Source organism: Xenopus laevis, chromosome 4S (assembly GCF_017654675.1).
Source record: "Xenopus laevis strain J_2021 chromosome 4S, Xenopus_laevis_v10.1, whole genome shotgun sequence".
Classification (NCBI taxonomy): Eukaryota; Metazoa; Chordata; class Amphibia; order Anura; family Pipidae; genus Xenopus; species Xenopus laevis.
Genome location: NC_054378.1, coordinates 1,440,422 through 1,584,600, shown reverse-complemented (window position 1 = coordinate 1,584,600; position 144,179 = coordinate 1,440,422). Strand labels below are relative to the sequence as shown.

The window sequence follows — 144,179 nt, the reverse complement described above, 5'->3', positions numbered from 1 at the left end:
GCCCCTAAGTGAGCGACTGCTGCAGTGAAATGATACTAAATAGCAAATGGAGGAGGTTGGGTAGAACAAGGCACTCGACCTCCTGGGGAGCAAGTCGGAGATTTGTTACTTTTTTATAGGTATAGGATCCGTAACCCAATATTTAGAAAGCTCCAAATTACGGAAAAAGCCGTCTCCCATAGACTCAATTTTATCGAAATAATCCATATTTCTTAAAGTCATTTCCTTTTTCTGTGTAATAATAAAACAGTCGCTTGTATTTGATCCCAACTAAGATATAATGAATCCTTATTGGAGGCAAAACCAGCCTATTGGCTTTATTTCATGTTTATGTGATTTTCTAGTAGACTTAAGGTATGAAGATCCACATTACAGAAAGATCCGTTATCCAGAAAAAACCCCAGGTCTCAACATTCTGGATAACAGGTCCCATACCTGTAACTGCCTAGATATTGGTTCCATTGTCCTCAGTGGAGCAAGCAGTGTATATACCTGTGAGGGACAGACGAGAAGATTCGGGGAGATAAGTCACCCGGCGACAAATCGGCTCTTCTTGGGGCGACTAATCTCCCCGAACTGCCTCCCACTGGCTACAATCTAAATCGCCGGCGGGATGGCACTTGGAGCGCTTTGTTTTCCAAAGTCACCCGAAGTTTCCTCGTGAGGCGACTTCGGAAAACGAAGTGCTCCAAGTGCCATCCCGCCGGCGATTTCGATTCATGGTGATTAGTCGTTGGAGGAAGGAAAAGCACAAATTTAGTAGCAGTCGTTGATGGGATTTTTTGAGTTTCCGTCTGGATTTGATGCAAACTCAGTTCTGCACTGGATCTAATTAATTGTAATGAACAGTTTGCTCTTCCCAGGCTCCATCTGCAAATAAAATGAGGTCTCCCTTCCTAATGAGTCTTCGATCTCTTCCATTTATCATCGTTTATTTGTTTAGTATCTATCATCCAGATACACCGCGTTTTCCATTCACTTTTGTGTTAACTGTCAGTTTGATGTAGCGACGGAGATTCTGAGACAATTTGCAATTGGTTTTCATTTTTTATTATTTTTCAGTTTTATTCAGCAGTTCTCCAGTTTGCTGATTTAGCCATGTGGCTTCTCCTATGATTAAGTGTTGGTAACATGAAACGCGTAAGGCTGTGGACACAATAAACTATTTTTTCACTTGGTGGAAGTTTGCCTTTATTAAGTGAAAGAATTTTCGTTTTGTCCGCTCCCCGTTGCTGAGGGCTCAGGGCCTCTTCCTTTATGTGGTGAGTAATCACTGAGGGTAGGACTACATGGATGTTTGCGGCGTGATCCGACGCATTGCGAAAAAAATAAGGTAAGTGAATGCATTGTCACATAGGGGCAAATTCACTAAGCGCCGAACGCTAGCGTTACTTCGCTAGCGTTTGGCATTTTCGTTACTGCGCAAAATCACTAACGCGCGTGTACTGAACGCTACCTTTTACACTAGACTTCCTTCGCCACCTCAGACCAGGCGAAGCGCAATAGAGTAGAGAGGGATTGCTTCACAAAAAGTCAAAATTTTTTCTAAGTCCCAAAAAACGCTGGTGTGTTTTCTATATTATGGGTGATAGGCTCAAAAAGATGGAAATTTTTTTTGGGGCTCCCCTCCTTCCCCCCTACATTTCCTGACTCATGGCAACTTACCTATACAGTGGGCACATGTGTAGGGCAAAATAACATTTTTATTTGATGTTTTGAAGGTTTCCCAGGCATTTGTAGTGATTGTACATATTCCTCCATTGAAATTTGAATTTGGCGCCGTATGCAAATTAACCATCGCTATCGTAACTTCGCTTCGCTTAGCGAATCAACGCTAGCGCAACTTCGCAACCTTACGCTACCCCTGAGTGCAACTTCGGATTTTAGTGAATTTGTGAAGCGCTGGCGAAAATACGCCTGGCGAAGTGTGGCGAAGTGCGACGAAGTTACGCCTGGCGCAACTACCAATCTTAGTGAATTTGCCCCATAGTGTCGCAGTGTTGATCCGACATGACACGACTGTTTGATAAAGACGCTGCACGCCGTTAGATCAACGCTGAAACTTCATCCGACATTTCTTACCTTTTTACTGTTGCATGGGACTTGCCGCAGGCGTTTTGTCACAGCGAGTCGGATCGCGCTGAAAACGTCCATGTAGTCCTACTCTTACTATTTGGAGACCCTATCCTTTGATTTATTATAATCTGGCTGCTACGGTGTAATTTACCCTAGCAACCATGGATTGTTTTCCCTCTTTCTTTACCATAGGAGACAGTGAGAGCCCGTGCCCAGTCTGCACAAAGACAAACAAGGGAATATTATCATAAACACAAAAAAACTCAAGAAAATAACTATTCTCATTTAAATTACAGGGCAACAATCTCATCAACCGACGCCTGTGAATAACAGAGAGACATCGTTTGATCTATTTTGCAAACTTTTTCCATTGAGATGTACAGTCTCCCCATATGAACAGTCACTTGCCTAACATGTATATAAATAAATGATGATGATGATGGAATACTGTTTCCAAAATGCAAAAAAGGACAATAATAAACTAAATAAGCCTTATTTATAGGCACTTATATTATGGGTATATGCTTTTCATTCTAGTGTGGGCCAAATATGTAATATCCCGTTTATAACCTGTGTTATAATAAAGATTGTGGTGCCTCAGGCTGGAGACCATAAGAATCTGTTGGATGAGCAGAACCAGCCTGTGGGGATTCAGTTGACCTGCCCTGGGTGCAATTACTTGATTTATGGTCTCCAGGCCGTATAGTGTTACCAGTTATATATATATATATAATATAGTGCATATAGTGCTCTGTTCTACTCTGGCATCCCTACAATGTGCTTAGGCTCTGTCTGAAGTTACTAAAAATGGTTGTATTGTGTTACTAGTGTGTGGCAGGGTGTAGTGCAATTTTTCTAGCATTTAATGCTGTCGTTTTAGTGATGTGTATAGTACATGTAGTATATTTCATTGGTATATCTATAGGTTTCATCCCTAGGCTTAAAGGATAAATAAACCTTTAAAATAAGTGAATGTAAAATTAATGAGAGTGCTATTCTAAGCACATTTGCTATGTACTTTCATTATTTATTTACTTTTAATTCCAAGATATTAAGGGATACATGTGCTGTTAATATGAATGAATTTTGTTACAACAGCGCCACCTGCTGGTCAGTTTCCCACCAGTCTGACCAGCAAGTAGTCAAGGAAGTTGTCAGGAGAAAGAAAGAGGCTGATGTTCTTCTGCTTAGGAAAGATGTGAGAAAGGTTTCTAATTTTATTCCTAAGCAGAAGAACATCAGCCTCTTTCTTTCTCCTGACAACTTCCTTGACTACTTGCTGGTCAGACTGGTGGGAAAATGACCAGCAGGTGGCGCTGTTGGAACAAAATTTATTTATATTAACAGCACGTGTATCCCTTAATATCTTGGAATTAAAAGTAAATAAATAATGAAAGTACATAGCAAATGTGCTTAGAATAGCACTCTCATTAATTTTACATTCACTTATTTTAAAGGTTTACTTATCCTTTAATATGGAATCATATTGCAGTCGGGCGAGATCTGCATAGGGATTTGGCTATTTTTTTGGAGTTTTAACAGGTAAAGGTTTGTGGGGGAGAATCAGAGAACAAATATGACTGCAGCAAAGCAAAGACACAAGACATTTTTCTAGGTTTAATTGCCTTACGTAAGATTGGCTAGTGGCTACACATTAATCCTGTAGTTATCAGACCTGTTTCACTTGAAGCTCCCCTTAGATGTCCAACGTTTGACCAAAGGCCCTGTAAAAGAACGAGTTCATAGTTAAGGTGGTCACACACTATAAGATCCGTTTATTTGGTGCGGTCGCCCAATGAGTAGATGTTTATCCCACCAAAGGCAGGACCCTAGGGCCAAACAATTGGATTACAATGATGGTTATGGGCACAACAGGACAAGCACCACATCAACCAGCCGATGCACTCTATCATCATGGGGAAAATCAAACCCCCCAATTGATATCTGGATTTTTGGCCAGATATTGGTCGGGGGGGGCGTAAAGGCCCCATATATGGGCAGATAAGCTGCTGAACTGCTCTAAAGGACCCAAACCGGCAGCTTAATGCCTGTGTATGTCCATCTTTACAGTCCGGGAAAAAAATGGATGGTCTGCTGAACCAGACCCACTCCCCACCTTAGACCATGAACACTGCTCATTGACCTCCCCACTCGCCCCGATTGCAGGAGCAAGAAGAAAAAACAAGGTACAAGGGGGGGACACTCTGAATGTGGGGACTGCAGCTGGCGTGGGAGGCTGATGGAAGGGTGTGTGGGCCCCTGAGCAACTGGTGGGCTCCGTACCCCCAGTCCGACTCTGGTTACACATATTGGATAAAGAGAGAGCTCATAGTACAAGTTGATACATTAGATAGGTATAAGAAGGGGTTGGATGGTGTTTAGCAAGTGAGGGAATACAGGGATATGGGAGAGAGCTCATAGTACAAGTTGATCCAGGGACTGGTCCCAATGCCATTTTGGAGTCAGGAAGGAATCTCTGAGGCAAATTGGAGAGACTTCAGATGGGGGTTATTGTTTTCCTTCCTCTGGATCAACTGGCAGGCAGGTTATATATATATATTTAGAGAGAGATAAAAGGTTGAACTTGATGGACATGTGTCTTTTTTCTACCTCACTTACTATGTTACTTACGCTGTTAACACTGGTTTATCTATGGTCATATTTCCAAGAACATAAAGAACTCCGAATCTCACCCTTACTGACCTTCAATATGGACTTTCCATTAGGGATGCACCGAATCCAGGATTCGGTTCGGCCAGGATTCGGCCTTTTTCAGCAGGATTCGGATTCGGCCGAATCCTTCTGCCCGGCTGAACCAAATCCGAATCCTAATTTGCATATGCAAATTAGGGGCGGGGAGGGAAATCTCGTGACTTTTTGTCACAAAACACGGAAGTAAAAAAAAATTTCCTTTCCAACCCTTAATTTGCATATGCAAATTAGGGTTCGGATTCGGTATTCGGACGAATCTTTAGTGAAGGATTCGGGGGTTCAGCCGAATCCAAAATAGTGGATTCGGTGCATCCCTACTTTCCATTGTACTTAGAAGAGCAAAGAGACGATGATTCCTACCCAGTTCTACACCAAATACAATTCTCTGCACCATTGGCTGGAACTTTTAGCTAAATCTCATATCAGAAATGTAGTCAGTTTGCCAACAGTAATGTCTGAACACGGCACAGGGATACACAGAACGGCCAGTACCAGCACATAAGCAACATTATGTAAACTTCAGCAACAGGGATGTTAGGGGACAAGGACCAGCTGACTCAGCCGACATTGGAACCAGTTGTCCGGTTGGTGGGTTTCCAGCCAAATTGGGCTACTGATTTAAAGCCCAGGAGGTTTTTCAAAATACAAACTAGTCAAGGTACAGATTTGGGCTACGTTTTGGGCCTTTGGCTGGTTTGTACTTTGGAAACCAGCCAACGTTTCTTGCCCTAATGTGCCTGTGTGTCCCAATGCATGTTGGGTAATTTGAAAAAATGTTTTCAAAATGAATCAGTTAATAGTGCTGCTCCAGCAGAATTCTGCACTGAAATCCATTTCTCAAAAGAGCAAACTGATTTTTTCATATTCAATTTTGAAATCTGACATGGAGCTAGACATATTATCAGTTTCCCAGCTGCCCCCAGTCATGTGACTTGTGCTCTGATAAACTTCAGTCACTCTTTACTGCTGTACTGCAAGTTGGACTGATATCACCCCCCCCCCCCAGCAGCCTAACAACAGAACAATGGGAAGGTAACCAGATAGCAGCTCCCTAACACAAGATAACAGCTGCCTGGTAGATCTAAGAACAACACTCAATAGTAAAATCCAGGTCCCACTGAGACACATTCAGTTACATTGAGAAGGAAAAACAGCAGCCTGCCAGAAAGCATTTCTCTCCTAAAGTGCAGGCACAAGTCACATGACATGGGGACAGCTGGGAAATTGACAAAATGTCTAGCCCCATGTCAGATTTCAAAACTGAATATAAAAAAAAATATTTCAGTGCAGAATTCAGCTGGAGTAGCACTATTAACTAATGTGTTTTGAAAAAAACATGTTTTCCCATGACAGGATCCCTTTAAGTATTCTCACATTTTCCACTCACTTTCCTCCATTTCAGACAATTTTGGGGCAAAAACCACCAAAATGTCTAGAGGTTGAGCTGTTTTACCAATATTTAATGAAATTGTATTTGTATTAGGGACCCCTATACCTCCTGGGCCCCCTCTCTACTTACCCCCCTGGTGACGGGTCAATCTGCCCCATTTTGTTTCATGTAAAATATTTTTACATTTATTCATTTATATTAGACTTTTTTCACTGCTCATATTGTGCTATTTTTGGGCTACTTGAAGTGCCTCTTGGCTAGTTTTGGGCTGATTTTGTGGCGACTTTGGCTGATTTTGAAAATGAGTCCTGGCAAACCTGATTGTAACCATTTTTTTGTACAATAAAGAGTATTAACATGTTCCAGTGCCCAGAGCATGCCGTGTACTTGCAATTAGTGCCCATAATTCTAATCATGACCGTGGATGAGTCACTCAGCTTCGCGTGCGTCTGGTTTGGCATCAAACGTTTCCCGTGACTGGGGCGACTCATACTGACAATATCCAACGTGTACATTATGGGCTTTTATAAGAGCAGCTCTCAAGTACAACTCACTTTCCCATTCCCACTTTGCTCTAATGCTGTATGAATGGAGAGGGAAAGCTGAGCAGCACCGGTTCATTCTACATGACTTTTTATTTCGTTTTCTCTTGAACACACTGTTCTGTATGCGCTTCTTTCTGATTAGAGATATAACAGTATACACACAGGTGGGCAGCTGGCAGTTTTGTACAATACAGCTGGCAGTTTTGCACAACAGCAGGACACACCCTGATGCTTCAGCTGTACTGAACATATATTACTGCCCCCTTGTGGGCATTTCATTGGCTCAAACACAAAACCAAACTGACGGCTGACCCCCCTTTTCCCCAATCTGCACGTGTGTTAGACGCTTATTACATAGTGATCTGATAAGTCAACTGCTCGTATTATTTCATCATCCATGAATATTTCTAAATGCTGCATAAATGAGCCTGTGTGAGACCTCCCCCTCCTTAGGAAAGATGTGAGAAAGGTTTCTAATTTTATTCCTAAGCAGAAGAACATCAGCCTCTTTCTTTCTCCTGACAACTTCCTTGACTACTTGCTGGTCAGACTGGTGGGAAACTGACCAGCAGGTGGCGCTGTTGTAACAAAATTCATTCATATTAACAGTTCATGTATCCCTTAATATCTTGGAATCAAAACAAAATAAATAATAAATGTAAATGACAAAAGTGCTTAGAATAGTCCCCTCATCAATTTTACATTCACTTATTTTAAAGGTTTACGTATCCTTTAAGTAACTGACAGCAATCATGGTGGGTTTAGAGAGGCATTGGCATTTTTTCCCCACTAGTGAAGATGCACAGTGTGACTTTAACCATAAGCCATTGTACTTCACAATAAGTAATGACAGAATTCGACTAAAAGTAAAAAGTTCAACCATCCCAATTTGATTTATTATTCCTTTTTACATGAGCAAGATTATATATATATATATATATATATATATATATATATATATATATATATATATATATATATATATATATATATATATATATATATATATATATATATATATATATATATATATATACACACACACACACACTGTGTATCACAAGCCATAATGACTAATCTCTGTGCTGTTCCCTTTTTCTATAGTAGCGGCGCATACATTTTGGAGCAGATCCACATTATTAATCAGTGACTTTCCACTGGAGCTTTTGTTGGACTACTACTTCTGTCTTTCCCGATCAGCCACAAAACTTTAGGGTTAAAGTTCCAAATCAACAGATTCTGAAAAACCATGGAATTATTTGTGCCTGCTGCAGGGAGGACTGAGTATGTGACTGCAGAGCAACCCACTGGCAGCTCCTACTCTGAATAATTCCTATTTAGGCTGTAGCTGCTGCTTCACTGGAAAAAACCCACCCTTATTACACTCTGCCAAAAGGTTATGCCAAAATGATCCAGCAATAAGGGAAAGGGCCAGCAAGTTATGCAAAACTTTTTTTAAAAAAAACTCAAACGTTATTGGCATGATAACATCGCCACTTAATGGCGGCAGTTCATACTGCAGTCTCAGAGCTAAAAAAATGGCTTCAGCAACTGTGTATTATTCTACATGAATTTATATCTGGGGGTCTCGTTCTCAAGATGCTTCTGTAGGAATAATTGACTGTACAATATAAAATGTCATTCCTGAAGCAGCAAGTGTATTTAGTTGTAATATTGGTGTGTAGGTGCATCTCAGCTCATTTTGCCTGGTCATGTGCTTTCAGAAAGAGCCAGCACTTTAGGATGGAACTGCTTTCTGGCAGCCTGTTGTTTCTCCTACTCAATGTAACTGAATGTGTCTCAGTGGGACCTGGATTTTACTATTGAGTGTTGTTCTTAGATCTACCAGGCAGCTGTTCTCTTGTGTTAGGGAACTGCTATCTGGTTACCTTCCCATTGCTCTTTTGTTAGGCTGCTGGGGGTGATATCACTCCAACTTGCAGTACAGCAGTAAAGAGTGACTGAAGTTTATTAGAGCACAAGTCACATGACTTGGGGCAGCTGGGAAATTGACAAAATGTCTAGCCCTATGTCAGATTTCAAAATTAAATATAAAAAAATCAGTTTGCTCTTTGGAGAAATGGATTTCAGTGCAGAATTCTGCTGGAGCAGCACTATTAACTGATGTGTTTTGGGAAAACCCAAATGCTGCTCAGGGCAAAACAGCAGGAGGGTTTAATCTTATATTTTATATATTAGTGGTGTAAGAACATAAATAAAGAAATTAAAATAATGTAAAATTGATCAAGCACTGACGAGAGCACTCTGAGCAGTTTTACATTCATTTATATTCAGGATGCACCGAATCCACCATTTCGGATTCGACCGAACCCTTCGCCTGAATACTGAACCAAATTTGCATATGCAAATTAGGGGTGGGGGAAAAAAATAGTGTGATAAAGTCACACGATTTCCCTCCCCGTCCATAATTTGCATATGCAAGTTAGGATTTGGTTTGGCCGAATCCAGCTGAAAAAGGCCGAATCCCGAACCGAATGCAGGATTCAGTGCATCCCTAATTTCTATATAAATTAGGCCCCTTATTCAAACCTGAACCCACCTGTTGCGTTGTTTCTATACGCGATTGTGTACGTTCTAATATTAGCGTTGGAAAATAAAAATGAATCTTTCAAGCACACGGCGGATGCATTTAGCTTTATAAATCACTTACACACATTTGTGTGTATAAATCGTAAGCACCAAATACATAACGACGCGTCATTTAGAAAACCTTGATGCCGACACAATGTTTTTCATTTCAGTTTTTTTTATTTTCCGTTTGCAGTCTTGTTAAATTAAAAGGCTCTGGATGTTGGAACAGATGTGAAAACCAGACTCGCGTATCTTACGGGGACCACGAGATCGTCTCTCCTCATTTGAAGATCTTGCCCTGGTTAAAGGCCTTGCCCACGTGCTTGAATTCTCCCTCCCAGGCAAAGTATTCCTTGACCATCGTTCTGCACTCCTCACCGTCACTCTCCAGCTTTCTCCAGGTGTACGACTCGTAGTCAATCTGCCAGTCTTCAGAGAGCTGCGATGGAAGCAAGAAGTAGTGACATATAAGTGACAAGATTTACTAAGAAGTACACTGGAGTTTAAAGCCTCAGCAGACACGTCAAATAAGTCACAGCATGTTTTTGCTCATTCTCTGGCCTTGTCACTCTCCCTCCACCCCCCGTACACCAGCTCCCACAGTATCTTTATTTAGGCCTAATTTGTCCTTCTATCATCGTTTATGTTGGAGTGTCCCACCCCACGACGGATCCCACACGCAGCTCGTTATACAAGAACTACTCACTGTAAATGCAAGGTCATGGCCCCGGAACACCCACACGCCAGAGATTGTGCTGTTATTGTTGGTCCCGAACAAGATGACACTGGCGAAGGCAGTTTTACGCAGTTTATCTAAACGCTGGAACATACCTACAAGGAAAAGAAGAGAAGCTTGAGCTGAGTGACAATACATGTGAAGTACTACAGATTCGTAGACTTTCCTATTATACCCCTCTCTCTCCCCCCCATTATACCTTCCCCCCCCAATACCACTCTCCCCCCCCTTATACCGCTCTCCCCCCCCCCTTATACCTCTCTCTCCCCCCCCTTATACTTCTCTCTCCCCCCCTTATACTTCTCTCTCCCCCCCCTTATACTTCTCTCTCTCCCCCCCCTTATACTTCTCTCTCTCCCCCCCTTATACTTCTCTCTCTCCCCCCCCTTATACTTCTCTCTCTCCCCCCCCTTATACTTCTCTCTCCCCCCCTTATACTTCTCTCTCCCCCCCCTTATACTTCTCTCTCCCCCCCCCTATACCTCTCTCCCCCATTATACGTCATGCCTCGAATATGCCGCACGCTCAGATCTAATTAATGTAGAAAAATCGGTGGTGGAATTAGTAGCATTCCAAATGTAAAGTAAACAGTCTTTTTATTCACAAAAGGAAACATTTCAGATTTTATTGAACCGTTTATTAATCCTAATAACCAATCCTAAGGAACCATGTGACACTTGGCATAATCAAATTGCAGTTCATAACACCACTAACACTTAGTCGATTTTTGCTTACAAACATTTTACAGGAGCCCTTGTAAAACTTTCACTAATGTTATTCGACACATCACGGTGTAATGGAATGAGATAGAGAAACGAAGTTACACAACGCTGTACAGCAGTTTTTTAAAGGCAAAGCTGTGGCTCCACAGCAACCGTAGTCTGCAAATGGTGGGGCTCATTTACAGACACTGGGTAAATTAAAACCCATGAAGTAACAAAGCAATGATCATGTCCGACAGACCACAGGTAAATGCCGATTGGTTGCTATGGGTGTCTAACCAGATACGAGAGTTAGGGAGTTTGGGAAACGAGTCTTTTGTCAGTGACAGTCTGACTGCCATCATTTCTCTCCAATTAATGTCAGAGAACCTTTAGTCCATGATTAATTGGCCTTCAGTCTGTCCTGAGGCAAAGCCCACGTCTGTACAGATAAGGTTCATGTAACATTTGTGGGGACTAACTGGTGACAATGTTCCTTTGAACATGACAGAGCCGGCAATTTACTTACATGAAGGCACCGAATGATTTTAGTTGGGCAACACACAATGAAACGTTCAAGACAAGCAATAAAGCAGCTGCCACATGTCCACAATACTAGAAATATTTATAACCAATGTTCTATTTATACTACAGGTATAGGATCCTTTATCCGGAAACCTGATATCCAGAAAACTCCGAATTACAGAATGGCCGTCTCCCATAGACTCCATTTTATCCAAATAATCCAAATTTTTAAAAATGATTTCCTTTTTCTGTGTAATAAAACAGTCGCTTGTACTTGATCCCAACTATGATATAATTAATCCTTATTGGAAGCAAAACCAGCCTATTGGCTTTATTTCATGTTTAAATGAATTTCTAGTAGACTTAAGGCATGAAGACCCAAACTACAGAAAGATCCGTTATCTGGAAAACCCCAGGTCCCGAGCATTCTGGATAACAGGTCCCATACCTGTACTAGCAAGTCATTTGATAACAGAATGTACTTTTTATTCCAGGAGCACCAGTTTCTTTTTAACTAGGTTTTTATATCTCCAGCAATTTGTTAAATCCCTCTGGAACCAACAGCCTTTGCCTCTCTGCTGCATTCGAGCGATTAACGGTAGTTGTACAGTGTTTATATACAACTCCTCTTACCTGTAATTAAGTTGCAGCTCATAAAGGTTTGTGTCAGCTCCTCGGGAAATTTATATTCTGCGTACCAGATGGACCAGCCTTCCTTTTCAAAGTGCTCCCAGAAATAAGGCAGAGCTACAGTCAGGGTGTCTTCATTGGAATATTTCCTCTTAAACTCATCCATTATAAAGGAACTGCGGGGAAATTAAAGACTTGTAAGAGAAGAGGATACAGGTCTACAGGATTCAGTGAGCGGTTGTAGAGAAAAAGTCCAATGACAATGAAGAGACCTTTTAGGTAAATGTGCATACGGGTCCTTTGATTTAGGCTCTGCGGCTAAAGCTTTCTCAGATTCATCCAGTTCATCCTCGGGGGCCGGGGCAGGAGCGGGTGTTGCCTTCTTCTTTTCCTCCTTTTCTTTTTTTGGCTCCTTTGCTGGTTTCTCTTTCTTGGGAGTCTCTTTTTTGGGCTGCACCTCGGCAAACTTCTTGGCTATAGGATAAATAAAAAATATAAACTTGGCAGAAACACCTGCATTCCCGGTCATAAATGGTTTCCACCGGGAAAATTCAGACTGGCATACCCCAACCGACGCTACCTTAGCCCGCATCCGACTTCGAGGTTGCTTTTATAGACGCTGCCGAAGACGTCACAAAAGGGGCGGGGCGAGCAAGCCAACCATATATAAAAGACAAACCCGGAAGTCGGCAGGCGGGCAGAGCAGGAGAAAAGCTCAACCCGTACCTGTGAAGAAGAGTGCGAGGTCGGCCCAAACCCGACTGAACCACGGGTATCGGGCTGGCCTGCACATCACTACTCCCCCGTGTTATTATTGAGTGATTAAAATTGTTCACATTCAGAACAAAGATAAAGATTATGTAAAGATGTAGTTCTGAGTTTTAACACAGTGGTATTCATCCCATGCCTGGCCTTCTTTCTCCATCTTTACGCCCCTATCTCACTATATTTGGTCAATTGTTTGGTTGCTCCTGAGGTTGATAATGTTGAGATAAATGTCCTTCATTGTGCTTCTATGAACTATAAAGAAGTGACTATTCTGAGCATAGAGAAGTTAATCTGGCCCTGAGGATTACCATCAAACTGTGCCATCTTGTCACAAAGCTTCACTTCTCCCAACACAGCACGGAACTCTGGCTGATTCACACAGGTCACAAACCACCTCGTGACATTACCATAAGGCTGGCGGAAAGATGGTTCCAGGACCTGTGGATTAATGAAAATCAATATGTCTCCTACAGCGTCTGACAAAGAAAGAGTGAAGTATGGTGTGGGGGAGGTGTGGATACATGAAACCGGATAAATGACACTGGCTATTAGGGCAGAGACAAACGTGAAGATTCAGTTGAGAGAGATTTAGTCGCCCGGTGACAAATCTCCTCTTCTTTGGGCAATGAATCTATCCGGACTGCCTTCCCACCGGCTAGAATCTAATTCACTGGCGCGATGGTTCGTTTTCCAAAGTCGCCCGAAGTTTCCTCGGGAGGCTTTTTCGGAAAACGAAGCGCTCAGAGTGCCATCCCGCCGGCGATTTACATTCTAGCTGATGGGAAGGCAGTTCGGGGAGATAAGTCGCCTAGAAGAAGAGTCGATTTGTCACTGGGCGACTAATCTCCAAGTGTCTCTGCCCTTCTATCAGGATCTAGTTAATCTTTAGTATCCCATGTACTTCATCTTCGCATGGTTTATAATAAAGGAGGCTACAAAGTCAATAGGAATACAGTTAGAAATGGATAAACAGTAATGAGCCGTGTGTCAGACCTGCTTATAGAGCCACAGGAGAGAACATGTAAGAGTTATATCAGCCAGTGTGATCCTCTCGCCCACTAGGAACGTCCTTGTCTGCAGATGACAATCTAAAACACCCAGCACAGTCTTTATCTCTTCCTTGGCTTGTTCTGTGGCCTAGAAATACATCAATAGATCCGTAAGCCCAAATAAAAATAAATTAAAAAAAAACAAAAAACAAAGCACTGGAATTTGAGCAAAAACGTTTATATAAATTTCCCCTTGGCCCAATATAATTAGTATACAACCCAATGTTCTGCCTCTAGATTGATGAACAGATTACCATGGAAGCCAATGTATTTGTTTTCATCAATCAACATTCATAAACCATCTTAGTTTCACAGGTTTGCTTTTGTGCCATGTTGAGAAGCCCATCTATGCCCACATCTATGCCCACATCTATGCCCACAGCTACAGAGAAAACCAACTAAAAAAAAAGAAATAAGATTGCCAAGGGACAATCTATTGTAACCTCTACAGCAAAACAGTGACCAGTAAATGCTAATAACCTATTATTACTAATTATCAGCCAAGAACAGAATTAGCCATTAGGCCCACCAGTGGGATTCTGTTACACATGACTGTATAGATCACTCCACAACACTCAATAAAAACATACATAGAACCATAGCATTCATTAAATAAGGGGTGGGAGAGACACAAAGCAATGTGGGCCACCTGCACAATAACAGCAGCTCAGAGAAATTAAAGACGCGGGGAAAGAAATTAAAAAAAAGAGAGTAGGGTCCCAATTCCCCTAGCAACCATGCACTGATTTGAATAAGGGACTGATATATGAATAGGAGAGGTCTGAATAGAAAGATGGAGTAATCATACATGTGTAGCCTTACAGAGAGTTTATTTTTTGGATGGGAGCAATGACCCCCCATTTGAAAGCTGGAAAGAGTCAAAAGGCGGCAAATAATTAAACTATAAAAAAAGATAAAACTGAACTGAAAAGTTGCTTAGAATTGGCCATTCTATACTATACTACAAGGTGAACCAACCCTTGAATTTGAGGCCAGCGTCAGAGGAAAGAATCATTTAACAGATAAGTGCAGCAAACAAATGGAACGCACAGAATATATACATGCAGAATCCACACACGCGTGCAGAATACACACACGCGTGCAGAATACACACCTGCTTATTAAACTGCATGATCCCCAGAGTGGGAAAAACCCATGCGCTGGCCGGAGGGACGACGTGACTGTCTGAGAAGCCGACCCACTGAATGACCTGAGCTTGGTGTAAACGATTATTGCTTCCTCGGAGCTCATCATTAGCCACTGCCCATGAAACAAGCAAGAGACCAGGATTAGGTTTCCAATCAACAAGTCAGTGAAACACAACATCGGTTTAACAGTGAACTGCGGAATAAGTTCTATTATACCCCGTCTGCAATAATCTAAGCCTCTCACTGCAAGAGTTGTACCTAAAATTGGTGATACAGAATCTGGGAGTTCAAACGCTTTCTAAGTGCAATGTAAGGTAGTGTTTGTCTTGTAGTAGACATTCTGCAATGCCTTTAATATATAGAGATAAGGGTATAATTTGCTATAGTTCCTACTTTCTGTTTTCAGCCACTGTCTCAATGACTCTTATAGCCTTTTAGTTGGCTTGTAAACTTAACTATACGAGAGCCTCACTCATTCGTTTGGGTCAAACACACAAAGGTATCAGGGAGACGATGCAGCAGATCCTGCGACTGTTTGTGTCCCTGCGACTGTTTGTGTCCCTGCGACTGTTTGTGCCCCTGCGACTGTTTGTGCCCCTGCATGGCTGTGAGATCTACGGTGTATTAGTTATGCCACTGCCTCCAAATCAGAGAAAGTGATAGGTCGGACTCCATAAAGGCAAAGCTGCTTTTTAGAAGCGAAACAGGAACAACAAGCGATAATGTGATTTCTCTCACCATAATGAGCAATGGCGCTGCTCTCAAAAAGGCAAAAACCGTCGTTGCCCTCAAATGCCGGTACCTGAAAGGCAAAACAAATTTTGATTAGAAACCATAATAACAAACTTTACCTCAAATTTTAATAATTCCCAGGGCTACAGAAATCCCCAGGAACATATAAACACATATTGACAATCATTTTGGGGGAGTTAAACTTAAAAGACCAGTATCTAAAAAAATTATAAAACTTTAAAATCACAAAGTTCTTATTAAGAAATAACTTACCGAAACTTTGCTTCCGCTCCTCTTCAGAAAAATCAACAATCCATTGTGCGGCACTTGATTTCTCCTCCCTGGCTATCTCCTATAAGGAAGGCAGGGAGGAGAAATCGAGCACCGCACGATGGATCGCGATCGCCTTTTCTGAAGAGGAATTTCGTTAAGTTATTTCTAAATAAAGGCTGTGCGATTTTAGTTTAATTTGTCTTTTTTTTAATATATACTAACATTTTTTTTTTTAATGTCACTGGTCCTTTAAAGGGGTCATTCACCTTTAAATAAAATGTTAGTATGATGTAGAGAGGGATATTCTGAGACAAATTCCAATTGGTTTTCCTTTGTATTTGTGGTTTTTGACTTTTTATTCAGCAGCTCTCCAGTTTGTAATTTCAGCCGTCTGGTTGCTAGGGTCCAAATTCCCCTAGCAACCATGCACTGATTTGAATAAGAGACTGGAATATGAATAGGAGAGGTCTGAATAGAAAGATGAGGAATAAAAAGTAGAAATAACAATGAGTGTGTAGCCTTACAGAACCTTGTTTTTAGATGGGGTCAGTGACCCCCATTTAAAAGCTTGAAAAAGGCAGAAGAAAAAAGCAAATTCGGAATTTATAAAATATAAATAATGAAGACCAATTGAAAAGTTGCTCCCTCTTAAACATACTTAAATGTGAAACACCCCTTTGATGAAATATTGTTGTTTCCACCCAAAAGAACAATACAAGCCAATCGATTACCTTGCCCAAGGGGAATTTCTTTAGGAACTCCGGTGTCTTATTTGTTAGTCCAAACTGGAATTCGGGAGGAGAGGAGGCGACCTTGATGGGGAAGCGGGAATACTGAGCAGCAATGAGGGGCTTGTATGCCCTCCAGTTATCGGGGTACGTGTACAGAGTCTGCAGAGAGAAGAGAGGTCGGGAGATGATGATGAGGATCATGATGTAGAAGTAACAGCGCAGTTACACATTGAAGGCAAGCGAATGTATATAATGATCATCCTCACGTTGTGTGTTTAAAAACGTACAGCCGAGCGTAAATACGCACAAAATTAAGCCCTATTGAAAATAACGGAATACGCACTATAGTAAATCCCGCAGGCGCTTGAGAGAAAACATCCGCCAGTATTTGCGTCTTTAGCAGAAAACGCCATATAATTGAACTCTATGGAATCTGCAGGTTTGGGAAATAAGACTTTGCTGAAATACGCTGCGTATTGTGGGCCAAACTCTTACGAGATGGATTTCGCATTTACGTATTTATGGCGTTGTGTGCTGGAGACGTAATTTCCTCTCATATTGACAACCAAAACGGCACATTCTACATGTAAATTGTTTTCACTTGGCTTTTTTTCCCCCCAAGCAAAAATTTACTAAAACTGTGGGGAATGAGAAAAAAACAAAATGCATGTTGGGAAAAGAAAAGTACAGGCTGAAAAACGCATATGATCGTACAGGTGTGACTTCATTGGCGTAATTACGTGCGAATTTGCCCTGAAACACTTATTTAGAGAAGCCTCCCCTCACTCTACCAAATATAACACTATATGTTACATCTCTCACCTGCTCAATTCGGCCTACTCCCTCACACTTTAGATTGTCAGCTCTTTTACACAGGTCCTGAATCACGAACCAAATATTGGATTCAGTGCATCCCAAGTATAAGCACATTCATTATTATAGCGCTGCGCAATATAATTAACTCTCTGAAAAAACATGTTAAAAATAATAATCCAAATGCACGGGCAGCTCAAAAACTTGTAGGTGTGTAGGAGCGGCTATGTAGTCTAAGGGTATATACACTTACTTCTCACTCACAACTAAGATATATATAGTTAAAGGGATATGGTCATGGGAAAACATGTTTTTTTTTCAAAATGAATCAGTTAATAGTGCTGCTCCAGCAGAATTCTGCACTGAAATCCATTTCTCAAAAGAGCAAACAGATTTTTTTATATTTAATTTTGAAATCTGACATGGGGCTAGACATATTGTCAGTTTCCCAGCTGCCCCCAGTCATGTGACTTGTGCTCTGATAAACTTCAGTCACTCTTTACTGCTGTACTGCAAGTTGGACTGATATCACCCCCCAGCAGCCTAAAGCTGGCCATAGACACACAGATCCTATAGTACGAATCAAGGATTCATACGATTTTCGGATCGTGTGTGGTGTGTGCCGACATATTTCGTCCGGCAGGGATTGGAGGTTTGGTCGATCGGTCAGGTTTGATTTTGACCCAACCGATCCTGCCGGAACCCAGGGCACATCGTAATCTGATCATTCGGCAATACGGCCGAACAATCAGATTACACCCGATATATAGCCATGTTTGTTAATGGCATATCGGGAAAAGATCCGCTCGTTTGGCGATGTTGCCAAACGAGTGGATCTTTGCATCTATGGCCACCTTAACAACAGAACAATGGGAAGGTAACCAGATAGCAGCTCCCTAACACAAGATAACAGCTGCCTGGTAGATCTAAGAACAACACTCAATAGTAAAATCCAGGTCCCACTGAGACACATTCAGTTACATTGAGTAGGAGAAACAACAGGCTGCCAGAAAGCAGTTCCATCCTAAAGTGCTGGCTCTTTCTGAAATCACATGACCAGGCAAAATGAGCTGAGATGCACCTACACACCAATATTACAACTAAATACACTTGCTGCTTCAGGAATGACATTTTATATTGTACAGTCAATTATTTGCAGTGTAAACAGTGTCATTTAGAAATAAAAGTCAGGAGCGAATATCTATACGCAAGGAGACGTGAGAGGGAATAAGGTACAAGTGTCAGACGAGACTAAATGAAGAGACAAGAGCCGGTTATTAAATATAAAAGTGACAGCGGCGGAGAGAGAAGCGCGTGTGACAGGAATCAGCAGGAACAAGAAGTAAATAGGCGCGGACTGATCCATGACATGAATGTGAGGAGGATATAGAGCCGTGTTACACCTTTAGTTCCGGGTAAAGCCGCGCACTATTCCCGCTGCCATTATTACTCGTCAGTGACAGACGTAAAGCAGGAGATGAAGGGTTTCCCGGAGAGAAGAGAGGCCGCTACATCCCACTGACCCGCACTATAACCCGGGCGAGGCAAAAGCCCTTGGGATGTGGATGGATTCTCTCCGACCTGCTCTCTACTTACCCCGCCGGCCATCTTCACGCGAGCAGAAAGGGAGGAGCCGCGCTTTCAGATCTGTGACGTAATATAGCTGCCGAAAACACACTAGCGGCTGTCGTAAAACTGAAGCGTTTGTACGACCAGAGCGTAACGTGCGGTGAGACGTACAGACAAGTTTATGGGGCAAATACATGAGCGATACGACAGGTTTGTGTGAGAGAAAACGCTCCCGCCCAAAGTCACGTGGTTCAGGCGTCAGATTCTTGTTCTGTGTCTGACTGAATGTTCTGCTCCGAGTCACTGCTGTTACTATAGCAACCAGCACCTCCATCCCTTCATTCAGCAGCTCATTAATTACTTATTTACTCTTCCCACCCACTAATTAACATGCCTCCCAACTTTTTTGCAGTAAAGAGGGACAAACATTTATTTTCACACGTAGAACAGCACATTTTTGGACCACACCCCTTTCTGTGGCCACACCCCCTAATTACCATGTTTGTTTTACAAAATTTGGCAGGTTATGAAAGTTTGAAAATATTTCTCCTTATCTAAACTGTGTTTTTGTGTCTCAAAATTGTTACAAAGTCTCTTATTTGCACCTGTTAGCTGTTCTGGGCTCTCTGCTAAAAGCCAATTAAGTGAGAAACTTTGTTTCTTTTTCTGGCTGTTCAGTGCAGAGAAAAGAGGGACTTTCCAGTACAAATGAGGGACTGCGGGTTGAGCCGTCAAAAGAGGGACAGTCCCTCCGAAAAAGGGACAGTTGGGAGGTATGCATTAATCACTTCTACTGCTCACACTTCACCTGCTGCTGCTGTAACGTTCCAATATTATGTCTATTAATTACATATATATATATATAAGCCATGAATATCCTGTAAATTATATCCTTATAAACCGTGACTAGTGATGTCATCAGTTATATAAACAGTGAGTTCTGATGTCATCAGTTATAAACGGTAAGTAGTGATGTCATTTCCGTCACATGACTCACTGAAACTTGTGTATTATAATAAATAAAGTTCCCCCAGTTGCAAAATATGAGGATATTAGAAGTTACCTCGGAGTTCCATGACCTGTATAAAAACACTCAGCCTTCGGCCTCGTACTTTTATATGGTCATGAAACTCCTCGGTAACTTATAATATCCTTATATTTAACAAGAGGGGGTACTTTATTCACTATATATATCAGTGTGTCAGGTCTAATGTACAAAACCAGCCGAGAGTCAGCTCAACAGTAGCCCAAATAAAGTCCAATATGTGCAGTGAGAAAAGTCTAATAAATGAATATATGTGAAATACTCCTTTTTCTAATATTGCCATGAAGCAAAATGGGAGAGATTCGGCCGTCACCAGGGGGGTAAGTAGAGAGGGGGCCCAGGAGGTATAGGGGTCCCTAATACAAATACAATTTCATTAAATATTGGTAAAACAGCTCAACCTCTAGACAATTTGGTGACCAGCAGATTTTTGCCCCAAAATTGTCTGAAATTGAGGAGTCAGTGGAAAATGCGAGAATGCTTAAAGGAGAATTAAACCGTTAACTACAAAAAAAAACCTACCCCCCCTACCGTAAATAGACCCCCCTCCCTCCAGCCTAGCTGCCCCCCCCTAACTCTTTACTTACCCCTCGGTGCAGTTCACAGCAGCCATCTTCCGGCTTTTCGATAATCTGAGACCCCCAAGTGATTGTATTGACTTACCTGAAACCCCAGGCTGGTGCTCCTATCAGCAGAAAACTGCACCGGCCCGAGGTTATACCAGTGAGCACCGCTGAGCCATCCTCTTCCTTTTTCCTTTAATTTAGGCTTGTGGTGCAGTAAATTCATGTTTAGTAAACAAAATACAGTATTTCTAGCTTTATTCTATTTTAGATTTTACTTCCCTTTAAAGGGGACCCATCACCCAAAAAATGTATTAAAAATCCTATTTTATCACATCAGTCAAGCAAAATGAACTTTAATTACACAATATAAATTATTTGAATCTTGTTTCCATCAGTCTGGGAATTTATAATTATAACAAGCAGGCAGGAGCCATTTTGTGGACACTGTTATTAAGACAAGTCTTGTATCATCTCAGAATCTTGTTTGTGCATCAGAATGGGGGACCTGATGTCCATCCCCATGTCCTGGTTACACAATTAAATGGTGAAGAGATTGGGGGGAATGTGGGGAGAGCAGTGACATGTAGGAAGTGCTGAATGGAAAGTAATTGCCTAAGGCATAGAGGAGGGGCAGGTAATATTTGTTAAAGTGAGACTTATCAAACCTCGACCCTTGAAACAATTCGTCACCTAAAACCTGCCGAGTTCATGTAGAAGTCACTGGCAGAGCTCCAATGACCCATTTGATGATGTTAATAGCCTTCCTGACATTCAAGTTTTTTATTTATTTATTTTTTTCAGGGAAAAAACTTCAACTTTTCGAGTCGGTAATAGTTTGAGTTTTAGACATTCAAATTTTTCTTAAATAACCTCCCACTTTGAATTTAAAGTAAAAGAGTAGGAAAAAAAATTAACGAATTCGAAAGTCGACCATTGATAAACGGGTCTCTGTGTGTTGCCTTTATACCTATGTAGAGCAAACAAAGGCATTTGTTCCTTTTAAAGGGGAACCACCACTATTATTGTAAAAAAAACAAAAACAATTGCCGTAGATGCTTCTAAATGGTTTATTGGGGTGCATGCCCAACCTAACAATTCCTGCTGCAAACAACTAAACCACAGCAAGTGTCAGTAAAGCTTTGTATATTGCCAACTGGAATCAGCCAGTAAATCCAAGTGAAATCTCACAAAGCTTGTGTGTGTTGGCCGCAGCCATGGAAACAAGTTATGTTTAGGAAATCACAAATAAATGCTTAAAGGGATTCTGTCATGATGTCATTTTTATTTCTAATTTACACTGCAAATAATTGACTGTACAATATAAAATGTCATTCCTGAAGCAGCAAGTGTATTTAGTTGTAATATTGGTGTGTAGGTGCATCTCAGCTCATTTTGCCTGGTCATGTGCTTTCAGAAAGAGCCAGCACTTTAGGATGGAACTGCTTTCTGGCAGCCTGTTGTTTCTCCTACTCAATGTAACTGAATGTGTCTCAGTGGGACCTGGATTTTACTATTGAGTGCTGTTCTTAGATCTACCAGGCAGCTGTTATCTTGTGTTAGGGAGCTGCTATCTGGTTACCTTCCCATTGTTCTGTTGTTAGGCTGCTGGGGGGAAAGGGAGGGGGGTGATATCAGTCCAACTTGCAGTACAGCAGTAAAGAGCGATTGAAGTTTATCAGAGCACAAGTCACATGACCAGGGGCAGCTGGGAAATTGACAATATGTCTAGCCCCATGTCAGATTTCAAAATTGAATATAAAAAAAAAAATCTGTTTACTCTTTTGAGAAACCGATGCAGTACTATTAACTGATGCGTTTTGAAAAAAAACCAAAACATTTTTTCCTTTGACAGTATCCCTTTAAGTTTATAAACTAAGAAAAAAAAAAAACATACCCTACAGATTAGTACATTTTTAGCAATGGTTCCCCTTTAAAGCATTGGTGTGCATCTTGCAGTCACTGTAGAAGCAAATTAACCACTGCTGTACTTTTGGTTATTGGACATGGGGGTGTGCTGGTATCTCTAACAGAAATCAATAGACTAATGAAAATAAAACACTTAAAATAAGCCAAAGAAAATCCCAAATAAAATCATTCGAATGCATTGCTGGCAATGGCCTTTAATTGATGAGCCACGTTGATGTGAGCACGAGTGATTACGCTCGGAAATAGAAGAATCTGGAACAGCATTGGCCACAGTCACTTCCACGGCTCCGTTATGTTCTACGGCTTTTTCATCTCCACCATATTTATAGCCCTGAGGATCGCGCAGAAGTTCAAAACATACGAGTCAAGATGGAGGAGCGGTCGTCTCTGGTTGCTCCTATGGGACAGCTTTGGCCCATGAACTTGTACATGACAAATCCAACATGGAGGAATCACTTCAGCTTTTCATCACCTGAGCAGACGCTCCATAAAAAGGACTCGATACCATCAATGTACTCGGACCTGAACCTGAAGAACATTGTGTTTTATTCACATCGATTTCCAGATAAAAGGCCTTTCCAGCCTCTCTACCAAGAATGATGTTATGACTTCTGACCTTTTATTAAATCCACATAAAGCTTGTAGTACAAAGCTCCCGTTCTACGTGAAATCCATCATCCACACAAAGCTGAATAATGACCTCACTTTACTGATGGACAGCTCAGGTTTTGTTCTCTTGTACAAAAAAAAGCATAAACTAAACAAGAATTAAAAAAAAAAGGATCGGAGAAAAAGGGGTTAAAATGACGTATGAACAAACAGGGCGGGGCAATTGAGTTACATGAAAAAAATATATATATTAAAAATAAAAAAGTTGCTTGGGAGGAAAGTAAAGGACTGTAGAGAAATAAGCCATAACCGGACACAGTTGCTGGAAAGCAGAAGGAGGAGGAGGAGCCTGGGTTCTTTCTGATTTTACAATATTTAAGTCCCTCTGTTCTTCAGCGTTATTGCCTGGCTGGGGTAACAGAGAGCAGGGCTGTAGGGCTCTATTCTCTCCCCGAAAAGGGAAACTTTGTTTATAAGGTCCCTCAGTCCTCCAGAACGATTGGCTCACTTGTACTGGCGGGGTGGGCGGGATTAAGCGCAGGCAGGAGGTTCGCAGGTCGTGGCGGGAGAGGAACCTTTAATTTCACCGGCAGACTGGGGCGACGAGCAGCTCTACGCATCTCCATGTGCGACAGATTTTTCCTGAGACTTCTGTGGAGGAAACAAACGAGCTTTCAGCAAATGATTCCCATTTTAAAGGGATTCTCTCATGATTTTTATGATGTGGTTTTTAATTCTAAATGACACTGTTTACACTGCAAATAATTGACTGTACAATATAAAATGTCATTCCTGAAGCAGCAAGTGTATTTAGTTGTAATATTGGTGTGTAGGTGCATCTCAGGTCATTTTGCCTGGTCATGTGATTTCAGAAAGAGCCAGCACTTTAGGATGGAACTGCTTTCTGGCAGCCTGTTGTTTCTCCTACTCAATGTAACTGAATGTGTCTCAGTGGGACCTGGATTTTACTATTGAGTGTTGTTCTTAGATCTACCAGGCAGCTGTTATCTTGTGTTAGGGAGCTGCTATCTGGTTACCTTCCCATTGTTCTTTTGTTAGGCTGCTGAGGGGGAGGGGGGATACCACTCCAACTTGCAGTACAGCAGTAAAGAGTAGGGATGCACTGAATCCACTATTTTGGATTCAGCCGAATACCAAACCAAATCCTAATTTGCATATGCAAATTAGGGGTGGGAAGGGGAAAAAAAATTTACTTCCTTGTTTTGTGACAAAAAGTAACGAGATTTCCCTGCCTGCCCCTAATTTGCTATGTAATTTCAGAATTCAGTTCAGCCGGGCAGAAGGATTCGGCCGAATCCTGCTGAAAAAAGCCGAATACCAAACTGAATCCTGGATTCGGTGCATCCCTAGTAAAGAGTGACTGAAGTTTACCAGAGCACAAGTCACATGACTGGAGGCAGCTGGGAAACTGACAATATGTCTAGCCCCATGTCAGATTTTGCTCTTTTGAGAAACAGATTTCAGTGCAGAATTCTGTTGGAGCAGCACTATTAACTGATGCATGTTGAAAAAAATTTATTTTTCCCCATGACAGTATCCCTTTAAGAGATGGAAAGAGCAGCCGACCAGTAAGCCCACACTACCAGCCACAGTATCAGCTGCGCTTTACCTTGTGTCTTTAGTAGCCACAAACACCACTGGATTAGGGGCATCAGCAACGTTGAGCTTCTGTCTCTTTACACCTGACTGAGTGCTAGAACGGACACCCGATGAGAACGAGCGGCCATTTGCAGAGAATGGAGGAACAACACCCACACCAGACACCTGCTAATGGGAAATGATAAAACCAGAGCTTTTAGGCAAATCCATATGTAGCAGAAAATGCAGCAAACGGGAGGATAAAGCACTTACTGCTTCAAACACTCTTTTTTGAGGTAACACGCTCAGACCTCTGCTCTGTGTTAACTGGTTCCGGTTTATTGGGGTCTTTGTCCCACGTGGGGTTTTCGGCTTAAGGGGAGCTTGGGCCGCTTGAGGGAGGAAGGACCAAAAAAAAAAAAAATTAAATTTTTCCATACTTATTTTAACATGTTAAAGGAACAGTAACATCAAAAAATTAAAATGTTTTAAAGTAATAAAAATATAATGCGGTGTTGCCCTACACTGCTAAAACTGATGTGTTTGCTTCAGAAACACTACTATAGTTTATATAAACAAGCTGCTGTGTAGCCATGGGGGCAGCCATTCAAGCACAGGATACACAGTAGATAACAGCTAAGTACTACTATAGTTTATATAAACAAGCTGCTGTGTAGCCATGGGGGCAGCCATTCAAGCAAAGGATACACAGTAGATAACAGATAAGTACTACTATAGTTTATATAAACAAGCTGCTGTGTAGCAATGGGGGCAGCCATTCAAGCACAGGATACACAGTAGATAACAGATAAGTACTACTATAGTTTATATAAACAAGCTGCTGTGTAGCCATGGGGGCAGCCATTCAAGCACAGGATACACAGTAGATAACAGATAAGTACTACTATAGTTTATATAAACAAGCTGCTGTGTAGCAATGGGGGCAGCCATTCAAGCACAGGATAACAGATAAGTACTACTATAGTTTATAGAAACAAGCTGCTGTGTAGCCATGGGGGCAGCCATTCAAGCACAGGATACACAGTAGATAAGCTCTGTAGAACATAATGGTGTTATCCGTTATCCACTATTTAAAGGAACAGTAACACCAACAATTTTTAAGTAAAAAAATCACTTGTAGTCCCCTCCACTAATACTACAATCCTGAACAAAGGCCACAGTTTTCTGTGGTCCTTAGAAGATTTATGGCTGACCCGGGTGCTGCTTTTACTGATCGCAGTACTTATAGAAACAAATTATTCTAAAGGGTTTTTCTGCATTATCCTTCAGTGTAAGTGGGGCAAGGAGATCTGGAGCCTTCTATTCAATATTAAAGCTTCTGCATTTGCCTATATATTGTGTGTGTGTGTGTGTATTTGAACAAAAGTTGTAAATCATTTAAATTTCAGTTTAAAATCCTGTCATCCTCTTACCCGAGATCCCACTGCATTACACAATTATCGGTAACAATTATCGGTAACAATTATCGGTAACAATTATCGGTAACTTGTTTCTTACCCAGTTCCTTCACAATAGCTGCCAAGGAGGGGCGCACAAGGGGGAGAATTTTCAGAGGGGTCTTTGCTGCTTTTGGAAGGCGAACAGAACCTGAGAAAGAAGAAGTAGTTGAACTACGTTATACTTGGAAGAGTGAATAGGGTACAAGCAATAGAGGATGTAACCCAAATGTAAAACGTGGCTCACATTCAGCTTTGATCGAGTTGGAGTTGACGGGGGCATAAGGGCGGCGCGCAGCTCTCCTGGGCTGGAGAATGTCTCTACACGTACGCCGCGCAATGCGAGTCAGCTTGGTCGTCTGCAGCAGGAAGGTCTGACGGTTTTTCGCAAGCAGTTTAGCGCGGTTAGCACTGGTAGTGTATGGGGACAAGCTCTGAGCCTCTGGCCGAGAAAGATGGCCCCTGGAATGTGGTTCCTAAAAAACACAAACAAAATCAAAATAAAGTGCCTAATCTGCACAATGTAGTTATGAACTGGTAGAAGGGTTTTTTTAAAAACATTTTAATAAAAGAAACAAAGGTGAAGAAAGAGGAGACTGCATTTCGGGAGAGTCCTGAAAGGAAAGAGCCTCACTCCGCTGACTCAATCATCTACAATGTAGTAATGAGCTGCTAAAAGGATTTTTTTAAAAAGATTGATTGCTTTTTTACTAATTTAATGAAAGAAAGTGAAAGAAAAAAAAGGAAGAGGAGATGGCATCCACTAGCAGTTGGTGGGTAAAAGGAAAATTCAGTGCACTTACTCCTATGTTCCGTGCTGCTCCCTCCAACTGTGTTGGGGTTTTAAGACCACCGTATTTCTTCCAATAAATCCAGCAGGAAGCACACAGGCGACACTGCATATTGGGGGGACCCCACGCATACCACTGGGCAGACACTGTGGCTGAAGTAGAGAAACAGGAAAAAAACACTTATTCAATGACTGGATGTTGCAACAAGCACTAAACTGTAGCCATAAATCCTGCGCCCCATCAACGGACCCCCTTTTGGGCAACAAATCATTGTGTCCTACATCTGAAGAGAACCTTATCCCAATTGCAAGAAATGGAAAGAAGAGCAGTAGCCAATCTGAAGTTTTAATGTTACCCTTCAACACAGACATTAAATATATTATTTATAATAGCAGGCTAAATACCTGATAGGATGAAAGATTATAGTATATTATAGTATAGATAGTCATTAGTCCAACTATAAATCTATATTTTCAGGATTCAGCTGAACACCAGATCTTTCAGGAAGGATTTGTTAGAATTTTAAACCTATTTGCATATGCGGAAGGACATGAAAAAACATTTTCATCCCATTAATCACGTAACCTACAGTCAGATCCTGTGCGTCTCTAGGTCCAACCAGCTCAGCTAATTCAGACACACTGGTACAACAGGTATAACATTGCTGGAGAGTCTCACCGTTGGAGCTAATAAGGATTTTGAAAAAGTTGCTTTGACGCCCTCTAATGTATGAATATTAAATTGCAGCTTATTAAAGGGGAACTATCATGAAAATTCAATATAAACTTTATTATACTGAACGAAGACACTTTCTAAATACAATCAATTAAATATTCTGCATTGTTTCTGAAATAATCAAGTTTATGTTCCCTATTCCTCTCTCAGCATCTGTTTCTCTTCATTCTCTCTTCATGCAGCAGTTGGGTGTCAGATATTCACTGACAGTTACATCCAATATATCTTATAGGGGGGCTCCTTTCCTAGCAGATGTATTAGTGATCACTCAAATAACTGATTCCAGTACAAACAAAATGTAACTAAATAACTGCCTTTTGCACAAATCCTGCATGTAGAGAGACATGATGTCTGGTGAGTTTAATAGAGTGACCTCTAATACATCTTCTAGGCAAAAGGAGCCCCCCTATAAGATATATTGGATCTAACTGTCAGTGAATATCTGACATCCAACTGCTGCATGAAGAGAGAATGAAGAGAAACAGATGCTGAGAGAGGAATAGTGAAGATAAACTTGATTATTTCAGAAACAATACAGAATATTTAATTGTATTTAGAAAGCTTCTTATTTCAGTATGATGAAGATTATATTCAATTTTAATTTTCACAATAGTTCCCCTTTAATGTACAATAACTGATCTGTAATGCAGTACCATAAACAAGCAAAACACAGGTTTATTGAAATGCACTAATCCATTCATCCACTTCTATTGGGCCCTGCTTATCATGTAAATGAGGCAAGGCAGAACAGTGGCACACAAAGGGTTAAATGACTTACTGTGACAGCTCTCACAGGTCAGACCCTTCTGGAATCCTGCTCCGTTAAGACCTGGCTTAGAGCCCACAGAAATAATTTGATTGGGATTGGGTTTTGTACTGGGAAATGCAAGAAAAAAATAATAAATATACACACCCAATTAAGAGTTAATATCCATATACATTACTGAATGTCAACTAGTGAATTGAAATCAGAATAAAATATATGAATTAAAAATGGAGGGACTCACTAGGTGGGGATGTAGACTTGTTTCAGTTTGCTGTCAGCCTCAGCTGCTTTCAGCCGTTTCTGCAGGAAGATGAGGCAGTTAATGGAAAATGCTGAAAATGCTAAATTTTGCTCATTGAGATCAGCCCAATATAGAACCTTACCTGTTGGATATATCGGTCTGTCGTTTTCCACATGTAGTAGAACTGAACGATACTAGCAAGAGATTTCCAAGGGAGCTGGAAAGAGTGGGAGAGAGGTGCTGGTTAAAAGAGACGTATTGATATGGGACCTTTTACCCACAATGCTTGGCACCTGGGGTTTTCCAGATACAGGGTCTTTTCTTAATTTAGATCTCAATATTTCTACTAAAAAAATATCTTGTAAACACTAAATTAACAAAGTAGGATTATTTTGCCCCAATAAGGGTTTTTAATTATATATTCTATATCTTAATTATACTTGGGATCAAGCACAAGGTACGGTTTCAAAGGAAAAATGTTGAATTATTTGATTAAAATAAGAGAGATAACCTTGTCGTAATTTGGATCTGTGTTTGCATTGCATTATACTCTAGTGAAGAAACGCACTTTCTTGCTTTTTGCACTTTATTACTTTTTGTTACTGTAAAATCTTGTCAGCAGCCACTTCCTACTAGACTATTGCAGTACAGGTATGGGATCCGTTATCCAGAAACATGAAAAAGCTGGTGCCCATAGACTTTATTTTATCCGAATATTCCAAATTTTTTTTAAAAAACGACTTCCCTTTAAAACTGTAAATGATCCAAACGAAGATATAATTAATCCTTATTGGAAGCAAAACCAGCCTATTGGGTTTATTTCATATTTATATGATTCTCTAGCAGACTCAACATATGAAGATCCAAATTACGGAAAGATCCATTATCCAGAAAGCCCCAGGTCCCGAGCATTCTGGATAACAGGTCCCATAGCTGTACTGCAGCCAAATTATTACGGAGAATCTTCAACAATGTAATTTGTCCACATTTTAGTAAATTGGAGAATAATATAGACACTGGGGCAGACTCCTCCGAAATCAAGTATAGTTATCCCTATGTAATTGGCCAATCCTGGTGCACCAGTTTATGTAACGAAACTCACAAAATCTTGTCGGATGTCATTAAAGTCCTTGCCATATTTCTCCAGTGCTTCCTCAAAAAGCATAGCCTCCGATGCCGACCATTCCTCCATTTCATCCCTGCAGAGTACTGGCCCACCTTGAGGAACTAGTGTGGACATTGCACGGGCAAGGTCATAGCCATTCCTCTGTAGTGTATCCATGGCATGAAACTAAAACAAAATATATGTTTTACAGACTATAGAATAAAGTTATCTGGGGAATGTTAAGGGCAGAGACACGCGCTCAGATTCTGGGAGATTAGTCATCCAGCGGCAAATCTTTTCTACGGGCGACTAATCTCCCCGAACTGCCTCCCGCCGGCTAGAATGTTAATCACCAGCAGGATGACAATCCATTCGCTTTGTTTTCTAAAGTTGCCTCACGAGGAAACGTCAGGTGACTTTGGAAAACGAAGCACTCAGACTGCCATCCCGCCGGCGATTTAGATTCTAGAGTTCGGGGAGATAAGTCGCCCTGAAGAAGAGGCGATTTATTGCCGGGCAACTAAATCTCCGAATCTCAGCGTTTCTCTGCATTATGAATACAAATGACAACTTACCAGTGTGATGTCACGAGATGCTGCCGCAGCACTCATATGTAAGCTTGGCTGTCTAATTGAACTGCTGCAATCTAAAGCTCTTGCAAAGGTTCCAACAGCCCTATAGAGAGTGTAAAAACAGCTATGATGTCGTTTTTATTTCTAAATGACACTGCAAATAATTGACTGTACAATATAAAATGTCATTCCTGAAGCAGCAAGTGTATTTAGTTGTAATATTGGTGTGTAGGTGCATCTCAGCTCATTTTGCCTGGTCATGTGATTTCAGAAAGGGCCAGCACTTTAGGATGGAACTGCTTTCTGGCAGCCTGTTGTTTCTCCTACTCAATGTAACTGAATGTGTCTCAGTGGGACCTGGATTTTACTATTGAGTGTTGTTCTTAGATCTACCAGGCAGCTGTTATCTTGTGTTATGGAGCTGCTATCTGGTTACCTTCCCATTGTTCTTTTGTTTGGCTGCTGGGGGGGGGGTGATATCAGTCCAACTTGCAGTACAGCAGTAAAGAGAGACTGAAGTTTATCAGAGCACAAGTCACATGACTGGGGGCAGCTGGGAAACTGACAATATGTCTAGCCCCATGTCAGATTTCAAAATTAAATATAAAAAAATCTGCTTGCTCTTTTGCGAAAACAGATTTTAGTGCAGAATTCTGCTGAAGCAGCACTATTAATTGATGAGTTTTGTTTTAGTATCCCTTTAATTGTAATACTCATCAATCTGACTGCCAACTTCTCGTCAGTGCTCAGATATGGTTTGGTATTTAGATGAATCTTTGGTGGAGGGTTCAGTATTTACCCGAATCCAACAATTATGGATTCAATGCTTCCCTAACATGTCCTAAGGAAAAAGTGGCACCAAAACATAATATACCATTGCAGATATGTTCCCAACTTTACAGCAAAACATCAGACTTTCACATACTATTTATTCTGTATCATGGTGTTCGAGTCCTACATTTATTTTTTTACCTTGCCACCACCAGAAACTGGTCAATTTGTCTGTCTGTCAGGGGATTCTCTGGATCCCAAACTTTGATCTCCATCTTCTGCTGGTTTCTGTTATCAGATTCTCCTAGTATGAAAAAAAGGCATTAGAGAGGAAAAAAAACATTTGGTTTGGAAAAAAAAAGAGCCTTGTCTGTTTGGAGTTCAGCTAAAAATAAAAGTACATACAATGGCTGCTTACCTTCTGCCAGCTGATCAGGAATCTCAGCTTGATATTTGGAACCAACACGGATCTCCCCCTGATCAGCCAGTAAAGTCTTCTGAACGGGATCAAACACCAGCGAATAAAAAAAACAATCCTACGGGACAGGAGGCAGAGAAGCATTTAGGAGATGTGACTAAAAAGCTGGAAAGTTAGGAACATCCGAAGACAAATACCTCCTTCTCCAAATATTGGCTTAGGATGTCGGTTTCATTCAGGAGAGTCACGTTACACTTCCCCCTGCATCACAACCACATGGAAACAAAGTATTCAACAATCTCTTCACACAATATCCATGATGGATACACAAAAAAAACGACACAGCAACACTGAATAAACATACACATAGACTGACCTTTAAACACCCGAAAGATATCCAGCACTAATGGGGAGATTTATCAATGGTCGAATTTATGTGAATTTTTTACTTTAATAAAATTAATTTTGAAACGACTGAATAGTGACGATTCGAAAATTCAATTTGTTTTCGACCAAAAGCGACTAGAATTTTTTCTCCATAAAAACTCGAATGTCAAGGCTATTAACATCTTCAAATGGGTCACTGGACCTCTCCCATTGACTTCTACATAAACTCGGCAGGATTTAGGTGGAGAATAGTCAAATTAGAATTGTTCCCAGGATCAAGGTTTGATAAATATCGAATTTGGATTATTCCCAATTCGAATTTGTGAGTTCTGACCAAAATTCAGAATTTACTATCCGACCCTTAATAAATCTGCCCCTAAACGGAACGCTCTGTAAGGCTACAAATATATAATTGCTACTTTTTATTACTCGTTCTATTCTGGCCTCTCCCGGTCATTGTAAATATTGAATTTAAGATTTATTAAAAGAAAAGATATTTAGCCATTATCTGGAGTAAGAAGAGAAAACTCCACTCAACACCCTGCATTGGGCATTGAGCAAAGGCTCCATCACAACCAGAACAAATAAGACAGAGCTTGATGCTGGATATACAGCGAAACCTCCCAATATCAATCATCCATTAATAAAAAATAAGTAATACCGAACCAAACAACAATTGTACTTGATAAAGAAGCTTCCTGCAGTAAGTGTATTGGGGGCAGAGACTTTTAGGCATCCATATATCTATATATAATATACCTGATGTGTGTTGCTGGTAGGGATTCAAACTGACGGGATAAAAAGAGCTCCCGATGTTTTAACTGGTGTCTATTGGTCTCTCCAACAGTTGGCTGCTTCGATTCATCCTCAAACTCTCCTGTACAGAGATAAACGTGGCAAATAAAAGCAATTCCAGATAATACAAAGAATCCACTAACTCTTTTCCCCCAGTTCTGCCATACCTGTGAATTCTATAGGGATGCACCGAATCCACTATTTTGGATTCGGCTGAACCCCCGAATCCTTCACCAAGGATTTGGCTGAAAACATTTTTTACTTCCTTGTTTTGTGACAAAAAGTCACGCAATTTCCCTATCCGCCCCTAATTTGCATATGCAAATTAGGATTTGGATTCGGTTCAGGTGGACAGAAGGATTCGGCCAAAGCCGAATCCTGCTGAAAAAGGCAGAATCCTGTCCGAATCCCGAACCGAATCCTGGATTCGGTGCATCCCTAGAATTCTATGAGATAGGTCTCATCCATACTACCAAATCATTGTGCTTTGTATGCGCAATACTCACGTGCGTTACTATCAGCGAGGCTGTTCAAGCTGCTGGAAATGTCCCTGCGGCGGAATAAACACACAACTTTCGCTTCTACGTTCCCGTTTGCCGTCTAGAGAAAAAGAGGGCAGAGAATTGACGGTTTCACTGCAGGATATGTACGGGGTTTCATGTACGGGGGTTTCATGTACGGGGGTTTCATGTACGGGGGTTTCATGTACGGGGGTTTCATGTACGGGGGTTTCATGTACGGGGGTTTCATGTACGGGGGTTTCATGTACGGGGGTTTCATGTACGGGGGTTTCATGTACGGGGGTTTCATGTACGGGGGTTTCATGTACGGGGGTTTCATGTACGGGGGTTTCATGTACGGGGGTTTCATGTACGGGGGTTTCATGTACGGGGGTTTCATGTACGGGGGTTTCATGTACGGGGGTTTCATGTACGGGGGTTTCATGTACGGGGGTTTCATGTACGGGGGTTTCATGTACGGGGGCTTCATGTACGGGGGCTTCATGTACGGGGCTTCATGTACGGGGCTTCATGTACGGGGCTTCATGTACGGGGCTTCATGTACGGGGCTTCATGTACGGGGCTTCATGTACGGGGCTTCATGTACGGGGCTTCATGTACGGGGCTTCATGTACGGGGCTTCATGTACGGGGCTTCATGTACGGGGGCTTCATGTACGGGGGCTTCATGTACGGGGGCTTCATGTACGGGGGCTTCATGTACGGGGCTTCATGTACGGGGGCTTCATGTACGGGGGCTTCATGTACGGGGGTTTCATGTACGGGGGTTTCTATAAACGGATTTCTAGGCGCCGTTACCTTATTAAGTTCCTCTATTCTCCGGATGAGATATGGATTACTGGAAGAATTCTCAAAATAGACGTAATCTAAAAGCAAAAACACAAAATGAGAAGGTCAAGAGGCAACCATAGATTTCATTAACACAAGCTGATGTTCTGTAAAATAAATTATTATCAGGTACTGAACTCTCCAAATACTTGGTTACACCTAGTAGAAGTAATTTCTAAAACAACTGGACTCGCTGAGTAATCAATGAAGACATTTCACTACTTATAGGAGCAGCTTCTTCAGTACAACTAACTGGTGTGGGAAGTTCTCAGCCAATAAACTCTTCCACTAATCCAATCACAATGGCACATTGTAACTGACATCTGAAACTCACAGAGGTGTAGATTCTGTTGGGTTACAGTCAGTTGTACTGAAGAAGCTGCTCCTATAAGTAGTGAAATGTCTTCATTGATTAATCAGCAAGTCCAGTTGTTTTAGAATTACTTCTACTAGATATACCATGACTTGGATGAATGGAAATCTTCAGTCATACTTGTTACACATTGTGGTTTGTGTGTAAAGTCGCAGTGCAGAACTTGCAGTCAAACTCCAGGCTCTACATATGGGAGTCTGATGTGCGGAGAGCAGGAATATATCAAATACATGGAGAGTGGGTTCCTTAGGGATTTCTAGTAGACACAAGCGTGTGCTGAACTGCTGATCTCTACATGCACCTCCACTATGGTGGGTTCTCCTCTGCTACGTTTGTAATAAATAGGTTTCTTTGATGAATGTCACAAAATACTAACACAACATATCCCAGCTTTAATTTCATGAAACATCCCGTGTCTATGAAAAATAAATCATGCATAAATCCAGTCCAGAACATTCCCATTGTAACAGCCAGTGCAGCACTTGCTCCAAAATCAAGTCAAACAACAAGTCAATACTTTACAGAGAAAAAGATAAAACTCAAAACACAAGCAGCAAATTTGAGTCAGGGCATTGACTTTACCTTCAGGCTGCAGTAGACTAATACAATCTGGTTGTTATAGGTCACTGCACTGGTACAAACAACTTGCAGCATACAGGCTTACACTCTAACACTCTCACACTCATTTATTTATCACACTCCTTCTGCGCTGCACACTGACTTAAAGGAACAGTAACATCAAAAAATGAAAGTGTTTTAAAGGAATGACAAGATTATACAGTGTTGCTTCAGAAACACTACTATAGTTTATATAAACAAGCTGCTGTGTAGCCATGGGGGCAGCCATTCAAGCACAGGATACACAGTAGATAACAGATAAGTACTACTATAGTTTATATAAACAAGCTGCTGTGTGGCCATGGGGGCAGCCATTCAAGCACAGGATACACAATAGATAACAGATAAGTACTACTGTAGTTTATATAAACAAGCTGCTGTGTAGCCATGGGGGCAGCCATTCAAGCACAGGATACACAGTAGATAACAGATAAGTACTACTATAGTTTATAGAAACAAGCTGCTGTGTAGCCATGGGGCAGCCATTCAAGCACAGGATACACAGTAGATAACAGATAAGTACTACTATAGTTTATATAAACAAGCTGCTGTGTAGCCATGGGGGCAGCCATTCAAGCACAGGATACACAGTAGATAACAGATAAGTACTACTATAGTTTATATAAACAAGCTGCTGTGTAGCCATGGGGGCAGCCATTCAAGCACAGGATACACAGTAGATAACAGATAAGTACTACTATAGTTTATAGAAACAAGCTGCTGTGTAGCCATGGGGGCAGCCATTCAAGCACAGGATACACAGTAGATAACAGATAAGTACTACTGTAGTTTATATAAACAAGCTGCTGTGTAGCCATGGGGGCAGCCATTCAAGCACAGGATACACAGTAGATAACAGATAAGTACTACTATAGTTTATATAAACAAGCTGCTGTGTAGCCATGGGGGCAGCCATTCAAGCACAGGATACACAGTAGATAACAGATAAGTACTACTATAGTTTATATAAACAAGCTGCTGTGTAGCCATGGGGGCAGCCATTCAAGCACAGGATACACAGTAGATAACAGATAAGTACTACTATAGTTTATATAAACAAGCCGCTGTGTAGCCATGGGGGCAGCCATTCAAGCACAGGATACACAGTAGATAACAGATAAGTACTACTATAGTTTATATAAACAAGCTGCTGTGTAGCCATGGGGGCAGCCATTCAAGCACAGGATACACAGTAGATAACAGATAAGTACTACTATAGTTTATATAAACAAGCCGCTGTGTAGCCATGGGGGCAGCCATTCAAGCACAGGATACACAGTAGATAACAGATAAGTACTACTGTAGTTTATATAAACAAGCTGCTGTGTAGCCATAAACTATAGAAGAGTTTCTGAAGCAAAAACACCAGTTTTACCAGTACAGGAAAATGTTACATTATAATGTCACTTGTAAAACACTTACATTGCACCTCAAGCACAGTGGGTATCACATAAGGAGGCACTGGATCCAAGATTCAGTTTGGCCTTTAAGAAAACATCTTAATTGCTTCACTACACATAATGTGACTTTAAAATGCCGCTACTATGTCCATATAAAGATCTGGAAGATGCTAAACTCCAAACTCGCTGAAGTTGCCTCACGAGGAAACTTCGGGCGACTTTGGAAAACGAATCACCGCGTGTGCTTAGCGCCGGCGATTTTTAATTTTAGCCAGTGCAAGAGTGAGGGAAGGCGTTGGGGGAGATTTGTTGCCGCAAAGACGAGGCGATTAGTCGCCAGGCGACTAAATCTCCCCGAAACGCCCAGTGTGACCTCCAATCAAAAGATGTCCAATAAGATCCCAGTATTTAGAATAAGAAGCCTCTCCTCTCACAAAATTCAATAAATAGAACTAGAATTTCCGCCCATGACAGAAATGGTACTTTGTGAGAGAAACCACTTTACTAAGCGTTATACAGTTGTTAGGCACATTTACACACTAACCACAAAGGCCCTCGCAATGGAATCCCCAAAGTGGTGAAGATGGCGCCCGTGAGTTCCCGCTCACTGTGTATCGAGGGTTAATTAAAGACTAAGGGCATTTACAGGAATTAAAACCTGTGCGGGGGGGGGGGAACTATGGACGGTAGGAGTTTTCATTAGTTTGGGGGTTTAGTTCTCCTTTAAGAGCAGTGATCACAATGTCTGTCTCAAGGTTAATCTAAGAAACCTCGTTACCAGACAAAGCTAAACAAGAAGTTATATGGTACATAAATAGTGCAGGCAATCTACACATATATTGTCAAACTTCAGTCTGTTTTTTAAAGTGAGCAGTCAAGCCGTGTGTGCTTTGGTGGAAAAGGATTCAATATCAAGCACTCGCATAGAAAACGTTTAGACATATACAACCTATAGTTTGGCAGGAACCAACCTTATTAAAAATACACATATCAATGGGGTTGTTCACCTTCCGACACTTTGTTTCACTTCAGTTGGTTTCAGACAGTTCACCAGAAATAAAGTATTTTTCCATTTACTTTCTATTTTCTACGTGTGACTGGTTTTCTAATATTGAAGTGTAAGGGCAGGGGCACACGGGCAGATTTGGGGAGATTTAGTGACTAATCGCCTCTTCTACGGGGCGACATTCTCCCTGAACTGCCTTCCGTCTGCTAAAATGAAAAATCGCCTGCAGCAATGCAATTGTGGCACTTTGATTTCCGAAGTCGCCCGAAGTTTTCTCGTGAGGCAACTGCGGAAATCGAAGCACCGCGGGTGCTGGCGGTTTCTCATTGTAGCCGGCGGAAGGCAGTTCAGGGAGATTGTCGTCCCGAAGAAGAGGCGATTATTCGCCAGGCGACTAAATCTCCCTAAATCTGCCCTTGTGCCTTAGCCCTAAAGTATCATTTTTCACCTTCTAGAGCAGCTCTTGGAGGGTGGTCGCCGACCCTGTAAACTGTTCTAGATGGATACAACTAGTTGATACATTTGTTATCTTTGTCCCTGCTGAGCAAAATCCCTGTGTTTCATTAAAAGCAGCCGTTAGACTTGATACAATAGTTTCTAATTTTCCACAGATACTGAGAAATGTATCAACTAAACGTGTCAACTAAACGTGTCAACTAAACGTGTCAACTAATTGTCTCAAATTGTAACAGTTCAGAATCTGCACCTGAATTACTGAGCTGTCAGACTCAAGCACTAGAGAACATTAAACTTTGATTTTGGAAAAATGATAAAAAATAAAAGTTGAAAAGCAATTGAAAAAAAGTCTATTTCAGGAGAACAATCTGAAAACAACTCAACTGAAAGAGTGTTTGGAAGGTGAACAGCCCCTTTAAGAAAAGAAAAAGAGATGTTCTTACACAGGCCACGGTGTATATACCGTATATACTCGAGTATAAGCCGAGTTTTTTAGCCCCCAAAATATGCTGAAAAACTCTACCTCGGCTTATACTCGGGTCAAGCACAAAAACGGTGTCCAAGAATAGTCTCCAAGAATGGTCGCCGGCATCCAAAAACGAGACACCGGCACCTCCAGTGGGGGCAGAACCCCTCAATTTTTTGATTGCAACTTACCAGAAGCTGCTGCATTTCTCAACCTAGGCTTATACTCGAGTCAATAAGCTTTCCCAGTTTTTGGAGGTAAAATTAGTTACCTCGGCTTATACTCGGGACGGCTTATACTCGAGTATATACGGTACATGGATTATTTGATACAATCTCACGTATCATTATATGACAATGTGTGACTTGCCTGTAACTGCTAAATATTATAGACTGTAACAGTTACACGTCTGTGAATGTAGAGACCACTGGTCCATCCTGACAGCAGAACAATCTGATTTACATGAGACCAAATTGGATAAAGATCTGCTTATTTGTCCATCATATCAAAACAGCAGATTAGTATTTTTATGGCCTGTTATTAAGTCATAAAAATCTAATTCTAGCTCTTTTTGGAATTAGGAAAAAGCTCAGGTTCAAGTGTTTGGTTCAGGAGTTGGCCAAATTCCAGCATTTTTGTCGTATAAAGATAAAAGCTCTTAATTAGGCTTCTAGTAACCCATAGCAACTAACCAGCAGGTAGCATTACCTGATCACCCTAAAAACAAACATGTGATTGGTTGCTATGGGTTACTGAAGGCACATCGAAGGCTTTTAATTACAGAGCAAAGTTGAACCTGAACCAATACAATGCTCTATTTTTGAACAGGAAACAATTTTTTACTGTCCTGAAACAAAGAAAACCCCTAAGGTCAAGGCATTGAGATTGGTTTTACAGAAAGCATCACATATATTTAACATACTGCCTCCTATGAATCCACTATGGCTTTGATATTAGATTTCTTTACTTATAAATATATATGGATATATTCCATGTGCTTTACAGAAATAATACATCATTCACATCAGATCCTCTGGGACACTCAACATCTTTCACCCCAAGCCCAGATGTAATTTCCATCTCTTGACTCCTAATGAAATGGCTCCTATTGTGTGAATGTGACTAATGAAAAGGAGAAACAATGTGGGAAAAGTGTCATTTCAAAGTGTCACCAATAAAGGATAAGAAATAATTAGTCTGCAATGGGGTTAAGACAAAAAAATGTAAATACTCACTAACATTTAACCTCCAATATAAGCAAAGTGCAAATAATGTGTCACCTTGAGGAAATCGAAAGCGATGTAAATACCAGCGTTGATTGTGCGCAACATACACAGGTTATAACTCTTAGGGCAGAGACACACGTTCAGATTCAGGGAGATTAGTCGCCCGGCGATAAATCAGCTATTCTTTGGGGTGACTAATATCCCCACAATGCCTCCCACCAGGTACAATATAAATTGGCAGCGGGATGGCACTCAGGGAGCTTTGTTTTTGGAAGTCACCTGAAGTTCCTTCGTGGGGCAACGTCAGAAAACTAAGCGAACGGATTGCGTTCCCCTCAGTGATTTACATTGTAGCCGGCAGGAGGCAGTTCAGGGAGATTAGTCTGCCAAAGAAGAGGAAATTTGTCGCTCAGCAACTAATCTCCCAGAATCTGAGCGTGTGTCTCTGCCCTTACAATCAAAAGGCCCCACAACACTAAGTTCTGCTCAAAATGATGTGGCACCAAGATAGAGAGAGAGATAGAGATACAGAGACAAAAATAGATATACAGAGATACAGAGACACAGATACAGAGATACAGAGAGAGACAGAGATACAGATACAGAGATACAGATACAGAGATACAGATACAGAGATACAGATACAGAGATACAGATACAGAGATACAGATACAGAGATACAGATACAGAGATACAGATACAGAGATACAGATACAGAGATACAGATACAGAGCTAAAGATAGATATACAGAGATACAGAGATAAAGATACAGAGCTAAAGATAGATATACAGAGACAGAGATACAGAGACAAAGATAGATATACAGAGAAAGATACAGAGATACAGATTCAGAGCTAAAGATAGATATACAGAGATACAGAGATAAAGATATAAAGCTAAAGATAGATGTACAGAGATACAGAGACAAAGATAGATATACAGAGATAAAGATACAGAGCTAAAGATAGATATACAGAGACAGAGATACAGAGACAAAGATAGATATACAGAGAAAGATACAGAGATAAAGATACAGAGATACAGATTCAGAGCTAAAGATAGATATACAGAGATACAGAGATAAAGATATAAAGCTAAAGATAGATGTACAGAGACAGAGATACAGAGACAAAGATAGATATACAGAGATAAAGATAGATATACAGAGATACAGAGATAAAGATACAAAGCTAAAGATAGATGTACAGAGACAGAGATACAGAGACAAAGATAGATATACAGAGATAAAGATAGATATACAGAGATACAGAGATAAAGATACAAAGCTAAAGATAGATGTACAGAGACAGAGATACAGAGACAAAGATAGATATACAGAGATAAAGATAGATATACAGAGATACAGAGATAAAGATAGATATACAGAGAGAGATAAAGATACAGAGTGAAAGATAGAGATACAGAGACAAAGATAGAGATACAGAGATAAAGATACAGAGACAGAGTTACAGAGATAAAGATACAGAGCTAAAGACAGAGATACAGAGACAGAGATACAGATATATATATAAGCTCACAGCACAGTTCTATATTGAGGATACAGAGACAGAGAGACAGATATACAGAGAGGGAAGAGACAGAAGATAAAAAGGCTGATTCCATTAAACATGACGCGTTTGCTTTAATTCCGTATTGAGTCTCAGTGTGTCAGTGTGTGAGAGGAAGTAGAAAGTAGTCGGTAGAGACTCTCCTGAGACAGAACATAAAGTGCGGCTTTCAGTAGACAATACCGGCCGCACATATAAACCTTTGTGTTCTCATTAATTCTACTGCAACTTCTCACCTCCCACCCGGTACATATTAGCCGCCATCTTGCTCTCTCCCGCCGCGCACAATAACTCGGGAATCCGCGCGCGCTTCCGGTGCCCGTGGGGGGGGAAGAAAGAGGGGGAACTTCCGGAATAAAGAAGAGTCTTCCGGGGGAGGGACGAAGCGTTCGAATGAATTAGATCCGGATATGAACGAGTGCTTCCGGTATCGGAAAGAGAGCCGGGGAAAGCCGAGTATGTCCGAAGTAAAGAAAGAGCCGATGTGGCCTCAGTAGTGAATAAAGACTGAGTGTAAATCCTGTCATTGAAACACATTATTATTATTATTATTCACTCAGTCAAATGTCTTTTACACTTAAACCTGCTGCTTCACACAAACACTTTACTTATAATGGACTGAGGGATATTCTCAGACTATTTCTAATTGACTTTCCTTTTTTATTATTATTATTATTTGTGCTTTTTCACTTATTTCTCTTTTTATTCAGCAGCTCTTCAGTTTGGACTTTAGGCTGTTGCTATGGTCCCAATTCCCCTAGCAACCATGCACTGATGTGAATAAGAGACTGGAATATGAATAGGAGAGGCCTGAATAGACAGATGAGGAATAAAAAGTAACAATAACAATACATTTGTAGCCTTACAGAGTGTTTGGGTTTAGATGGGGTCTTCTAGGCAAAAGGAGCCCCCCTATAAGATATATTGGATGTAACTGTCAGTGAATATCTGACACCCAACTGCTGCATGAAGAGAGAATGAAGAGAAACAGATGCTGAGAGAGGAATAGTGAAGATAAACTTGATTATTTCAGAAACAATGCAGAATATTTAATTACATACCTCCCAACTGTCCCTTTTTCGGAGGGACAGTCCCTCTTTTGACAGCTCAACCCGCAGTCCCTCATTTGTACTGGAAAGTCCCTCTTTTCTCTGCACTGAACAGCCAGAAAAAGAAATAAAGTTTCTCACTTAATTGGCTTTTAGCAGAGAGCCCAGAACAGCTAACAGGTGCAAATAAGAGCCTTTGTAACAATTTTGAGACACAAAAACACAGTTTAGATAAGGAGAAATATTTTCAAACTTTCATAACCTGCCAAATTTTGTAAAATGAACATGGTAATTAGGGGGTGTGGCCACAGAAAGGGGTGTGGTCAAAAATTTGCTGCGCTACAAATATTTTGTCCCTCTTTTTACTTCCAAAATGTTGGGAGGTGTGTAATTGATTGTATTTAGAAAGTTTCAAGGAGTTAGAATTGCGTTGGGTTGGTGGGCAAGGCCCAGATGCACAAGGGGAGATGCGCAGCTTGAGTGGAGACAGGGAATTGGACTGGGGGTGGGTGGCAGAGAAGTCAGATGCCAGGCGACCCCCCAGCTTTGTGCCTCTTCTGCCGACCCCTAGTTCCGGCCCTGCATCTGTTTCTCTAAATAAATATCCCCCCCCCCTTTTTTTTCTCCAAAACGAATAATGTTGTCTGAATGGTTCTTTTGATTATTGTCTTGTGGCAAAATGTGGGTTTTAGCTTTGAGTCATTATGTTTAAAATGATTTTGATGCCCATTGACTTTAATGCATTTGGGCAAAAGAGCTGAGAGTGTAAAAATGGTTTTGCCTAAATAGTTTTGACGCCCATTGACTTCAATGTGTATCACAAATATTTCAACATTTTTTTTCGGGGAAACAGAACAGATTCGCTCGTCATTAATCCTCGCTGCAACGCAATTTTTAAACCTGATCAGAGAAGCCTGGGCGAGAGGCTAATAAGCTGTAGACTGGATCTCTCGCCAGCTTTTATCGGCCCGTGGGTGGCCATATTTAGCCTTTGGACAGACAGACAATAGCCGCTAAAGCATTACTAGTTTAGGTGTATGTCACTGGCTTCTAGGGATGCACAGAATCCACTATTTTGGATTCGGCCGAACCCCCGAATCCTAAAGATTTGAACCGAATCCGAACCATAATTTGCATATGCAAATTAGAGGTGGGAAGGGGAAACCATTTTTTACTTCCTTGTTTTCTGACAAAAAGTCACGTGATTTCCTTCCTGCTCCTAATTTGCATATGCAAATCAGGATTCAGTTCGGCTGGGCAGAAGGATTCGGCTGAATCCAAATCCTGCTGAAAAAGGCCGAATCCTGAAGGGAATCTTGGATTCAGTGCATCCCTACAGCTTCCCTCACGCTCCTAATTTGCATATGCAAATTAGGATTCGGTTGAGTCGGGTAGAAGGATTCGGCCGAATCCAAATCCTGCTGAAAAAGGCCGAATCCTGAACCGAATCCTGGATTCGGTGCATCCCTACTGGCTCCCGTATAAGAGAAGTGCTGCAGACTACGAGACAAGCAATCAGGGGCGGAACTATCGGGGGAGCAGGGGGTGCGCGCCACATATTCCCGGCCAGTTCCGGGTGTACGGAGGGGGGCGGGGGGCCCGGCTGCGCATCCTGCGCCAGGGCCGCCCCCCTCTAGTTCTGTTTCTGCAAACAATTGTGCATCTTGTTCATTCACAGTGAGCCTGAGACACCTGTATAAACATCTTATTCTGCTCTACTCTACAGCCCAACCCTTGTCGGTATGTTCCTTTATCTGTACACTTACATGAGTGGGATACAGCTGAAAGGGCCACATTGGGCCACACACAGTAACCCGGCTCTGAGCTTCTTTCCCAGGGAGGAAACGACTACAGTAACTGCCGGAAAATGACTACAGTTCACTTTCTAATACACGAAGATTCTCCCACAGAAATGGCTCCCAGGGAAAGTGCTAAAAATAATGATGGACGTAAAAGTGATAGTGAGTTGTGTGCGGAGGAGACAAGTAACAAACAAGCTCCTAACGGGGTCATTAAGGAATTATACAACTGGCATCTGTTAACAAGATTGTGTGAGTGTTAATCAGGGGGGAGGCCAGACTGACAAGCACAAGGCAGTTCTAATAGGATGAGCGACGGATAAAACTGCTGCTAAAGTCTTGTACAAGAGACTTAGGGGCAAATTCACTAAGCGCCGAAGCGCCTAACGCTACCGTCAATTCGCTAGCGTTGGTCATTTTCATTACTTCGCAAATTCACTAACGGATGCTGCCGTAATCTCGCTAGTGTTACTTCACACCCTTACGTCTGGCGAATTTGCGCAACGGATTTAACTACGCAAATTCACTAACTTGCGCAGTGTACTGAACGCTACCTTTTACGCCAGACTTCCTTCGCCACCTCAGACCAGGCGAAGCGCAATAGAGTAGATAGGGATTGCTTCAAAAAAAGTTCAAATTTTTCTATATTATGTGTTTTTTCTATATTATGGGTGATAGGCTGAAAAAGATCGAAAAATGTTTTGGGGCTCCCCTCCTTCCCCCCTACATTTCCTGACTCATGGCACCTTAACTATACAGTGGGCACATGTGTAGGGCAAAATAAACATTTTATTTGATGTTTTGAAGGTTTCCCAGGCATTTATAGTGATTGTACGTATTCCTCCATTGAAATTTGAATTTGGCGCCGTATGCAAATTAACCATCGCTAGTGTAACTTTGCTTTGCTTAGCGAATCAACGCTAGCGCAACTTCACAACCTTACGCTACCCCTGAGCGCAACTTCGGATTTTTGGGAATTTGCAGAGCACTGGCGAAACTATGCCTGGCGAAGTGCGGCGAAGTTACGCCTGGTGCAACTACGAATCTTAGTGAATTTGCCCCTAAAGGTGGCCATAGACGTGCAGATTACCTGCAATAACGATCGGACGTCCCCATCTCCCGACCTGCCACTGACCTTCAGTTTAAATAAAGTAGTAAAAGAAGAGATGAGCCGATGTTCTGCCCCTGACAGCAGCGCCGATTCTGACTAAGGAGCCGTCTGAGGCCGCCCCCCCCCCCACCAATTTACGTGTCGGGAGGGGAGGCAGAAACACTATTGCGGAGAGTGCAATTGAAATTCAGCTCTTAAAGGTGCAGGAGCGGCTCAGCTCGCCTCATTGGCGGCGCGCCTCGTACGATAGTTATGTCTGACAGAAGCTGGCGACTCTCCCACTGAAAATCGTCATTACACGCAGAGATGTTATCAGCAGCCGACAGAAATCTTCTAACCTGTCGGGACTCTCCACACACGGCCCGAAAATCCTCGATTCGTACGATCAGATCTTTGCGTCTATGGCCAGCTTTAGTCAATGTTTAAATGTATAGTTTTTTTATAAACAGGATGAACATATGCCCTTTACATCACCCTATTTTTTTTTCTTAAATAATGATGGCGAATTTGGAGATAATAGCTGTGTTTTTATTTATACTCAAGCATAAGATTATAAGGCCTTCTGATTTTCTGAACGACCCACCTGAGTGAAAATGAGAAATCTGTCGGGCCACTTAGTGTTTGATTAGAGCAGCAACGTTTCAGCTTTATGTATTTACTAAGGGACGTCATTGACTTTTTTATGTTTAGCTCAGTCCAGGTACAGCGCTGGCTTCTCAAGAGGGTCACAGGGAAACACAGATAATATCGTACAAAACTAATTTTCGTACCATATTTGGTGTGTGTATGGTGGGAAAAGCTGACGATATCAGCAGAAGACGTGGATATCCATCAGCTCATTGATCGGGCTGGACAAAACATGTTGATTTGCCTTTGAAGGCGCCTGAACATCGGCCATTGTTAGTGCTGAATCATCAGATACAGGTAGAATTCTATTGTTTCTATTGTATATCTGACCATTCAGCTCTACACGTGTGTATTGAATCCAACGATCTTTCTTGGAAACATCTTTTCCAAGAAAGATCGTAATTGTTACGTCTATGGCCCCCTTTAGGCTAATGTCACTCTGGGCCATGAATCAACCCGTACGCTGACATTGGCCTTCTTCCTTGGCTGCACCCGGAACCACCAAACCAGCCCGGCACAAGCAGTGGATAAAAGTGCAGACATGCAAATTCACACTTTCCGGTGCCAAAATCAGCAGCCTGTGCCTGGTCCAGTGTATGGAGCCTTCTTGATAACAGGTTAGGAAATCCGGAACCACATTGGCACGTTAATGTTCTTCTGATAGTTCTGCCTAGGCCCCAGTATTGACCCGATTGTTGGCCCAGGGACCAAATAATTTAATGATGTGGTCCAGTGTCCAGGCAAAGATCTCCAGTCGATCTAAAGCTGTCAAACATGATGTAGTTAAAGTAAATATAATAACTGCACAGTATGACCCATCTGATGATCATGAGCTATGACTCTAAAAGAAGTCGCAGTTGTAAAATTTGACATATTTTAGAATTAAACCTTTGTTAACTAGAAATAAGTGGGGGGTATGTGAAAATCCTTATAGATTGAAAGCAATATTAGATATGCTAATCAGGACAGGGTTTGTTGGTGACAAGGCTTTGCAGTGATAAAACCAAAAAGTCTGAACTAAAGAGTCAGATATAAGGCACAGGGTGAGAGGGAGACAAGCAGAAAGTATAGGCTTGTAGGTGTGAAAAGGACATATGGGAAGGGTCACTGCTAATAAGTGATTGATAGGAATAGACAGGATTATTATCCGGCTAATCGGATTCTCCCTAACCACCTCAGACTCTCTTTGCTCCTTTGTGCTGCACCGAGAACCTTCTTTTTCCTTTCCCGCCCCTCAAGGGGAAAAAAGAAGGGGCTTCAAGCTCCCCTTTCCCTGTAAAAATGGTCCTCTTTAAGGCCAAATTTTCTTTCCAGAGGCGAGTGAAACTTGCACAAACTCTATGGCTTCTCTCCTGGCTCAGTGTCCTAGTGGGGTGCCTGACATTTGGAATGGGAATCTTTCTAAAGGTGCAGCTCTGGATACACAATGAAGTGATGGACAACACCACAGCTCACGCCGTTCCCAACACGGTGATAACAGCCGGGCTAGTGGGAATACTCCTGGCTATATTTGCAGGAAAGATCAGCCAGGCCTCTATGGATCTGACAAAGTACCAACGCTGGAAGTCTTTCATGATGCCCTTTTTCTTTTTGGCAATTCTCAGCTGCATCGTTTGTCTGGCTGCCCTTGTCCTCAGTGTGGCATTGAGGGGCACCTTAGAAGAATCCCTTAAAATAGGGCTAAGGAACGCAATTCGGTTTTACAAGGACACAGACACGCCCGGGCGCTGCTATCAGAAGAGGAGCATGGACAAACTGCAGATGGACTTCCAGTGCTGCGGAAACAACCACCCTAAAGACTGGTTTGAGGTGCAGTGGATAAGCAATCGCTATCTGGACTTCAGCTCTAAAGAAGTCAAAGAGTGAGTACAATAATAATAGGGCCTCGTTTACTATAGGTGTAATGTATGAGGTGTAAAAATTTGTGCAGGTTGAAAATTCTTTGGAGTAGGCACTTAATAAAGACAATCTTCCACCAGGCAATTGGTTCAAAGTGAAAAAATAGTTTCTTGTGTCCACAGCCTTACGCGTTTTGTGTTAAGCTGTTCTTAACTGCAAATGGTGTTGAAGCTAAAGGCGACCATAGACGCACAGATAATATCGCACAAAAATTTGGTGAGTGTATGGTGGGAAGAGAGCCGGCAGAAGACTTGGATATCAGTCGGCTCGTTGATCGGGCTGGACGGAAAATGTTGATTGGGCGCCTTTGAAGGGACCCAACCATCGGCCATTGTTAGTGCTGAATCATCAGATACAGGTAGAATTCTATTGTTTCTATTGTATATCTGACCATTCAGCTCTACATGTGTGTATTGAAACCAACCATCTTTCTTGGAAACATCTCTCCCAAGAAAGATCGGAATTGTTCCGTCTATGGCCACCTTGAGATTTAGCTTCAGCCTATCCGTTGCAACTATAACGGCACTGACATTGGAGGGTGTGTAACAGAACACCCATAATAATACAGATATCACCTTATTGCCATTTTAGATTTGTGCCCCTGTTGTAGCAATAATTGAGCCTTAGGGGGTGCACTTATGATAATAATCTGGGGAAACACTAGAAAATAAGGAGGGGGAGGGGATTGCCCCAGTTTTTCTGTAACGGAGACCAAGGTTCTGTCTATGAACAAAGGCAGATTTCCATCGTCATTAGATAATCTGGAAATAACTGAAATCATTAGACATTTTATCTCATTTCCTTCCCCAGTGTAACCACCGACGTTGCTTTGTCTTCTCCTTTTCTTAACTGTTCAGCACTTTCTTTTTCTATTCAGTCGTATAAAAAGTAATGTGGATGGACGGTACTTGATGGACAGTGTCCCATTCAGCTGCTGTAATCCCAGCTCCCCCCGGCCTTGCATCCAAATGCAGATCACCAATAACTCAGCCCATTACAGCTACAACTTCCAGGGCGATGAGCTGAACATCTGGGTGAGGGGCTGCAGAGAGGCGCTTTTAGGCTACTACACTGGAATTATGGCAACCAATGGAGCAGCCGTTACCCTGTCTTTTCTTCTGCAGGTGAGACCCACTAGATCAGAGGTCCCCAACCCTTTTCACCCGTGAGCAACATTTAGATGTAAAAAGAGTTGGGGAGCAACACAAGCATGAAAAATGTTCCTGGGTGGTGCCAAATAAGGGTTGTGATTGGCTGTTGGTAGCCCCTATGTGGACTGGCAGTCTATAGGAGGTTCTGTTTGGCAATACACCTGGTTTTTATCCAACCAAAATTTGCCTCCAAGCCAGGAACTCAAAAATAAGCCCCTGCTTTGAGGCCACCGGGAGCAACATCCAAGGGGTTGGGGAGCAACATGTTACTCATGAGCTACTGGTTGGGGATCACTGGTCTAGACTGTGCAACATGAATAAATCTTTTCTTCCAGACACATTCTATCCATTGTATTACTATGTAGGTGTTAAAATGCCCAATTCATTATGAGACCAGCATCCCAATGGGCAGATTTATCAAAGGTCAAATTTCTTTTTTACTTTAATACATTGAATGTCTAATATTCAATCGAATAGGAACGATCTGAAAATTTAATTTGTATTCGATTCTAGTTTTTCCTCGGAAAAAAAAAATTGAATGTCAGGAAGGTTATTAACATCTTCAAATGGCTCAACGGATCCCTACCATTGACTTGAACATGAACATCAGCAGGTTTTAGGAGGTGAACATATGTAGACATTGTTAAAGGGATACTGTCATGGGAAAAAACATTTTTTTCAAAACTCATCAGTTAATAGTGCTGCTCCAGCAGAATTCTGCACTGAAATCCATTTCTCAAAAGAGCAAACAGATTTTTTTATATTCAATTTTGAAATCTGACATGGGGCTAGACATATTGTCAATTTCCCAGCTGCCCCAAGTCATGTGACTTGTGCTCTGATAAACTTCAATCACTCTTTACTGCTGTACTGCAAGTTGGACTGATATCACCCCCCTCCCTCCCCCCCAGCAGCCTAACAACAGAACAATTGGAAGGTAACCAGATAACAGCTCCCTAACACAAGATAACAGCTGCCTGGTAGATCTAAGAACAGCACTCAATAGGAAAATCCAGGTCCCACTGAGACACATTCAGTTACATTGAGAAGGAAAAACAGCAGCCTGCCAAAAAGCATTTCTCTCCTAAAGTGCAGGCACAAGTCACATGACCAGGGGCAGCTGGGAAATTGACAATATGTCTAGCCCCATGTCAGATTTCAAAATTGAATATAAAAAAATCTGTTTGCTCTTTTGAGAAATGGATTTCAGTGCAGAATTCTGCTGGAGCAGCACTATTAACTGATTCATTTTGAAAAAAATGTTTTTTCCCATGACAGTATCCCTTTAAGAATGTCCACAGTGCTTTACAGATATTATGCATCATTCATTTCAGTCCCTGCTCCAGAGGAGCTTACAATCTAAGGTTCCTATCATCACATTTGCACATACTGTTGTGAATTTAGCCAGAAGCCAATTAACCTGCCTGTATATTTCTGGAGTGTGGGAGGAAACGGGAGTACTTGAAGCAAACTCGCGTAGATACAAAAAGTATTTACAAACTCTTTCGGGCGAAGTGGCAGATGCGAAAATTCCCCAGAAATCTTATCCGCAGGGACATCGGCAATTCATTAACAGGCGTAGAGGACAATTCGCTAGCGAATGAGATCGGCGCTACTGTTCATTCTCCCCCTTTCGCCAGGTGACTTTTCACTCTGGCGAACGGTCGTTACTCCGCAAATTCACTAAGATGCGAATTTTACTGAACGTTCCTTCTTTCGCCAGAGTTGACTTCACCACCTCAGACCAGGCGAACTGATAAAACGAAGCAACATCCTCCTCAATCTTATGTCAGTGACATCATATCCTGTGTGGGAGAAAAGTTGTAAAAAAAAAAGCTGGCGACTTTTCTGTTTTTAAAGCGGAATTGCCTTCAAAAGTCCGAACTATTAAAAACGCTGTAAAACTACTTTGAGGGGTATGAAACATTTGTTCAAGGGCATTAGAGGATCTCTTGTGTCTTTATTATGGCTCATTGGACGTGTGTTTTAAAAAATTTGCACCAACATTACTAATAAAGACGTCGATATACGACTTTTAGGCACCCGCCCTATTCAAATTCACCTAAGCGCAAGAGTACTAGCGAAGTTTCGCTAAGCAGAAATGCCAAAGTAATGCGAGAGAAAATTCGCCAGGATCCGGCTGCTGAGACGCAACTTTGCATTTTAGCGAATTAGTGTAGCGGTAACTAATTTGCGCCTCGCGAAGTAGCCTAGAGTGTTAGCGACGTGGTTGCTGGTGAAAATTTGCCCTTTAATGAATTTGAAAAAACTAGAGGACAAAACTGTGACTAAAATCATAAATTCAAAATGAATTGTGGTTTGACGTTATCCGTAAGAATCGCTGTACTGCTACTTATTGTGCCCTTATAAATGAACCAAATCCCTCCAATACGGCTCTGGAATTAAGTTTCTGCTTAGTTAACGAAAGGTGATTCAGCCGCAGTAAGCAAAATACTAATCACTTCATCTGTAATTAATCAAGCAGGGATATGATTAAATCCTGGTTCTAGAGGTGAACAGCACCGCCATACAATATTACATATCAATGCATTTCATATACTAAGGGGCAGATAAAGGGGCGAATTTCGAAGTAATGGGATTTTTATTTTTGAAACTCCCATACCGTCGAAATTCAAATAAAAATAAATTGATTTTACTTCGGATTAATAATGGATCAAAAGGATCACATAATGATCATACAAAGTGGATTTTACCATTATTATTTTTTTTCTAATTCGAAATCTCCTCCCGACTTTGTCTTGTCTCCTTGTGTAACAGCTGTCACCTACCCCTCCCTTATTCACTCTCCGCTTTACTTGGAATTGTAGTTCAGCAGCAGATGAAATCCCTACCTGGACTACAGAGCATTTACTCCTTTTTCAGAGAAAAAAAACTCGAATCGAGTTTTTTAAATTCGATTTGAGATTTTATAATTTGAATTGAATTCGATTCAAGTTTTTGGGTCGATTCAATTCATCCGAGTTAGATTTTAATAATACATTTTGATTGGTCCAATTTCCAATTTATTTGGAGTTTTTAAAAAAACTCACGTGAATTTGAAATTCGACCCTTGATAAATGTGCCTCACCGGGGCTGATTTATTAAGTGTCGAATTGAAATTTTTAATTGTTTAATGGTCAAAACGGTCAAATTCGACTAGGGAATTATCCATACTCAATTTGAGTTTTTAAAAAAAATTCTAATTCGATTTTCGAGATTTATCATGCCATGGCCCGTTAAGAATTTGAATTTGTCTATTCGCCGCCTAAAACCTGCTGAATTGCTGTTTAAGTCAATGGGAGTGGTCCAGTGATCCATTTGGAGATATTTGCAGCCTTCCTGACATTCAAGTTTTTTTCAGAGAAAAAAAGCTCAAATTGTGTTTGCTGGAATTTGATTCGTGTTTTTGAGTCAATTCAATTATCGGGTCAGTTTTAGTAATAAATTTCAATTGGTCAAATTTTGAATTAATGGGAGTTTTAAAAAACTCGCATGAATTCGAAATTCGACCCTTGATAAATGTACCTCCCCGGCATTTTTTTTATGGTCAAAACTGTCAAATTCTACTAGGGAATTATCCAAACTCGATTCGAGTTTTGTAAAAAAAAAAAAATTCAATTTGATTTTCGAGATTTATCACACTCAAATTTAAATATTTGCCAACTAAAACCTGCCGAATTACTGTTTAAGTCAATGGGAGAAGTCTGGGATCAATTTGGAGATATTTGCAGCCTTCCTGACATTCGAGTTTTTTCTCTGAGTTTGATCAATTCCGATTCCAGTTTTCAGGTCTGTAAATTTGTCAGAGTTTTATATATTCGATTTTATGAATACATTTTGCCAAATTTCAAAATTATTCGAATTTAAGGGAGTTTAAAAAAACTCACATGAATTAAAAATCCGACCCTTGATAAATGTGCCTCCCAATTGTGTGTGTGTGTGCACTTTGACCTATAATAAATGATAAATATATAAATAAGAAAATGATAAATATAATATATAAATAAGAAAATCAAATATAATATATAAGAAAATGATAAATATAATATATGAATAAGAAAATGATAAATATAATATATAAATAAATGACAAATAATATATAAATAAGAAAATGAAATATAAGATATAAATAAGAAAATGATAAATATAATATATAAATAAATAAATGATAAATATAATATATAAATAAATAAATGATAAATATAATATATTAATAAAAAAATGTAAATATAATATATAAATAAATCAATTATAAATATAATATATAAATAAAAAATGATACATATAATATATAAATAAGAAAATTATAAATATAATATATAAGAAAATGATAAATATAATATATAAATAAGAAAATGAAATATAATATATAAGAAAATGATAAATATAATATATAAATTAAAAAATTTATAAATATAATATATAAATAAGAAAATGATAAATATATGAATAAGAAAATGATAAATATAATATATAAATAAGAAAATGATAAATATAACAAATAAATGAATCAATTAGAAATGTATATGTGCCATTTTGTTTTTGTCAGGCCTCGGTGCTGGTGAGCCTTCGCTATGTACAGACCTCTATGGACAAGATCAGAGATCCTGATGATGTGGAGGCAGACACAGAAGGTTTTCTTTTGGAGAAAGGAGTGATGGAAACTGTAAACTCTTCCCTGGAGAAAATAAAAGATCTTTTCAAGTCAAATCAGGTGGAGACAGCAGAGGGAGGAGGAGAAGGAGCAGCGGGTAGCTAGGGGTCCCACCAATGGGGTATGAAGGGAAAAGCTATGGGAGATGTAGAGACCCTAGAGATAGCCTAGAGATGCTTTTTTATTATTATTATTATTATTATTATTATTAAATAACCCTTCTATGGATGGAACACACTGGAATGCTGCTTCCCACAAGTCTGCAGTTGTCCCTGGGATGTGGGAGGTATCGAGGTGATTAGGGGTTGTGATCCCCAAAACTGTAGTCGCCAAAATGTAGATTCTACAGTATCAAGAATAAAGTACGAGAGTGCAAAAATAAATAAAAACATTGTATTGTATTGTGATGCGGTGTGAATGATATGGAATGTTGTAAACACACACACACACAGATTTATCAAAAGTTGAAGCGAAAATTCGAATTAAAAAATTCAAATTTCAAGCTTTGTACTTCGTGTACTTCGACTACGGAATAGTCCAAATTCAATTATCGAATATCGAATGTACTGTCTCTTTAAAAATTCCACTTCCCCCATTAGCCTATGGGGGATCTCCTAGAACCCATTTGGAGTCATTTGGTGGACTTTTTGAAAAACCAACGGTTTTAGTTTTTTTTAGAAAACCTTCAATTCGTACGATTTGAATTCGGCCGAATTTGACCGAATACGGGCTATTCACCAAAAACTTTGATTTTTTTTTTTTAAATAAATTTCGGTTGGTCTTTTTGAATTTCGACGTTTTTTTTTTAAATTCAACCCTTGATAAATGTGCCCCATACTGTATATACAATGTATACAACAAAAACAGAACACATTTAATACTTCCAGAAGTCTGTTTTTGTAATAAATAAACAGTCACATTATTGTTATTTCAAAGAATTATTCTGATGTTTTTCCCAAAAAGGATCTTGGTTTTAGAACGCCCCGCCCCATAGACAGACACTATTTCCATCACTGACACCGACCTGAGCCAATGAAAGAAAAGCTTTTGCCAGTTACAGTTTCTAATAAAGGCCATTGAACTTACTGTATTTCTGTAGGATTCATTGAGGACTTTGTATTAATTGCAAATGTCCAATTCAATTTGACCTTTATCATTTATACAACTTGTAGGGGCCGATTCACAAAATTCGAGTGAAGGATTCGAAGTAAAAAAACTTCGAATTCCGAAGCATTTTTTGGGCTACTTCGACCATCGAATGGGCTACTTCGACCTTCGACTACGAATCAAAGGATTCAAAGTAAAAATCGTTCGACTATTCGACCATTCGATAGTCGAAGTACTGTCTCTTTAAAAAAAACTTCGACCCTTAGTTCGCCATCTAAAAGCTACCGAAGTCCTAAGTTCCTAAGTTTTTTTGATCGAAGGATATTCCTTCGATCGTTGGATTTAAATCCTTCGAATCGTTCGATTCGAAGGATTTAATCGTTCGATCGAAGGAATTATCCTTCGATCGTACGATCGCAGCATTTGCTTTCGATATTCGAAGTCGAAGGATTTTAGTTCCTAGTCGAATATCGAGGGTTAATTAACCCTCGATATTCGACTCTTGATGAATCGGCCCCGTAGTCTCACTCATTTATAGCCGCTCAGCAATGGCAACACCAATCTATGGACGGACTCCTCTCTCAAGATCAATGTGGACATAAGAACGTGATCAATTAGCCCCTTGTGAAAGTTTCGCCGGTACCTTGACTACATCGGAAACAAGAGATCAGTGGAACAATGTTGCCATTAGGGTTAAATCCAGGGTTGCCAGGTTGGTGGTTTTCCAGCCAAATTGGGCAACTAATTTAAAGGGATACTGTCATGGGAAAAAATAATGTTTTCAAAATGAATCAGTTAATAGTGCTGCTCCGGCAGAATTCTGCACTGAAATCCATTTCTCAAAAGAGCAAACAGATTTTTTTATATTCAATTTTGAAATCTGACATGGGGCTAGACATATTGTCAATTTCCCAGCTGGCCCAAGTCATGTGACTTGTGCTGGAGCAGCACTATTAACTGATGTGTTTTGAAAAAAACATGTTTTCCGATGACAGGATCCTTTTAAAGCCCAGGCTGGTTTTGAAAGTACAAACTAGCCAAGGTACAGATTTGGGCTACTTTTTGGGCCTTTGGTTGGTTTTTACTTTGGAAACCGGCCAATGTTTTTCGTTGCCCTAATGTGCCAAGCCTGCGTGTCCCAATGCATGTTGGGTAATGTGGTTTTTGTGGCAAATTGAATGTAAGACTACAATACCCAGCATGCAATGGGACTGACTTGTGTAGAAGTCGGGAGTTCCCACATTTTGGCCTCTGTACCCCAGTCTCCCGTCACTCTTAAGCATTCTCACTTTTTCCACTCACTTTCCTCCATTTCAGACAATTTTGGTGCAAAAATCTGCTGCCGGCCACCAAAATGTCTAGAGGTTGAGCTGTTTTACCAATATTTAATGAAATTGTATATGAATTAGGGACCCCTATACCCCCTAGGCTCGAATCGTATTTGAATCGAATTCGATTTGAGTTTTAAAAACTCGATTCAGGTTTTTTCTCAGAAAAAAACGCGGATGTCAGGAAGGCTGCAAACAACTCCAAATTGATCCCTGGACGTCTCCCATGGACGTAAAGAGCAATTCGGCAGGTTGTAAGTGGCGAATAGTCGAATTTGAATTCTTGAATATTCTTGATAAATCTCAAAAATCTAATTAGAATTTTTTTTTACAAACTTGAATCAAATTTGGATAACTCCCTAGTCGAATTTGACAGTTTTGGCCATAAAATATACGTAGAAAATTCTAATTTGACCCTGGATAAATCTGCCCATAAGAGTTTAAAGGGCAATTCACCTTCATTAGCAAAACTGTAATAACCAGAAATGTGTTCAAACTTTCATAACCTGCCAAATTTTGTCAGTAGATGTCTTTATAAAAGGAGAAGTCCCATGTGCTCAGTCTCTTTGGGCTGCACACTTGCTGGCGAAAATACACGGTGCTCCATGGGGCCTGGAACAAAGGAAAGTTCCAGGATAGATGAAGTAAGTGCAAGGGCAGTTCTGTTATAGTCAGTCTAGGAGAATTCAGGAGTTCTCAGGAGTTATTTAGACTCCATTACAACACTGGTCCAGTTAGAAAATGTTCAATTGGTTATTAATTATGCCATTCAGTAGATCCATACTGGAGAGGAGCGGCATGGTCTTCAAGAATGGAAGTCAAAAGGTCCAGTAAGAAAAAGGAAAACTACTATTTTATAGGGGGACTCCTTTTGCCTAGAAGATGTATTAGAGGTCACTCTATTAAACTCACCAGACATCATGTCTCTCTACATGCAGGATTTGTGCAAAAGGCAGTTATTTTGTTACATTTTGTTTGTACTGGAATCAGTTATTTGAGTGAGCTCTAATACATCTGCTAGGAAAGGAGCCCCCCTATAAGATATATTGGATGTAACTGTCAGTGAATATCTGACACCCAACTGCTGCATGAAGAGAGAATGAAGAGAAACAGATGCTGAGAGAGGAATAGTGAACATAAACTTGATTATTTCAGAAACAATGCAGAATATTGAATTGATTGTATTTAGAAAGTTTCTTATTTCAGTATGATGAAGCTTTTATTACATTTTCGCAATAGTTCCCATTTAAAGGCCAAGATAAGGTGAATTCACTGTGATGTCAATCTGTGACCCCTGCCCCCTCTACTGAATCCAATTGCTATTCTTTTCCCTGTGCAGCTGCTGTTTAGGAGAAACTTGACTAAAGTGCAGAAATGAGTAAGAAAGTGCCACTCAGCCATGTTCCTTTAATCCCAGGCCCCCAAGCTTGGCTAAGTGCATCCACAGTACAATTTCTGTTTCTACTCCAGTAGTTGTAGGTAGTACTTCAGAGCAATACAGACAGATGCAGAACAAAAATATACATTTAGAGGAACATTCAAAACATATAGAATTTTAGGTCTTTATTCTCATTTTATCAAAATCATTGTCGGTCAAATGCATGACGGGTCCCGGGAAATGAGGAGATTGTACAAAAAAACCAAAAAGAAACTGATTTCCATGATGAATCCCCCTTCACCACACATTAAGGATACTTGGCTCAAGGACACAAACTGCATCATAGCCTCGAAAATGTCATCACTTTACACAGCCGTTCCCATGGGGAGGGTGAAGAGCTGTTTTGTTAGAGGTTACGTCTCCTAAACTTGCTTCTAACCAACTCTTTTATACAGTAATTCTAAACTTGCGCTCACAGGCTGAAGCCCTGAGAAGTTTGTCGGAAATTTTCTTGTGTCAAGTAATGATGGCCGCCTCCCTCCTCTCATGTGTGATACTTTGGTAAAAAAAAAAAAACAATCTGATTCCTGTTGGCCAGTGGCATGAGACTGTTGTGGAGGGAAGGGAAGGCATACTAAGGGTTACTTAAAGACTAACTGCAGAACGGAGAGGAGAGGCTCCATTTTCAGACCCCAAACCATTTGTTCAGTGGGGAGCAGACACAGTGCATGATCCAACTATACACACACACACACACACACACACACACACACACACACACACACACACACACACACACACACACTAGAAGTGCAGAGACTGGTGTGCAGTCACACCCAGTCAAACATATAAACACTCACACGTCTCCTTCTATACATACACTCTGGATTAAATCTCACGTTTGGTCCAAGGATAATATGCGCTACCCACTCCCTGACATTTGGTAAGTGACTGGCCCTCCTTTACGCCTCTTCTCAGGGGACGCAGGAGCTGTGATGTTATCGCAATGATACTGTAAAATCTGATGCAATGTTCACTCCTGGTTTCCGTACAGTTATAACAGACGTCGGCTGGTCGTATGCGAATTCAAGAGAGCTTTCTGAGCCACCTGTAGGATGAAAAATAAAGGACATTTAAAGTCTGTATCTCTTTATCCAGCACCTACAAAAAAAAATTTTCGCCAAGAAATGGTGAGAAAGGTTTTTTTTTCCAATCTACATTTCTGCCTCTTTCAACTTGAATGGCTGCCCCAATGACTACAGCTCATGTATAATATGGCTTCTGAAGCAAGCAACGAGCAAATCTGAGCCTACATGGGCCAATAAAAACTTGCAACACAGCCTGTGTATGGGGACTGCTTGCCCAACCAGCATCTGGCTAAACAATTGGCTAGATATTTATTATTAGGGATGCACAAAATCCACTATTTTGGATTCGACCAAACCCCTGAATCAAGATTCGACCAAACACTGAACCAAATCTGAATTTGCATATGCAAATTAGGGATCAGAAGGGTGAAAACTTTTTATTTCTTTGTTTTGTGACAAAAAGTCATGCAATTTTCCTCCCCGCCCCTAATTTGCATATGCAAACTAGGATTTGGCTTCGGTTCGGCTGGACAGAAGGATTCGGCCAAACTCAAATCCTGCTAAGAAAGACCAAATCCCGAACCAAATCCTGGATTCGGAAGACTGTTTTGGAGAGTTGATCCAGTGCTTGTCCAACATGTCCCATACCCCTGCCAATTTGAATAGAAACCTAAACTAGTGAGTAAAAAAAAACTAAATACGTATAAAGCCCTTTAACTGGTTTAATTGTTTGGAAAGTAAGGTCCTACAACTGTACCTATTCCACCTCCAAGAAAAAGCTTGGACAACATTCAGAACTGATCTCCTAAACAGCATGTTCCTCTTTAGAAATACATGAAGCACTTTGAAGGCATCAGTATAGTACTTCCTCCTGCCACCAAGTAATTACAGATGCTGCAAACTTAATTATTCCCTTTGGCGTCTCTCACAGTCTCACAGCAATTGCCTTGAACCCGCCGCTTGCTTAATCTTATGTATCAAAATTGGGGTCACTAACCGCTCTCTGTTGGTAGTCTGGGGGCTGCACCCAAAACCCATAGCTTGGAGAGAAAACGTTACACCACTATTCCACTTTAGACGCGCACTCCACAAACTCCTCTGAGGCGGTTAATATCAAAAATGCTTTATTTCACATAAAGTAACAAAACACCTTATGTGTTTCATGTGTGCCCACGCGTAATCATAGGTAAAAAACACATCACCATCACCTTTAAAAAGCAGTTGGAAATAACCAAACTAAAGGTGATGGTGATAAGTGTTTTTCACCTATGATTATGCGTGGACACACACGAAACGCGTAAGGTGAACTACAGCATTTTTGATCTTAACCGCCTCAGAGGAGTTCGTGGAGTGCGCGTCTAAAGTGGAATGGAAGTGCTTCCTGGTTGCCAGGATTGGTGACCGTAACAACTCATCAAAATCAAACATTTTTACTATAAATGGACCAGGAACTCACCTGCTAGGCTCAGCGTTATGCTTGTTGGCTTTGTTGCTCCAATAATGATGATTCTCTCTATCCAACTAGGAGTCTTAAACACCCCACTAGGGTCCAGAGAACTGTAATAACACAGAAATATACATTTCTATTCCGTGTACATTTTGTCACTAGGTTCTCAGAACCAGAACACTCTCCCAGAGTATTTCTTGCTAGTTTGTCTCCCATTAACTCTTTGTCTACCAATAACAAGATCACACATGCTGGCAAGGAGAGGTTATATCTACCAAGAATGTTATACTGTAGCTACATAATTGTGCAGCTTTTGCCTGTCAGTTAGCAGTGATGAGATCTCCCTGGGCAATGAGGCACGGAGGCTATTATGTCGGCCTTGTGTCTCTATCGTCTGGCAATAAAAGTGAGCAAACCTCTTGAATCCTCTGGCAATGAAGAGATAAAGCGCCCTGTTTTCTTTGCACTATATTTCACTGTTAAAAAAAACAATACACAAGCTAAATGCCAGGTCACTACTTCCCACCTTGCCGTCAGCTTTCCTTGACTGTAGTTAAATTCTCTAAATAAGAACTCATTCTGTTCATAGTTGAAACTGTGCCCATCATCCAAGAACAGCTCTCCTCGTGCCTCGCCCTGCAAGTTTAACGAGTAGTGGGGAAAATAAAAACATGGTCAGAAGGAATGTTTTCTTCTCCGCAGGCTTCAATGATTATTTAGGATAGACGATATCACATGAAAGGGACACAGAAATATTTAGATATATGAACAAGTTATTTCTAAAATGTTAGTTCTGAGATACTACGAGATGGGAAGTGAGATCTGACCTGTACATTCAAGGCCACATATAAGGTGAATGGGTCAGCCTGCATACAATCTGAGGAACGCCGTGGGCGATCCTTTCGAGGGATTATGGACCCTCCTCGCTGAAACACTGGAATCTGAAAACACAAAAGAGTAAATATGTGCATGAAAGAGAGAAAAACAAACAGAGACAGGGATTGGTGAGAGAAAAATACATGGACACAACTCAACACAGAGAGGACATGAAACAAAATTGCAATCATGTAGGTGACAAGGCTGAACACCACACAGTGAATTATTTGCCCCCTACATACACTTATTGGGATTCATGGAGGTTGCAACTATATTTACACCTCCCCCACCCCAAAAAAAAAAAGTTATGAGATACATGGCCACAAGTTCAATGGATTCCATTTTGCATCCGTTCCTTAATTTGCTTCCAAATAGTTGCACTAAGCACCACTGCGTCTGCTCAATCTGAATCATGTGCAAGTGCGTCTATTAATGCTACGGACCCCTGGAGCTAAGCCTCCCCTGAATGAGGGATAATTCCAAGGTACCCAGAGGGTTGCATCAATATGTGCAACAGACTTACACACTAATGCAGCTGACTGAGATTCACCCGCAATAGTGTCTGTGTAGCTGCAACTGTAGCAGATGCAAATCATCACGTGGCCACAATGACACTGGTATTGATAGGGTAAACCTCTGCATTTTGGGTTAAAAAGGCAATATGCATCTGTAAATTATACTTTGCACACTATATTTTATTTGTAAATGACTTTTATAGTCTTATAAAGTATCAGAGAAAGTGCTAATGTATCACTTTACTTAGTCCGACACTGTTCTTATCCTTTATCCTGATTTGTGTGAATGATGTAACACTGTATATTAAACTAAGTCGTCTACATTTTTGGAAACAATGTACCATTGTCAAGTCCACAGATAACCCTAACTTTTTTGAAAAATCGTCCCAAAGCATGCTTAAAGATAAAAAAATATTAATTTATTTCACATAGTTAAAAGTCAAAAATAAGGGGTATTTTTGACTTTTAACTATGTGAAATAAACGTAATATTTTTTTTATCTTTAAGCATGCTTTGGGACTATTTTTCAAAAAAGTTAGGGTTGTACCTCTGTTTGGCCACTAGAGGCTCCCAGCGCGCTACAACATTTGTTACTACGCCTCTGATCCAAGGTAACTGCATGTTTTGCACAGATAACCCTAGTTTAAAGGGATACTGTCATGGGAATTTTTTTTTATTTTTTCCCAAAATGAAACAGTTAATAGTGCTGCTCCAGCAGAATTCTGCACTGAAATCCATTTCTCAAAAGAGCAAACAGATTTTTTTATATTCAATTTTGAAATCTGACATGGGGCTAGACATATTATCAGTTTCCCAGCTGGCCCTGGTCATGTGACTTGTGCCTGCACTTTAGGAGAGAAATGCTTTCTGGCAGGCTGCTGTTTTTCCTTCTCAATGTAACTGAATGTGTCTCAGTGGGACCTGGATTTTACTATTGAGTGTTATTCTTAGATCTACCAGGCAGCTGTTATCTTGTGTTAGGGAGCTGCTATCTGGTTTCCCATTGTTCTTTTGTTTGGCTGCTGGGGGGGAGGGGATATCAGTCCAACTTGCAGTACAGCAGTAAAGAGTGACTGAAGTTTATCAAAGCACAAGTCACATGACTTGGGGCAGCTGGGAAATTGACAATATGTCTAGCTCCATGTCAGATTTCAAAATTGAATATAAAAAAATCTGTTTGCTCTTTTGAGAAATGGATTTCAGTGCAGAATTCTACTGGAGCAGCACTATTAACGAATTCATTTTGAAAAAAAAAAATGTTTTTTCCCATGACAGTATCCCTTTAAGGTAAAAAGCAGCCTTTCAGATCAACATGACCTCTATTCTCAGTGCACCACTAACCAACCTCCTTTAACAAGCTTTGCTCGCTCCCTTTAATTTATGTTTCTTCTTTACACTCCACCAATGTGTGAACTCAATACAAATCTATTTTAATAAAGACCCAACACTATTTTAGAACTCAAACTCATTCTGTGCATCGTACTCACAGAATTTATTGTGACTGGAAGGTAGGTGGTCTGCGGAGCTTCATATCGCTGGTAGGAGTGCACATCATACCATACCTGCAGGATAAAATGTAGTTGAAGCAGAACCTGTTAATGATTGTTCTTTAATGAGGGGAACAAACGTTAAAATATATGTGTTTAACCCTTGGCCACTTTATTGTTCTCATACCTCTCCATCTCCTGGAAGATAAACCTGCACTCCTCTAGCCTTGGCCTCTGTAACGGGGTGTACTAACAGAGCAGAACCTGGGAATAGGAGCATTATACTTTTACTTAATGGGACTTATTTATGACATTTTTAGTACATGGAATGTAGAGTAGCGTATGTATAGATATTTAAAATGCCTTCTGAATTAAAGGCATGTTAAGAGCCAAGCGGGGCTTGTATTGGAAACGAGTGTTTATTCTTTTGACTGAAGAAAATATACACTTTGAATACAGTGAAACCTCAATTTTACATCACCTGAATTAAAGTTTTGCCTTATTTTATATTGTTGTGTTGTGGTCCCACCTATATATATTATGCATACTTTTCCCTATACATTTTCCTGATTTTACACCACTTTTTTTTCTGGTCTCCTGAAAAACGTAAAATGGGGGTTCTACTGTATTTTATGTGATCTGCAGTCACAGCACGAGAACAGATTAAAACAGAGAAGGATACGAAAATCCAACTGTTCCAGGTGTTCAGAGTAAAATTAAAAAGGAAACCTATTCACATTAGCTCTGTTTAATAAATAAATATAAACTACAGAAAGTATTGAAACAGAAGGCAGAAGAAATTGACAACAAAAGGCCTATTTATTGGACTTACGCTGGACACAGATGTATACTGAATAAAACAAAATGTGAAAATGATATACTAAAGTGCGAGTATCACACTCAGATTCCTGTAATGTGTGTAAAATTTACTATTTGGATTGTGCTGCATAGGAGAATCCATCACAGGTTTTGGCTGAAACAAAACTAGCCAATCAGAAAAAGGCACTTTTCTTACCCAACATATACTGACTGTCCATAGCAAACGTGGAAGCATCTGAGGGAAATTCCACCCAAAGTGGCCTGAGGCATGAAAAGAAATAAATACCACATGAAGATTTCTGCATTTCCTTTATGTACATTACACTTACACACAATGTACACTACTTGTGGGTAGGAGATTAATACACGTACATATATGAACAGCTAAAAAAAACTACAATAAGATTCCATTTTGGATAGGTTCTCTACCTATGTGTCTGCATGGATGCTCTATATGAGAATGATTTAACAGAAATCAGACCAATTCGGCCCACAATTTAGCTAAATCAAACTCTGCTCATTTTGCAACATCGGCAAACAAGCAGTTGTTGAACAAGAAATCCCAATAGAGGATTTGGCTAGGCATTGAAGGGCCAATAAACTGATTTATTTCCTGATAACATGTTGGTAAATCTCTTTGGCTACTGATCAACATGTTTACAATTATCTGGCGAAAAGATATATTTGCTCCATAACCTGATCAGATTAAAAATAAATAAATGAATAAAACCTATGCCTATACTGTCCAAGTGGGCAACCAAACTGCCCAAAAGTCACATGTTGGGCCAAACTGGGAGATTGTTAAGGGGTGTAAACAGCTTATACTCATACTATTCCCTTAGCAAGTCCTTTTTACCCTGCCCCCAAGTCTACCATGTTGTCATACCCACCTGATTTATTTTTTTATTATATTTTTAAGGACACGTGTATATACACACACACACACACATATATATATATATATATATATATATATATATATATATATATATATATATATATATATACATACATACACATACATACACAAACACACCCCAATTGTCTGTCTGTTTTACCTCATGACAGGATCGCCTTCACGCAGAGCTTTGTAGAATAGAGTGTACCAGAATGGAAGGAGGGTATAGCGCTGACGGAGAGCATCATGTATCACTGCCATATTGTCATCTCCGTGCAACCAAGGCTCCCTTCGAGGAGTATCCAAATGAGCATGAGCACGGAAAAATGGCTGATATGCTCCAGCTTGGTACCAGCGCACCAGCAACTCGGTCTCTGGGTTCTTAAAAAATCCTCCTACATCAGCTAAAGACAATGACAAGGAGTCGGCAATGGAGTGTGGAGCTGATGGAAACTCAATGAGAGAGATGAAATAAGAGCAGATTTGGGAAGGGTATAAAATTAACTGTAATGATTAAAGAAGTGGAAAATAATAAATGGCAAGGGCCACATTTTAAACATAAATGACCATCAGGAAAAATATGAGAAACAGAAAAACTGAGCATCAGTGGGGAAAAAACGATGTGTTTCTTTGGGGGCAGTAAGAAAAAAAAACAAAGTGTATCATGCGGCAGTTGTCCTGGAGTTGGTACAGTTTGATACAAACCTCCACAGAAAGATATGCCAACCAGGGACAAACTAAGGCACATGGGGATGGAAATCTTCAAATGATCCCATTCTGCAGAATTATCTCCTGTCCAAACAGCCCCTGACAGAACAAATGATGTGTTTAGTTGAACTGTACCAGACATATACAACTATATAAACAGACACGCTTGTCCCTTGCCTCTTACCATAGCGCTGTGAACCAGCAAAGAAAGCCCTTGTCAATACAAATGGTCTCTCTTTTCCCCCAGAACGCTGGATCAGACCTTCTGTTGTAGCTCTTTGCTGTAACAGAAGATAAAGGACATTTCTTCACTTATTTTTTTTAGCAGGACACTTTATTACCAAATCTCTTCTTATGACAAAAAAAAAAAATCTGACACCCAACTGCTGCATGAAGAATGAAGAGAAACAGATGCTGAGAGAGGAATAATGAAGATAAACTTGATTATTTCAGAAACCATACAGAATTTTTAATTGATGTCCCCCTCGTGAGGCAACTTCGGAAAACCAGAGGGAGGGGATTTCATAGAGCTTAGTCGCCTGCAGTAGAGATGATTTGTCGCTGGACGACTTATCTCCTGTCTGCAGCCACCCTAACAAACTAAATTGTGCTTCCATATTCAAGTGAGAACTGCTGGTGCATTCTAGCTTTACTTTTTGTTTTAAGCTCTTTGCCTTCGGCCTTATGAGTAAGTGATGTAAGCACTAGGGATGCACCAAATCCACTATTTTGGATTCGGCCGAACCCCAGAATCCTTCGTGAAAGATTCAGCCGAATACCGAACCAAACCCTAATTAAGCAAATTAGGGGTGGGAAGGGGAAACATTTTTTACTTCCTTGTTTTCTGTGAAAAAGTCACGCGATTTCCCTTCCCACACCTTATTTGCATATGCAAATTAGGATTCAGATTCGGTTCAGCTGGGCAGAAGGATTTGGCCGAATCCTACTGAAAAAGGCCGAATCCTGGCTGATTCCTGAACTGAATCCTGGATTCGGTGCATCCCTAGTAAGCACCAACAGAGGCAGGTTCTCTGCATTCTTTTACTTGAAGTAACAATTATTTGTGCACTCACCACATAAAAACCATACAAATTATGCACATCTCTGTGCTCCCAGCCACCCCAGTGAACAGCATCTTTATGCATAGTGACTTCTGGGCCATTGAATACAGACGGCTCATTCATATCATTCCAGACGAATAGATTGTCCATGGAGCCCTGTAGAGGGGGAAAAAAAAAAAAAAAAGAAAGACTACAAAAGGAAAACATACAGTGTAGTACAAAGCTAAAGCATGCGCTGTCTTAATGAACTGTTCGAACATACAGTTGTGTTCAGAATAATAGTGTGTTTTAAAAAAAAAAAAAAAAATCTTATAATAGCTTTTATTTCCATACATGCATTGGGAACACTGCACATTCTATTTCAAATCAAAACATGAAGAAAAACATATCAAATTTGTGTCATTCCTTTACAGTACATGAAGAAAAGGGAATATTAGGCTGTTCCAAAAAAAATAGGTGTTACATTCCACAATTCTTCTGCATTTCTTGGTTTTGCCTCAGAAACATTTTTAAAGTCATCCCACACGTTTTCTTTTGGATTAAAGTCCGGGGATTGGGCTGGTCACTCCATAACATCAATTTGTTGGTCCGGAATCAAGATGTTGCTCATTTACTGGTGTGTTTGGGGTCGTTGTCTTGTTGAAAACCCTATTTCAAGGGCATTTACTCTTCAGCATTTGATGTATTGAAACTGATCCATGATCCCTGGTATATGATAAATAGACCCAACACCACAGTATGAGAAACATTCACATATCATGATACTTGTGCCTCCAGCTTCACTTTGTACTGTGACTTCAATTCAGTGTTTGGGGGTCATCGGACAAACTGTCCGTGGCCCGTAGACCCAAAAAGATCAATCTAGCTTTCATCAGTCTACAAAATGTTGTGCCATTTCTCTTTAGGCCAGTAAGCGTGTTCTTTGGTTAATTGTAAGCTCTTCAGCAAGTATTTTTCAACAATGTGACTTTGTGGGTGCTTCTTGCCGATAGCTTGGCTTCACATAGGTGCCTTCTAATTGTAACAGTATCTTTGGTTAATTGTAAGCTCTTCAGCAAGTATTTTTCAACAATGTGACTTTGTGGGTGCTTCTTGCCGATAGCTTGGCTTCACATAGGTGCCTTCTAATTGTAACAGTATCTTTGGTTAATTGTAAGCTCTTCAGCAAGTATTTTTCAACAATGTGACTTTGTGGGTGCTTCTTGCCGATAGCTTGGCTTCACATAGGTGCCTTCTAATTGTAACAGTATCTTTGGTTAATTGTAAGCTCTTCAGCAAGTATTTTTCAACAATGTGACTTTGTGGGTGCTTCTTGCCGATAGCTTGGCTTCACATAAGCGCCTTCTAATTGTAACAGTATCACAGGGAACTTCTTTGATCTTCCTGGAGCTGATCATTGGCAAGTCTTCATCTATCCATTCAAATAGAAGTTTGTTTTGTGTTTACTTCCATGTCTTTCAGGATTGGGTTGCCATCTTAAAGTATTTGAGTTCATTTTAGCTGAGCAGCCTAACATGTACTGCACTTCTTTATATGTTTTCCAATCATCTTTTTAATCACTATAACCAGCATGCGCAACATTGCTATTATTTTGAACAAGCCTCAATTAATGATTCAATTACACAGATTAAGCAGCATGCATGTCATGACTGTTGGGTCTGTTTGTTTCCTATTATTCTACTACACCAACTAGTAAATTATATGCCATGTAGAAATATAATTTCTACCAAAAACAGCAATTGAGCAGGTTATTGATGTCGGACTTCTATTATTCTGAACATAACTATCTAAAAATCCCAAATTATGGGTTTGAAGCAAATGAATGTTATGGATATATGGCACATATCAATCTTACCTCATATTTGTCATATGAAAACATACTGGCCCACCACTGTCTCATTTCAGGGTTGGTGAAGTCAGGGTAAGCAGCAGATCCTAGATGAGCAGAGGGAAAACACAAGCATAATTTGCATACCTGAATGAACAATACAGAATTCTTATTGATTCCTCAAACATCCAATCAACTTAGAACTTACATATCCTTATTGCTCGGTTTTAAATCACTTTCATATAAAGTGCACATTACCCCCTCCTAAATGATTTCCTTACCTGGCCAGCACCAGCCCTCATAATCACTCCCATCCTTGGTCTTAATGTATAAATTTTGAGATTGAATGTCATTGTGAATTCTGTAACCACTGTCTATTTTAATGTGAGGATCAACAATAGCAACCATCTGCACAAAAGTGAAAGAAAATAGCAGAATTAGAACTAGAAGTATGTCAGAGAGACAGATAATAGATTTAGTGCCTAAAAACAGTCTCTTGTTTAAGAATCCTTTCATTATCTGTATAATACAGGTCTGTTTAGATGCTAAAAGCCTGCCTTTTAGTCAAAGCTGAATAGTTTTACCTTGCGCTTTTTTTCTTTTAAACGGCTCAGCATATTGCGAGGATTGGGAAATTTGTGGGGATCCCAAGTAAAGTATCTTTTCCCATCAGCATGCTCTATATCCAGCCAAATAACATCATATGGTAAATCATATTCATCAAAGCCAGCATCAACATTACGCACATCCTCTTCATCATTGTAATTCCATCTGCACTGGTGGTAGCCCAAAGAGAAGTACGGTGGCAGAGCCTGGGTACCTGGAACATGACAACATAGACATTATAAGAGTATAAATTAAAAAAATCTGGTGAAATTATGTGAAGGAATTGATGAAAATTTTACTAAAGTGTATAACAGAGGGTAGCACTGTCTAGATCACTGATCCCCAACCAGTAGCTGTGAGTAACATGTTGCTTTCCAACCCCTTGGATGTTGCTCCCAGTGGTCTCAAAGCAACTGCTTATTTTTGAATTCCAGGCTTGGAGGCAAATTTTGGCTACATAAAAACAGATATACTGCCAAACAGAGTCTCAATGTAGGTTGACAATCCACATAGGGGCTACCAAACGGCCAAACACAGCCCTTATTTGGCACCCCAAGAACATTTTTCCTGCTTGTGTTGCTCCCCAACTCCTTTTACTTCTGAATGTTACTCATGGGTTCAAAAGGTTGGGGATCCCTGGTCTAGATATTTGGAAGCAGTCTCCGTGTCTAGGAAGGAGTTATAAATGTAAAGCAAGCTCAGTTTATATAACAAGCTGAATAAGCCTTCCAACTCTCAGCTGAAAAGGCCTTAAACCAAGAATTCAATACAAAACAGATTATCAACAGCTAAGCTCATTAAGTGCTCTAGATTGCAACTTCAATCCATTCTGGAAGATAAACAAAATACAGCAGCAATGGTGTAAAATCATTTACTCGTTCTCTTAGTTATTTACAGCAACAGCAGGGAGACCATATTTATACAGACTGGTATGGTTGCCAAGCACCCTGAAGAACTTGTCCATATTTCACACACCTGTAAGGCTGGCATACTGTTTGAATACATTAAAAGGAGAAGGCCCAAGGAACAAAAACACATCAATGATCCCACTCTCTGACATCCAGCGAACATCTGTCTGAGGGGTCTCCCCACCTCCTTGCATGTACTGGAACATCTTACTCAAAAGAGTCTGAAATTGAAAAACAAAAAGCAACACCCTTAGCCTGTTGATGTAATACATTCACAACTTTGCCATATTATATAATGCAGTTCCATATAATAGACTGGGATGAAAAAAAAACTAGGGCACTTGGGCCGAAAGCTGTCTGAACAGCAGAATGTAAACAGAACACATTAAAATGGTCCAGATCTGTAAGTAGATTATTGGGTTGTTCTCCATAGAAAATAAGCTTCTTAAAGGAGAACTAAAGCCTAACTAAAGAAGTAGGTAGAAATGTTGTACATTATGTTTTGTGCTTCTGTACCAGCCCAAGGCAACCACAGCCCTTTAGCAGTAAAGATCTGTGTCTCCAAAGATGCCCCAGTAGCTCCCCATCTTCTTTTCTGCTGATTCACTGATTCACATGCTCTGTGCTGCTGTCACTTACTGAGCTTAGGGAGCCACTCACAATATACAGTACACATAGAATAGAAATGTCACAATATAAGGCTGATTAGTAATTAATACACATAATTACTACATGGCAGCACAGAAACCAGTGCAATTAGCATCAGAATTGAATAATCAGCAAACCTGTAGCATCAGTTTATATTACAGCCAGGGAAGCTCATTTTCTGCTGGATAATTAGTGACGAGCCCTAAGCTTAGCTTCTCAACAGCCAATCAGAGCCCACTGAGCATGTGAGTGTCACAGACACTTTCCAAGATGGTGACAAGTTTGAAGTCCTGGATCATTGCCGTTATTGACAAGCTGAAATGTTTAGGCTGATGAAATAAGTTCATGGCATTTTTAGCCACATTCATTCTTAGTGTTTAGTTCTCCTTTAAAAGGGAATGTGGCCAATGCATACAGATATTTACAAGGTCAATTTTAAAATATAACAAATGAATTACTTTCATAAAATAGTAAGGTAACAAAAGGACATCTACTGACATTCTAGTAAAGGAGAACGGACCAACTACCAAGAGAGATTAGTAATGAGTTAATGTTTGGCAGGGTCTAAACAGGTTGGTGTCTTTCTAAAAGGAACAAAAAAAAAAGACATATATAATGATTTAAAAATAAGTAGTATTTAATCCAAACACCCCCCCAAAAAAAAAAAATCAGATTTTGGTAATTTTCTGAATAATTTGTTAAAGGGATACTGTCATGGGAAAAAACATTTTTTTTCAAAATGAATCAGTTAATAGTGCTGCTCCAGCAGAATTCTGCACTGAAATCCATTTCTCAAAAGAGCAAACAGATTTTTTTATATTCAATTTTGAAATCTGACATGGGGCTAGACATTTTGTCAATTTCCCAGCTGCCCCTGGTCATGTGACTTGTGCCTGCACTTCAGGAGAGAAATGCTTTCTGGCAGGCTGCTGTTTTTCCTTCTCAATGTAACTGAATGTGTCTCAGTGGGACCTGGATTTTACTATTGAGTGTTGTTCTAGAATCTACCAGGCAGCTGTTATCTTGTGTTAGGGAGCTGTTATCTGGTTACCTTCCCATTGTTCTTTTGTTTGGCTGCTGGGGGGAAAAGGGAGGGGGGAGATATCACTCCAACTTGCAGTAAAGAGTGATTGAAGTTTATCAGAGCACATGACTTGGGGCAGCTGGGAAATTGACAATATGTCTAGCCCCATGTCAGATTTCAAAATTGAATATAAAAAAATCTGTTTGCTCTTTTGAGAAATGGATTTCAGTGCAGAATTCTGCTGGAGCGGCACTATTAACTGATTCATTTTGAAAAAATTTTTTTTTGCCATGACAGTATCCCTTTAAGTATTTTGAAAGTATTTAAAAAGGGTTGAAGTCAATGGAATATGTTTTAGTATGAACTTAGTATGTTTCATGTTACCTTTCCAGCTATGTTGGAGCTGATATCAACCCAAGTCTCAGCTGCATTCAGCCAGAAGATGCCAAGAGTACGTTTAGTGTTGTGAGCCAACAGAAGAGGCACTGAGCCATAGAGCGCCATAGTGTTGTAGAGCTCATACTGAAAGACGTCTAAATTGTAGAGACGGTATGGATCTGTCCCCCTTGGAGAATGAAGGCATTATAATGAGAGGTTTGTTAAAAGCATTTCCAATTGAAACACGTACAGGGGAAAAAGAAAGCACAAAATTAGAAAGGGCGGGGGCTTACTCCGTAGTTCGTAATTTCAGGTTATCAGCATGTTCTGGAATCCCGTACACATTTTCAAATCCAGGAAGAGAGAAATCCAAGCCCACAGAGGATGGTCCTGTGATTAAAAAAAAAAATACCGTATATAAAATGCACTTTATAAATATTCAGAAAAGCCTGAAGAATTAACATGACTCATAATAATTAGAATAATGGAGTATAAATTTAATTTATTCACAAAATGCTTTAACTTATCAAAATTTGCTTTGTAAAAACAGGAAAACAGTGTTAAATTCTGGAAAATGTAAAATCAGGGAAGTGAGTTTCAGCAATTTATTCTTCAAGGTACCCAAAAGATATAAGCATGGAATTCAGTTTTATTTTGAAATACAATATTTACTGTGTTAATGACAAGGGATAGACATTGCAGCATTAATGTTACACTATGGGGGGCACAGGTAAGACCAGTCACATGCACAACCTAAAAGCAATAAGTGATTGGTCCACGACTGTATTAGGGGCACACTCATTGGAATTCACCATATACAGACTGGACCATGGCAAAATATACATCTAGTATTTTTATCCTATTAATGCCACTAATAATAATATTTACAAAGACAATTTTTGGAACATTAGAACAAACTTGTAGTGTAAAAATTAAGGAAAGAAATATGAAAATGTTTGCCCACTGCACGGACTATGGGGAGGAAACATCATTAGTAACTGCAAAAAAAAGAACACGAACAATGCAACAAAAAGATCTGTTTGTCGCAAACCTGGCTTGCTGAGCTTGTGAAATTAGGTCACAGTAGATTTGTGGTAATTCAAATGTTGATAAAATTTGGTTAAATACACTTACCATTGGGTTTAGAGTCTGTATGGGTTTTAAATGTTTCATCCCACATTCCAGGCTCATCAACTTCAGGCTAATGAATTAAAAAAAACAAAAAAAAACAATAAGCCAAAGAGCTTATTAGTACCCTGCCCTTACTTGGAAAAAATGTACTCCACTCACCTAATTTTACTTAACAGATACACTACAATTATTATACCAGAAACAATTTTATATGAAAAACTAACATTCCTAGATTAGATACTGTATACAAATTCATACAGGCTGAAAGAACTTTACTGTATATTTTTTAGGGATGCACCGAATCCACTATTTTGGATTCGGCCGAACCCCTGAATCCTTCTCGAAAGATTCGTCCGAATACCGAAACCGAACCTAATTTACATATGCAAATTAGGGGTGGGAAGTGCAAAGCATTTTTTTTACTTCCTTGTTTTCTGACAAAAAGTCACACAATTTCCCTCCCGCCCCTAATTTGCATATGCAAATTCGGATTCGGTTCGGCAGGGCACAACGATTCGGCCGAATCTGAATCCTGCTGAAAAAGGCCGAATCCTGGATTCAGTGCATCCCTAATATTTTTGGGTTCAGAAAAGCATTTTTATTTGAAATAATTGAATTAGAATACTGAATATTTCCATTGAAAGATACAAGAATTCAAAAACATGCATCTTACAAGATGAAATAAGAATATGGGATAAAATGCATCAAGGCCTATTGGCACAAGAGGGAAGAACTTATGAAGTGCCTTTTATAGGCAAAAAACATGAGCTGACCTGTCTGTGTTCTCTTTAACCTACAGGAACTCAAACATCTTTTCTTTATGTTTTTAATGCTGTTCCTTTTTCTACATTAAAAAGCTGCTAGAATATTCTTAATTAGTTGGCTTTGTTAAAGGGGTTGTTCACATTTAAATTAACTGTTAGTATGATGCAGAGAGTGATATTCTGAGACAATTTGCAATTGGTTTTAATTTTTTATTATTATTTGTGGTTTGAGTTACTTAGCAGCTCTCCAGTTTCAGCTATCTGGTTGCTAGTGTCCAAATTAGCCTAGCAACCATGTTTTGATATAAATAAGAGACTGGAATATGAATAGGAGAGACCTGAATAGAAAGGTGAGTAATGAAATAGCAATAACAATACATTTGTAGCCTTACAGAGCATTCATTTTTTAGTTGGGGTCATTGACCCCCCATTTGAAAGCTGGAAAGAGTCCAAAGAAAAAGGCAAATAATTCAAATACTATAAAAAATTAAAAATGGAAACCAGTTGAAAAGTTACTTAGAATTAGCCATTCTTAAACATACTAAAGGTTAACGTAAGGTTTCAACCACCCCTTTAAATCTGTCAGTCCTTGCTGGACAGCTCTCTTTCCGATTTCCTTAATACATGCAACATCTCAGAATTATTCATACCATCTTGTTCTCTTCCTCTTTGACTGATTCCACCTCTTCAGGGTTTGCTTCATCAGTTTCAGCCGGCACATCTTTCTTCTCAGAGTCACTAAAAGCCGAACAAAGAGGAGGGTTGAGGAATGGTGCTACCAGGGAAGGAAGGATATATGGGAGGGCCAAAGCAAAGGACAAAAGAAGAGGAAGGATTAATAGATGCAGAAGGTATATTAATAGGCTTAAGGGCTATGCTATCAAATGACCAAACAATCCGCATATGAAGGGGCCACCAAAATTTGTTGGGCATCTGAGCTATATAAGCACCTACAAAAGGTTTGAAATGAAGATTGAGTGAACCAAAGCAGAGCAGATTATATTAGAATTGATCGGACACAGGGGGAAGAGTTATACTGAGCTTTAAAAATGTGAGAAAATGTCATTTAAAATGTAGTTTTTGTGGGGAGCTCAAGCAGTTTGCCCAAATAAAAGAGGAATATGGGTTACAGAACTATATGCTTTTCAGGTTCATCCAATTGGTTTTTTTGTCCAGTTCCGCAAGGTACGCCACACACTATCCAATCAACCCTAGATTGCTACCTACATAGGCCAAAGCTCTCCAAAACCCTAAGCTGGTTCTACGCTATTGAGTTACAAGATAACTATAAAACATATCTGTGTCAAATGGGTACAGGACTTTGACAAAGGAGCTTGGAAAGACATTCTTGAGCAAATACCTGAAACTAACATATCTATAAGGGATCTTTACATACACACTAAATTTCTAAATAGAGTTTACTTGACCCCTCAAAGGGCTGGCACAAATATACCAAGGGTACCCAGATTTGTGTAAATTTAATGCTGATAATGGAACTTATATGAATGTATTTTGGGAGTGCCCTAAAATTCAGCAATACTGGACTGCTATTCTTACATTTATTAATACATCTCTGGGACTCCCAGATGTTTGGACACCAGCATTCTGCCTACTGGGATATCTAGAGGGGATTACCCTCTCATCTGGTGATAGGTTGTGTCTACATCAGCTCCTACATTATACAAAGAAGCCTATTTTACTTGCATGGAAAGCCCTGGAACCTCCTACCCTAGCATTCTGGATAAAAACTAACGTTATTCTTCCGGGCCACAAACTGACTTATATTACGCGTGGCTGCCCAGACAAGTTCAAGAAGATTTGGGACAGGTGGCTTACTGAACCACAAACCAGCAATGCAGCCACATAACATTGAGACTATGATAATTGGGTACTGTAAGATACCTGCTAACGTATAAGGGTAAGGTCACACTGGGAGATTCGGGGAGATTTAGTCGCCCAGCAACTAATCGCTTCTTCTTTGGGGCAACTAATCTCCCCGAACTGCTTCCCCGTCTTCTGCCTGCTAGAATGAAAAAAAAAACCCAGAATCTCCCAGTGTGACCTTACCTTAAAGGCCCACCCTCTTATCTACCTCCCTCTTCTTTTTCTTACTTATCTTATGTTTACATAATCAATAAAGATAATCTTTAAAAAAAAAAAAAGATGTTTTTGCACCATTTTTATGTCGTTTGAAAGAAAAATTCATAAAAGTGTCTGTAAACGGTTTTTCTTTCACTAACATAACGGTTGAGACGGAATTTAGGCGGATTTCTGTTTATGAATTTTACATCAGTTTACCACCACTTTCACACTAAAAATGGTCTCTCTCCACTTTAGTGAATTTCCCCCAGTGTCTGTCTCATTAAAACTGCATTATCTACACTTCGGTCCCTTGAATGTTTCTTGAGGTGTGCCCAAGTCGAGATATGCTCGTTCTACATATATTTCTATGGTGATAGTCATAGTGTGTTTAAAGTTGCAGGCAGTACCAGGGATTACCTAGTGAAAAGAGTCTTCACTTTATGCCACATGTTACCGACAGCGCTACTAACTTTAGCGGAGAGACTGGGAGGTGAGGGGACAGGAGAGGGACAAGAGGAAGGGGCAGAAAGAAATGGGGAGGGGGGACAGAGCAAAAAAAGAAAAGAAAAACACATTTCAGTTCAAATCCCAGGAAAAAAATGCAACCCACTACTGAATAAAAAATTCCCATTTATTCTACACAATTCAACTAGGTATCAGACTAATTCTTAATCTTTATAAGTGTATTTAGTTGTAATATTGGTGTGTAGGTGAATCTCAGATCATTTTGCCTGGTCATGTGCTTTCAGAAAGAGCCAGCACTTTAGGATGGAACTGCTTTCTGGCAGGCTGTTGTTTCTCCTTCTCAATGTAACTGAATGTGTCTCAGTGGGACCTGGATTTTACTATTGAGTGTTGTTCTTAGATCTACCAGGCAGCTGTTATTTTGTGTTAGGGAGCTGCTATCTGGTTACCTTCCCATTGTTCTGTTGTTAGGCTGCTGGGGGGGGGGAAGGGAGGGGTGATATCAGTCCAACTTGCAGTACAGCAGTAAAGAGTGACTGAAGTTTATCAGAGCACAAGTCACATGACTGGGGCAGCTGGGAAACTGACAATATGTCTAGCCCCATGTCAGATTTCAAAATTAAACATAAAAAAAAAATCTGTTTGCTCTTTTGAGAAATGGATTTCAGTGCAGAATTCTGCTGGAGCAGCACAATTTACTGATGCATTCTGAAAAAAATTTTTTTTCCAAGACAGTATCCCTTTAAGACAGCAACTGTAGCAGATTTATATGGAATGCCAATAAAGGGCCATTTTTAAAGATAATGTTAATTTTTTAGCCCAAAGTGAAACCAAAATGATATTTTTACAAGATATGGATGAAATAAGAATGGGATTTTCGATATGCTATATGTCTCCTTTAAATGTATCCTTCATAAAAATGTGATACACCACCTGTCCTGAGCACTACCACTCCCCTCACTCCATTATAACTACTTTACCCCCTTTATCCCAACTTGTCACTCACGTGTCTTTTCTCTCCCTCAGATGCTCAAAGTGAAGCAGCCCTCGAGAGTTGACACTAAGCACCAAGTCTTGTCCTGATAAGATGTCCAGGCGGAATGGTGTCCCAGTCATCAACAATTTGTTTCCCGTTTCCCCCAGGGAGAGTTCCAACGTGTTGTCATCCTGCTCTGTTACCCGCAAACTTTGGATCGAGTAAAAAAATAAATAAAGTGTATAAGAGTAAAATCGTGTATAAAACATCATAATTCAGTCTCCAAAAGACTTACTTTAGTCTAACCACACACATATATAATTTGAAAAAGTATTAGATCTTTAGTGAATTCTCTCATTTTACTAAATAACAAACAGTAGACTGATATTGTTACTAATCAACCTTATATTGCCAATGTTTAGGATGGAACTGCTTTCTGTCAGGCTGTTGTTTCTCCTACTCAATATAACTGAATGTGTCGCAGCGGGACCTGGATTTTACTATTGTGTTAGGAAGCTGCTATCTGGTTACCTTCCCATTGTTCTGTTGTTAGGCTGCTGGGGGGGGAAAAGGGAGGAGGTGATATCACTCCAACTTGCAGTACAGCAGTAAAGAGTGACTGAAGTTTATCAGAGCATAAGTCACATGACTGGGGGCAGCTGGGAAACTGACAATGTCTAGCCCCATGTCAGATTTCAAAATTAAATATAAAAAAAACAGTGCTCTTTTGAGAAATAGATTTCAGTGCATAATTCTGCTGGAGAAGCACTATTAACTGATGCTTTTTTTTTACTATAAAATCTGATTTTTTTGTGGAAAAAAACACTTGAATTTTTTAAGATTTATTATACCCCCAAGATACTAAAAGTCAGAATCTGAAAATCTGGCATCTCAGACCTGCTGAGGTTCTATATAAGTCAACGAAAGTGGTCCCTATCCTATACGGAAGTTTCTGTGGTCTGTGCTGGAATTAGCCCGAAAATTTCGGACTTTTCGGGCAAAAATCTGAAAAATGCTGGCTTTTTGGGGAAAAAGTCCCAAAGAATTGAGCGATTTGGGGGGGGAGAAACGTACGATTCAGGTATTCCCTCGAATTTATCAAGTTTTTTGCCGATCCAATTAAACTGTGCTTTTGTAATAATAAATAAGGTCAAATCCTGGATTCTAGTTAGGTCGGACATTTTTATTTTAAAAAATCAGAAACCTTATACTGTTGATAAATAACCCCATTAATATTTCAGATCTGGGACATTCTGAATTTAGTGAGTATTTTGCTTACTATCTATTTTAACACCAACTCCTCATTCATTTTTCCATACCTGATCAGTAATAATGTACTAAGTAAGCCGAGATTAATTAGTAATTCTATCATCCATGACAACTGAAACAATGGCTCTAACTATAAAAAGTAAAGCTTTACTTACTTTTCAGGGAGTGGTGTCCCTACCAATACATCAGGAACTTCGTAACGAGGTTTCAGTGGGTTGATTTCATTAATCTTGATACGGGTCATGTTTCCATCCAAACCATATACTTCAAGAAGAAGAGAGGCCTGGAAAAATAGGCAGAATTTGTATACAGGGGTCATCCAAATTACTTTCAGTTGGTAGAGCCACATTGCTTTTGTCATACAATATAACCTTTTTTTCCGACAGTTTGTTCTCCCTGCAGTTACCTGGTTCCTCTCATCGATAAGCTGCACCTGTAATTTGTCAGAACTCAGCTTTGCGCTGCCCAGAGCAGCTCTGTAGGTGGATAACCCCGGTTGCAGCTTCCGCTGACGCCTAAAGGTAAAAAGAAAAAACAGGAACATTAGGACTCCCCTAAAAACATGGTTTTCCATTTTTTCCTGCTAAAGTAACTACAAAAGATATATAATACAGATGCAGTTTTATCTTAACACAGAAACCAAAGAATGCCCATAATCCATCTTTTGAAGATTAGTTCTGGTTATATTACAGTGTAAACACATTATTTCTTTAATATAAGTTACTATTTGATTGTTTTATTTTCACCCAGACTTTTTGCCCTAGCTATGAGAGAGATTATGAAAACTAGGCCCCACCTTTTCTTAATTGCTGTGCTGAGTTTCTGGTTTACAGATCAGCAGTAGAGTTTACATGGGATTTTGTCTGTAATGGTAACTAAAAGAACTAAAGCCTGCTCAATAACTTGGCCCAACCCACAGCCCTCCCTACTTGTAAAGCAAAACACTGGCATCCCCCAAAATCCTGCTGCATTACTCTGCTTTTTAGAACAAGGTACATCAAACTGGGAGGTTTATAATATGAGGCACAGGCTCCCAAACCATTAGCTTGCCCATCCCCCAGGGGGGGACCCTAAAGCAATGGCAGTGCTGATGAGACAAGCTAAAGATTAGAGATATTTGGGGGTAAATGCAGTCCATCCAGTTTTGGATATCAAGGGGTGTATAGGAAACTTGCTAATATAAGTGGCATACTTCACATCTGTTTAGCTAAGGTGTGCCATAAATGTTAAACTGCAAAGGGCTTATGGGACTTTTAAAAAAAGCTGAATTCAAAATTTGACCCTTGATAAATGTGCCTCCCCATGTATTGGATTTATATTTGGTTTCCAGTTTGCACATGAAAATATGCAGAACACTGGTAAAGATATGTTTCTGCTTCCTTAGGGCAGATATAGATGGGCAGATTTGGGGAGATTAGTCGCCCAGCGACAAAGCTCCTCTTCTTCGAGGCGACTAATCTCCCCAAACTGCCTCCCATCCGCTAGAATGAAAATCGCCGGCGGGATGGCACTTGGAGCAATTCATTTTCCGTAGTCGCCCGAAGTTGCCTCACAAGGAAACTTCGGAAAACGAAGCTCTTCAAGTGCCATCCCGCTGATGATTTTCATTCTAGCGGACGGGAGGCAGCGTCCCAAAGAAGAGGAGATTTGTCGTCGGGCAATTAAATCTCCCCGAATCTCCCCGTGTTTCTCTGCCCTTTTGTTAACTTCTAATATCTTTGGAACACCGACATCTCTCCCCTTAGTCACAAAGCATTCTGTTTTAAGGCGATAAAATAACTCCTAAAATAAGACTTTTCAAAAATGAAAAGTCACACTGCACACTTAGGACATGCAGTTTTCACAAAATTATGTTTAAAAGTTGCTATGCTTTTCACTCATTTGTTTTTGCTTTCTTATATCAAGCACTCAGATGCTTAATCCTATATATATATATATATATATAGATAGCAAAAAAACCGCACACACAGGCCTTTTCAAAGGTGCAAAATCCAAAAATGATGTTTTATTCCAACGTTTCGGCTATTCACTTAAGCCGTCATCAGGACTTCCTGATGACAGCTTAAGTGAATAGCCGAAACGTTGGAATAAAACATCATTTTTGGATTTTGCACCTTTGAAAAGGCCTGTGTGTGCGGTTTTTTTTGCTGTATACATGTTCTGTTATAACCAGCACCTAGGCAGTAACGTTTGTTTTGAGTGCACCAGTATTTGGACTGTATATATATATATATATATATATATATATATATATATATATATATATATATATATATATATATATATATATATATATATATATATACACACATACACACACACACACACACACACACACATCTGCAGTCTACTTCCAAGTAGGGATGCATTGAATCCACTATTTTGGATTCGGCTGAACCCCCGAATCCTTCGCGAAAGATTCAGCTGAATACCGAACCCTAATTTGCATATGCAAATTAGGGGTGGGAAAGGGGAAAACGTTTTTTACTTCCTTGTTTTGTGACAAAAAGTCATGCGATTTCCCTGCCCACCCCTAATTTTGCATATGCAAATTAGGATTTGGTTCAGCCGGGCAGAAGGATTCGTGGAATCATGCTTAAAGTATCAACATATCAATCTACTCCTATAAAATTATAAGATAGATATTTTTTAGCAAATTTTTTATGATACATGTACCAAAAATTTGGCACAGACCACTTTAAAAAATTTTGTTTACAAAACATTTCACGTTAATTTTAAGATGATATAAAACTTAAAGTATGTCGACTCATGAACAGCAGTATAGGTATGGGTCCTGTAACACAGAATGCTCGGGACTAGGGGTTTTCCGGATAACGGATCTTTCTGTAATTTGGATCTTCATACCTCAAGTCTACTAGAAAATCATGAAAATATTAAATAAAGCCAATAGGCAGGTTCGGGTTCCAATAAGGATTACTTATATTTTAGTTTGGATCTAGTACAAGCGACTGTTTTATTATTACACAGAAAAAGGAAATTTTTAAGAATCTAGATTATTTGATTATAATGGAGTCTACGGGAGACGGCCTTTCCATAATTTGGAGCTTTCTGAATAACTGGTTTCCGAATAACGGATCCCATAACTGTATTTCTGTGCATGGATTTTATACACAGGAATGCTGTATTTTCTGGAAGCAGCAAATGCTACAATATATGTTTGGATACAAAAGTATCCGTGAATTAGAAAAGTAACATTTTGTCATGTTGGCAAATACAAGTTGCAACATTTTAACTATATATGCAAATTGAAGATATTTTGAAATCCTTCCTGTACTACATTTAGAACAGAAAGAACAAATCTGTAATACATATTAAGGAGTAAATGTGGCAGTAGTCGTAGATTACATGTAATGGGTACATAACGATTATAAAAAGCATTTTGGTTGAGAAGAGTCTCCTCTCAGTCGAACGCAAAGAAGAAGGAATTATGGAAAGGAAGCCCAATATTGTGCCTAAAAAATGATTTGGTTTCATATATACTCACTGGCAGAATGAGCTCTGGTCACATGTCTTGAAGTTGCTCCTATCAACAGTCAGCGCAGGAATAAACCAGACTGTGAATATGAGAGCAGCCCCCAGCAGCCTGCAAGAGAAATAAGTCCGTAAAAGATGTTCCTTGCATAAACACACACGGATATTTAACAGACTAAACACATAAAAAAAGATTATAAATAATTCAAATATTATATAATAGAAAAAAAACCTTTATTTATCAGACTATAAAGACTTTTTTTGATAGGTGAATATTAAATTGATTAGCCATTACCTGATTAAATGCCATCATAAGGTATAGTTTAAAGGTTAGTGACAAATGCTGAATGCAGAAAAAAACCTTTAAAGGAACAGTTCAGTGTAAAAATAAAAACTGGGTAAATAGATAGTCTGTGCAAAATAAAAAATGTATCTAATATAGTTAGTTAGGCAAAAATGTAATGTATAAAGGCTGGAGTGAGTGGATGTGTAACATAATAGCCAGAACACTACTTCCTGCTTTTCAGCTCTCTAACTCTGAGTTAGTCAGTGACTATAAGGGGGGCCACATGGGACATAACTGTTCAGTGAGTTTGTAATTGATCCTCAGCATTCAGCTCAGATTCAAAAGCAACAGATATGACCCATCTGGCCCCCCCTCAAGTCTCTGATTGGTTACTGCCTGGTAGTAGTGGTTATACTGAGTGAAGGATGGGCACCCTTGCCTGAGTGGTTATACTGGGAGAAGGATGGGCACCATGGCTGGAGTGGTTATACTGGGTGAAGGATGGGCAGCCTTGCTGAAGAGTGGTTATACTGGGTGCAGGATGGGCACCATTGCTGGAGAGTGGTTATACTGGGTGTAGGATGGGCACCATTGCTGGAGAGTGGTTATACTGGGTGTAGGATGGACAATATTGCTGAAGAGTGGTTATACTGGGTGTAGGATGGGCAGCCTTGCTGGAGTGTTATAGTCCAAATCCTTCTATTTGGGCAGAGATCTTTAAACTGGGATCCCACCCCTAGTGCTGAAAACCTAAAGCCTGTGTGAGATGTAGAAAGCGGCAGTTGAGCCAGTGTTAGAGGATCAGGCTAAGTGGCCTGAGTTTGTGACACTTTGTGATCTAATGACAGTCAGTCCTGGGAGGCTCCTGTTTGTTTCCCCTGGGCGCTGCACTTGTGTCTGATCAATGTCCCACTGTCTCGTCGCCTGTTACTTTATTATTTCCCGACACATTACTGAGTGTTACAGAGCGATTTATACACGTTACCTGCCTGGGCACTGGCCATTTTGTGTGATGGAATCATTGTGAGGCACACACTCCACACACACACATAATACACACACTATACACACACACACTATACACTACACACACACACTATACACACACTCTACACAAACACACTATACACACCACACATAATATACACACTATACACCACACACTCTACACTACATACACACTCTACACACACTCTACACACACTCTACACACACTCTACACAAACACACTATACACACACCACACATAATATACACACTATACACCACACACACACTACACTATACACTACATACACACTATACACACACTCTACACAAACACACTATACACACCACACATAATATACACACTATACACCACACACTCTACACTACATACACACTCTACACACACTCTACACACACTCTACACACACTCTACACACACTCTACACAAACACACTATACACACACCACACATAATATACACACTATACACCACACACACACTACACTATACACTACATACACACTATACACACACACACTATACACACCACACATAATATACACACTTTACACCACACACACACACACTATACACACACACTATACAAACTACACTTCATTCATTCGATACATCGCGCACCTCACGTGAAATAAAGGTAAATATTCCCATATTAAATGAATATTACTTCACACTGGTATTCACCACATAAAGCTCCTGTCGTCCCCTCACATCAATCAGTTCCCGTTAGGAAATGCTGTAGGACGGTGTGTGTAATTATCCACATACAAACTAACAAAGTGATCACTTCCAATGAGCTGTCTGCTCTTACCTCCTCCCTACCGCCATCTTGGATCCGCTCTGACCCACCCTACCCGGCTCTCTGACAGAAGCTCCGCCCATCTAGGAGACATCAATACTGTGCGCACGTCAGTCGTGAACACGTCAACGCATTTCATTGGTCAGAGGCAGGGCTTTTGCGAGGTACTGCCCGCCCATAAATGGCAACGTCAGTGTCAAGTTCGAGTGAGATGTGTGATAGGATCTTCCTGCTCTTGGAAGCGACTTTGTTTAGTCTTATGTGTCTTGTAACACGTGGTGAGAGCTGGAGGGAATCTTTGATTAGGCGCATAATGGAAGGCGCAAGTGTGACAAGCGGTAGAATGGGGTAAAAGCATCCTGGGAGTTGTAGTTCAGCAACTGGGTTGCCTGGTTACCAGCCAAATTGAAAGTACAGACTAGGCAAGGTGCGGATTTGGTCTTTGGTTGGTACGTAACAGCCAAAGTCTTTCCTTGCCCTAATGTGCCAAGCCTGTGTGTCCCAGTGCATGTTGGGTAATGTGGTTTTTGTGGCAAGTTGAATGTAAGACTACAATACCCAGCATGCACTGGGACTGACTTGTGTAGAAGTCGGGAGTTCCCACATTTTGGCCTCTGTACCCCAGTCTCCCGTCACTCTTAAGCATTCTCACATTTTCCACTCACTTTCCTCCATTTCAGACAATTTTGGGGCAAAAACCAGCAAAATGTCTAGAGGTTGAGCTGTTTGACCAATATTTAATGAAATTGCATTTGTATTAGGGACCCCTATACCTCCTGGGCCCCCTCTCTACTTACCCCCCTGGTGACGGCGAATCTCTCCCATTTTACTTCATGCCAATATTTGCAAAAAAAAGGCTCATTTTCACATATATTCGTTTATTTTTTAGACTTTATTTCACTGCACATATTGGGCTATTTTTGGGCTACTGAATACCTCCCAACAATTGGAAAATGGAAAGAGGGACCAAAATATCTGACCACGCACCTTTTGTGGCTATACCCCCTAAATACCACATCCATTTTACAAAATTTGGCAGGTAATGGAAAGTCTGAAGACATTTTATGGAGGTTTAAGTGCCAAATTGTATGTGTTATTTCAGTTTTACTAATGAAGGTGAAATTCCCCTTTAAGTTGTGAGCCTGTTAGTAACAAATGTATCAAAATGCAAGTGCTGAATATTCTAGGCTCTCTGCCAAAAAGCCTTTGATTTAAAGAGATACTGACATCAGAAAAGAACCTTTCTGTATATCGAGCATAACATTGTCTTTGAATGCTATTTATAATGTTGCCATAAATGTTTTTGCCTGATGCTTTTTCATGGCCTTTCTTACCCCCATGTTCCCTTAATGAGGGGGCTGCCATATTTGTGCAGCAGTAGTCAGTTAACATTAGAAACTCTTAATGGACAGGTTGAGAAGGGACAAAACAGTAACAATTCAATTAACAATTACTTACAAAAGCAGAACAATCAACGGTCAACATGACCTATAGGTAGCTTTTAATGTAGATTAATATTGTGGAAAGAAATTTTTTAGTGTCAGTATCACTTTAATTATCTTTGCAGGAAATCAAAGAGAGACTCGGGACATTTTAATAACCATGTTAGTAGATTGAGTTGAAGGATCTATTTAGTTGTTGCAGAAGCTGCATCATTCTTAGGTTTGTGTACTATATATAAACATCAATAGGACCTGCTCAATGCTTTATCACCTGTGCTTTCCGAGGCTGACCAGGGTTTTGGTACCAAAATGCACATTTAGGGTCTGGCCACACGGGCAGATTTGGGGAGATTAGTTGCCAGGCGACAAATCTCTTCTTCGCGGCGACTAATCTCCCCTTTCTGGATTCCGCCAGCTAAAATGTAAATTGCCTGGGGGCAGGAACTTGGAGCACTTCGTTTTCCGAAGTCGCCTGTAATTGCACTTCGGGCGACTTTGGAAAACGAAGCAATATAAATTCTCATAAATCAATATTTAAGACTGTATTTTCCAAAATGCTAACAATGCTATTATGTATTAGTAGGCCGTAATGGGACAACATCACTAAAAGTAGACCTTGCACTAGTAAAGTATGGGCACTCCTGGTCTGACTCCTAATAATAGGGAACAGTACTATGCTATAGTACCCTAGCTATTCCCTGGGAATCCATTTGACCTCACACAGCAGTGGATAATACATGGTGTGAGCAGACCATGTGATGATACCTATTAGATATTTTTTCTCATAGATGTCTTTTTTCTGCTTCAATTTGCTGTGCCTTGAAAGTGAGAATAAGCAACTTGTCAACCTCAAGATTTTCTTATACTGTTCTTGAAGGCTATTAGAAGACACTAGAATACGCCCATCCCTAAGTGCAAGACACTTAAAAGTGCAAAAAACAGGGACAAACTATACCACTTGACTTCCAATACGGTTTATCCAGAAACATTACTTTTCTTTTTTTTCTGCAGAAGCACTGCTCACATGAGGAGCAGCATACCCTAACTGTGTCAGGCAGTATGTACCTCTCTGTGTTTTACCTGTCTGCACCTCAAGCTGGATTTTGAGATGAAATGTGCCCCTGCCGCAGTGGCATTAAGTTACCCTTCTAGTCAGGCAACTAGTGTTGCCAGAAACATCTACAAATTGGTATAAAGTAGCTAATTTATGTATAGGATTTTAAATCTACCCATTATATTTTCAGCCTGTCACATAAAAAAAATATTTCAACCTTTATTTAATAAAAAGAAAATTTTCCACACAAAATGTTTTTTATTATAGTTATGGGAATGTGGTTTTATTTTTTTAACTATGATTGTATTGGCATATTATGTAATGAAGGCATAAACCAATCAAGCATACTAAAGGCCCCCATACACGGTCTGATAAAAGCTGCCGACAGACAGAGTCGGCAGCTTATTGGCCCGTGTGTGTGGCCATCTGACGGGCTTCCCCGATCAATAGCTGGCCATCTCGATCGGGCAGGTTAAAAAATCCTATTTGATCGCAGCCACAACTATCCGTGTAGGCAGTCCCGCGATCCTACCGCCTGTATCAAATCCATTATGATCCGATCATAGAACCCTATGGCCCACGATCCGATCAGCCCGATATTGCCCACTTCAATATGCGACATGGCCATATGAGCGCATCTCTACGTCTTAAGAAATACGTGAAAGAGACTTTACAGCTGGAATCTCCCTGAAAGCAGTCCCAAACGATCAATATTACGATGCAGGACACTATGAACAATACTCATGTACTTTTCTGGATCACCTTCTCGAGAAAAGTCTCTGTTAAATATGCCTCTCCCTGACTGAAAGACAAATCTTTGTGGGAACGGTTCATTTTCCTGTATGAAGTCCCAAACACTGAGGAGTAAAAGACGGACCTCAAATGGGGCAAGGAGAGAAAACATCTCATGCATATTTGTGAGTGCAGGGGGTAGCAGCTGCCCTTCACCCATACAGGACACCAACTCACGGGAAGCCTTTAAGTGCCAAGGAGAGCTTACAGAATTCTGCTGACGAGATGCCTCCCAATGTACCAAGAGTATGGCTAAAAGTCCTCTAAGCAGCACTGAGCAATAGCAGAGTGCAGGCCGACCTTGTGCAATCAGGTGGAGAAGCTGAAACAGAAGAGGGTTTTGACGGAAGCATTTGTAAATGAGTAGGTCTCTTTGCACTGTGGTGCGTGCGTGATCTTCTGGAGGCCAAGCCAGTTCGCTATTTGTGACATCAGGACAAGCATTTTCTGTCAGTGTCACTGCCAGTGTTTTGGCTGCCTCTGGGTCTAATGTAGCTGACTGTCCCCCATCCTCTCCTTTCTTAGCACAGCAATGGCAGAGAAGAGAGAGCAAGTTTTGTGTATTTTCAGTACATTCATCTTCCCCAAGTTGTTTACTCTTCTCTTCTGGCTTCAGCCCTGACCCAATTACTCCTGCATGAAATACAGACCACACACTACCTGAAAAGTCTACAGCTGACCCTAGATGATTGTTACTCTCTAACAAAGAGGCAGTTTCACCATCCAGTCTAGGGCCAGTGGATGAAGATTTGTGTCCTCCAAATAGACTTGCATTTCCCATGTGTAGCGCACCTTCAATTAGATGGTTTAAGACTGCTTTCCTGCCAGCAGACGATACTCTGCAAAGCCTAATGAGGAGACGAGAAGCACTACTGACCCCGGAAGAACTGCGAATGTGCATGGAGAGGAAGAGAACATGGGAAGAAGAGCGAATCAGAAGATGAAACTCTGAAGGAGGTATAGTGGCTGGCAAAGGGCAACAGCATAGCAAGATACAAGCTGCTTCACAAACACCAGGGTTATTATGAAGCAGCAACTGCCCAAAGTCAGAAAGGTACTCTGAAAGTGCCATTCCTACCTCTCTACCCATGCTTCCCTCTTCACACTGTACAACTAGTGCCAGGTTTTGAAGTAGCTGAAGTGCACATTTATCAGTGAGAGCTCCTGCATGTATCTGAGCAACACTTTGAGTAACTGCTGCTTGGGCCAGTTCTTTTACAGAGGAAGAGAGTACTGCATGCAGTTGCACTGCAAGTCCAAGCTCTTCAGAGCTCTGAGCCAAAGTAAGCAATATGCAGAGTGCCTCAGACGAACAAGGTGGACTGCTGTATATACAAATTAGCCCAATCAGATGGTGAATCCAGAGGTGCCGTTTTCTTTCCAAGCGTAACATCTCAGCACACAGCTCTGGAAGATGCCCTCTCATGGCTTCTAGAAATGGTACAGCTCTTGGTTGTACTTCAGAAGTTCCTCTTGACCCGGGCCTCCCATACACCTTTTTTTGCAAGCTAAGTAGTAGTAAACGCACAATGCGATCACAGGCCTCTCTCACAGAATCATGCACTGCCAAGCCTGGTGTGGTTATAACCGAAGCAGGCATAGCAGTATCCAGAAGAAATCGCAAGAGACGAGGGGCACCTGCAGATGTTTGACAAACAAGATGGACACTGAGGTTCAACATGTTATCCAGCTCTTCACGAGGCAAGGTGGAGCAATGCTGTTGTAGCTGGGCTAAAGTAGCAGGCTTTAGAGAATCAACCAGATCCTGGCATACAGTACCCAAGAGGGATGGTGAAAGGGCTACCAACTGAAGAAGATATGGCAACGTTGCCCGTTGCTGCTTACTTCCAGGTCTTAAAGTTTCATGGAACATTCTCAGAATCTCCTGTCTGATGCTTTGCCCATGGCGGGAACTAAGATGCCCCAGGATTCCTACAACAGAGCCCAACTTTGGCACACGCTTGTCAGCAGTATCAGTCGGGGAGCTGTGTGCACAAAAATCCTTAAGGCCACAGGAAAGAACACGACATATTATTGTACTAGGGAATGAATTTCCAATATGAGCAACAACCCAGTCAAAGTGAGGAGAATGCTGAACAGAGGTGTCCAACAAGGCATCAACACAGGCATCTGGACAGCTGCCAATCATGGTGGATAGGCAATGGGTGTAGATATCCATAAGCACACGAGTGGCACCACAGGACATCCATAACTGCAGCAGTTCATTCAGGCTTGCAGAGTGTGGCATCCCCTGTCTACCTGCATGTTTACTGCTTAACTGTCCCATGAGCTCTATAGACCAAGCAGATATAAGAGGAGCCCATGCCCTATGGTTAAGTTTGATGAACTCCTCCAAAACCCTCTGTACTTCTAGTGTAACTTCATCCAGTCCTTGTGTGGATGGTGGTGGCCGGCGCCGAGATGATGATGGTGGTGGTGGTAGAAGTGCATCTTGAGAGTCACGCTCACTCAAAAAAGAGGAAACACTGTCATGAAACACAGTCCGTAAGTGTTCAAGCACTGCATGTCGAGCAGGAGGCAGGCACTGTAGAAGCAGGAGGGAGCAGCGGGCATGATCACGTGGACTCAGTTTATGGCCATGCTCGGGATCTGAACCACTCAAGAACGATTTGATTTGCAGAGAGAGCTGCTGTGGACTGTGAAGGCAAAGAAAGACAGATAGTAATGGAAATAAGGTGAAATTTAAGACAACTGAAAAATTGCATATATTTAACTGCAAACAAAGATGGCCCATAAAAAAAAACCCATAAAAGTATCTGAAATCAATTAAAATGTGATCCAACGTTGACCCCTACAATCCCCAATTTTGTCCAAATCTGGCCCTGGTAACAGCTAACCAATCTCTGCCACAAGACAGCCGTAACAATTGCCACATCCTGAACGGACAGCTCCATACGTGCTAGTTGTTTTATTCCCCCTATACGTTTCCTTTTTCTCTCCCCGTTTTACGTATGATTTATCGTTTGTTTTTTTTCCCCAATATTATCAAACAAGACTGTTCATTGTATATGATTGGAAAAACACAGGAATAAGAGGTGAAACAGTATTTTATTATGCCCAAGCAGGCTGGGGAATGTCCAGCATCCACCATTCCTGTTATAAAGCAATGTGTCTTTCTTTTAAATAAAATAAATAAAAAGTGATCCAAGGTTAATGAGCACAATCTTGATTTGATTGTTGTCATGTATGTAGTGGCAATGTGTATTTCCTCATTAAAGAAGTATATTTGTTTAGTACCTGAGTTGAGGAGTAAGTGGAAGAGGCTGGGAAGAAATCATGAGGACGGTTAGACTTTTAAATGTTGACTTATATCAAGCAGACGTCACCTAGGAAGAAACATAAAAAAACAATAAGAATAACATATGGAGGGCACGCATTTATCCCAGTTTAGAGCTAGAAAATAAATGGGCGCACAAGAACTAAAACAGATCAATAGACTACAATGTGCAGTGTAGCAGTGCGCACCAAGAGGATTTAGAAAACAAAACAAGGTGAGATACAAAAAACGAGTGATACAAAATGGAATGAAAATGAGTTGAGATGCAAAATGTGTTGAGATAAAAAACGAGGTGATATACAAAAAATGAGTGAGATGCGAAATGAGGCGAGATGCAAAACGAGGAGAGATAAAATGAAGGGTGATACAAAGAAATATTTTCAAGCAGAAAGCATAGTGGTTAATACAGTACAGGTTACAGACATGACACAGGGTACAGCAATAGATAAACGTAATCAATAAAGGAGACACGTGGGAGATGTTTGAGATAAAAGTCCTTTATCAGGGGGATTGTAGAGTTGTATGTGTAACTGTTTAAAGAACAACACCTGGGTAATCCCCATGACATGGGCCAGTGACGTCACAGGGAATCACTAGGGGAACAATAACATTAATTAGCAACAGAAAGTCTCTTATTTTCTCTGTGTAAAGCTGGCCATAGACGCTAAGATCTGCTCGTCTGGCGACATCGCCGATCTTTCCACCATATTTGCCACTAACGAGCATGGCTATGGCCGAATGATTGGATTACGTTGAGAGCACAATGGGCTCCGGCGGGACAAAATCAAACCTGTCCTATCGACCAAACAACTGATCTCCGCCAGACGAAAAATGTCGGGACTCTCCACACACAAATCCTTGATTCGTACGATATGATCTGTGCGTCTATGGGGAGCTTTACTCCTGTACTGAGGGAGGAGCCTCTATGAGCTCTCACTGCAGCACAAGGCAAAGGCCTCCACACACTGACTGAACTGCAACTCTCTTTGGTCACACACTGACTGAACTGCAACTCTCTTTGGTCACACAGTGGCAGGAACAAGAAGGTTTTAGTCAGGGCTCAGTGTCATTTAACTATTGGCCTTGTCCTTCCATTTCCACTAATTCCTTTCTGTAGATGACTCAGACAGCGTGAGTTGTAGTTCAGCAGAAGCTCAGCAAGACGCCGCTGTGTAAACGTGTAGGTGGGTTTCAGTTTAGTCTCTCATGAGACAGGATAAAGACGTGCTGTGATTTTCCATTACCTCTAATACAACGGGGTGAACTAAACTTCCACACACCGCCGCTGTGTCATTTACTGTAACGCAACTTCTTCGTCCCACACTCACACACACCACTACAGCCGAGCGACACGATCAATACAAGTCTAGCTGCTGCTTTTTGATGACGTATTTCCGACTAGCAGCCATCTTTGCAGACCAGCGGAGGGCAGAAACCAGTTCCGAGTGAAGTAGAAGAACGCTTCCTGATACCCAGACCACGTGACCGTGCTGGAGGAAGGGGAGGGGCTAAGACGTAAGAAAAAAAAAAACGTCAGTGTACGTGAACGCGGGAGATAAGAGCGGATGGCAAGAGAAGTGTGTAAGTGTAATGTAGCGCAGCGACTGTGGGAAGGGGATGATTAAGAGATACTGGAGAACGACAAGGGAAAAAGAGAACACGTTATTCAGTAATGAAACTATAAACTCAGTCTGGTTACTTTACTTACAGGCGCCATTTTATTCTCTGTCCCAGGCGTCTCCTGTCTACACCAGGCAAGCGCATGCGCAGTACGGACTGTTTATTAGTGCCACTTTTATGGCCCACAATTGCCAAGTTGGTGCTTTTCCAGCCAGATTGGGCTACTGATTAATGGCCCAGGCGGGGTTTCACACGGGTTTGGTTCCTTTGGAAACCAGCTAAAGTTTTATTTCTTGCCCTAATGTGCCAAGTAGGGTTGTTACCTGGCAAATAATAATTATACTTCATGCCAATGTTATAGATCGGGAATACGGCAAGAGCTTTTCCAGAAAAGGGTTTCCTACATATTGGGCCATGCACAGAGGGAGGGTCACACTCAGGGTTGTCAGGTTGGAGGTTTTCCAGACAAATTGGGCTACTAATTTAAAGCCCAGGCGGGTTATGAAAGTACAAACTAGTCAAGATACAGATTTGGGCTACTTCTTGGGCCTTTGGTTGGTTTGTACTTTGGAAACCAGTCAATGTTTTTCGTTGCCCTAATGTGCCAAGCCTGTGTGTCCCAGTGCATGTTGGGTAATGTGGTTTTTGTGGCAAGTTGAATGTAAGACTACAATACCCAGCATGCAATGGGACTGACTTGTGTAGAAGTCGGGAGTTCCCACATTTTGGCCTCTGTACCCCAGTCTCCCGTCACTCTTAAGCATTCTCACTTTTTCCACTCACTTTCCTCCATTTCAGACAATTTTGGGGCAAAAACCACCAAAATGTCTAGAGGTTGAGCTGTTTTACCAATATTTAATGAATTTGTATTAGGCCTTATAGGATTAGGGTTTCCACCTGGCCGGTAAATGATGGTTGATCCCAATGTTTTTAATAGGGGAAAAAAGATTTATATATAGGAAGGTTTTCCAGAACAGGTGGCAACCCTATATGGGACCCCTATACCTCCTGGGCTCCCCCCTAGTGATGGCTGAATCTGTCCCATTTTACTTCATGGAAAAATTTGTAAAACTGTAAAAAATGAGAAAAAGTCGTATTTTCACATGTTTATTTATTAGACTTTTTTCACTGCACATATTATGCTATTTTTGGGCTACTGTTGAAGTGACTCTCGGCTGGTTTTGTAGCGACTTTGGCTGATTTTGAACATTAGACCTGACAGTGACCCTTTTCTGTGCCCATGTCCAGCTTCTGTAGGTACAGGGAATGCCTTGGAACGCTATGATTTCTTCCCTATGCTGGAGAGGGGCGTAAGGACAGGCAAAGGGCAAGGAAGATGGTTTTGGTGGGGCAAGAGTAATGGGACAGGCTGCCCCAGGTGTGCAATAAGGTGGGGGCTGCTCTAGGTGTGGAAAAAGGGGGAGCTGTTTGTTCTGTCATCAAATGCAGTATATCTAAACAATTGGGCCTTAACGTGAAACCTGTCGCCCAAACATTAACATCTGTATAATAAAAGTCCTTTTCAAATTAAACATGAAATTCTAATTCTTTTTTTTTTATTTTTTTAAAGTATTCATAGCTGTTGTAAAGTCATTTAAACATCCCCGCTGTCATTCAAATATTGCCTGCCCCTCCTCTATGCCTTAGGCCGAGATGATGCAAGGCTTGCCTTAATAAAACTGTCCACAAAATGGCACCTGCCTGCTTGCTATCTTTATGAGTTCCTAGACCGAAGGGAACACATTTCAAATCATTTTTACAGTGTAATTAAAGTTAATTTTGCTTGACTAACATGATAAAATAGGATTTGGAATCATTTTTTTGGGTGACGGGTCCCCTTTAAAAATCATGCTGATTGTTAGACTGATTCAGATAATGATCAGACTGCTTTTCATAAATATCTAATGAAAGAGATTTTATTTATGTCACACACAACATCCCTGACCTTGTGCCTGATCTTTACAGTATATGTTTTGTCATTGCAAAAATGTTGTTTACTGAACTAAAGGTGGCCATACACGGGCCGATAAAAGCTGCCGACAGACCGTGTCGGCAGCTTATTGGCCCGTGTATGGGGGCCCCCGACGGGCTTCCCCGATCGAGATCTGGCCGAAAGTCGGCCAGATCTCGATCGGATGGGATTAAAAATCCCGTCGGATCGCGGCCGCATCTGTTCGTTGATGCGGTCCCGCGATCCGACCGCCCGTTTGGCGAACGCTAGGATCCGATCGTTGGGCCCTAGGGCCCACGATCGGATCAGCCCGATATTGCCCCCCATCAAGGTGGGCATATCGGAGGGAGATCCGCTCGTTTGGCGACATCGCCAAACGAGCGGATCTATCCGTGTATGGCCACCTTAACTCTACCAGCCCAATAACAGTACAGGCTTTCAAACTTGTCAACAACATTCCCTATCACTTGTTGCTTCACACAACTTGTAACACATTAAAATAACCCTTCTTTCCTAGGATATAATCTGTGTGTTCATTTTGTAATATAATGACTTACCCCATAGGACACAATGAAAACTCTTAACTTTTTTACTTAACTGACTTGTACAGAAGAGGGAACACATACATTTGCCTTGGTTCTGATTTAATGCACTCTTTCAGCAATTCTATTTGTGTATTCCCAGTTTAATAGTGATTAAGTAAGCACATTTTTGTTTTTTAGTTAGAAGATGTGACCATATTATTAGGAAAATCTTATTCTTCCTGCAGTTCGTTGGTTCATTTCATCTCTTAAAAAGAAAAACAAAAAATGAAATAAGCTGACTAGATTTTTCCTTTATCTAAAAATTCTGTTTATAAGAGTTACCCTCTTTTAAACCCCCTGTTTGAAACTTTTATGTATTTATTCTGCTACTTTTAGCAACTTAGAAAAATATATGCTCGAAGATACATCAGTGGGGGTTACTATCACACAACCTGTTATCCGGAACACACATTAAACCACATGGAATACAACATGGGGAATCAGACATTTTGTTGGTTTACTTATAACCCAGCACATATGGCATTATCTCCACAACGCTTGCTTCTTTCTTCCTTTACGTGTAAAAATCTTCCAGTCTGTGGAACCAGGATGTCTACGCGAAAATAAACTATATTTATATATAATTGTTGATGCAGTCCTTTCCCTGATGGCTTGTATTCCTGGCGTGACCCAATTGTTGGATCAGCCCAATCTCACTCACTTCAAGGTGGGCATATTGGTGAATGATCGGCTTGTTCGGCCATCTTTAGACTTGGCTAATCAGAAGTAGAAGTTGCCACTGTGTTTTGATGTAACCTGTACCTTAGAATTTAGTGAAATTCACAATTGTTTGCAACAATCGCCAGTAAACGGACAACAAAGCAGCTTCTATATAATTGAATGGGAAATGCCAGGAATGAAGGGGGTGAGTGCTTTTAATCCTTAAAGGAGAATTCAACCCTTTAAGAAATAAAGCCATAGACCCCACCCCATGTAGACCCTCCTTCCACCAGCCTAACTGCCCCCCGTGTGGAAATGCCCCATACTTTATACTTACCCCTCAGTGCAGTTTCTGGCATCCAAGTTCCGCGCAGCCTTCTTCTGGGTCTTTGTCTTCCGGCGCTTCTGCAATTTTCATGAGTTTCGGCGCATGCGCAGTTGTCGCAAACCGGCAGGTTGCTCCAACTGACATGCCGATCTCCCACTCAGCTTGCCGAAGACCCAGAAGATGGCTGCTTGGAACTCAGATGCCAGAATATGGGGTGTTTCCCCGTGGGGCAGTTAGCCTGGAGGGGGTCTATGTGGGGTGGGGGGGTACAGGTTTATTTCTTAAAGGGTTGAATTCTCCTTTAAACAATTAGTGGGTCAGTACTTTTGATACTCGAACTGTAAGAGGCATATTTATCATGGTTTGAATTTCGAATTCATGTGTTATTTTAAAACCCCCTGAATTGAAATTTATTAATAAAATCTTATTTTTTTTTCAACTCAGGCAAAATTGAAAGGACCTGAAAACTCAAATTGAATTCGATTCGAATTAGAAAATCTCAATTAGAATGTAAAAAAACTCTATTCAAGTTTTTTTTCTTCTCCGAAAAGATCACCAACTCAATCCCTGGGCGTCTCCAATTGACCTATACAGTAATTCGGCAGGTTTTAGGTGGCGAATAGTCTAATTCAAGTGCTTAAAGGGCCAGAGTATGATAAATCTCGAAATTCAATTTAAACTCGAATCGAGTTTGGATAATTCAATATTGAAATTTTAAAACATTTTCAAATCTACCCGTAAGTGTCAGACTGGGTGAGACTCTTGCTGCCATTGAATGACTTGTTCATGTGAATCTTTCTGCAGTAGAATGTCCACTTTTTTTCTAGTCTTACAGAAACCGTCGGCTGTGGCAACTTTATGGAAGTAGTTTCATCACTTCGGACTGATTTTCTGGATTTAACGACCCTTTGTCTGTGACTCAAACATATTTGCCTGACACCTGTTAATCCCCCAATACTCTGCTTCCTAACCAGTCATTTTCTGCCTCGAACAGCCTTGTGACCCTGACAATTTTGAGGTATTTGGTTTTCTCTATTTTGCTTTTTATTCTATGATTGTTTATATCCTGCCAGGAGTCTAGTACCACAGATTGTATTGAGGTACAGGTATAGGATCTCTTATCTGAAAACCCAATATCCAGAAAGTATGTATGTATATTTTTATTTGTAAAGCGCTCCTTGAGGGCAAAGCACTGTACAACAAAACAATAAATTAGTAGTAACAAACAAGGGGTCATTGGAATAAAAAGTAACAATAAGTGCATTATTAGAATACAATTCACAAAAATATAAAATATAATTACAATGCAGATTAAGTGCTCAGTGTCAAGGAAACAAAAGGCTAGAGGACCCTACCCCGTAGGGCTTACATTCTAAATGTGAAAGTGCCTACTTACAGGAAGGCCATCTACTATAGTCCATTTTAAGCAAATAATTATTGTAAGACTTGTTTCCTTTTTCTATGTAATAATAAAAGTATCTTGTATTTGATCCTATCTAAGCTCCATGAACCCACATTGATGGCAAAACAATCCTGTTGGCCTACCTACACCCCACCCCCCCGGGCAAATGCCCCTAACTTGTTACTTACCCCTCCTTCCAGGTCCTCTGCTGCGGAGTTCATGGGCGCCATCTTCTCCCGAGCGCTCTTCTTCCTGCTTTGACCAGCGTTTTGCTGGTCAAAGACCTGGATGGAGGGGTAAGTAACAAGTTAGGGGCATTTTCCCGGGGGGGGGGCAGGTAGGCCGGGGGGGGGTTCCCTGTACAGGTTGACTTCTCCTTTAACTCATTATACTCTTGAGACTTATATCCTGTTTTGCATTTGACTGTCAGCACTTGCTACACCACAACTGCCATCTGTAAATGTTACTAAAATTATGTACCTTACTTAGCCAACATTATCCTGGTAAAGTCTGCTCTTTCTAAAATATTTAGCACAATGTAGTGTCTCTACTTTTGCCAATCCAGTATCTATCAGTATCACCACAGTAGTTTTCTACGATGTTAGTCAAGTGATATTTGAACCCATTTACCAGAGCATATTGTCACCTCGAACTATAGTAAAATAACATTTCATAAGCCCACAGTAATGTTACAGTTTTGCATGCACTCTGTGGACTACTGCAATAGATGTATCTCTGTTATCCTTTTATTAACTCAAAATATATTTTTGCAATCTTCTTAGGTTACTACTAAACATGACAAGATGTATTGTAAAGGGATGTCCTCACAAATCAGGACAAAAATTAAAATACCCGGATGTTATCCTTCATCCCTTTCCAAATAATTTACATCAGATAAAGAAATGGCTAATGCAAACAGGTCAACATCATGGTAACGACCTTGATTTAGTGGCAGACAAAGTTCTACGAGGAGTCAAAAGTTCATGTTTTAGAATGTGCTCTACCCACTTCTCAGAAGACTTTTATACATTTAAAGGATCGAGGCGGACCCTAAAGCCAAATGCAGTTCCTACAATTTTTTCTACTATTCCAGTGCTTCCAATAATAAATGCTCAAAGTGCTTCAGTTCCTGCCGCAAAGAGAATGAGAATAGAGGATCATCAACCATTTAAATCCACTGTTATACGAGTGGTTTCAAGACTTGTCACTGTCGGGACACAAACTGATCATAGAAGAAATCAGACTGATGCTAGTACATTGACAACGAAATTGTCTAAGGAACCAGATGTTGCAACACAAACCGAATCGCCAAATAAAATGGAAATCGCTATTCAAACGGGTGATGATTCAATAGAAGCAGAGATCTGGAAGGTTGAGAAAGATCATACGTACCCAGTTTGTTTCGTTGATCCCTATAAAATTATAGAACCCCTTGAAAATAAATCGGAAAGTAAAAAGCCACATCCTGCAAAAGGATGTTTATCTACTCTTCATATATTAGAAAGGGAATCCTCACCAAACCTTACACATTCACCAGAAGCAGTCTCAACAGATCAAAACTTTCTTAATCTAACTACTGAAAGTCTAGGGCAGTCTACCGCATTCAAACATCGAGACTATGTCAGACAAAGAAAATTTATCATCTTTGAGGAGAACCTTGATAGTCTGCTGCATTTGATTAAATGCCAACATCAGCAAACACCGCCATGTCAAGCACCTATTCTAGATATTCAGAAATCCATTAATGGAAGCATGGTTCAAGTAAAGCTTTTATGCATGGATGGTCACAACTCGCTTGTATGGAACTCGCAGCCACTATCTGGCGACGTTTCTGCCGGAAATGTCTTATTAGCCAACGCTGTTCTTCTCTGTGGTTTTTCATTTCAAAAAGTTAAGAAGATGTTTCATTTGTTACGTATCCCGTTCTTTTCAGATACTACCTATTCTAAATACCAAGTGTCATACCTTTTTCCAGCAAGTGATCTACGGTGGCGCCAAGAACAAGAGAGTAATCAAAAGGAATTATCTGGAAAATCTGTTGCTATTGCTGGAGACTGTCGGTTTGATACTCTTGGTCAGTCCGCCAAATATTGTACATACACCATGATGGATGTAATGTCTAAAAAAATCCTTTCCTTCACTATTGACCAACTTGGAAGAGGAAAAACTGCTGCTGGGGTGGAAAAAGACACGTTTGAGACATGCTTGGATAACATATTAGATGAAAATATAGATGTCAAGATCATTGCTACAGATCGTCATGATGGCATTGGAAAACTCATGGCAACAAAATACTCTGGTGTTGACCACCAGCTTGATGTGTGGAAACTATGTAAAAGTGTAGCAAAAAAACTAGTTGCAGCAAGTAGGAAAAGGCACTGTCATGACATCTGCAAGTGGATCTCTGCAATAGCAAATCATCTGTGGTGGTGTGCGCAGACCTGTAATCAAGATGTTGACGTTTTGCTTGATAAATGGAAATCCGTTATGTTCCATGTAGCAAATAAACACCGTTTTCATTCCTTGGAAAATTACACACATTGTCAGCACAAGAGGCTCACTGCTGTGAAAGAGCGCAAGTGTGCTTGGATTACGTCCCAACATCCTGCACATACGCCCCTGTCTAGAATTATTAACGACAGAGCCTTGATCCGAGACATTTCAAAAATAGAAAAATTTTGCCACACGAGAGACCTACAGAGCTTTCACAGCAAAGCCCTAAAATACCAATCCAAAAGATCATCATTCAACATGGACTCAATGTACACAGATACAATTCTGGCTGCTCTGTCACATAACAGAAATGTTACTAGAGAGGAAGCAAAAAAGAATTCTGCACAAAACTCGCCTTTTGGAGAAGAACACTATAAAGTAGCTTTCTCCAAGCAGAAACACAGGGCTGATAAATATGTTTGTGCAGATGTTGTTGACGATTATTTGCTTGATATAATGTCAAACTCCTTGAAAATTCTGAGTGGAGAGCTGGTTAATCAGTGGTCTTCAAGGTCAAGAATACTCCGCTAAGTGAAGGATATGCTCTCTTTTTTTTTTTTTTTCTTTTTAACATTCACAGACTAATTTTATCAGATTGATCTAACATCTTTGCTGAACAATATAATGAATACATCACAGGAAATGTTCCATATGACTAATGTGATACTAATCTGATACATTTCTTGGATTTTCTTTTATCTTAAATATTCTAAGGTTTATGGTTAAACTTAAATTGTACTTCTTGAAGTTTGGATATTCATTTGCTCACATTTTTTCTCTAGTTAGCCTGAGTAGATTCAGTTATAATCTAATTTCATTGGCTGATTCTTGTATATTTGTTCTATTTCTTTTACATTATGTATGATCTGCAATTTATTTTTATGATGTAAAGATACTATTGCTATCAACACAATGACTATCCACCTCCTTGCAGATATGGTTTAAAGGGGTAGTTTACCTTTAGTTTGTAATGTTCTAGTTACAATTCAGTTGGTCGTTGGTTCATTTTTAATTTGCTTTTTCTTAGCTCTACAGTAATAATTCATACCGTCAAAGTTGTCGGCAGCAGTTTCCGATCTTGGTTTAGAACCAGCTAGTTTAGTCACTAGCTACTGGCAACCTGTAACAGATTAACATAACTTTCTCTTAGCATAGAATCTCTGCCGTAAATTGTAGACCACATGTTGTAGGATACACTGACCACTATTTTTTGCCTGTTTAACTTGACTAGTACTTGTGTGGCAAAGGACTGAAGAGGGTAGAAATAAAAAACAAAGCTGTGCTTGTGATTTCAGGTACTCTTCAGCAACTATATTCGTGCATTGCCAGTTTAATGGTGATTACACACATTTTGCGTGTAGTTGTAGTAGATGATATAGTGTAGATACTGTGGTAAATATAAACAATAAATGGAATCTTATTTTTGTGGAATTTGCAGTATTTACTCATTAAAAAAAACTTGAGTATAAGCTGGTCAGATCATGCCATTATCAGAATACTCCAGGCACTGAAGGCACCAGTGATTAAAATACACTTCTGCAACATTTATATATTCTGAAAAGTTTCAGCCATGTTTTAAAAATATGCTTGGAGATGCATGCAGAGTGGAGTTAATGCCACATCCCTTTAATCCCGGCCAAATATGAATCCCATATTATGTTCGATCTATGGTGCATTCTGTTGGTAAACCAACACATTTTGCATTGTGTACTGTATTTGCAATCATCCGTGCATCTTGTTAAAAGGAAAATACATCCTCCATTTTCATATGAACTCCCATTTTGACATGAACATGTGGAGTTATTTAAAAAAAAAAGTGCATTAACACTCTTGACTTCATAAAATATAAATTATTCTCTTTTACTAGACATACCTTATTCCACAGATTGCAGAGGGAAACCATAACAGTCTGCCTATGTTGAAGGGTCCAATTTTCCAACCTCCCCCATAGGCTCACGGTGTAACCCAACTCCACCCTTACCATCTTTCATAGTGAAGTAATAGATTCTGCAACCTGAAGCCCCTCTGCTTTTCAGAGAGACTGTGTAGCCACTATGGAAATCAGAGGGACTTTAAGTCCCAGAATCCATCACTTCACAATGGAGCAAGGTGAGAAAATGGCTTGCATTACAGCAGGGATCCCTCAACGTTTTTTACTCATGAGTAACATTCAATTGTAAAAAATGTTGGGGAGCAACACAAGCATGAAAAAGTTCCAGGGGTGCCAAATAAGGGCTGTGATTGGCTATTTTATAGACCCCTGGGCCACTAGGAGCAACAGCCAATGGGTTGGTGAACTAAATGTTGCCCACGAGCCACTGATTGGTGATCACTGCAATACAGTGCGAGTCTAAAGGGACTGGAAATGGTTCTTACAAGTAACATAGCTACTTTTCAGTCTGTGGAATCAAGTATGTGTAAATGTTTATTTCTACAATGAACTGAATGAGCTGATCTAATAAAGGTGGTTATACTTTCTCTTTGGCATTCGTATGTAGCTGCAGTTAAAGGAATGAGGTGGAAATGTGAAAATATAGGTTAAGGTTTCACTGTTTAATATAGTTTAAGACTATTTAAGATATACCACATGTCTTTTAAAGGAAACATATAGGATAAATTAAAAAACCCTAATTTTGTAGGCAATAATGAGTAATAGATGGTGTTGCTTTTACATGAGGCTAAAAATTAATATTATCTTTAAAAATAGCCCCTTTATTGGAGCTCCCTATAGATGTTCTCTGGTCCCTGTCTGTTTTTCAAATGAGGGGTGGGCGTGTCCTAACTGTCCCTGCCAGAAGCACAGTAGGAGGGGGACAGCCAATCACAGCCCTGCAGTCACACAAGCACAGACAGGCTTCAGTTCCCTATCAGGTCCTGCTAGCTGCTGATTGGTTCCTGTCCTACAGTGCAGTGAGCTGAGTGCACAGCCTGGGAATTCAGGGAGCAGCAAGTGGAAGAGAAGGGAGGGATTATTAGGGTTTTTGCAGAAATATTCAATTAATCAGCCTGAAACACTACTTTTTAAGCACAATTCTTCTATATTTAAATGAGTACAATGCACTGGTATGGTCTTGTTTTTTACACAAAATGTCTCCTTTAAAACTGGAGGTCCCATAAATTATATTGATAAACCCTTCTGCTGGTCGTAGAGTCAAAATGTTGTTCAAGTATGGGATCTGGAAACCCGTTATCCAGAAAGCTTAGATATGGCTGGATTTGCGGAAAGGCTGTCTCCCAAATAATCCAAAACTCTACTTTGTACATGCTCCAAACTAAGATATACTTCATCGTTATTGCAATATATTAATGGAACCTGGCATATAGCTGTAGAATATCTGTTTAAAAAAAATCCATAATTAACTAAAGCATCGTTCTTAGAAATAGAATAGCTTCTGCCATAGCCTCCTTTATAGAAGCTCTTGAATTCGATTTTTGGCGACTCTAGATACCCAAAACTACGTCTGACTCCACAGCTCTGCTTTAAACATGCAACTGCAACATTATCACATGGTTCATATTGTTTACCCACAGCAATTGTTTTCTCACAGGCAATAAAGCCCCTTGATATAACCACTACCTTAGAATCAATGAAACTGCACTCTTGCATGCAACAATCGCCTCTAAATTAACAACGAAAAAGCACAATAGCTTTATTATACTTGAATAGGAAATGCCAGCAAGTTCATTATTTGATCATGAATGACTCTTACTGCCATAGAATTACTTTTTTCATGTCAACCTTTCCTCAGTAGAATGTCAGCTCTTTTTCTGCTTTTACAGAAACGGACAGTGACACCCTTACGGAAGTACTTGGAACTGATTGTCTGGACTTTACAGCCTTTTGCGTGTGATTCAGTGATGTTTTCCTGACACCTGGGTTTCCTTGCCGATTACCCCCAATTCTCTGCTTCCTAATCCGTATTCCTTTTCTGCCTTGGAACGGCCATGTGGCACTGATAATTTTGAGGTATTTGCTTTTTCTATTTTGATTATTTTTTTTGTGATTCCCAATAGCCAGATATCAAGGAGAGTCTAGCACCATTGACTATATGGCAGTGCAGGATTTCTTATCTGGAAACCCAATACCCCAAAAAAAAAGCCCAGAATGACGGGAAGGCCACCTACTAGAGTCCATTTTAAGAAAATAATTTTTGTGTAGTAATCGTAAATCTCCTCTGCTTCCATTGGCCAGGACCTATAGATTGCCAGTCAGGGCCTTGTGTTGGCTCTTGTAAAACTTTTCACCTTTTTTTGGAATGTCAGCTCTTCTGAAACACAATGCAATACACTGTGAGTTCAGGGTTAGTGCTTTTAACCCTAAATACAAGTAGTATTATCTTTGGTAACACCTTCTTTGCAGTAAAGTGTCTGCTTCTATGCAGTATAGTGTCTGGACTCTGTGACACTACTATTGGAATAGAATGTCAGCACTTGCCAACCTTATTGCAATAATAAGCCCAATTTTGGGAAGCCATCATTCTAATAGTGTCCGCACCCTTGTTATATGAAGACTTGGCTTTGATTTCACCCATACTGCAAAAATGTAATTTTGTGTAACCGTGATTTCAGTTGTGACAGCTCTTGTGATAACCTTACCTTAATAGTGTCATCAATTGGATACTGTTATATAAATAGTACATCATTCGATAGTCGAAGTACTGTCTCTTTAAAAAAAACTTCGACCCCCTAGTTCGGCAGCTAAAAGCTACCGAAGTCAATGTTAGCCTATGAGGAAGGTCCCCATAGGCTTGGCTAAATTTTTTTGATCGAAGGATATTCCTTCGATCGTTGGATTTTAATCCTTCAAATCGTTCGATTCGAAGGAATAATCCTTCGATCGTACTATCTGCGCTAAATCCTTCGACTTCGATATTCAAAGGATTTTAGTTCACTAAGGGTCGAATATCGAGGGTTAATTAACCCTCGATATTCGACCCTTAGTGAATCAGCCCCATAGTGTCACCTCTATTTTTGCTCTAACCATAGTCAAATTTCTTAAGCCAACAGTAATGTTATAATTTTGCATGCACTAAATTGCATGCAATAAATGTCACTTCCATTATCCTTTTTGGTTTTAATTAACTGAAAATATGTTTATGCAATTTTACCTTCTTAGGTTACAACTAAACATGCCGAATTGCTTTGTAAGGGGATGTCCTCACAGAACAGGACAAAAATCAAAATACCCGGATGTTACCCTTCATGCCTTTCCGCAAAACTTACATCAAATAAAGAAATGGCTAATGCACACAGGACAACATCGTAATAACCTTGATATCGTAGCACAAAAAATAATGTTAAGCAAACCTACAAATTTTAGAATGTGCTCTATCCACTTCTTGGAGGAATTTCTTACATTTAAAGGATCGAAGAGGACACTGAAGCCAAATGCAGTCCCAACAATTTTCCCAAATTCTCCAGTACGTCCAATAATAAACGTTCAAAGTACTTCAGTTCCTGCAGCAAAGAGAATGAGAGTAGACGATAATGAGCCATCAACATCATTCACAGTTGTACGTGTAATTTCAAGACTTGTCACTGTTGGGACACAAACTGACAGAATAATTAGAACGAATGCTAGTACATTGACAAATTTGGCTATGAAAAAGGATTTTACAACACAAACTGAATTTCCAGTTAAAAAGGAAATTGCTATACAAACAGGCGATGATTCAATAGAAGCAGAACGTTGGAAGGTTGAAAGAGATCATATATACCCAGTTTGTTTTGTTGATCCCTATAAATGTATAGATCCTCTTGAAAATATATCCGTTGTTTCAGAAAATAAAAAGTCACATTCTGCAAAAGAATGTTTATCTACTCTTCGTACATCTGCAGGGGAGTCATCACCAAGCCCGAAAAAGCCAGACACCTACTCAAAAGATCAAAACTTCCTCAATCCAACTACTGAAAGTCTAGGTCAGTCTACCATACTCAAACACTGTGACTATGTCCGACAAAGAAAATTCATCATCTTTGAGGAGAACCTTGATAGTCTATTGTATTTGATTAAATGCCAACATCAGCAAACACCGCCATGTCAAGCACCAATTCTAGATATTCAGAAATCCATTAATGGAAGCATGGTTCAAGTAAAGCTTTTATGCATGGATGGTCACAACTCGCTTGTATGGAACTCGCAGCCACTATCCGCTGACGTTTCTGCCGGAAATGTCTTATTAGCCAACGCTGTTCTTCTCTGTGGTCTTTCATTTCAAAAAGTTGAGAAGATGTTTCATGTATTGCGTATCCCGTTCTTTTCAGATACTACCTATTCTAAATACCAAGTGTCCTACCTTTTTCCAGCAATTGATCTGCAGTGGCGCCAAGAACAAGAGAGTAATCAAAAGGAATTATCTGGAAAATCTGTTGCTATTGCTGGAGACTGTCAGTTTGATACTCTTGGCCAGTCCGCCAAATATTGTACATACACCATGATGGATGTAATGTCTAAAAAAATCCTTTCCTTCACTATTGACCAACTTCAAAGAGGAAAAAATGCTGAGGTAGAAAAAACTGCATTTGAGACGTGCTTAGATAATATATTAGATGAAAATATAGATGTCAAGATCATTGCTACAGACCGTCATGATGGCATTGGAAAACTCATGGCAACAAAATACTCTGGTGTTGACCACCAGCTTGATGTGTGGAAACTATGTAAAAGTGTAGCAAAAAAACTAGTTGCAGCAAGTAGGAAAAGGCACTGTCATGACATCTGCAAGTGGATCTCTGCAATAGCAAATCATCTGTGGTGGTGTGCGCAGACCTGTAATCAAGATGTTGACGTTTTGCTCGATAAATGGAAATCCGTTATGTTCCATGTAGCAAATAAACACCGTTTTCATTCCTTGGAAAATTACACACATTGTCAGCACAAGAGGCTCACTGCTGTGAAAGAGCGCAAGTGTGCTTGGATTACGTCCCAACATCCTGCACATACGCCCCTGTCTAGAATTATTAACGACAGAGCCTTGATCCGAGACATTTCAAAAATAGAAAAATTTTGCCACACCAGAGACCTACAGAGCTTTCACAGCAAAGCCCTAAAATACAAATCTAAAAGATCATCATTCAACATGGACTCAATGTACACAGATACAATTCTGGCTGCTCTGTCACATAACAGAAATGTTAGTAGAGAGGAAGCAAAAATAAATTCTGCACAAAACTCGCCTTTTGGAGAAGAACACTATAAAGTAGCTTTCTCCAAGCAGAAACACAGGGATGATAAATATGAAGATGTTGTCGACGATTATTTGTTTGATATAATGTCAAACTCACTGAAAATTCTGAACGGAGAGCTGGTTCATCTGTGGTCCTCAAGGTCAAGAATACTCCGCTAGGTCAAAAATATTCTCGTGTAATTTTGTTTCCATTCAGCTTTGAAAAACAATATAACTTTTTTTTCCAAGATGGCAGGAACTGTTTCATTTGACTAATGTGACAATAATACATAATCTCAAATTTCCTGGATTTTTTTTAAATCTTTACATTTTGGATATGCCATGGTTTATGGTTAAAGCAAATTCGTTCTTAAATTGTCCACATTAAAGCACAGATACGAATTTGTTCAAATCCTATTTCGCCAATTATTTTTGTTTCCATGATCAATTCAGCAATTGTCGGCTGACATTTTTAAGTCATTCCACATCAGTACAACATTTAAATAATAATAAGCATAATATTCTGATGCCTAGGATCATAGCAGGCAGGATAGGATCATCTATATGGAAAAATATTATAAATATAATTATATACCCATTTCTACTTCACAGAATTAATTACTAATTGTAACATTTCCAGGTCTGTATCTCAAGTACTGTAGATAGTGGTAGATTTAAAGGAGAACTAAACCCCCCGAATTAGAAAGCCCCATCTACTAACCTAGTTAGTTCCCCATCCCTGCTTTCTTATGTAAAGGAGCAGTCCGGTATTCGTACAAACGGTGCATGCGCTGAAAACTTATGTGAATTGTAGAAGACCGAAGACCTGGAAGATGGTGCCCGTGAGCTTCACTTCACTACTCTGCATAAATAAGTGAGCATGCTGCCAGGGACACTTTCTGGAATAATGCACTATTGTGGGTAGAAAGCAGGGAGGGGTAACTATCTAAGGTAGTAGATGGGGCTTTTCTAATTGTGAGGGTTAGTTCTCCTTTAATTATAATCTAATCTCATCGATTGTTATAAAATAAGTGTTATATGATTAAAATGTGTTTTTATTCATTATAGATATATCATTGTTGTAGACTGTCCACCTCCTAGCAAATATTTGTTAATACTCTAAACTAGATATTAAATAAAACATGAATCAAAGGGTTAGTTCACCTTTATGTGTTTGTTGTAGAATGTCGCATTCCTAGCAACTTTTGAGTAAGGCTACAATTTTGTTACATTTTACTATTCTGTTTCTGTTCGGGCTCTCTCCTTCCAGTATCTCATTCTAACCACTGCATGGTTGTTATGGTATCTAAAATTCCAGACTAAGAGAGCTGCTGAAATATTTCAGAAACCACAAAACAATGAATTGCAGATTCTCAGCATAGGGCTGTCTACATACAGTAGTACTAGAAATCTTTCCTTAAAGGGATACTGTCATGGGAAAAAAAAAATTCTAAATTAATCGGTTAATAGTGCTGCTCCAGCAGAATTCTGCACTGAAATCCATTTCTCAAAAGAGCAAACAGATCTTTTTATATTCAATTTAGAAATCTGACATGGGGCTAGACATATTGTCAATTTCCCAGCTGCCCCCAGTCATGTGACTTGTGCTCTGATAAACTTCAATCACTCTTTACTGCAAGTTGGACTGATATCATCCCCTCCCTTTCCCCCCCCCAGCAGCCTAACAACAGAACAATGGGAGGGTAACCAGATAACAGCTCCCTAACACAAGATAACAGCTGCCTGGTAGATCTAAGAACAGCACTCAATAGTAAAATCCAGGTCCCACTGAGACACGTTCAGTTACATTGAGAAGGAAAAACAGCAGCCTGCCAGAAAGCATTTCTCTCCTAAAGTGCAGGCACAAGTCACATGACCAGGGGCAGCTGGGAAATTGACAAAATGTCTAGCCCCATGTCAGATTTCAAAATTGAATATAAAAAATTCTGTTTGCTCTTTTGAGAAATGGACTTCAGTGCAGAATTCTGCTGGAGCAGCACTATTAACTGATGTGTTTTGAAAAAAAAACAAAACATGTTTTCCGATGACAGTATCCCTTTAAATAAGTGCCGTAATGAATAACCTCAATTGAGCTCCACGCTGCTATTATTTGGAACAAGTTTCAATTAATGATTCAATTACACAGAATCAGCAGCAGGTCATGTCTGTTGGGTTTCTCTTCAAATCCTGCCACGCACCTTATACTGGCAGTTCTAAAACCTTACCCGCTAATGCTTCACAGTAGTGATAAGATTGCCTAGAGGGGGGCACAGTAAATAGTAACAAATGATTAAATAATCAAGTTATTCACTGTCCCACTCTTCATGCTGGAAATGTTCAGATCTAAATAAACTGCATGAAGGTCTTTCTATTGATCTATTTGTCCTTTACTTTCTCATCTGTGCATGCACCGTAATAATGTCGCCTTAACACCAAAAAGCTCAATGTACAGAAAAATTGCTAAATATTACTAAAGCGGAACAAAGCTGGGATAGAATTAGCACAATTATTTATTTATCTGTCCCTAATGTGCTCATGAAAGGTCCTTACATTGAATTAGGCAATATCATTGTAAAACATTACAAGTCTACATGTATATTTAGTCAACCCTTTCAGCTTACATGAGTTTCTGTCTTAATAGAAGCATGTCAAACCCAGTGTAGAACATGCTCCTTTAACAAGGAGATCGCTGGATATCAAAATATATATTGATGCGTCACACCCAGGCGTATCATAAGGGTAGTGACACACGGGGAGATTTGTTGCCTGCGGTTTTTAGGGTCAGGGCACACAAGCCAATTCGGGGAGTTTAGTTGCCCAGCGACAAATCTTTGGGGCGACTAATTTTCCTGAACTGCCTTCCTGCCACAACTCAGTGATTCGTTTTCCGAAGTCGCCTGAAGTTTCCTCGTGAGGCAACTAAGGGTAACTTTGGAAAATGAAACGCTCGGAGTGCCTTCTCGACGGCAATTCTAATTACAGCCTGAGGAAGGCAGTTCGCTGGGCGACTAATCTCCCCAAATCTGCCTGTGTGCCCTGACCCTAAAAGAGAGTTATGGCAACAAGTCATTTGTTGTGTCTTGCCATAGAGAAACATGTAAATTGCCAGCTACTACACACACATTGTTATTTGAAATAGTCTGTAGACCCTTTTTGGAGTGTTTTATCAGAAAAAACATGGCTGTTCTGAAGTAGTGAAAATCTGCACTAGTATAATACACAAAGGGGAAGATAGTATGCAAATTCTTGTGTGCATGGCATGTTATAAGTACATAAGAACAATTATGAATTTTTATTCCAGCGAACACATGCTCACCCATTCGCATACGAAGACAATACACCACTGAAAATGCCTTTTTTATTAAAGCATTTCTTTGTCACTGATAGGCTCATTGATCTTGTTGAACGTCCAGCCCATGTGGGTGGAGAAAGCACCGTGATGCACTATGTGATGCAAATCCACGGGAAGTTGCCTGAAATCTTTGCCTTCAAAGATGACGATTGCCTTGTCACCCGAATCTCGCTTTTTAAAAAAACCGCGAGCGACAAGTCTCCGTGTGTGTCACTACCCTAAAACCAATTGGCCTTTGGAAACGATCAAAAGACTGAAAACATAAAAAGTTTGTACTGTCCGTTGATTTACCACAAAAGACAAAAAAACATTCTAGGTTACTATTTTAGTTATTTTATTGCCTAAAGTATGCCATAACATCACAACTTAGAAGGTGGATGGTAAAATATTGATCAGCTTAAAGGGATACGGTCATGGGGAAAAAAATTTTTTTTTTAAATGAATCCATTAATACTGCTGCTCTAGCAGAATTCTGCACTGAAATCCATTTCTCAAAAATGAGCAAACAGATTTTTTTATATTTAATTTTGAAATCTGACATGGGGCTAGACATATTGTCAGTTTCCCAGCTGCCCTATGTCATGTGACTTGTGCTCTGATAAACTTCAATCACTCTTTACTGCAAGTTGGACTGATATCACCCCCTCCCTTTTCCCCCCCAGCAGCCTAACAACAGAACAATGGGAAGGTAACCAGATAGCAGCTCCCTAACACAAGATAACAGCTGCCTGGTAGATCTAAGAACAACACTCAATAGTAAAATCCAGGTCTCACTGAGACACATTCAGTTACATTGAGAAGGAAAAACAGCAGCCTGCCAGAAAGCAGTTCTCTCCTAAAGTGCAGGCACAAGTCACATGACCAGGGGCAGCTGGGAAACTGGCAATATGTCTAGCCCCATGTCAGATTTCAAAATTATATATAAAAAAAAAATCTGTTTGCTCTTTGGAGAAATGGATTTCAGTGCAGAATTCTGCTGGAGCAGCACTATTAACTGATGTGTTTTGAAAAAAACATGTTTTCCCATGACAGGATCCCTTTAATATAATGTACTTCTAAAGCCTCTTTTTATGCAGGGATCTGTCTTGCCTCTAAGGTCCTGTCTCTTTATTGCCCTCAAAATCATTCTCAAGTTAATATAATGGAATGCAAAACGCGTCATCTTTAGAACTACATACAATGCAAATATATATATATATATATATATCATAACCATCGCAAGAGTTTGCCCAGTCTGTAATCAGATTGGTTGACACTGAGTAAAGGAAGGTCTCCATGTTCTCTGCAAAGATCACAACTCCTGCACAATAGTCCAATGCTTTGTGTCAACATCACTTTTCACTCGGTTGTCGGCAAAACCGGTTGTTCATCGACCGGGTCTCCAGCAGGTGCGTCCTCCATCTCGACATCTCCACGAGATTTCTTACTCTTCTTTTTTGTGCAGCTACTCTGAATCTCCATTACATTGGAAGGCTTTATAGGACGTGAGACTGTCGACTCCACTAGCGAGACAAACAGAGCGTTAGATACAGACAGTTAAAGTTAGTGGGAGATACATAAAGCACTTTTTTAAAGGAACTTATTGCAGGAGGCTAAAGTTTGAGCTTGTCAATAGCAGCAATGATCCAGGACTTCAAACTTGTCACAGGGGGTCACCATCTTGGAAAGTGTCTGTGACACTCACATGCTCAGTGGGCTCTGATTGGCTGTTGAGAAGCTAAGCTTAGGGCTCGTCACTAATTATCCAGCAGCAGAAAATGAGCTTCCCTGGCTGTAATATAAGCTGATGCTACAGGTTTGCTGATTATTCAATTCTGATGCTAATTGCACTGGTTTCTGTGCTGCCATGTAGTAATTATGTGTATTAATGACTAATCAGCCTTATATTGTGACATTTCTATTCTATGTGTACTGTATATTGTGAGTGGCTCCCTAAGCTCAGTAAGTGACAGCAGCACAGAGCATGTGAATCAGTGAATCAGTAGAAAAGAAGATGGGGAGCTACTGGGGCATCTTTGGAGACACAGATCTTTACTGCTAAAGGGCTGTGGTTGCCTTGGGCTGGTACAGAAGCACAAAACATCATGTACAACATTTCCACCTACTTCTTTAGTTAGGCTTTAGTTCTCCTTTAATGACCTGGAGCCTTTGTAAGAACTGTCCCTATTTTTGCAGGTGATATTAAAGCAATTAGTACCTTTGCAGAGAGATTTGACTACACTAAGCAGCAAATTGGCAAATGAGGTGCCATGTTGATAAATGCAGCATTAAACACTTAAAAATAACATTCATTCCAATCCATGTAACTCTAGACTAGGGGTCCCCAACCTTTTTTACCCGTGAGCCACATTAAGATGTAAAAAGTGTTGGGTGGGCAAAGCAAGAATGAAAAAAACAAATGTTCCTGTGGGTGCCGTCATTGGCTATTTGGTAGCCTCTATGTCAGGGGTGCCCAGGACGTAGATCACGGTCTGCCAGTAGATTATGGTAATGTTCCTGATAGACCGCGATCTGGGGCCCGGCAACAGCAGTAAGCGAGGGAGGGATGGCCGGCTGGCTTGGCTGAAGAGCAGAGCGGCACGAAGAGGGAGGGAAGGTGGGGAGATAAGAGCGGCACAAAGGGGTTGCGGGGAGGACAGGGAGACGAACAGCATGAAGGGAGGGCGGGCGGCTGGAAGGACACGGGAAGGAGGGCTGCAGGCACGGAGGGGAAGGGAGGGATGAGAGCAGCAAGTGGGGAAGGGAGTGTGTTCAAACCTTCATAACCAGCCAAATTTTGTAAAATATACATGGTAATTAGGGGGTGTGGTCACAAAACGGGCGTTGTCAAATATTATTGCTGCGCGTTATCAAGGTAGATTTCCTGATGGGGGAAAACAAACTTGGAATTCAAAAATAATCACCTGGTTTGAGGCCACTGGGAGCAACATCCAAGGGGTTGGAGAACGACATGTTACTCACGAGCTACTGGTTGGGGATCACTAGACAATGTCGGTCAGTGGCTACTAAAGCAAATAATGTCCTCTCATAAAAAGAGTAATTTACTTGAGGGCTGAAAACATCTATTTACATCTCTATAGATTACTGGTAAAGCCGTACCTTGAGTATAAAGTGTCGTTTTTGGCACCAGTGCTTAAGGCGATACTGACACTAAAACACTACTGATGTATTAGTATTATTAGTAATAGTATTCATGTACATTTAAAATGACCTATAGGTAGGGTTGCCACCTTTTAGCTCCGGCCCTACCGGCTGCTAATGTATAGGGTGGGGGCGGGGTTGTGCCATTTCAGGGGTGGAGTCATGGAGTTTCACCAGGAAGGGGCTGCAGCACTTGCATTAGGTGAATAGGGGAGAGAGGCTAATCTGAGGTTGGCCAGGAGCGGAACAATAGGTATTACAAATTTACTGGCCAAATACAATATTTGTAATACCGGCTTTGGCTGATATTTTACCGGCTAGGCCGGTGATCAGATAATGGAAAACCATTAGGCATAATAGTATGTGCATGGTTATAAACCCTAAGGGGCAGATGTACAAAGAGCGAAGTGGCTAACCACAATATTCTAGCGTTACCGCCCGCAGGGACGTCTCCGATTTACTAATTGGTGCAGGCGCCAATTCACTAGCGAAAGAGACTGGCACTAGCGGTCATTCGCACTCTTAGGGGCCGATTCACTAAGCTCGAGTGAAGGATTCGAATGAAAAAAATTCGAATTTCGAAGTATTTTTTGGGTACTTCGACCATCGAATTGGTTAAATTCGTTCGAATTCGAACGAAATCGAACGATTCGAACGAAAAATCGTTCGACTATTCGACCATTCGATAGTCGAAGTACTTTCCCTTTAAAAAAAACTTCGACCCCCTACTTCGGCAGATAAAACCTACCGAAGTCAATGTTAGCCTATGGGGAAGGTCCCCATAGGCTTGCTAAACTTTTTTTGATCGAAGGATTTTCCTTCGATCGTTGGATTAAAATCCTTCGAATCGTTCGATTCGAAGGATTTAATCGTTCGAGCGAACGAAAAATCCTTCGATCGATCGAACGAACGTTTAGCGCTAAATCCTTCGACTTCGATATTCGAAGTCGAAGGATTTCAATTCGAGGGTCGAATTTCGAAGTATTTTTAACTTCGAAATTTGACCCTTAGTGAATCTGCCCCTTATTGTCAGGCGACTTTTTGCTCTGGCAACGGATATTACTCTGCAAATTTACTAACGTTACCTCTTTCGCCAGAGTTGCCTTCGCCACCTCAAACCAGGCACGGTGCATTAAAGTAGCTGGATCTCCCTCAATTTTACATCATATTCTGTGAGCCGAAAATGCTTTAAAGTCAAAAAAACGCTGGCGACTTTTCCTTTTTCAGCCTGATTGACAACTTTAAAATTTCCCGCCCTATGAAAATTATCCTGAGAGCAAGATCCCTATCAAAGTTTCGCTAGACAGAAATGAACGCCAGCGCATGTTCACTATCAAATGCTCACATTGGCAAAGTACCGCTAGCGAAAAGTCGCCAGCGTTCAGCGTCCATGCCGAAACTCCGCATTTTAGTGAATTAGCATAGTCTGAGCGCATTTGTGCCTCGCGGAGTGTAGCGATGGGTGCGAAGCGGTCGCTGGCGACAATTCGCCCTTTAGTAAATCTGCCCTAAGACTTCAGTGATACTTTTATTCCATTCTCACCATCCATTGTCTCCTTTTCTTTTTGAAGATGCTGAATCTGTTTGATGAGCTTTCTTTTCTTCTTCCCAGAGAGAGTAATGTTGGCTCTTGCGCTGGAACTACAGGCGGGATAAATAAATCAAAAGTAAAATTATAAAGGTACCCAAACATAAAGTACACAAATAATACATCAGCTCAGTTATTATATGTGGGTTTGGTGGTGGTGCAACAAACAGGTAAGGTGCACTTTAAGGGGCAGATTTATCAAGGGTCGAATAGTAAATTCGAATTTGAGTTTCAAAATTCACATGTTGGAATATTAATCCCCCTATTAAATTGTGAGATTTATCACAACTCGGCCATGGAAACCGTCCTAATTCGAATATTCACCACCTAAAACCTGCTGAGTTCATGTACCAGTCAATGGCAGAGCCATTTTGAGATGTTATTTTTTTTTGGAGGAAAACTCGATTTGTACGAATCAAATATAATTCGAATTTTCAGGTCGCAACCATTTGATCAAGTATTAGAGATTCAAATTTTTTTCTTAAATAACCTCCCAGTCGATTTGTGAGAATATGCAAATTAAACATTTTTTTTTTTACATGAATTCAAAATTCGACCTTTGATAAACGGGCCTCTAAATATAAATCCAGCGGTGAACATACAAGCAGGTTACATTTGTATAAATGTCATGGGAAATGACATTTCAGCAAGTAAACATATTGGCACTATATACAAACACGAATGGTTATAAATAAAGTCAGTGGAACAGCCGTTGGAATTTATCGACTATAACCATCTAAATAGCCCACGTTATAAATGGAATATGTGACTTATTCCTGAGCAGAAGATTATACAGTAACATATCTGGCATTGGAAAACTGGAACCATTTTCAAAATGATACATTAGTACAAGAATTGCATGGCACAGTAAAGGTATGGGATCCATTATCCAGAAAGCTCCAAATTACGGAAAGGCCGTCTCCCATAGACTCCGTTTTATCCAAATAATGCACGTTTTTAAATATGATTTCCTTTTTCTGTGTAATAATAAAACAGTCGCTTGTACTTGATCCCAACTAAGATATAATTAATCCTTATTGGAGGCAAAACCAGCCTATTGGCTTTATTTCATGTTTATATGATTTTCTAGTAGACTTAAGGTATCAAGATCCACATTACAGAAAGATCCGTTATCTGGAAAACGCCAGATCCTGAGCATTCTGAGTAAAAGGTCCCATACCTGTAATAATAAAACAGTAACTTGTACTTGATCCCAACTAAGATATAATTAATCCTTATTGGAAGCAAAGCCAACCTATTGGCTTTATTTCATGTTTAAGTGAATTTCTAGTAGACTTAAGGTATGAAGATCCAAATTACGGAAAGATCCGTTATCCGGAAAACCCCAGGTCCCGAGCATTCTGGATAACAGGTCCCATACCTGTACAACCATACGATTATTTGCTTACCATCTCTTCCTGAGGTGATTGACAGTTATTAATTCTTTGTCTACCACCGCTCCAATGATTTTGTGCTTCTTGCGTTTTTCTCGACCCAGAACGCGCCGGCGTTTGAACAGATTCTTCTGTAAATCCTAAGGAAAACCATTTGTATATATTGCGTTACCATTTTACAGTAACAATACGGTTAGGTTTCCCGACAAACCAGTTCTCTGTGCTGTATGGCACCACAATGCTGTATGGTTACCAGATCACTTGTAAATACACGTCTAATAAATTCTCTCAGCGCAGCCCTGCAACATTTAAGTCATATTCAAGATCAGTGCAACCCTTCTAGCTGTATCCTACACGCGTCCCTGCATTTTTTTTTTTAAAAGATCTGGTAAGCCTATACAGGTATATCTGGAAACCTGTTATCCAGAAAGCTCTGAATTATGGGACTCCATTTTATCCAAATAAGCCAAATTTTTAAAACCGATTTCCTTTTTCTGTGTAATAATAAAACAGTAGCTTGTACTTGATCCCAACTAAGATATAATTAATCCTTATTGGAGGCAAAACCAGCCTATTGGCTTTATTTCATGTTTTGATAGTAGACTTAAGGTATGAAGGTCCAAATTACAAAAAGATCCATTATCTGGAAAACCCCAGGTTCCGGGCATTCTGGATAACAGGTCCCATACATGTACTTGATCCCAACTAAGATATAATTAATCCTTATTTGAAGCAAAACCAGCCTATTGGCTTTATTTCATGTTTATATGATTTTCTAGTAGACTTAAGGTATAAAGATCCAAATTACAGAAAGATCAGTTATCCGAAAAACCCCAGGTCCCGAGCATTCTGGATAACAGGTCCCAAACCCGTACTTGATCCCAACTAAGATATAATTAATCCTTATTGGAAGCAAAACCAGCCTATTGAATTTATTTAATGGTTGCATGACTTTCTAGTAGACTTAAGGTATGAAGATCCAAATTAAAGAAAGATCCATTATCCAGAAAACCCCAGGTCTCAAGCATTCTGGATAACAGGTCCAACACATGTACTACATAAAATCTCTCAGCATAATGAGTTAGCTAAGCATAAAGTAAAATCCACTATTTAGGGCAGAGACACACGCTGCTATTTTGGGAGATTAGTCAACCAGCGACAAATCACTTCTTGTTCGGGCGACTAATCTCCGCTAAACGCCTCCCCGTCAGCTAGAATGTATATCGGCAGCAGGATGGCACTTGGCTTTGTTTTCGGAAGTTGCCAAAGTGATCCGAGTGCCATCCTGACAGCAATTTACATTGTAGCCGGTGGGAAGGCGTTTAGGGGAGATTAGTCGCCCGAAGAAGAGGCAATTTGTCGCTGGTTGACTAATCTCCCCGAATCAGAGCGTGTCTCTGCCCTAACACTGGAAAAAAGATGAAAGGAAAAGAATAGTAGCTGAATAAAATCTAGTCAGAAGTATTAATATTATTGTGCCTAAGACAAGAAATCAATACATTTCTGGGAATCTTACTTTCTTGGGACGGTTTATCTTTCCTCCAGGAGCCATGCTGGAATCACATGGAGCAGTAACTGATGCGACTGGCTTCCTTTTGTGTTCCAAGCCTCGCTTTGCCCTCTAGTGTTCTTATTGGTCGGGAAAGGAAGTGACCGCTCTTGCCGCCTCCTCCTCTTGTTGGTAAGGCGGATGTCTGGTATATATAGGGCTGTGTGACTCCACTCGTTCTTTCCAGGCTGCTTGAAGGTGAGTGAGGAGGTGCGGGAATGGAGGGCTTGTTAATTGCAGTTAGTGGGCTGTGGGGTTGTAGTTTTACTCTTATACTTTGTGCAGTTATTTTTAGTCTCTTTTTAATTACAATTATTATTTATTTTCGGGACATGTTATTTAAAGGGAACGTTCACCTCAGACCATATTCTACATTTGAATCATCCCTGTGAGATAAAACCACATCTTTATTAATTTAAATATTCTGTATTGAAGCTACAGAGTTGATAATCCAGGGATGAGCCCAGATATAGTTCTGTCTGTTCTCGGCTCTCTGTAAGGGGGTTTCCAGCCCAGGACTCGGCAGCCAAACAAAAAAAATCCCACTCAACTGGCTCTGCTTGTTTCATTTGCATATCTCTGATGGGATTGGCTAGTACCATTTAGCCAATCGGATGAGTGAAATGCAAATGAAGCAGGAGAGGCATGTGCAGTAATTGGATCAGTGACCACTTCCTGTGTGGGCAGAATGGGCTTCAGTGTGGGCGAATCCAGCCAGAGAGGCAGCAGAGTTTTAGCAGCTGCAATCCACAGTTTCTATGGTCTGTAGCTTCACAACTATCCATTTAAAATTGTTTCTTCTGACTATGACTGTTCAAATTTAGACTTTATGTTCTGAAGGTGAACCTCCCTTTAAGCTAAAACAATTTGTACACTTGGCTCTGTGGAATTCTAGATGTTCAACCACTTTGTGTGCCTCCATTTCTTGGCATGTTGGGTGTTGCTCTGTACCCCTACATGTAATGTACGGAGGTAGATTATGTCCCCGGTGCTATGTCTTCGGTGCCAGTCCCTCTCCTGGGCTGGTTCTATCCTCAATCACTGGGACAGTTTGAGCCAATCCCTGACCTACATCTGCAATTTACCTGGGCAGGTGACTTTTTTTTTTTTGTGTTAATGTTACTGCAGCACTTTCATTGTAGCAAGTCATTGTGCAATTTTAGCCTAAAATAAACTTGTCCCCCACCCCTAATCATCTTTTTATTGCAGGTGAGAAGAATTGGATTACAGAATGGCTGGATTTGGATTCCTGAAAGTCCCAAACTTTTGACTTCTCAACACCCCCTGGAGAGTGCGAAGTGCTTGGGCTCTGTAATATTTAACAATTTATCTCCAGACCTTTGAGCGCTGCTCCTGATAAATATTATGTATTGTCATTTAGATTTTATATATAATTATTATAGCCCTCCTACACGCATGCGCACACACAACAGGTATAACATAGAAATCTTACTGACTTGTATTGCTCTAATAAAAAATGAATAGTTTAAAACTTAAAGCTGTTCATCACTGGTGGTTGCATGCGAATTCCATTTTTCTAAATTTCTTCTCAGTCTTGATGTGACACTTTGCCTGTAATTTCTTAGTAGTGACAGATAATGTTGCCAGTGTTCTTTCTGCACCAAACAATAAATTACCTATTCTCCCAACAGTGCTGTGTATTGTGGTTTTTTTTTTTATCCCCAACAACTTACGACCTTAAGATCCAAATTATGGAAAGATCCTTTTTTTCTGTAAAAGCCCAGATCCCAAGCATTCTGGATAATAGGTTCAACACCTGTATTAACAGAGGTATTTAGCTCTGAACAAAGTTACTCTTTAGGCTAGTTTACTTACAAAAAAATACCAATCTTTGTAGCCCACAGGCAGCATCCATAAATAAATGCATATCCCGTTGGATAGGTCTGAGGGAGACTCGTCTAGTGCAGGTAAAATATATTCTTTAATGGCTTCTCATGTGCTACGAGTGTTGTGAAAATATAATATACAGGTTTAGATTAATGGCACTGGGTTTGATCACCTTCCGTGTATATTGGCATAGTATGTGATGTGTGAGATTACCATGGTCTTGAGCAAAATTTTTTGGCAAGTCTTGCCGCCAACAATGATGCCCATAGACTCCAAAGGGTGAAAAAACTTGACACGTCTGAACATTTTACTTCAAGGCATTTCAGCGAATATTTTTGGCAATTGAAACAGGTCAGATTCACTGTCCCTAGTTAGGGTAGGACTACACGGACGTTTTCGGTGCGATCCAACGCACTGCAACAAATTTCATGCGATAGAAATAAGGTAAGAGATAGAAATGTCGGCTGAAGACGCAGCGTTGATCTGACATGACTGTTGGATAGACGCAGCGTCTGCATCACAGTCGCGTTGCATCGGATCAACGATGCGACATTTCTATCTCTTACCTTATTTCCATCGCATGACATTTGTCGCCGGCATTTTGGCGGATCGCGCTGAAAATGTCCATGTAGTCCTACCCATAGGGCTCACACAGACGAGCATTCTCCCTGCGTTTGATTGCTTTCTGTCTTCCCTTGGTGAAATGCATTAAAAATATGCAGGGGGAGTCCTTAGTGTTAAAACTGTGTGAGTGTGCATGCATCGGGTACTTGTAAAACAAGACAGGAGGGCTGAAGTAGCAGGCGTAGGGGCCGCAGGAACTACAGGCAGCAGCATACACTTATCATGGGTCAAAATTCGACTTCATGCAATTTTTTTTTTTTATAAACTTCCATGAAGTCAAAATACGACCAATCTAAATTTATTATAAAAACATAATTTTAACTTGGGAATTGACCGAAAAACTTGATTCGGTTTTGAATTTTAAAAACTCTATTCCAGTTTTTTTTCCCCTCTGTGTTCAACGTTCACAGTGATAATGTACAGTGTGATCACTATCAGTGGGTAGAAATGCTTGGATATTGCTCTGAACACTGTGTTGTACGAGGGCTTGGACTGTGTTTCAACTAGAACTCTCTGCACCTGAAATAGCTCGTCACACACATTTATGAAGTATGCTTTAATTATAATAATAGTGTTTTATATTGTTTAGTTGTCCACAGTTATCATTAGTAACACACTATATGGAGTTTCTCTAGCTCCTCTTCAGACTGTAGTGGAGCGGCATTAAAGAGTTAATTAACCATTTCAACACACACCCCTCCTGCTTTCTCTTTCCTCACTTTCCCCTCCCCCAAAGACAGGAGAAAAGCAGCATGTTAGTGAAGTAACTACAAAAGCTCCATTCTCTGTTCCCCGACTAATGCAAATATAACTGCTCCCTCTCACCATAGAAAATCTAATTCCCTAAGGGTAGGACACCACGAACGATTTTGATTTTGATGGGGCGACTAATCTCCCTGAATCTGCCCGTGTGTCCACCTTCCGAGGAGCCTGCACTGAACCTTTCTGCTGGGGGAGGATTAGAAACTGGCTGATGATTGACAGCAGTAACAGCCAATGAGTGGGAAGGGAGACCTATTAATCAAATGTATTTGACTCCACCTCAGAGGCCAGACAGGAGGGCAGCAGCTGCTGGTAGGAATAATAGCTGAATCTTGAAACCCATATAAAATTGTTATGGGATCCATTATCCAGAAACCGGTTATCCCAAAATCCTTGAATTATGGGAAGGCCTCACATAGATTCCATTTTATCCAACTTTTTAAAACGGATTACCTTTTTCTGTGTAATAATAAAACAGTCGCTTGTACTTGATCCCAACTAAGATATAATTAATCCTTATTGGAGGCAAAACCAGCCTTAATGTATAAAGATCCATAATCCAGACAAGCCCCAGGTCCAAAGCATTCTGGATAACAAAATCTCTCAGCACATGTGTCAGCTACTCATAGAGTAAAATCCACCATTTACACTGAAACAGGAAGAGAAGCCTCAGTTACTGCTCCATGTGATTCCAGCATGGCTCTCGGAGGAAAGATAAACCGTCCCAAGAAAGTAAGATTCCAAGAAATGTATTGATTTCTTATCTAAGGCGCAATAATCTTAATACTTATGACTAGATCCTTTTAAACTACTAGTCTGGCTTCCTTTTGTGTTCCAAGCCTCGCTTTGCCCTCGAGTGTTCTTATTGGTCGGGAAAGGAAGTGACCGCTCTTGCCTCCTCCTCCTCTTGTTGGTAAGGCGGATGTCTGGTATATATAGGGCTGTGTGACTCCACTCGTTCTTTCCAGGCTGCTTGAAGGTGAGTGAGGAGGTGTGGGAATGGAGGGCTGTGGGGGTTGTAGTTTTACTCTTATACTTTGTGCAGTTATTTTTAGTCTCTTTTTAATTACAATTATGTATTTTTGGGACAAGGGGAATGAAGGGATATGTTATTTAAAGGGAACGTTCACCTTGGACCATATTTTACATTTGATCTCCCCTGTGAGAAAAACCCTTTTTGCAAATCATCTTTATTATTTTAAATGTTCTGTTTTGAAGCTACAGAGCTGATTAGCCAGGGATCAGCCCTATGGAAAGCATTTTAGGACATCATCAGGAGAACATGCGCTCTGGTAAAGAAGTATGTAGACTCCTCTCTTAAGCTGGCCATAGACCCAAAGATCCGATTGCACGAATTTAGGATTCTGTTCTTTTTTTTTTTTTTTTTTTACTTTATTTGATCTGAATGGTTAGTGGCAGGTTGGGGGGGGGAAGTACAATCATACCTTGATTTGTATGATCAGATCTTTGCATCTGTGGCTAACTTTATTCTACTCACTTATCCGAAGAAACTGCAGTCACACCTCTGTGCTGCCCACACTTGCTGTTGCTATCTCCCCCCTTGTGGCTCATTTCCGTCCTCCCCCCTCCTCAGTCCTAAGCCTGACTTACTAGCTGAGGTCTGAGCACGGAGGGCTGAGGAATGTGCCACTGGGGGGGGAGATGTCCTTAAAATGCTTTCCATACAGCCCAGATATAGTTCTGTCTGTTCTCCGCTCTCTGTAGGGGGGTTTCCAGCCCAGGACTCAAACAAAAAGACCACTCAACTGGCTCTGCTTGTTTCATTTGCATATCTCTGATGGGATTGGCTGGTGAGATTTAGCCAATTGGATGAGTGGAATGCAAATGAAGCAGGAGAGGCATGTGCAGTAATTAGATCCATGACCACTTCCTGTATGGGCAGAATGGGCTTCAGTGTGGGCGAATCCAGCAGAGGGTTTTAGCAGCGGTGATCCACAGCTTCTATGGTCTGTAGCTTCACAACTATCCATTTAATTTAACAAATAGATTACAAAAATATTTATTGTGACTGTTCAAATTTAGACTTTATGTTCTGAAGGTGAACCTCCCTTTAAGCTAAAACAATTTGTACACTTGGCTCTGTGGAATTCTAAATGTTCAACCATTTTGTGTGCCTCCATTTCTTGGCATGTTGGGTGTTGCTCTGTACCCCTACATGTAATGTACGGAGGTAGATTATGTCCCCGGTGCTATGTCTTCGGTGCCAGTCCCTCTCCTGGGCTGGTTCTATCCTCAATCACTGGGACAGTTTGAGCCAATCCCTGACCTACATCTGCAACTTACCTGGGCAGGTGACTTTTTTTTGTATTTTTAATGTGTTAATGTTACTGCAGCACTTTCATTGTAGCAAGTCATTGTGCAATTTTAGCCTAAAATAAACTTATTCCCCCCCCTAATATTTTCACCTTTTTATTACAGGCTTTGCAGGTGAGAAGACTTGGGTTGCCGAATGCCTGGAATTGGATTCCAAACTTTTGTCTTCTGAAGACCCAATGGAGAGTGCCAAGTGGTTGGGCTGTGTAATAATATTTAATTCTGTGGATTGTCTCCAGACCTTAGCGACCATTGCTCGTTCTACATCTGTATCATTAAGATTAGTAGTGCCCATACTTAACTAAAAGTAGACCTCAAATTAATAATGTTGTCACATTATGATCTACATCATAAAATATTGTTAGCATTCTGGTAACGTTTTATAACTATTATTTCTTATGTAACTGTAACATAATAAATATCTAAATGAAAATCATGAAACATGAGGGTTATATAGACAAGCTGTTACTTTAGATCTACTGATCACCAGCTAAAGGTCTACTGGTACATCCTGATTTAGATTTATACATTATTGTAGCCCCTCACACACAGCAGGTATAAAATAGCTCTAAAAAAAGTTAGTTTAAAACTTAAGTTGTTCATCATTGGTTGTTACATGTTAATTCAATTTTTCTAAAATATCTTTTCCTTGTAGTAACAGATAATGTTGCCTATTCCTTCTGCACCAAACAATAAATGACTTATTCTCCCAACAGTGATGTGTATTGTGTTTTTTTTTGTTTTTCTTTAACCCCCTTCCCTTTGGGTCATTTGGGATTTTTCCTTCCCAGGGGGATAACTTGTAGTAATCAGTGGGATGTGAAATATAAGTGTTTTTGGAGATTGCTGAAATACAGATTACAAAATCCAGTATCAAGATTAGTGCACCTATACTAAATTGTTTGCTTTTTCATTTAAAAGTAAAATTACTCCAGTCTGGTATGTTACAAATTAAAGGGGAAGTAAACAGTAATTTGAAGCAACCTTCTAGTACACACAAACTAAATAGGCTGTTTTAAAGTTAATTGTAAATAAAGGTTATTGGAAGCAGTACTTTTTATTTTATTTATCCTAATTGTTTTGAAGGAAGCTGAGAACAGCCCTGTGTAACTGCATACAAGTTAACTAATGGTTCAGATAGAACTGGCATTACAAGGAGAAATATTGCTTTCAGTGGTACTTGCAATTACACAACTTCAACCCCCCTGAAAATGTGTAATTATTGTATTAGCAATTACCTGCTTTTATTACTTAATTGTACTGTGACTTTATGCTCCTTAACTGCTAGTTTTCACTATAAATATTCCAGTAACCCAGCCACGTGCTGGAATTTGCATGAAAGCTGTGTTTAATTTTGCACCATGGGATTAACAGAGGTCACATTTTTAGCTACTTCAAGTTACTCTTTGGGCCAGATATTTAAAAAAATATATAATACATACCAGTCTTTGCAGCCCATAGGATACATAAATGCTTATTGTGTTGGATAGGTCTGAGTGAGACTGGATTGTTTTGTGCTACTGTGCCACCTCACTCCTTCAGAACTGAACATATATAGAATCCACAACCTGCATGGTTAATTACCAATTCATTTAGATTTTTTTGCACATAAATCAGCCATGCAGATTGCATATGTGTTCTGTTTTTAAGGGGTGAGGTGGCAACCCTAGCTACTAGCCATACAAAGTATAGTGGGTGAATTACAATTTTGCAAGCATAGCCTTAAAGGAGGACTAAGGGCTCTTACAGAAGAGCGTTTTTTAGCTGCGCTCCCCTGCGTTCTGGTTTCATGCTTCAGCCGCAGGGGATCGCAGGAGTAGACAAACTGAATTCTTTTCAATGGGGCTGTACTCACACAGACGCATGTAAGACATGCCTATGATTAAGGGATTGAGTCCCGAAACGTGTAGGGCAAGGTCCCTATGGGATCTGCAATAAACCTGCCTTTTCCTTGAATGGAGTGCAGTCGTCTTTTTGGTTTGGTGTGAGATGAGCGGTGGGGACGCTGCAGACAGAGCACCCAACAAGAAGCACATGGAGCAGCGCGGGGGGGGGGTAAGCTGGGAGCGGTGTAATAGAATGTCGTACATGATGTTTTGTGCTTCTGTACCAGCCCAAGGCAACCACAGCCCTTTAGCAGTAAATACATATACTGTGTCAAAGTTTTATTACATTAAAACACCACAGAAGAACGCAATCTTTTCACCCATTGATAAATACATCTCTAAAAATCACACAGGAATGAATAGAGTGGAGGAGTTTTCTTGTGGTGAGCTTGAATTTCACTGTTTGATAAACTGCCTTAGGGTAGAACTACATGGGCGTTTTGACATTCGATAACTTCTATTCCGACGCAACGTAAGGAAGTGCAGGTGTCACATCGGATGCACCAAATCTAAGGTAAGTAATAGGAATGTCGGTCGTTGTTGCAGCGTGCATACAACACGACTGTTGGCTGCGAACGCTACATGTTGCATCTTCATCCAACAGTCATATTGGATGGACGATGTGACAATGTCCGACATTCCTATTACCTGAGATTTGGTGCATCCGATGTGACACCTGCACTTCCTTGCGTTGCATCGGAATTTAAGGTATCGAATGTCAAAACGCCCATTTAGTTCTACCCTATGAGAGTAGAACTAAACAAGCGGTTTTTATCAGATCTGTTGCGCAGAAAAGAAACGGATGCGACGTAATTAAGATAAGTAATAGAAATGTTGGACCTTGTCGCTGCGTGCATCCAACACGACTGTCTGATGAAGACGCAGCATTCGCATCCAACAGTTGCATTGTGTCAGATGTACGCAGCGACAAGGTCCGACATTTCTATTACTCACCTCATTTTCGTTGCATCAGTCTTGTTGCACCCTTTCCTCGTTGCGTTGGATCTGAGGAAACACACTCGTGTAGTTCTACGCTAAAGGAGAATTTAACCCCGCACAGTAAAGTCCCCACTGGCCCCCTTCCCTGCCTCCCCCTTGCTAAGTGTTACCCCAGAATTGTGTCCCCTGTAGGATTACTGACTACGTGCAAAGTGAGCGCAGCGGAGCTCATGGGCGCCATCTTCTAGCGCTTCAGTAATCTTTGGGTCTTCCTTCCCTTTGGCAATTTCCATCACTTCCGGGGCATGCGCAGTTGTTGCGAATCAGAAGTTGGCTCTAACTGCACATGCGTCAATACGCCGCTCGCTTTACGAAGATTACCGAAGCGCCAGAAGATGTTGCCCGTGAGCTCCGCTGCGCTGACTCTGCATGTGCGTCAGTAATCGTACAGGGGACACAATTCTGGGGTAACACTTAGCAGGAGGGGGCCAGTGGGGACTTATCACTGTGGGGGGTTTAGTTCTACTTTAGGGCAGAGACACACGGTCAGATTTCGGGGTGCTTTATATTCTGGTTTCCTCATGAGGCAACTTCGGAAAACAAAGCGATCCCAGTGCCATCCCGCTGGCGATTTACATTCTAGCCGATGGGAAGGCAGTTTGGGGAAATTAGTCGCCCGAAGAAGAGCTGATTTATCGCCCGAATCTCCACGTGTGTCTCTGCCCTTAATAAATGTGCTTGAAGAGACATTTCCATTGTGAAAAGTGGAGGGAGGGGCATAGACACATAATGGGGGGTGGGGCATAGACACATAATGGGGGTGGGGCATAGACACATAATGGGGGTGGGGGTCAGCAGCAGACGGAGCGTTGTACAAGGAGAGGGGGGGGAGGAGCACAGGGAAGACTGAACGTTTGACTGGAACAGAGAAGAGCTCAAAATGTCTCTCGCGATGAGTCAGTGAGACGTGACAATGCAGGAAAGAAGTGAGAGAATAAATGAGCTGTGAGTCAGTGTATAATCCACTTCCTCATATTTATAATAATCCACTTCCTGTTTAGTCAGACATGAGCAGCCTGGGACAGACACACAGGGAGGGATGTGGGAGGAGTTTCCCCAGATGCTGCAGCAGAGTTGTGCCCGTCACTCAGTGCTATGACCACTTCCTGTGGAAGAATGAAAGGACACGCCCACTCCTCATTTCAGCAAAGACACTGAAGAAAAAAAGATCTCCCTGCAGGTAAAACGCTTTCAAAACGGGGTTTGTTTTGTCCTTTTGCTTCATGACATATTGGAAGGGAAAATATTACAGCTCAGGATGAGTCTTGTTTTAAATCTCTGCTCTAAGACTGTGGGAAGAGAAACAGACCAGGAATCAGTTGTGTTTACTCTGCAATTCCTTTATCAGACACTGCGGCTTTATCTCCACACGGAAACTGCTCCCTCTTTATACAATCTTGTACATTCACACACACACACACAACTACACACTATTACACACACTATTACACACAGTCACACAATTACACACAGTTACACACAGCTACACACAGTCACGCAATTACACACACACACAATTACACACACAGCTACATACAGTCACACACAGTTACACAGTCACACACAGCTACACACAGTCACACAATTACACACACAGCTACATACAGTCACACACAGTTACACACATTCACACAATTACACAGTTACACACAGTCACACAATTACACAGAGTCACACACAGTCACACACAGCTACACGCAGTCACACATCTACACACACACACAATTACACACACAGCTACACACAGTCTCACAATTACACACAGCCACACACAGTCACACACAATTATACAGAGTCACACAATTACACACAGTCACACACAGTTACACACAGTTGATAGTGTTGGAAACGGCAGGTCTACATTTATTTATTCTACATTTTTTCACTCTGCTATTGGCATAAATGTCCTGTTTCAGTATACGAGTCCTACTAATCCTGTTTAACGGTGCTGCAATTATTTATAGTGTATCTTTTCCATTTGGACTGCTGCTAAGAGTCACAAAGATGTTAATAAGTGATACAATCCTATATTAACATGTTCATACACACTCAGATTATTTACAGTAGTGTAATCATGTCTGTACGTGTATCTTAAATGAAACCATCGTAAACCCTGCTGTCATTATATGTGCAAATTAATAAATCAATAAATTATTCCATCATTAACTGTATATTTATATCTTAATCAACATTTAGATTGTCAATCATGTCTTTAAGTGAAAGCTTGTCATGCTTGTATACAAACACCACTGTAGAAATCCACATTCACAGGATTTATTCATTAAAAAAAATAAGGTCGTTTATTTGAGAACAAACATTTGGGTGAATACCCAGCCTTTGTCAAAGTGCCAATCACTGCATTTAAGGGATTTGCTTATTTCTAGGGATTCACTGTTTTGGTTTCAGCCGAACCCTCGAATCGTTCGCGAAACATTCGGCCCAACTTTTTTTACTTCCTTGTTTTGTGACAAAAAGTCACATGATTTCCCTTCCCACCCCTCATTTGCATATGCAAATTAGGATTCGCTCAGCCCGCAGAAGGATTCTGCCGAATCCTGCTGAAAAAGACCGAATCTTGGCCGAATCCTGGATTTGGTGCATCCCTGGTTATTTCACACTCACACATTCTCACAGCTGAATTCTGGTTTAAACACTGTATTTAAGGCTGGAACTACACGGCGCGCGTCCTTCTGATCTGGCACGATGAGAGGGAGGATGTAAGTAATACAAATGTCGTATCTACAAACTGATTGTATCCAACACAACGCGACTGTCGGATGAAGACGCAACGTGCAGCATTCGCATCAGACAGTCGTGTTGGATACAATCAGTTTGTAGATACGACATTTGTATTAATTACATTCGATTCCGCGCATCCGACGTGACGCCTGCGCTTCCTCTCGCCACTACAGATCGGAAGTACGTACATTGTGTAGTTCCAGCCTTAAAGGAGAAGGAAAGCTACAGAGGCATTTTATAGGACACACAACGTGTAGTTCCAGGCCTAGGTATGGTTTTTTTTACTACACACCAGTACTTGGACAAAGGCTGGGGATCTAACTGAATGTTGCTCTCAAATAAATAGAGTATGGATTTCTACATGGGTGTTGTTATAAATATAAACACACATTTTATAATCTCATTTTTTTTCTCTGAGAAGAGCTAAAAATATTCCCTTTCTTTTGTGTTTTTTTTTTTTTTCTTAGAGATGGCCGAGTGTTCAACACTGGAGAGTCTAATTGAAATGGGATTTTCATCCACTAGAGCGTAAATATGTCACATTTTAATCCTAAATTGTTGTACAACATCATTCAGCTTGTGCTTTATGAAGTCACTAGATCATTTTATAAAGGGGGGCCTCATATTTGTAACAAGATCTATAGCCACTGAAAACATAATAAGTATGGAGTCTCTTTTCTGGAATGTTTGGGTGCTGAGGGTTTCCAGATATTGAAAGTCTGGATTGAATCATCTACTAAAAATCACTGAATGATTAAATAAACTAAATAGGAGTGTTTTGCAAAGTATATTGATCATGCTGCTACGTTATGATCATGTACAAAGTACTGTTTTTTTATTATAGTAAATAAGGAAAATATTTTAAAAATAAGAATTATTTGCTTAAAGGGATTCTGTCATGAGTTTTATTTCTAAATGACACTGTTTACACTGCAAATAATTGACTGTACAATATAAAATGTCATTCCTGAAGCAGCAAGTGTATTTAGTTGTAATATTGGTGTGTAGGTGCATCTCAGCTCATTTTGCCTGGTCATGTGATTTCAGAAAGAGCCAGCACTTTAGGATGGAACTGCTTTCTGGCAGCCTGTTGTTTCTCCTACTCAATGTAACTGAATGGGTGACAGTGGGACCTGGATTTTACTATTGAGTGCTGTTCTTAGATGTACCAGGCAGCTGTTATCTTGTGTTAGGGAGCTGCTATCTGGTTACCTTCCCATTGTTTTGTTGTTAGGCTGCTGGTGGAAAGGGAGGGGGTGATATCAGTACAACTTGCAGTACAGCAGTAAAGAGAGACTGAAGTTTATCAGAGCACAAGTCACATGACTGGGGGCAACTGGGTAACTGACAATATGCTAGAGCCCCATGTTCGGTTTCTGGATAAAAGATGATGTTCCTTCTTTTTTAATCAACTTATCACTTTATATCAGGCTATCTATTTAAATATTTATTACATACTCCATTGCTCTGTTATGTAAGTTTGACATAATGTTATTTTTTGCGCATATTCTTACAGGGAGAAGGCGTTGACTGCTACTGGCAATCAGGGAATAGAACCAGCTATGGACTGGTGGGTACATTAGTCTGATACTGTTTACAAAATGCAGTTTTGCCAATGTCAATTCACATGTAATGTTTATGTTCAGGTTAGTAGAACATGAAGATGATCCTGATATTGATGAGCCAAGTGTGGTTGTTCCTGAAGGCAGTAGTACTGATACAGCTGATACAACTGATACAACTGATACAACTGATACACAAGGCATGGACACCAGTGCAGGTTAGAGGTTGTTTTTCTTTTTTTTTTTAGTAATCATATTAAAAACCGACAGTATCATTTTTCCATGAAGCTCGACTTAATGTCCTCTTAGCCATCATATCCCATTACAAGTGTCTTTTTTTTTTTTTCCAGAGAAAACAACCCCAACCTTGTCAGTCTCCCCTCATAATTTAACTCTTCCCTCCCTCTAACCAGTTTAGTTGCACTTAGTCTCTGCACTCTCTCCAGCTCATTTATATCCCTCTTAAGGACTGGAGTCCAAAACTGCCCCCATACTCCAGATGAGGCCTCACCAGGGACCTATAAAGAGACACAATTAGGTTTCATCCCTTGAGTTAATGCCCTTTTTTATACAAGACAGAACTTTATTTGCTTTAGTAGCCACAGAATGACACTGCCCAGAATTAGACAACTAGTTATCTACAAAAACCCCAAGATCCTTCTCAAATGGGCACTTAAAGACCAAAATGTAGAAACACTCAACAAGTAGAAAATGTGGTCCAATGCACTAGCCCCGAACCCTCAGCAGAGAGAGTAGTGAAAAACTGCTTTATTAATAACATCTAATTTTAGGTAAAGCTTTCTTTTAAGCTCTGTTTTTTTTTTTGTAAATGGCTGATTATTATGCAGTGACATGCTACATTTTTCTTAATTTCTAAAGAAAGGCTTCCCTTGACCGAAGAGGAGAAAGAGAAACAGACAAAGAGGTAAAGAGGGCTGGGGTTAATAAGAAATGTTTCTGCTTACAATAAGTTTAAGTACGTTAAGTTTAACCAGCTCATGGGGAAAATAAGGTATTGGGGGTGTTACTTCTGTGATTGGTTATCTGCAGGATGATGGAACTCGTTGCCCAAAAGCAGAATGAGCGAGAAGAACGAGAGAAGAAGGAAAGGATTGAACAGGAAAAGCAGCGGCGAAAGCATGGTCAAGAACTGTCCGCAATCAAGCAGAAAATGCAAGAACAAGAGATGCAAAAAGCAGCTGAAGACAGAAGAAGAGAAAAACAAGAAGAGAAGATGGCAAGGTGAGGCAAATGGAGCACAAATTGTCCAGTGTAGTTTGGGATCATTTTGCCCATCAGTCACATCCGTAGCCACAATAACAATGCATTCAGTTCTTTGGTCTGGTTGAACAACTAGGTCTCTGCATGTGCTGCCAGCTTAAAACCTGCAATCAGATATGGCATTTAGTTTGCTGAAATGTTCTATTGGCCAAATAAAGCAGGCAGTCAACATATGTTTTCATTTTTCTGGTTTTCAGATTTGCTGCAAGTGTTCCTGGATCTTTCAATGTAATGATTTTGAGGTGGAAGAAGCACTTTGCAGCACCTCTAGGGGACAATGAAATATTGGGTTATGGGCTAAACTCAAGACTTAGACTGACATATCACAAGGCTGTGGGCTAGTGTTAACACAATCACATCATACAATAAGGTAGTGGAGCAATATAGCATGATGGGCATTATACTAAAACACTTTTTTGGCCCCATGTGGGTTACCAGCTGGACAACCCCTTGGTTGACTAGTCAGTATGTGGAAAGAAGACCCAGGCTGAAATGCTAATGCTGTCTCTTAATCTGGCCATGAACATGCTAATAACATTTTGTATGATTATTGTTATGTGTTTGACTATGAAGATTTTCATTCATCCAGGTCATGGTATATCTAATATAGGTCAATCTAAAAACAACTGGACTTGCTGAGTAATTGTGTAATTATGTGTATTTTGGCCTGTTGTCCCCATCCGATATTTCTACACCATGGCTGTCAAAACTGGGCCTGTTTGAAAATATTTATCTGCCAATGCACCATATCGGCCAGTATACAGTGCACTGCCGGATGAGGAAGCTGCTTCCCTTAATTTTCGATTAGTTGTTAATTTTCGATTAGTTGTGCTTTTTGAGTGAACAATGGGAAAAATTGAAAGGCAGTCATATTATGAGTGGCACTTTATATGCCCTCAGTCCATTGGGTCACAGAGTGTACCAAATTGTCACTTGTATGGTTGCCTATAATATCCTGGGGGATATATAAACAACAACAACAACAAATAATAAGTAAATCTGGTGCATAAAAATAAGACAAAAAATGAGACGGTTAGTAATACTGATTTATTGGTAGTCGATGCTCTTGCATTATTGCTTACCTTAATTGCGTTTCTTTCAGGGAAAGAGTCCGGGAAAAAATTGCACGAGATAAAGCTGATAGAGCAAGAAGGGTAAGTTTTTTACTTTTGCCTTGGTTTCTGTTATCTGAAAACCCATTATCCAAAAAGTTCCAAATAATGGGAAGTACATCACCTACAGACTCAATTTTAATCAAATAATTACATTTTTTAAAAAGGATTTCCTTTTTCTCTATAATATTAATACAGTACCCAATACTTGACAATTAATCCTTATTGGAGGCAAAATAATCCTATTGCTTTTATTTAATGTTTAAATGATTTTTTAAGTAAACTTAACGTAGGGTGATCCAAATTACTGAAAGACCCCTTATGCGGAAAACCAAAGGTCCCATGCATTCTGGATAACAGGACCCATACCTGTAATAGAATTAGCATATACAGGTACATTTTTTTTTGCCACTGTAATGTATGCATGTCATTGGATACATTAATGGAAATGTTTTTAACAACATAAATTCGCACAGTCATTAGATTTTTGTTCTTAGGTGAATTAAGTGCAACCTGTTGCCTCTGATCTCTGATGTTTTTTTCAATTTTGATAGTTGCATCAGGATTCTCACCGTTCCACAACTCATGTTCATGGTAGCAGCAAAAGTCTGATCAGATCTCATCTTGTGTTTAATATTGAACCACAGTTTCATCTCATTTCTGTGTGACTCCACAGGCGTCACAGGATTACAGAATAATACAATGGTCCTAATTAGTCCAACTCATTAAATAAGTATGATAGATTTTTTTTTTTTAGAACTATGTTACAAATGCAGATATCCACAAGGCATTAGAGACACATAAGTAGGTATTGTTTTGATCATTAAAATACATATTATACTAAATTTGGTTATAAAATAGGCCATAGGGATGGATAGACTAAGAGTCCTGGTATATATAAAGTAGTAGTGGGGCAGTTTTGCTCGAATTTGGTTTGATATATTGATATATTTCAGCTATTTAAAGACACGGTATGGGAAACTAACTAAGGTGGGAATATTTACTGTTGGTAATGTGTGTGTATGTGTGTATATATATATATATATATATATATTATAAGGATCACTGGGCAAAAAAGGTTCAAAATAATTCTGAAGTCTTTGGGCTTGTCTTCGTTTGAAGACTAGAACAGACCCCTTTGTTCTCGCCTTTGGGGGATAATTTTTTCCTTCTCCATCCAGCTAAAAGGCATATATATAGGGTTGTGAAGACCAGTGAAACTCCAAAGAGGTCCTGATATTGAACGCTCCCATGGAGTATCCAGTTTTCAGGGGGAGAAGGAGCGTAATGGCCACACAACTCCCCCCTAGATCTGACCCAGAGGTATATTGCACCAAAAATGAAAAAGTGCCAAGGTGACACCATAGGAGTAAAATAAGTTTATAAAATAAGTTATAAAATAGACCATAATGTGAGTCCTGGTATGTATAGAATATACTGTGTGGTACAGCCCCAGCCTATCGACTGGGTCAAATAGCAACTCTCCAGTATTTTTGGCTTCCTTTGTTCCTTTTGTCCAATCTCATGGAGTGCTCATTACTAATGTTTTCTTCCTTGCTTTTTAGTTTGGGGGAGCAAGTTCAGAGCCAATCTCACCTCCAGCAGAGACCTCTATTCCAGCTACCACTCCCTCCCCATCTTCTCCAGTACAAGAGCCCCCCACTAAGAAGGAATATGATCAGTGCCGTATCCAGGTAACAGAGTGTTGAATATTGCTTTTATCCGTTATGTAAAGGCAGTAGAAACAACAGGCTGCCAGAAAGCAGTTCCATCCTTAAGTGCTGGCTCTTTCTGAAATCACATGACCAGGCAAAATGAGCTGAGATGCACCTACACACCAATATTATAAATAAAAAAAAATACACTTGCTGGTTCAGGAATGACATTTTCATGGTAGAGTGAATTATTTGCAAGTGTCATTTAGAAATAAGGACTACATCATAAAAATCACGAGAAAATCTTTTTAAGTTGACCACATGGAGTAATTCAAATTGCAAGTGTAGTAACCAGTTCCAGCTTTCATGTAGAGTCCACTTTCCAGAGTCTCTAATGCACTAAGCAAATGTTTTCATCTCCTAGGTCCCAAGCATCCTGGACAATACATCCTATAACTACTTTTTAAATTGACACTGAATTATGAAATATCCTTAGGTGCGCCTGCTTGATGGATCAGCCTTATCTCAGACGTTCCGTGCTCGAGAGCAACTTGCTGCTGTGCGTCTGTATGTGGAGCTGAACTGGCCTGGGGGACCTCCAGGGCCATTCAGTCTCCTCACAAGCTTCCCACAAAGAGTTTTCACAGAGGAGGACATGGAAAAGCCCTTGCAAGAACTGGGTTAGTATAACTATATGTACACATCTCCTTTATTCTGAAATCGCTAGAATAAATTCATACGGTATTTGCAATAACTATGTTTCCACACATAATTAAGGCTGCAGCATTGGCTCTGTAGTTTTCTGCAGGCAGAGAGAAGCGTATCTGTTCCCTTCCACATCTCTGTTTCTCTGCACTGAGAAGGGCACATGGAGTGTTGGCCCTGCTGCTCTCTGCCTGCATTTTTTTGTTCGTTTTTTTGCAGGCTGTGAGAAGAGGATCCATTTCCTTCCCCAGCTCTGTTTATTTGCACAAAAAAAGTGCAGCTTCCGCTTGCTTGCAGGCACACAGAGTAGAACGGCGGGCAGGCTCGGAATGCCTGCTTTTCATGATTTTGGGTCAAACTCTGCTCTGCTTTGTGTTCCTGTACATGAGTGGAAGCTGCACTTTTCATTGCAGATAAACAGAGTTGGGGAAGGGACTGAGAGCAGTGGAGCCAACACTGTTAACCCTTATCTAGTCTCTAGCTGTCCTGTTGCTGTTCTATTACCTTGATCCCTTTCTCTGCAGGTTTGGTGCCTACTGCAGTCCTGATTGTTGCCAAAAAATAAAACTGCACATGAATCACTTGAACAGATCGAATGCAGTGTCTGCTCCCCAGAAGCCAAGAACAGCGCAGACTGCAGGACTGGCCTATCTCTCCCTGGGAAGACAACACACTGACTGATCTTCACTCTCCTCCCTGAGTTGTACTGTAGTGTGTGTATGTATTCAGAGGGAGAAATAAAACCAGTGTGATATAAACATCCACCCTTCATGATACAAAGTTATTCTGATGTAAAATGATCTGCTCTGCTAAAAGTTGAGTACCTTCTATTAAATAATCAACTTTTACTGAGCCTCGAGGAGCATTCTCAATTCTGTTCTGAGACACCATTTGCAACTGTTTTGCTACAACTGTAAAAAAAAGTTTTGTTTTTTTAGACTGGTGTAAAACAATAGAGCTCATCTTACTGCATTAAAGGTTTTAATTTATTGGTTTGTACAACAAGATATTTGCCGATGGGCACAGTACAACATTCCTTCTTTACACTTGGCATTGGACCATCTATTTTTGCATTTTTCCAACAAAGCGGAGTGTATGAACGAACAAACCTTTTTTTAACTTCTAACAAATACACAACAAATAGGGGGATCTTACTGCATTTTCACAGAGCACATGTAAATCATGTCATCTAAATGTAAAAGGGGAGAGATTTTCTATTTCTGCAAGCATAAGGTGTTTCTGTCAGCCTACATTACAAATAGCCAGGCACAGAATTTTTTTTAAAGGCCACCTATCATAGTAAAACTGCTTCGCCCACCACAGGTGCGGGCTAATATATGTGTTACTTGTTAGATCAGAAGTCACACGTACAGTATGTGCATTGTTAATAAGCTGGGACACTCCTCATTTTTCACATGGTTAGCATCTCAATATGGTCATCCAAACCTGGAGCTCACTAGGTAGCATTTTCCTCACAAACAGTGCTATTTTTCCCCTATTTGAATGTGGGCTTTTACCCTTTAGCATGCTTGTTCCCTAACACAAGATAACAGCTGCCTGGTAGATCTAAGAACAACACTCAATAGTAAAATCCAGGTCCCACTGAGACACATTCAGTTACATTGAGTAGGAGAAACAACAGGCTGCCAGAAAGCAGTTCCCATCCTAAAGTGCTGGCTCTTTCTGAAAGCACATGACCAGGCAAAATGAGCTGAGATGCACCTACACAGGCTTAAAATTAGACAAAAATAAAATCCAAAGAGATCATTTGCACAAGCAGAAGTTTTGCTAGAGAAATGCACAGCTGGATGTATTTTTAGTTTGCCTACAAAGGTTTTAATACCTTCTACCTATTGGCTAACACTGAACAAAATCTATTTGTGCTCACAAGGGGTATATATAGTGTTCAATTCATTTTGCAATCTTTTAACTCAAGTTGTGATTTACAGGATACAATCCCATAGTTTTTACATGCTCGTTTTCTAGAAATAATGTCGTGCCCTATATTGCAAATAATATAGGCTGTTTATCATAACCAATCAGCAACCTTTATTTTCAAGTCCAAGTCCTTGTAGTATTTTAGATAATGCGCAGGTCTACATGATTTAGCAGAATTCCTGGCAAGTTCTCTTCTGTTTATCAAGTGATCTCTGAAGCACAACTTCTTTCTTTTTACCCAGAAATGCACGTTTTGCTCATCTATTAACTCCCCGAGCTGCAACAGCTGAGACACAAACAGAATATTAAAACTGGAGGAATTTTTTTTTTTTGCCTTAATTTTATATTCGTTTATTTTTACATCATTTAAGCCTGCAGTATATGAAAAGCATCAGTTTGACCACACTGTCCGACCATTACTCACCCACCTCCTAAACTAACTATCCTATCAGAACACTGGGCATGCAGGAGAATTAAATCCAATTACTGCAATTTTTTAAATTGTATTTGCTCCAACATATTTTATAAGCTAAAATAAATCTCATTAGACGAGCAAGTAGCAATATATTTTTATTAAATATTTTTTTCATTGGCTATAAGTGAAAGGCCATTGTCGCTACACTTTGCTTTCCTTTGGCTCCATGTAGAGATCCAGTATGCAGCATGTCTTGTATTGCTCAGATAAATACCAGAGTTCAAGTTCACATTGTTAGATGTCTAATTCCTTGAGGTATTCTACTGTGGTTCTATTAAGTATAAATTAATAGATATACGTTTTTCATATGTAAAAGAGTGATAATGTCTAGTTTTCCAATGATGATTGCCTTTTTCATATGCAGACAGACTAAAAAAATGTGTGGCTGGCAAGCAAATTAAAAACTACAATAAAGTAAAGGTGGCCATACATGGAGAGATCCGCTCGTTTGGCGGTCGCCAAACGAGCGGATCTCCCTCCGATATGCCCACCTTGAGGTGGGCAATATTGGGCTGATCCGATCGTGGGCCCTAGGGCCCAACGATCGGATCCTAACGATGCCCAAACGGGCGGTCGGATCGCGGGACCGAATCAACGAATAGATGCGGCCGAGATCCGACGGGATTTTCTGTCCCATCCGATCGAGATCTGGCCGACTTTCGGCCAGATCTCGATCGGTGAAGCCCGTCGCGGGGCCCCCATACACGGGCCAATAAGCTGCCGACACGGTCTGTCTGCAGCTTTTAACGGCCCGTGTATGGCCACCTTAAGGGTTGGAGCTCAATGGGTCTGGAGAGAGAAAGGTCAATTAACAGATCATTTCAGTAGTCAATATGTGACATGAGTTTTAAGAAGATATAAACTAGGGATGCACTGAATCCAGGATTCGGCCTTTTTCAGCAGGATTTGGATTCTGGCCAAACCAAATCTGAATTTGCATATGCGAGTTAGGGGCATGGAAGGAAATTGTGTAACTTTTTGTCAAAAAACAAGGAAGTAAAAAATGTTTTCCCCTTCCCGCCCCTAATTTGCATATGTAAATTAGGATTTGGAATCGGTTCGGTATTCGGCAGGATCTTTCGCGAAGGGTTCGGCTGAATCCAGAATAGTGGATCCGGTGCACCCCTAGTATAAACTGTAGGCAGCATAACATTGAAATTATTTCAATTGAAAACCAAATTATTTCATTATTTAACCAAGGCAGGAATTATACCAAGAAAATAATAAAAAGCCTATGACAGAGATTTGAGGAACGTTTACAGAGAGAGGTAAGAGAGAAGATGATTTTTTTTGAAAGGCCGGAGTAAAACCAGGATTTGTCAGTGTCAATGACAATGAAGAGAATGGAGAGACTTGAGGAGGTGAGGACGACTGATGGTGGCAAATTAATGATTCCTAGGAGTAATATAAGGAGAAGCCACTTTTGCTCATATTAGGTCACCAGTGAGTCACGTTAGATCAGTTTCTGTGCAATGTTGTGACTGTCAACCTAATTGTAGAGGATCAGAGAGAAAGCAGCTTAATTGATTTTATCTGCCATGGTATAGGTGTGGGATCTGTTATCCGAAAACCCATTATTTTATTATAAACTCCATTATAATAAAATAATCCAACTCTTTAAAAAATAATTTCCTTTTTCTATGTAGTGTTAAAACAGTACCTTGTACTTGATCCCAACTAAAATAGAATTAATCCTTATTGGAAGCAAAACCAGCCTATTGGCTTTATTTAATGTTTATATGATTTTCTAGTAGACAGAAGGTATAACGATCCAAATTACAGAAAGATCTGTTATCCAGGTCCTGAGTATTCTCGATAACAGGTTCCATACCTGTATTCTCATTGGTCTATAGCAGTTGGCCCCAACCAGTAGCATGTTGGATGTTGCTCCAAGTGGCCTCAAAAGCAGGTGATTATTTTTGAATTCCAGGCTTAGAGGCAAGTTTTGGTTTCATAAAATCCAGGTGCACTGCCAAACAGAACCTCGTGTTGGCTACTAGTCAATATACGGGCTACCAAACAACCAATCACAGCCCTTATTTGACATCTCCATAGACTTCATGCTTGTGTTGCTCTCCAACTCTTTTTACATTTACATGTGGTTCACAAGTAAAAATAGGTGTTACAGTAATTTATACTCTACCTATCACACTGTTCACATTATTTATCCAACTAATTAAATCTGATGCATACAATCTTCTTTCTCCTTCTAATTAATTTCCTCTCCCATCTAAAAAAAAAACCAGAATATATATTAGGATATAAAAACAAGTAAAATGAATACTACAAGACAAAATGTACCTTCTATTGTAAATAACAAATATATAAGTTTTAGCTCATTTATATTATGAGACTGTGTTTAATGCCAGTAAATCTGTGTTGCTGCAGTTTCATCCATACGTACAGGGAATGGGACGTGAAAGTAACTCCATAGTCTCTATTTTAGTGAAATAATCCACATTTTAAAAAAAAAGTTTCCTTATTTGTATCTTAAATTATCTATTTATTATCGTTTCCTTTTAATTGTACAGGTATGGGATCCATTACCCGGAAACCCATTATCCAGAAAGCTTCCAATTATGGAAAGGCCGTCTCCCATAGACTCCATTTTATCCAAATAATCCAAATTTTTAAAAATGATTTCCTTTTTCTGTGTAATAATAAAACAGTCGCTTGTACTTGATCCCAACTAAGATATAATTAATCCTTATTGGAAGCAAAACCAGCCTATTGGCTTTATTTAATATTTACGTGGTTGCCCAAATTACGGAAAGATCCATTATCCAGAATACCCCAAGCATTCTGGATAACTTGTCCCATACCTGTACTGCAAGAAAAGTACAAAGATTGTTAATTACTGTAGGTATTATATTTAAAATAATTAAATGTACACCAACTTAATTAATAGTATTATTACAAGCGCCCACCAATCAAAGTCCATACTCTTTTGCATGCACCAGTTATTATGCTGGAGTTCTGGGGCAGATGGTCCTGTTATTTGGAGCTTTCTGGATAACGGATGATCAATATAGAGTTACAAGCAGCCTGTGGAAAGCCATCTTTTTTTCTTTTAGAATAGAGACCCAAGAGGCTAATCCAGTAAAGGAATTTCAATATGGCAGATAATAACAATTGGAGGTTCTTGAAATCAAAAACTCTGTGCCATTTGCTCCAATTGCCGTTAAGTATTTATACAAAAGTAACTCATTTCTTATTTTTCTGTGAATCTTTGAGAATAATTTAACCTAGAACTATTTTAGTTCTCAATGTCCTAGATCAGTGATCCCCAACCAGTATCTCGTGAGTAACATGTTGCTCCCCAACCCCTTGGATGTTGCTCCCAGTGGCCTCAAAGCAGGTGATTATTTTTGAATTCCAGGCTTGGAGGCAAGTTTTAGTTGTATAAAGGTGTACTGCCAAACAGAGTCTCAATGTAGGTTGACAATCCACATAGGGGCTACTAAATGGCCAATCACAGCCCTTATTTGGCACCCCAGGAACATTTTTCATGCTTGTGTTGCTCCCCAACTGTTTTTACATCTGAATGCTGCTCACGGGTGAAAAAGGTTGGGGACCCCTGTCCTAGGGAATAAAAACTATTATTAGTACTTACGTTTCCCTTTCAGGTACATCATTAATTGAGGACCCCGGTTTGTGGTCAACACCTATTTGGTTAAAGAACAATAACAATCTAAATAAAAAAAAAAAAGATCTTCTTACATCTAAGGCAATGATATATGAAAAGCCTTTATGGACTATGGACCCATGAGTCCAGGTACAATGTGCAGAGATAAAAAGCGGGATGATGACAAACACCCAACCAATCGCTTTTTGTGTTTTCTAAAAAGAATAAAATAAAATTGAATATGAGGATAATTGATAACATCAGTGATGATGTCCTAATTTTCTCCAGGTTTTCTCCCCATTGGGTCCGTTATTTAGCGACGGCGTCTTTGTACCTTTATTCACATCCAATTATGGGTTTTACAGACTAGAAAATTGGTGGCGTTCAGCTCTTACTTTTCCAAAGACCTTTCATTGTGTAACTATGTAATTGTATTTATAGAGCACAAATTCTACAGTAAACACGTCATTACACCACAAAGGCTAATTAGAATTATATATCGTTCAAATGGAATTGTGTGTCTGCCTATTATATCTCATTTCATTTCACTTACATTATTGTGCCTGAACCATCGTAATAATAATAATAATGTAATTTGCCTTTATTTTTATCTCACAACAATGTCCTGAACGTCACACGTTGCTTTGGGCATTTCTTCTGTAGCTTTTATAAGATAATAACAAATATATATCTAAACTGCTCACTAACCAAATACTTGTTTCTTAAATGTTTCCAAAAATGTTTCTTATGTGCCTTGTGGGCATCATTCACTAAGGGAAGAAAACTGGCTTCTACTTTACTATTTATTTCACAAAGATGGAATGAAAAAAACCCTCTTTATTCACTAAATTAAACCAATTTAATTTTCAATTCCCTGATTGATATTTGGCCGAAAGTCGGGCCGATGACGATCGGGCAGGGATAAAATTCCCATGAGATCGCAGACGATCAACGGGGGTCATGCAGTCCCGCAATAAGACGGAACAGTAACATCTAAAAATGAAAGTGTTTTAAAGCAATGACAATATGATATAGTGTTGCCCTGCACTTTTAAAACTGGTGTGTTTGCTTCAGAAATAATATTCGAGGATAAGATACACGGTAGATAACATATAAGTACTACTATAGTTTATATAAACAAGCTGCTGTGTAGCCATGGGGCAGCCATTCAAGCACAGGATACACAGTAGATAACAGATAAGTACTACTATAGTTTATATAAACAAGCTGCTGTGTAGCCATGGGGGCAGCCATTCAAGCACAGGATACACAGTAGATAACAGATAAGTACTACTATAGTTTATATAAACAAGCTGCTGTGTAGCCATGGGGGCAGCCATTCAAGCACAGGATACACAGTAGATAACAGATAAGTACTACTATAGTTTATATAAACAAGCTGCTGTGTAGCCATGGGGGCAGCCATTCAAGCACAGGATACACAGTAGATAACAGATAAGTACTACTATAGTTTATAGAAACAAGCTGCTGTGTAGCCATGGGGGCAGCCATTCAAGCACAGGATACACAGTAGATAACCGATAAGTACTACTATAGTTTATATAAACAAGCTGCTGTGTAGTCATGGGGGCAGCCATTCAAGCACAGGATACACAGTAGATAACAGACAAGTACTACTATAGTTTATATAAACAAGCTGCTGTGTAGCCATGGGGGCAGCCATTCAAGCACAGGATACACAGTAGATAACAGATAAGTACTACTATAGTTTATATAAACAAGCTGCTGTGTAGCCATGGGGGCAGCCATTCAAGCACAGGATACACAGTAGATAACAGATAAGTACTACTATAGTTGATAGAAACCAGCTGCTGTGTAGCCATGGGGGCAGCCATTCAAGCACAGGATACACAGTAGATAACAGATAAGTACTACTATAGTTTATATAAACAAGCTGCTGTGTAGCCATGGGGGCAGCCATTCAAGCACAGGATACACAGTAGATAACAGACAAGTACTACTATAGTTTATATAAACAAGCTGAAAGCAACAGCAACACTGACTGTGTATAGATGTTATAACCTGTGAGTCACATTACGGCACGGTAACAAATAAGCAAACTCATTACACACACACATTTAAACAAAGGGCAACAACACTCCAGAGCTTGTGAGAAAAAAAAATCTATGGACCATGGCGAAGTGATTGTGTTTTCACAAGGACATTGTATAGAACAATAACGGATGCTGACAGCAAGTTTTATTTTGTTTTGTTGCCTTTTCTTAGTAAAACAAGGACATTCTCACCTTTGTTTTAGTTTAATATTTCTGGTTAAAGGGATTGTTCACCTTTAAAATGAACTGTTAGTATGACGTAGAGATGGAGATTCTGAGACAATTTGCAAATGGTTCTCATTTTTTATTATTTGTGGTTTTTGACTTATTTAGCTTTTTAATCAGCAGCTCTCCAGTTTGTAATTTCAGCAAATTACAGAAAGATCTATTAAACGGAAAACACCAGGTCCCCAGCATTCTGGATAGCAGGTCCTATACCTGTATATATAGATAGATAGATATATATAGTGAATAAAGTACCCCCTCTTGTAAAATATAAGGATATTATAAGTTACCGAGGAGTTTCATGACCATATAAAAGTACGAGGCTGAAGGCCGAGTGTTTTTATACAGGTCATGGAACTCCGAGGTAACTTCTAATATCCTCATATTTTACAACTGGGGGAACTTTATTTATTATAATACACAAGTTTCAGTGAGTCATGTGACAGAAATGACATCACTACTCACCGTTTATAACTGATGACATCAGAACTCACCGTTTATAAGGATATAATTTACAAGATATTCATGGCTTTTGTGTATTATATAGTGAATAAAGTACCCCCTTTTGTAAAATATAGGGATATTATAAGTTACCGAGGAGTTTCATGACCATATAAA

At 40.2% G+C, this 144,179-nt stretch overlaps 8 protein-coding genes, 2 long non-coding RNA genes and 2 other non-coding genes across 19 annotated transcripts; 7 read left to right on the top strand and 5 right to left on the bottom strand.

Moving 5' to 3' along the window:
* Positions 1-9,472: 9,472 nt before the first annotated feature.
* On the bottom strand, positions 9,473-19,051 carry eef1g.S (eukaryotic translation elongation factor 1 gamma S homeolog). The gene is given in 10 exon segments (NM_001088012.1): positions 9,473-9,754; positions 10,022-10,146; positions 11,911-12,083; positions 12,180-12,381; positions 12,984-13,113; positions 13,669-13,812; positions 14,839-14,984; positions 15,611-15,674; positions 16,609-16,767; positions 19,018-19,051. Coding segments are annotated over 10 exon segments (1,314 nt in total). The 5' UTR covers positions 19,030-19,051; the 3' UTR covers positions 9,473-9,595.
* A 4,005-nt stretch (positions 19,052-23,056) lies between these two features.
* mta2.S (metastasis associated 1 family member 2 S homeolog) lies at positions 23,057-41,508 on the bottom strand (the record flags this gene model as incomplete). Its single annotated transcript, NM_001095728.1, is given in 18 exon segments — positions 23,057-23,787; positions 24,767-24,924; positions 25,009-25,127; positions 26,254-26,343; positions 26,440-26,668; positions 26,996-27,135; positions 28,497-28,594; positions 28,726-28,784; positions 28,868-28,942; positions 29,828-30,016; positions 30,406-30,505; positions 31,375-31,477; positions 31,592-31,709; positions 31,789-31,852; positions 32,738-32,855; positions 33,280-33,373; positions 34,092-34,159; positions 41,472-41,508. Coding segments are annotated over 18 exon segments (2,019 nt in total). The 3' UTR covers positions 23,057-23,618.
* Positions 41,509-47,083: 5,575 nt separating this feature from the next.
* rom1.S (retinal outer segment membrane protein 1 S homeolog) lies at positions 47,084-53,814 on the top strand (the record flags this gene model as incomplete). Its single annotated transcript, NM_001088224.1, is given in 5 exon segments — positions 47,084-47,321; positions 47,324-47,329; positions 47,331-47,683; positions 48,598-48,844; positions 53,421-53,814. Coding segments are annotated over 5 exon segments (1,035 nt in total). The 3' UTR covers positions 53,631-53,814.
* A 3,694-nt stretch (positions 53,815-57,508) lies between these two features.
* LOC108715138 (neutral alpha-glucosidase AB) lies at positions 57,509-84,067 on the bottom strand. 3 transcript variants are annotated; one of them, XM_018259982.2, is made up of 25 exons: positions 83,915-84,067; positions 81,822-81,920; positions 78,723-78,831; positions 78,472-78,599; positions 77,078-77,257; positions 76,024-76,089; positions 74,175-74,262; positions 72,764-72,830; positions 71,923-72,019; positions 71,636-71,816; positions 69,647-69,800; positions 68,650-68,885; positions 68,347-68,473; positions 68,093-68,172; positions 66,250-66,393; positions 65,361-65,457; positions 65,174-65,275; positions 64,629-64,872; positions 63,767-63,831; positions 62,939-63,015; positions 62,752-62,826; positions 60,701-60,814; positions 60,400-60,509; positions 59,883-59,983; positions 57,509-58,446 (listed from the first exon to the last, which is right to left on the bottom strand). In XM_018259982.2, the coding sequence occupies exons 1-25, from the start codon at positions 83,983-83,985 to the stop codon at positions 58,337-58,339; spliced, it is 2,922 nt and encodes a 973-aa protein (XP_018115471.1). In that variant the 5' UTR covers positions 83,986-84,067; the 3' UTR covers positions 57,509-58,336. The 3 variants fall into 3 exon arrangements, with proteins under 3 accessions (XP_018115471.1, XP_018115474.1, XP_018115473.1); XM_018259985.2 differs by having other exon boundaries at positions 83,788-83,922; XM_018259984.2 differs by lacking the exon at positions 76,024-76,089 and having other exon boundaries at positions 83,915-84,066.
* A 2,481-nt stretch (positions 84,068-86,548) lies between these two features.
* Positions 86,549-91,913, bottom strand: LOC121393069 (integrator complex subunit 5-like). The gene is made up of 3 exons (XM_018259986.2): positions 91,733-91,913; positions 90,449-90,537; positions 86,549-89,847 (listed from the first exon to the last, which is right to left on the bottom strand). The coding sequence occupies exons 2-3, from the start codon at positions 90,487-90,489 to the stop codon at positions 87,069-87,071; spliced, it is 2,820 nt and encodes a 939-aa protein (XP_018115475.1). The 5' UTR covers positions 90,490-90,537; positions 91,733-91,913; the 3' UTR covers positions 86,549-87,068.
* An 18-nt stretch (positions 91,914-91,931) lies between these two features.
* On the top strand, positions 91,932-107,836 carry LOC108715139. Of its 6 annotated transcripts, XM_041560703.1 has the most exons (5): positions 91,932-92,069; positions 96,459-96,649; positions 97,234-97,329; positions 97,816-99,930; positions 106,752-107,836. In XM_041560703.1, the coding sequence occupies exons 3-5, from the start codon at positions 97,322-97,324 to the stop codon at positions 106,870-106,872; spliced, it is 2,244 nt and encodes a 747-aa protein (XP_041416637.1). In that variant the 5' UTR covers positions 91,932-92,069; positions 96,459-96,649; positions 97,234-97,321; the 3' UTR covers positions 106,873-107,836. The 6 variants fall into 6 exon arrangements, with proteins under 6 accessions (XP_041416637.1, XP_041416635.1, XP_018115476.1 ...); XM_041560701.1 differs by lacking the exon at positions 106,752-107,836 and having other exon boundaries at positions 97,816-100,957; XM_041560702.1 differs by lacking the exon at positions 106,752-107,836 and having other exon boundaries at positions 91,946-92,069; positions 96,076-96,649; positions 97,816-100,957.
* Positions 107,837-111,049: 3,213 nt separating this feature from the next.
* On the bottom strand, positions 111,050-117,841 carry lbhd1.S (LBH domain containing 1 S homeolog). The gene is made up of 4 exons (XM_018259981.2): positions 117,684-117,841; positions 116,183-116,307; positions 114,729-114,826; positions 111,050-111,546 (listed from the first exon to the last, which is right to left on the bottom strand). Exons 1-4 carry the CDS (start codon positions 117,717-117,719, stop codon positions 111,383-111,385), a joined length of 423 nt encoding a protein of 140 aa, XP_018115470.1. The 5' UTR covers positions 117,720-117,841; the 3' UTR covers positions 111,050-111,382.
* Positions 117,842-117,891: 50 nt separating this feature from the next.
* On the top strand, positions 117,892-119,365 carry LOC108715137. Its single transcript, XR_001935461.2, has 2 exons — positions 117,892-118,809; positions 118,926-119,365. It is a non-coding gene; the product is annotated as an uncharacterized LOC108715137 (long non-coding RNA).
* On the top strand, positions 118,632-118,768 carry LOC121393488. Its single transcript, XR_005961101.1, has one exon. It is a non-coding gene; the product is annotated as a small nucleolar RNA SNORA57 (small nucleolar RNA).
* A 2,600-nt stretch (positions 119,366-121,965) lies between the features above and the next one.
* Positions 121,966-123,997, top strand: LOC108715136. Its single transcript, XR_005960766.1, has 2 exons — positions 121,966-122,917; positions 123,390-123,997. It is a non-coding gene; the product is annotated as an uncharacterized LOC108715136 (long non-coding RNA).
* Positions 123,085-123,221, top strand: LOC121393487. The gene has a single exon (XR_005961100.1). It is a non-coding gene; the product is annotated as a small nucleolar RNA SNORA57 (small nucleolar RNA).
* Positions 123,998-127,325: 3,328 nt separating the features above from the next.
* Positions 127,326-136,075, top strand: ubxn1.S (UBX domain protein 1 S homeolog). The gene is given in 10 exon segments (NM_001091919.1): positions 127,326-127,349; positions 129,376-129,436; positions 130,425-130,478; positions 130,555-130,688; positions 131,350-131,395; positions 131,521-131,712; positions 132,854-132,905; positions 134,429-134,557; positions 135,015-135,198; positions 135,748-136,075. Coding segments are annotated over 9 exon segments (891 nt in total). The 5' UTR covers positions 127,326-127,349; positions 129,376-129,377; the 3' UTR covers positions 135,789-136,075.
* The last annotated feature ends 8,104 nt before the right edge of the window (positions 136,076-144,179 follow it).

Coding starts and splice junctions, on each gene's coding strand:
- LOC108715138 (XM_018259982.2), bottom strand. CDS start 83,985: ATGGGCGGAGCTTCTGTCAGAGAGCCGGGTAGGGTGGGTCAGAGCGGA. Junction 63,832..64,628: donor GAAGGCGATCCTGTCATGAG/GTAAAACAGACA, acceptor TTCATGCCTCAG/GCCACTTTGGGTGGAATTTC. Junction 60,510..60,700: donor ATGTGGCCTTGAATGTACAG/GTCAGATCTCAC, acceptor TTAAACTTGCAG/GGCGAGGCACGAGGAGAGCT.
- LOC121393069 (XM_018259986.2), bottom strand. CDS start 90,489: ATGATTTCTTCCCAGCCTCTTCCACTTACTCCTCAACTCAG. Junction 89,848..90,448: donor CCACTTACTCCTCAACTCAG/GTACTAAACAAA, acceptor TTGCCTTCACAG/TCCACAGCAGCTCTCTCTGC.
- lbhd1.S (XM_018259981.2), bottom strand. CDS start 117,719: ATGGCTCCTGGAGGAAAGATAAACCGTCCCAAGAAA. Junction 116,308..117,683: donor AGATAAACCGTCCCAAGAAA/GTAAGATTCCCA, acceptor GGTTTTCCTTAG/GATTTACAGAAGAATCTGTT. Junction 114,827..116,182: donor AATCACCTCAGGAAGAGATG/GTAAGCAAATAA, acceptor TCCCGCCTGTAG/TTCCAGCGCAAGAGCCAACA.